The 144179-nt window shown below is 40.4% G+C and overlaps 3 protein-coding genes and 1 pseudogene across 9 annotated transcripts; all 4 read left to right on the top strand.

Moving 5' to 3' along the window:
• The first annotated feature begins 41968 nt into the window (after nucleotides 1–41968).
• LOC102904874 (UDP-glucuronosyltransferase 2B18-like) lies at nucleotides 41969–48340 on the top strand (annotated as a pseudogene). The gene is made up of 4 exons (XR_013042631.1): nucleotides 41969–41983; nucleotides 45367–45454; nucleotides 46266–46485; nucleotides 47510–48340. The product of XR_013042631.1 is annotated as a UDP-glucuronosyltransferase 2B18-like (transcript).
• Nucleotides 48341–55185: 6845 nt separating this feature from the next.
• On the top strand, nucleotides 55186–83259 carry LOC102919295 (UDP-glucuronosyltransferase 2B31-like). Of its 4 annotated transcripts, XM_006983801.4 has the most exons (7): nucleotides 59780–59918; nucleotides 61380–62148; nucleotides 63971–64119; nucleotides 75049–75180; nucleotides 77357–77444; nucleotides 78229–78448; nucleotides 79493–83259. In XM_006983801.4, the coding sequence occupies exons 2-7, from the start codon at nucleotides 61425–61427 to the stop codon at nucleotides 79770–79772; spliced, it is 1593 nt and encodes a 530-aa protein (XP_006983863.1). In that variant the 5' UTR covers nucleotides 59780–59918; nucleotides 61380–61424; the 3' UTR covers nucleotides 79773–83259. The 4 variants fall into 4 exon arrangements, with proteins under 4 accessions (XP_076402661.1, XP_042113522.1, XP_006983863.1 ...); XM_076546546.1 differs by lacking the exons at nucleotides 59780–59918; nucleotides 61380–62148 and adding an exon at nucleotides 55186–55280; XM_042257588.2 differs by lacking the exon at nucleotides 61380–62148 and having other exon boundaries at nucleotides 59750–59918.
• Nucleotides 83260–90589: 7330 nt separating this feature from the next.
• On the top strand, nucleotides 90590–105937 carry LOC102920437 (UDP-glucuronosyltransferase 2B31-like). 3 transcript variants are annotated; one of them, XM_006983804.4, is made up of 7 exons: nucleotides 90594–90728; nucleotides 92125–92902; nucleotides 94682–94830; nucleotides 97304–97435; nucleotides 99058–99145; nucleotides 99895–100114; nucleotides 101717–105937. In XM_006983804.4, exons 2-7 carry the CDS (start codon nucleotides 92179–92181, stop codon nucleotides 101994–101996), a joined length of 1593 nt encoding a protein of 530 aa, XP_006983866.1. In that variant the 5' UTR covers nucleotides 90594–90728; nucleotides 92125–92178; the 3' UTR covers nucleotides 101997–105937. The 3 variants fall into 3 exon arrangements, with proteins under 3 accessions (XP_076402659.1, XP_006983866.1, XP_076402658.1); XM_076546543.1 differs by having other exon boundaries at nucleotides 90622–90734; XM_076546544.1 differs by lacking the exon at nucleotides 92125–92902 and having other exon boundaries at nucleotides 90590–90728.
• LOC102920950 (UDP-glucuronosyltransferase 2B31-like) lies at nucleotides 90596–137600 on the top strand. Its single transcript, XM_006983806.4, has 7 exons — nucleotides 90596–90728; nucleotides 126728–127502; nucleotides 129290–129438; nucleotides 132592–132723; nucleotides 134303–134390; nucleotides 135102–135321; nucleotides 137105–137600. The coding sequence occupies exons 2-7, from the start codon at nucleotides 126773–126775 to the stop codon at nucleotides 137382–137384; spliced, it is 1599 nt and encodes a 532-aa protein (XP_006983868.3). The 5' UTR covers nucleotides 90596–90728; nucleotides 126728–126772; the 3' UTR covers nucleotides 137385–137600.
• Nucleotides 137601–144179: the final 6579 nt, after the last annotated feature.

The following is a 144179-nucleotide window of genomic DNA, read 5'->3' as shown; positions in this document are numbered from 1 at the left end:
TGTGCTGCAGACTCTAAGAGACCATAGATGCCAGCCCAGACTACTGTACCCACCAAACTTTCAATAACACAACAACAGACACTGAGGACATCCAGAAAATCATAAGGACATACTTTAAAAATCAACTGGAAGGAGTGGAAGGAGGAGAAACTGTGCTTGGGATGTATTGTATGAGAGAAGAAAAATAAATAAATAAAATACTTGCCACGCCTTCCCACCCCTCAAAAATCCACACCAAACCAACAAAAGAAACTCTGTACTCTACCAAATTGTAAAATCTAGAAGAAACTGAAAATTTTCTCTATAGGTACCAATTCCCAAAATTACATCAAGATCAGATAAGCAATTTAAATAGAGAAATAGAAGCTGTCACTAACAGTCTCCAAGCCCAAAAAAAATTACTTCATTAAATTTGCAGGTAAATGGATGGAACTAGAAAAAAAAAATCATCCTGAGTGAGGTAACCCAGACCGAGAAAGAGAAATATGGTTTGTATTTTGCTTGTATGTGGATATTACCCATTAAGTAAATGGTAACCAACCTACAATCCATAGACACAGAGAGGTTAGGGATAGAATAAGGGACTGGGTATTGGGGGAGAACTTGGATTTCCCTGGAACGGGGAAAATAGAATAGATTTATGGGTGGACCATAGATGGGGGCAGGGGGGAGGGAGGATCATATGAGGAGAGACAGCACTGAGGGAGGGAATGCAGGGAGAGACAGCAGAATTGAGAGGCATTTGAGGAATGGTATGGAAACCTAGTGCAGTGGAAATTCCCTAAAATATATGAAGGTGATCCAAATGAGGTCTCCTAATAATGAGAGTGACAGAGTCCAAACTGGCCATGTCTTGTCACCAAAGGAAGTTTTCAGTATCTGAACTGGGTTGCATTACATTGAGTTGTTGGAAATGGCCAAACAACCCAGATCATTGCTAAGATAATGGGTTGTTCTCTGCAGACTGACTGCTGGGCTCCATTGCTGAGGACAACACCCACACAACTCATTGAACTGGGGTAGTCAAGCTGGTTCTTACATGGAGCATTCATCCTTATGTTCTAACGTCTTTGGTATGAAAATATGTTGTGGGAATTTGGTCCAATAGCCAATAGTATTGGAGCACCTTGGCCCAATGGGCCTTTCTTCCCCATCTCTCCCTTGAGAGCAAAGAGGCAGAGGTGCCGCTTCATTCTGTATTTTTTAGTATACCATATTGATTTCATCCTTTAATAAACCTGACCTAATCCAAGACTTCCATATCCTACTTTAAGAATATACTGCCAAGAAAACAAGGCCCTCTGAATCAACTGAGCAAGGCTCACATGAATTCACAGAGACTGAAGCAGCAAGCACAGGGACCACACAGATCTGCTCCACTTCCTCTGCATATATATTATAGCTTTCAGATTGGAGTTTTTATAGGACTTGTGGTTGTGTGAATGAGTAGGTCTTTGGTTCTTGTACCTGTAGACTGAGTTACAGACTGAGATACAATCTCAAAATGTATGTAACATAAACTGGAAACTATTTTTAAAGGCCGTGGAGAAATAGAAAACCAGTTAGTGAAAATAAAGACTTTTCATATTGCTCAGTGCAATAACAAGATTAAAATGACTGTAATTCTAATTTCATATTTATTCCATGAGATGTTGATTAAAAGGAAAGAGGAAAAAAGTTGTCATTTTATGCCATTTAGGCAAAGGGGGTACGATGTGACTTGAGTATATTACAGCCAAGCACCATAGTTTGTCTAACAAAGACACAGAGGAATGCTTAGTTTTCAGGGGTGCATGATATATTTTTGCATAGTCTCTGAAAGAACATAGAAGAAACCTTGGCAAATTTAACATGCTTACATTAAAGAAATCTGCACAGAAATAAATTAAGAGAAAAAAGAGTGGGAATATCACTTAATCTAAATACATATTTTTCAGTCTCATTGGTCTAATAGAGTGAGATGATTAATATGGATGCCACACTTTCCCACTTCTTCAAATATATATGCACCATAAAGAAAAATCAACAATAAACAACAGGTTCAATCAACTTTATAAAGAACAGATGATATCTACTGGTTCTTAGCACACTAGAGTATTCCGTGACTGTATTATATAAAAAGTGGGTTTTGCTTTGAATCTAAATAACTGATGGACTTTAAGTTAGAGGTATTTATTAATGCACTTATTCATATTGCACAGTGGTTATCTACTTTTAACAATGACCACAAAGAACAAAGCATAACAAGATTTGGTTTCTTGTAGTCAAAAGCAATGAAGGAAAAGCAGTTCTCCGAGCACATTCACAAGCCATTACTTTAGTGGCCAAGTATTAGTTTGAGGTCCACTATGGTATTTATTTTTCTAAATGTAAGACTTATAAAAATCTTTCAGAGATGTAAGTAGAAAATCTATACTTAATGATCTGAATAATCATCATTCTAAGTGTGACAACTTCATGAACTTTCATTTACATCCTTCACTCATATTCTGTGCGAATTTTCTGTTGGATCTGTTTAGGTATGAAGTTAGAATAACCTCGGCTTTGCTCAAACTGCCAAGTCACAGTGACACTTCTCATAGTCGCACTCTGAGAAGTGAGGTCAATTAAGGTTTGGCAAAAGGGTAATAATTAACTACAAATTCTTGCTTTGATAAGATGAGACCTGGGAATGATTAATTAATAACAGTAAATACTATCTAAAACCCAGAAAGGCCTGGACAGATGTGCTGCAAAGTCTAAGAGACCAAAAATGCCAGCCCAGACTACTATACCCACCAAAAGTTCTCAATAACATAACAACAGACACTGAGAAAACCCAGAGACTGATAAGGACATACTTTAAAAACCAACAGGCAGAAGTAGAGAGAGGAGAAACTGTGGTGGGGTGTATTCTATGAGAGAAGAATAAATAAATAAATAAATAAATAAATAAATAAATAAATAAATAAATAAATAAATAAATAAATAATAAAAACAAATAAAAAGCTTACCGCCCCCTCCCATCCCACACACACAAAAAAAACAAAAACCAAACCAAACAAACAAACAAAAGAACCCTGTACTTCAACAAATGGAAAACCTTAAAGAAACGGTTAATTTTCATAATAAGTACCATTTACCAAACTTATATCAAGATCAGATAAACAATTTAAATAGACAAACCACCTGTAGAGAAATAGAAGGTGTCATTAGCAGTCTCCCAGCTGGCCCTGTTAATGATTTCATTAAATTTGCAGGCAAATGGATGGAACTAGAAAAAAAAATCATCCTGAGTGAGGTAGCCCTGACTGAGAAAGAGAAATATGGTTTGTATTTGCTTATATGTGGATATTACCCATTAAATAAATGGTAACCAACCTACAATCCATAGACACAGAGAGGTTAGGGATAGAATAAGGGACTGGGTATTGGGGGAGAACTTGGATTTCCCTGGAAGGGGGAAAAAGAATAGATTTATGGGTGGACCATAGATGGGGGCAAGGGGTAGGGAGGATCATATGAGGAGAGCTAGCATTGAGGGAGGGAATGCAGGGAGAGACAGCTAGAATGGAGAGGCATTTGAGGAATGGTATGGAAACCTAGTGCAGTGGAAATTTCCTAAAATATATGAAGGTGATCCAAATGAGGTCTCCTAAAAATGAGAGTGACAGAGTTCAAACTGGCCATGTCTTGTCACCAAAGGAAGTTTTCAGTATCCAAACAGGGTTGCATTAAATTGATTTGTTGGAAATGACTAACAACCCAGATCATTCCTAAGATAATGGGTTGTTCTCTGGAGACTGACTGCTGGGCTCCATTGCTGAGGACAACACCCACACAACTCATTGAACTGGGGTAGTCAAGCTGGTTCTTACATGGAACATTCATCCCTATGTTATAATGTCTTTGTTATGAGAATATATTCTGTAGGCTAACAAATAGAAATATAAATACCAATTTAGTCACAAAACCTATGATTTACTATCTCTTCTGACTTCAAGATATGCTAGGGCAATGTCGGCATAGAACCTATGGGAATAGCCAAGCAAGGTTTGGTTTGACTTAAGGTCCATTCCACAAGACAATTTGGTGACCAAGAACCAGAAACTTGAGAGCCCAGAAACCCAGGGTAAAACCAAACTGTACTATCTAAAGAAAGAAAGTATAAATAAAATGACTCTTAGTAATATTCTGCTATAATCATAAGTCAGTGCCTATTAAGTCATCATCAGAGCCATTTCCTTCTGGATAAGACAGGAACAGAAGTAGAAACCCACAGCCAGACATTATGCATAGAGAAGAGGGATTGAAATTTGCTGGGAAGGAGGGAGGGAGGGAGGGAGGGAAAGAGAGGGGGGAGCAAGTCCTTGAAACAGACAGTTTTAAATGGGATATCTCCATTAAATCTTTCTCTCCTTAGAGTAGGGAAATTGAAGAAAGAGAAAGAGGAAAGAATGTAAGAGTCAAAAAGGATGGAGGACACCAGGAGAACAAGGCCCTCTGAATCAACTGAGAAAGGCTCACATGAATTCACGGAGACTGAAGCAGCCAGCACAGGGCCCACATAGATCTGCTCCACTTCCTCTGCATATATATTATACCTTTCAGATTCGTATTTTTATAGGACTTATGGTTGTGTGGATGAGTAGGTCTTTGATTTTTGTGCCTGTAGACTGAGTTACAGACTGAGATACAATCTCAAAATGTATGTAAAATAAACTGGAAACTACTTTCAAAGGCCATGGAGAAATAGAAAACCAGTTAGTGAAAATAAAGACTTTTCATAATAGCTCAGTGCAATAACAAACTTGAAATGGCTATAATTCTAATTTCGTATGCATTCCAAGAAGTTGATTAAAAGGAAAGAGGAAAAAAGTTGTCATTTTATGCCATTTAGGCAAAAGGGGTAATATGACTTGTATATATATTACAGCCAAGCAGCAAAATTTGTCTATCAAAGACATAGAGGAATGTGTGAGAATACATGCATAGTTTTCAGGGGTACATGATATGTTTTGCATAATTAGCCTCTGAAAGATCATAGAAGAAACCTTTGCAGAAATAACAAAGCATTATATTGCCAAGTAGAGGAAATAGAGCAGTAAAGGAAAAAGAAAACTCTTTTTAATATTTGTAACCTACATGTACTCACTGTTATTAAGTAATCATTCCTAGGTCTCACCTTATGTGACCAGTTATTTGTTGTTAAATATTACCCTTTTATCAAACCTTAATTGATGTCATTTCTCAGCATGTGACTATTAGAAATGTCACTGTGACTCAGCAGCTTGAGCAAAGGCAAGACTATTCTAACTTCACCAAAATAATCTCACAGAATATGAGTGCAGGATGTAAGCAAAAGTGCATGAAGGTATCATAAACTTAGAATGATTATTCAGATCATCTGAAAGATTTTCATAAGTCTTATATTTAGAAAAATAAATGCCATAGTGGAGGTAACTAATACTTGGCCACCCAAATGATGGCTTGTGAGTGTACATAGAGATTACTGCATATGAAGGACACAGTTGAACTCATCTGAATTGGCTCTTTCTAACCAGAATGGAGATAACTAGTACTCGAACCAAAATCCAACAAAATCTGCTGATAAACATTAAGTCTGATCATATGTCAGACCATCAGGTGAATGCGTAAGGGCCCACCACCAGAAATGCAGAACCAATGGCTGACTAAACTCACCTCTGCCAAATTCTCTATTTGATACCTTGTTCAATAACTTCATCTATCAAGAGTACACTGTCTCCAGTTATAATCATAATTTTATATGAATATATATATATATATATATATATATCCCAAATTACCCAAGGAGACAACAATGCTTAGGGTGCTAACAGATGAAATATTGATAGTTTGTGTATCATTTTCTAGGTCTTGATATCATTTTGTTGAATTTAATTTGGTATGCAGACATTCATCTTTTTTTTTCTGATGGCTGAATGTTTCATCACCAGCAGACTTCCAGTGACTCTGGGGAAGACATATTTGTTCTAACAGCCAATCTTCATTGCTCTTCAGTAATGCTTCTAGTTCTTGCTGGTTTTAAGAATATCTTTTCTGTGGTAGATGTTTAATGCTGGATTTTGTGCTTAAAGAGTGCTAGGAAGCAGACACCCAGTTAGCACATTTGTATCATCCATTCTTTCGTATCCATATTGCATTCAATCTGTAACCTAGTGCAGGAAACAACAGTTGTACACCCTCACGTTGATGTCTCGGCTTCATGTGCCATCTTCAGATATGAATCCATGATTGGCAGGGGCCATGTGACTTCTTTGGGAAACAAGGCCTGAGAATAGTACAAATGGCTCTCCCTGTGGCAAGACCCTGGAGACCCTGACCCATTTGGCAAAGACCTGTGAACAGTTTGCTGCATGATTCTGGGAATGGCCTTGGGAATGTGTGTGCTACATGCTCTCCTTGCTTTCCCTACGCTACCCATACTGCTGGCCTGAATGAGTCACAGTAGGTCATGAAGTTTAATATTCCATATTTGCTGTGGTATTCTGGAAAGATTGATTTTACCACAAGAGTCTTTGAGAAATGTTATTAAATAGATGGTATCAGGAGTTCATGGGAATAGTCTAGGAACAGGGAATGAAGCAGAATCATAGAAACCCGAGTTCCCTCATTTCTAATAACTGTGCCAATATTCTAAGAAGTTAAGGGAGATAGACACAAAAACAAGGGATACACAGTGCCAGCTATTAAGAGTCAGGTTCCAAGTTATGTTTCCTATAGGATAAATGGAAAAACCTGGTATGCCTTCAGAGGAGATAGAGTAGTACAAAATGTAGAATAGAGTGATCCAGCTTTGGCTAGTGAGTGGATCATGGGAACCCAGACTCTATCAGATGTAAATATGAACCCCAAGAGACAAAACTGTCTCTCACCCCGCATGACACAGTAACCATACATGCTGCCTACTGGGCCCACTGTTCTACCTGTAGATGTGCCTAGTTAGAGAAGTTCCTTCATAGTTTACAAGACTGCTATGCTTCTAACAGTAGAGATATAGATAAAAAGGTAATGGCTACCGGTGGGATATTTGGGGGATGGAAGGGGAAGAAGCCAAGGAACAAACTGGTAATTATTGTATCCATTTTTAGAAACTCAGGAAGCAAAACTGATTGTAAAACTGATATTGAAATTGCATAAATAAAGACAGCCCAGACTCTCCAGAGCCACTTGTTTGAACAACAGCAGGTGGTGACAATCTCTTCTTGGCTCCAACTTCACACATCCCTCCCGGTCATCGAACCCATCTGGAGCAAGGCTTCCAACACATGATTATTTTAATTTTGTTTGAATCTGTAGTTACTGGTATAATCCTGTCTTGAAGCATTGCTGTTAAAAAGAAAAATAATGCTGCCCAGAAATTTTAAAGATGAATAAGGTTACATCATTTCAGGCCTTATATGTGACAATTTAGCTTTCCATACTAAAATACTTTTAATGGATGACACACTTGGAATATTCTACAGTCAGTTTTGAAACAATTTTGGGTAATAGTTAAACTCAAAACATTTAATATATAATTGAATTTTCCAGAGCATGTAAAATTCATCCTGATGTGCATGTACTTTTTCCATGTATGTATGTATGTATATACATACATATATACTGCTTTCTGTGTAAAGACTTCAAGATTATAATAAATGAATTATTTTATTGTATATGATGAAATATCTGTGCCTCCCTGAATATTCTCTTGTGAATCTGCTTCTGTGTCTGTACTTGTGTGTGTGTCTCTGTGTACCTAAGAAAGGGCTTTTGCTCCATATTTATTAAACACCATAGAAAGCATCACATGGGAAAGAAATGAGGGGATACTTCACAGAAATCTTCAACATAGCTTTACAAGAGATTAAGTCAGTGACTCCAAATGACCCCACATAACCAAAATAACAAACAAACAAACACTGTTGAGTATTATCTGAATGTTGCATTCCAGCATTTATTCTGGATATTCATTTCATATGGTTTCTTTCAGCCAGTTTGTGGTGTCCGGCATTACTACTGTGACACATATATACATGTATTACTTTGGGTTTAGGCTCTGGAAAAGTACATAATACAAAAATCACAGCTACACTTTACCTTATGTTGTAAAAGCTGATTGCATGGGATCCAAGGCAATTAAGATCAGTTGGTACACTGTCCTCATAAAGGCAGGTTAGACAAACAGGCTGAGGAGACAGCAAAATATCTGTCTTGTGTCTTAAGTGACCTCAAGTTGCATTATTAACTCTGGCTGTGAGGTCGAGCAAAATTCCCAGTCTCTTAGAATGTGAGAGGTATTTTCATAATAATGCATTAACATACAGAGAATTCTCAAATGATGAAGTGAAAATCTCTCAAGAAGTGTTCATTGTCTTTAACAATTAGGGAAATGCAAATTAAAGCTCCCCTGGGTTTTCATCTTACTCCAGGCAGAGTAGCTAAGATCAAGAAAACAACAGACAAGGAACACTGGTGAGCATGTGAGGAAAGGGAAACCCATGTTCAATGCTGGGATTGCCAACGTGTAATCACTCTGGAAATCAGCCTGGAGAATTCTCAAAAAAGCTAAAATTACATCACATGACCCAGTCATACTGCTCCTTTGTATGTGTTCAAAGGATTCCACATCTCTGGTGGTTTGAATGAGAATGATCCCATGCGCCCTCCCACAAACTCATGTATTTGAATACTTGTCTCCCAGTTGGTGGTACCATATGGGGATGCTTAGAATGTGTAGCTTTGCTGGAGGAAGGATCTTATTAGAGATGGGCTTTGAGAGCTTAAAACCTTACCTTACTTTGAGTTCTCTCTCTCTCTCTCTCTCTCTCTCTCTCTCTCTCTCTCTCTCTCTCTCTCTCTCTCTCTCTCTCTCTCTCTCTCTCTCTCTCTCCAGGGTTTCTCTGTGTAGCTTTGCGTCTTTCCTGGAACTCACTTGGTAGCCCAGGCTGGCCTACGAACTCACAGAGATCCGCCTGGCTCTGCCTCCCGAGTGCTGGGATTAAAGGCGTGCGCTGCCAGCACCGCTCGGCCGAGTTTTCTCTCTTTGCTTATACTTGTAGTTAAAATGGGAGCTTTCAGCTTCCTGTTTTGCCCACCATGCCTGCTACCTTTCCATGGTGCCCCACCATTATAGACTTTGGCCTCCTGGAACTATAAGTCAAAATAAACTCTTTTACATATAAGTTGCCTCTGTAAGTTTTGTCACAGCAATAGAAAAGTGATGTCCTACTCCACAGACACTTGCTCAGCTGTGTCCATTGCCACTCTGTTCATAATAGGGAATAAAACCAGCCTAAATATCCTTCAACTGATGAATGAATAATGAAAATGTGGTACATATACACTGTGAAATACTTTTCATCTGTAAAGAAAAAATGATATAATTATTTTGTGCCTAATGGTGTCATGGATCTTAGAGGAGAACATGGGAAGGGTTGTAGGTAGTTGTGTAATTATATTTTAATTATAAAATAAAATAAATGTACAGTGGAAATTTAGCTTTTAGACCTCTTAAGATCTTATTTTGCCTCTGGATGCTGTAGTTTGATAGGTTTCTTCCCTCTTTAAAAATACATCTACAGGGCTTGGAGTGATGGCTTGGCAGTTAAGAGCACTGGCTGGTCTTCCAGAGGTCCTGAGTTCAATCCCTTGCATCCACATTGTAACTTATGCCCGTCTGTAACTCCAGTTCCAGGGGATCTTCTGGATTCTTTGGATACTGCACATAAATGGAGAACAGAAATACACACATCATACAAAAATATAATAAAAATAATTGTAAAATATATCAATATAGTGAAAGAACATGTAATTAATTATTTTTGTCCTTTTGGTCGATGGTTTATTTGAATTTGCCCATTTAGTTGTATGATAAAATATTCAATATATAATCCAATTAATTCAGCACTGTCTGCTTTTTCCTTGATGTTAGTGTTATGATTTCTTGCATCAATTAGTTTTAAGTATTATTTGCCTACTTGAATGCACTTTTGATTTGTAAAGAGTGATAATCAGCCTTTCTTTGAGTTATTAAAACATACCTCTTTCTACAGAAGAGGTCATTTTCTTCATTCATTTTGCAAAGTATTCTCAGCTATGAAATAATGACTGCAGGTATTTGAAGATAGGGCAAACTTTTAAGATTTTACTCTATCCTGTAAAGGCTTAACAATATTACATATAGGGACAGCGAGTTTGCTGTGAGATTGTGTCATCTAGTAATATCCGAAGCTACACCCATAAAGTTTTACTAACATGACTGCTCAAATGTGGGCTGAACAAGGACACTAATGGACATGCCAAAGTGTCTGGAGAAAAGTCCACATCCTGCATGAAGAATTATAGCAACCAAAGAAAGCTGGGAGTGGGAGAAGGTGGTCTTCCCAAGGAAGAGCACACCAATTGATTGTCCAGTGCCAGAAGGTTAGTCCTGAAAACATAAATACAAATACCATTATATGGATTGAACTAGCTATATTTAGGAATATGTGTACACACACACACACACACACACACACACACACACACATTATTGAAAAAAAGCCCATGAATTTGAAGGATAGTAGGGAAGGTTCTATGGGAGGGCTTGGTGGGAGGACAGGAAAGGAAGAAATACTATAATCAGCATTACTTTAAAAGTGCAATAAATTTATTGTAGCTGGAGAGCTTCTTTCCAGGTCCCACCAAGCCCCCGCAGTCCCATAACCCACGTATAAAATAAACACACAGAAGCTTATATTATTTAAACTGTTTGGTCTAATGGCTCAGGCTTCTTGTTAACTGTTCTTACATCTTAAATTAATCCATTTCTATAAATCTATACCTTGCCACATGGCTCGTGGCTTACCAGCATCTTCACATGTTGTTTGTCATGGCAGCAGCTGGCAGTGTCTCCCTCTCTGCCTTCCTGTTCCCTCAATTCTCCTCTCTGTTAGTCCTGCCTATACTTCCTGTCTGACTACTGGACAATTAGTATTTTATTGATACAGAGCAATATCCACAGCAATTTATTGTAATAAAATACAATAAAAATAAAACAAAATATTTGAGTCAAAACTCTTCAATCAATTTTTCTATTTGTTTTTAGGGATTTTTTTATTTTTTGAAAACTTCATTTATAGTGTTCTTGAATCATCTCCAACTCTTCATCTTCCTCCTCCAATGTTTTCCCCCTCCTCCCAATCCATCTGGAATCCATGATCTTTTTTTTATAATTATTGTCATTGAATATATGTGTATATCATACCTACTGAGTCTCATCAACCTTATAATAACCATTTGTTCTCCAGCATCTTACTAAGCAGGTCATCATGGAATATCCATTTATATACCTGGCTACTGGGTCTTAATTTTCCAGATTTCTTACCCTCAAATTTCTGTAAGACTCATTATGTAATGAAAGTATATTTTTCTATGGTTTCAACTGCAGCACTTTTAAATTTCACTGAGTTTTGGAAACTGTTACAAAAGTGGTTAGGGATAAAGCTTGGGTCCCTGCTGTCTTAAAACTCTAAGCTTAGCAACCTGTCCTATATAAACCAATGAACGAGAAAAGTAATGATGAGAAGAGGAAGGATGTGGTCACACTGGAAAGAAGAGCATATAGTTCCAGTAGCCTCTACCCTACCTGCCCAGTCCATCTGGGAGTACTTAAAAGATTTAGGTATATACAGGGCATGAAATAAGCATCCAATAGGAGCCTTCCAAAGGAGTGGGCTTGCTCATCTTTGATCGTTGTCTCACTGGCTCTAGTCTCTTTTGTAAGGTCATCTGAAAATTTGCCAGAACTCTGTGAAGTTTCTTCCCAAGAGAAAAGCTTGCCCACTAGCTGGCATCAAGGACTCAGCCTTTTCTTTCTCCCAGCATGAGATTCCTGGGGAAGCAGACTTTCTTGGAATCTATTGTTTGAAGAGTCTTAATAGCCAAAAGAAGGAGCAGTGGTGTTTGTCTTTAGAATATCTTCCCTCTTGCCAGAATAGTCAAAATGTTATCTCCTTAAGTTTGTTCAATAACATACACGAGATAATAAGTTGAAATTAAATATTAATAAAAAATTAATAACAACTATGTAAGCACTACTAGGAAACCTATAAGTGAAATTTTCAACATTGCTCATGTTGCTATGACAAGAAATGCTTATGTTTTTGAAAAACTTCCAAAATGCAGAGCTGTGAAAATTTGTTTAATTGGCTGTTTATTTGTCTATAGAGGCAGTTCTCAACCTGTGGGTTGCAGAGGGTCAACTGACCCCTTCACATGGATCACATGTCAAATATCCTGCATATCAGATATTTATATTATGACTCATAACAGTAGCAAAATTACAGTTGTGAAGTAGCAATGAATTGTGGTTTGTGTTGCTACAACATCAGAATTGTATTAAAAGGACACAGCAATGGGAAGGTTGAGGTGAATTATAAAGTATGTAGAATGAAGATTAATATGGGCTGCTATAAACAAAGATTTCCATGCTCAGTCTCATTCTCAAAGTAAGGCAATGGAAAAGAGCACTATTTAACCTTAATTTGCTGTGTAAATATTGAAAGTAGCTTCATTTTGATTTTGCACAGTGACAAGAAGGCTGTATTATTGGTGAAATTATTAAGGCCACTCCACATAGTTAAAAGGAAGATTTATTTAGTGGGTAACGTACAAATAAAGGGATAGGTAGATGGCGGAATGGCTACCCACTACACTGTATCTAACTGATTCTCTTATATTTCAAGTTCAGTAAAAAAAAAATCCTTGCTATTTCCTGTACATTATTATCATATCTAGTATTATTAATAATCATCCTCAAGTTTTGCATTGAAGAACACTATAGAAATCTTTTCATGTATCAAACATGACAATTACATCCCCTATCCAACTTTATGATGTTTATTGAGCAAAAGAAATGCTGTTTAGTTGTGGTCTGTCTTCACTGTGCAGACTATGCCCTGAGAAGGAAAATGCTAATTGTAGATATTGTAGGTCAGGTCCTGAGAACCTTTTACTATTTAAGCTATTCTCTCTGGCAAAGATGCTATGATATCAAAATTTTCCATTCAATTTTGACTATTTATTCCTTCTGCAATTATTATCTTATATGTTGTTAAAGCAAAATAAGTAAAAGTGTAAAAGTTTGTGTTTTTCACATACTTGTTCTGGGTAGCAAAGCAGCTAGAATAATGGGAAGGCACAGGTCACCTTGTTGCCACAGAACGGAACTGTGCTATAACACTAAGCAGACTCAATTAAGCAGGGGTTACTCAGCTATTGTCAGGAGCTAAGCAGGCCATCTTCCATTGTGTATTTTTGTTCTGTCCAGTTGCACAGAGCTATCCAATGAAAAGACTAATCAAGGCACCATGTGGTAAAATGGCTTCCACTTTTCTAACCAAAAAATGTATCAGATGATCTAATTTTTTTTCCAGTGTGATATTTTTATTGAATATTTGGGAATTTCATGCAAGGCACCCCTATCACACTCTCCTCCCACTCTTCCCAGGTCTATGCATCCTCCCCAGTGTACTACCCCCCAAAATACACCAAGTGCAATCTGTGCTGTCCATTCACTCCTTGGGGCATGGTCACACTCCCAGTGGCCACCTCTCTAAAGGTAACTGAGTCATTCCCCACAACCCTGCCAGAAGCCATCAACTGTGAAGAGCTGCGGGGAATGCATTACGAAAAATCTCGAGTTGGTGTAATAAATAACAAAAATAATCAGCAAAGTATTTTGTATTTAAGAAAGATGTATTTCTAGGCTCATGTAGCACATAGGACTTGATTAACAATGTACCTAGAGCAAGTTATCCTAATCTTCAGTTGTATTCTGTCTTTAAAGGTGATTGAATTTTCAATGTTTATGTGCATGCATCTGTATATATGTGAAACTGTGAATTGTACATTCTTTTTCCTTCTTACCAGGACACATAAATTAATTTTCCACCTACTTTTGTAATTCTCCACTAACTCTAGGACTCCTTTTTAATTCATACTTCTTTATTCCCTTCTATTCATGTTTTAATGTTCTTTAAACTTCACTTTATATTCATTATTATTGTTAGTATTATTGTTGATGGTGGTGGTGGTGGTGTATGAGTGTGTATGTGTGTGTATGCTGTGTGTATATGGGCACACAGGCATGTGTGTGCAAAGACACAGAATTAAGGCACAGAACAATCCTGTGATATTGAATCTCTCCTTTCATAATCTGTGGATTCTGGGGCTTGAACTCAAGTTGACAGGTTTGTGTGACCCATGCCCCTACCAGCTGAAACATCTTGGTGCCCTTCATATTTGTTTCTATAAAATCATCTTTTTTTCTTATAGAATTGGATTCATTGTATCTCAAAGCCTCTGTCCTCTACTTTAGTAGTTTAAATAAAATCTGCCTTGTCACTTTTTAAATAGATCATTTTTGGGGGACGGGGACAGACACTGGTAGTTCATTTCATTCCATTTTATTTAAAAATGATGTTTAAAAAATGTGCTGTAGCAGGAATCTTAAATGGTCTTATTAATAAAAACAAACCCAGGGTCAGGTATTGGGGTGAACGCTGGAAGATCAGAGAAGCAGAACAAGTCACAGCCACCTCACCTTGCCAATTCCTCAGCTGATCCTGTTTCCTCAGACTGGAAGCTTCTGAGTCCTCATCCAAATGGATCTCAGCTGAACTATGTTGCTCACAGCCTAAAAGCTTAACCAGTCTAGTTCCTGGTTTTCACGACTTATATCCCTTTCTGCTTTCTGTCATTACTTCCTGGGATTAAAGTCGTGAGTCACCATGCCTGGCTATTTCCAGTGTGGCCTTGAACTCACAGAGATCCTTGCCTCCAGAAGGCTAGGATTAAAGGTGTGAGTAACACCATTTTCTAGCCTCTGTATCTAGTGGCTATTCTGTTCTCTGACCCCAGATAAGTTTATTAGGGTGCACAATATTTGGAGAACACAATACCACCACAATGTACAAAATTCACAATAAAACTTCAGGCTTTCTATTCTTCTCCCATAAATAAGATGGTGTTTCTGTGGTTATCATTGGTCTCAGGACTATTACATCAGTAAATCAGCACAAATTAGTTACATGAGGAAATAAGTATTTAAAATGGTTAATTTCTTAATTTTTAAGGAGTAAAATATATAGATAAGTCAAGTATCCCTATATCTCCTAAAACCAGAAGCACCTGATACACAGTGCTAGAGTTGAATGGGAGAGTCTTGCCTTCATTCTTGAAGAACCCTATTCTTATTTTTCTTTCCCATCTTTACAAAGAATTGGTAAACAGTCAAGCAGCATTTTACATCAAGGAAAGCCAAGGCTGCCACACAGGCGAGTAGGAATCCAACCACATCCAGAGAGTGGTACTGGTACCAGGTGAGGTTATAGGCAAGTGGCTTCAGATGCTTGGCCCCTTTGTGGTGCATGACAAACTCAATCCAGAAGACAGCTCTGTCCAGGGGCTTCATAGGCTGTTCATGGTGAATGGTTGACAACCACATCACATTCTCTTTATAGCTAAAGGGAGACATGATGGGCATTGACTTACAGAATGAAGGTGAACACATATGTGTATAAATTTCTGTGCATCATAAAGATGATCACATGGAAGTATAAAGAAAATTATGTGTTCATCACAGTAAAGATCTTATTAAATAATGTATCAGCTAGAACTTCTTCAACACACAGGATTTAAACATAGAAGAGAAATGCTAGGAAAAGCAAATATTCATAAACATGAGATTGGACCCAGTTAACACCCCAAAGCAAATAAACAAAATCAAAATGAGTTATCCTTTGAGGTTTTGAAACATGAGTCCCTTAGAAAGCAAATACTAGTGTAGCTGGTATGAAGAACTCAGAACAGTAGAACAATTTGAAGATGCAAAGCCAATGCATGCCATTTTCACTGTGATCCATGTCTGGGCAAAGCTGATAAGGAGTTGGGATTGATGAGGAATTCATATTGAACACTTATCAATGCTTATTGATTATAAACATAGATATGCAATGGTTGTTCATTTACTAGCTTCTTCTTAGTAAAAGACATTCACTAATTTCTTTTATTTGTAGGAAAATGTTTTTGACTCTTGGAACACTTTGAATCATTTTTACTGTAAACTAGAATTATTATTGCAATTACTGTTCATGCTTTTCTTTTACATGTTGTGACGTTTCAGTATTGAGACTACTCAATATTTTACACTGAAACATCAAAGAGATATTTGATTCTAGTGGTGAAATAAATAGAGGCCAGAATACATGGGAAAGGGATCTATTTATGGACATGTCTCATCAAGTGTAAAGCTTAACATACTGTATCATAACAAAGTACCAATGGCAATGGAGGCAAATTCCTTTCTTGTTATTTATAATATGTTAGAGAAAGTCAGCCATAATATACAAAGAGAAAAGACAGTGTTTTTCAGACAAAGGAAGAAACAGTAATGTATTTTTGTTATACAAGACATGAGGCCTATAATAAGGATGTTATACAGTTACTGAATAATTCAGTGTGTATCATAAACTTTCAAAATGTGTCATCTATTTAAGAAATCGGCTTCGACCCCAGCCACTTCCTAAGACTTAGAGACCAGCACCCAGCCCCCATCCTGCCTCCAACTTTCCTTCTGGATCAGAGAGCGCACATCCTGCCCCGGACTTCCCTTCTGGACAAGAGCACCCATCCTACCCCGGACTTCCTGTCTGGACAAAAGCTCCTATCCTGTCCCAGACTGCCTGTCCAGATAAGAGCTTCCATCCTGCCCCGGAGTTCCCATTTGGACAAGAGAGCTCCCATCTGGACAAGAGAGAGAGACTTCCTGAATCTCTCAGCTCTGTCTGAACCAAGTGTGCTGATAAGACCAAGAACGAACCACAAGGAGATGGGCAGACGTCAAGGCAGAAGTACATACAACAAAATGAAGAGCAATACAGCATCACCAGAACCTAACGCGCCTCCAACATCTAGACTTGAACATCAAAAATTGGAAGAAGCAGAAGAAAACAGCCTTATGGATAACATCATGAAGAAGGTAGAGGCTTGTGTAGAGGAAAAGACAAAAAATGTGAAGAATGTTATAAACAACTAGAGGAAAGGGCAAACAAATTAGAAGAAAACAATAAAGTCCTGGAAGAAAACAATAAAATCCTGGAAGAAAACAATAAAGTACTGGAAGAAAACAATAAAGTACTGAAAGAAAATCATGAAAAAGCAATGAAATAAATAAAGGAAACAGTCCAAGACCTGAAAAGGGAAATAGAAAAAATGAAGAAGACACAAACAGAGGGAATGCTGGAAATAGAAAATCTGAGTAAAAGATCGGAAACTTCAGATGCAAGTATAACCAACAGAATGCAAGAGATGGAACAGAGGATCTCTGGCATTGAAGATACAGTAGAAGAAATAGTTTCATCAGTCAAAGAAAACACTAAAGCCAACAAAGTCATGAACCAAAATGTCCAAGAAATTTGGGACACCATGAAAAGACCAAACCTATGAATTATAGGGATAGAAGAAGGTGAAGAATACCAACTCAAAGACACAGAAAATATATTCAACAAAATCATAGAAGAAAACTTTCCCAATTTAAAGAAGGAAATGCCTATGAAGATACAAGAAGCCTACAGAACACCAAACAGACTAGACCCCCAAAAAAGTCCCCTCGACACATAATAATTAAACAACTAAATGTACAGAATAAAGAAAGAATATTAAAAGCAGCAAAGGAAAAAGGCCAAGTGACCTATAAAGGTAAACCCATCAGAATAACACCCGATTTCTCAATGGAGACTTTGAAAGCCAGAAGGACCTGGACAGATGTAATGCAGACACTAAGACACCATGGATGTCAGCCCAGACTAATATACCCAGCAAAACTTTCAATCATCATAGACGGAGTGAACAAGACATTCCAAGACAAAGCCAGAGTTAAACAATACTTATCCACAAACCCAGCCCTACAGAAAGCACTAGAAGGAAAATTCCAACTGAAGGAAGTCAGATACACACTCGAAAACACAGGCAATAGATAAAACCACAGCAGTGGTTGACCAAGGGTTGTCTAATTAGATGTGAGGCCAGCTCAGTAGTAAGAAATTCATGCATGGTACTGTAAACCTAATCAACTCTCCATGTCTGGAGAGATCATTGACCCGAAAGGAGAACCTCCTACTGCCATTTTCCAAAACAAGTGTACTTTCTAACTACATTCTAAACATTTATCCTTATAACCACGGTAAGTGTAGCTCTCACACCTCATCAAAATGCTTCCATTGCAACAAGTGGACAATATTGCAGAGATCCACAGCTGGTCAAGATAAAGAGAATAAATGACCATTGAATGCCCAAGATCAATCAGTATACTTACAGAGCTAAATTTCTCAATCAAAGGTTATGGAAACATTTTGGAAAAGGTGTGAGAAGGGTGTGAGAGCCAGAGGACCTGGATACTTGATGGAAAAAAGTGTTTTGTAGCTATTACAGGGATGTTGCATCCATGAAATCTCAACAATGTGGTTGCCTAAATAAGATCTTCACAATAACAGTACCAGTTGACCTGCCAACATAGATACTTGTTCCATGTAGACCATCCAAGCTAGCCACAAGCAAACTATAGACTTTGAAGAAATCTCTCTTCACTTGGTGAAACTGAATCATCTTACTGAAGACTCTACTGTGCTCTGATGTCTTTCTGTCTGCCAATGTTAATAAAGCATTTGCCTGAAGGATGATTCAACTTTGAACCTTCTCTTGAATCCATCTTTTTCAGTTCTTCTAGCTACATAGACATCTCAACTTTAAAAATTATGATCTTCCTGCTTATACCAACTATGTGCTGGACTAAATGAATAGAACACTACTTTCAGCTTCATCTTTTGCTTCTAAAGTCACAAAAAAAGGTGAATAAAATATTCCCAATAACTTGGAATATGCATGGGGAGTAGAAACCATAATCCATGTGAAAAGTGGGAAAGATGAGCTGTGTCTTAAAAAGGAATCTCTAATTGTTGTGTGATATTTTGTTTGTGTTCTAACAAATAAAGCTTGCTTGGAGTCAGGGGACAGAGCTAGCCACCAGTTAATGACACAGGTTTAGTGGACTATGGAGAGAGGAACAGGAAGGGGTAAAGCAGGGCTGAGACAAGATCTCAGAACGTTTGGTCAGAGGAACTGGAGAGGTTGGAAGTAACTGCGCCTTCTCCCCATCTCCTCTGATTCCTCTAACCAAAATGGCTGAGATCCTCTCTCAGCCTCACTGTAACACGAATCTTAAAAGGTCTTATTAATAAAAACAAACCTGTAGCCAGATATTGGGGTGAACACTGAAAGATAAGAGAAGTAGAACAAGCCACAGCTAACCTCACCTCATCAACTCTTTAGCTGATCCTGTTTCCTCAAACTGCAAGCCTCAGGGTTCTCATCTGAATGGATCTCAGGTGAACTGCTGCTAAAAGCCTAAAAGATAAAAAAGCCTCTAGTTCCTGGTCCTCACACCTTATATACCTTTCTGCTTCCTGCCATCACTTAATGGGATTAAAGGTGTGTGTCACCATGCCTGGAGGTTTCCAGTGTGGCCTTGAAATCACAGAGACCCAGATGGATCTCTGCCTCCCAAGTGACAGGATTAAAGGTGTGTATGCCACCATTTTCTGGCCTCTATGTCCATCTGGTGGCTGTTCTGTTCTCTGACCCCAGATAAGTTTATTAGGCTACACAATATATTGGGGCACACAATATCACTATACCTCACCTCATCACTTCCTGTCTCTTCTCTCTACAGTCCTCCAAACCTCCATGGTCAGCTAGTAGATACCTCCACCATCTGACTACAAGCAAGCTTTATTTGTCAGAACACAATCAAAATATCACATAACATTTAATATTGGTGAGAGACCTATTTAAAGTCAGATAAAGTTTAAATTGTTTCTCTGCTCCAAATTAAAGTGACACACTTAAATGGACATTGTGAGAGTACATGGCCACTTCAAGACCTAAACAAAGAAGGCTCAAAACAGGGTAGGAATCTGCACTATTTTCCTTCTTGCTGAGATCCAAGAACAACCTGATTATGTTTGTCTTACAGACCACACTATAACCATTCTCAATGTCCTACCCAAAGAGTAAGACCTGCCATGTAGCCTATGTTAAGTGTGTCCCTCTCCCCTGCCTCTGCCACATTGCACAGATCACATATTAATAAGTTTTTAGTGCAGAAACTCGTCCTCATAAACTCTGAAGAGTAGACACATCCCTCTGCCTGATGGGACTGAATCGTCTTACTGAAGACCGCGTTGTTCTCTGATGCTCATCGGTCTGCCAGTGTTAATAAAGCTCTTGTCTGAAGGATGATTCAACTTTGAACCTTCTCTTGAACCCTTCTTTTCCTATCCCTCACTAATAATATTCAATACACAATTTAGGTCCTCTTGAAATTGTATATAAGGGAAACCATCTAGTGTGGTGGTATTGTGTTCCCCAAAATATTGTGTACCTTAATAAACTTATCTGGGGTCAGAGAACAGAAAAGCCACTAGATATTTAGAATAGGCAGTGTTAGCACACGCCTTTAATCCTAGCATTCCAAAGGCAGAAATCCATGTGTTCAAGGATACAGCCAAGTATGGTGACTCATGCCTTTAATCCCAGACAGCGAGCTTTTCATCCCTGGGAGTGGTGGTAGAAGGCAGAAATGTATATAAGGTGTGAGGACCAGGAACAAGAAGCATTTGGCCTGGTTAAGCTTTCAGGCTTTTAGCAGTTTAGTTGAGAGTCATTCAGACATGAGGACATAGACACTTCCAGTCTGAGGAAACAACATCAGCTGAAAAGTTGGCCAGGTGAGGTTGTTCTGTCTCTCTGATCTTCCAGTGTTCACCCCAATAACTGGCTTTGGGTTTGATTTTATTAATAAGACCCTCTAAGATTCATGCTACAATCTAGCCTATGTGGCAGCTTGTACCCACCATTTAAGTCAGAAAATGAAGCTAGGACTAAGCAGTACATACAGAAACTGTGTCAGATAGTAACCACTTGTCATTAGTATCCTTTCTTTGGTTTGTATATGTAATGTATATCCTAATTTCTTCCAACACACAAGGTGCTGCAATCCCTTCCGAAAACTTTGATTAAATAGCTTGTTGAAAACTAAGTGCACATATGACATGTTTCCTACTATTCATATGTTGCTGGAGGGCTTCTCTGCAGGTTCCCCAAGCCCCGCAGTCCCACAATCCACTTATAAAATAATCACTCAGACGCTTATATCACTTATAAACTGTATGGCCATGGCAGGCTTCTTGCTAACTGTTCTTTTATCTTAAATTAACCCATTTTTATAAATCTATACCTTGCCATGTGGCTGGTGGCTTACCAGAGTCTTTACATGCTGCTTGTCCTGGCGGTGGCTGTAGTGTCTCCCCCCTCAGCCTTCTGCTTCCCATAATTCTCCTCTCTCCTTGTCCCACCTACTTCCTGCCTGGCCACCTACTTCCTGCCTGGCCACTGGCCATCAGTGTTTTATTTATATAGAACGATATCCACAGCATTCATACATCATTAAAGCTCATAGGAAATGGTGGATATCTGTACACTGTGTGAAGAATCATTGCTGTGACTGGTTTAATAAAGTGCTGAACAGTCAATGGCTAGGAAGGAGGTATAGGTGGGAGTCCTAGGCAGAGAGAGGAAGTAGGAGAAGATAATTGAGGCACAGGGGAGATACCAGGAGATGAATAGAGGAAACAGTAGGTGCAAGATGGAAGAGGGGTAATGCCATGTGATAGAACATAGATTGACATAAGTGGATTAATTTAAGTTATAAGAGCTAGTTGAGATAAGCCTAAAATAAAGGCCATGCTTTCATAATTAATAAAAACCCTCTGTGTCATTATTTGGGGCCAGTGGCTGAAGAAAAAACTCACTACATAGGAATGAAGCCAAAATTTATCACTTAGCATATATCATGCTCCACAAGTGAAGAAAAAGCCTACCCCTCTTCATATTCTACTCCTCAAACCACACAATACCAGCTTCCTGCCCTCAACATTTTTACACATGGGCAAATGTTACTCTTAGCCTTAATCAGAGAAGCTTCTCTTTGCAGTGAACAGCCATTCATGCAGAGAAGCATGGTTGCTCAGTGTGCTGAGAATGAGTGGCAGTCAAAGACAGGACATTTGCACAATCATATCTGTTGCTGAAGGAACATCATAGAATATTGTGACCCTAAACGTGGAAAGGAAGGCTGTGGAGTTTCTTCTGGCCTTAGCACAGCCTATATAGTCATTACATCCCAGCACCTCGACTGCCTGCAATTGGCCTATGCAAGATTTGGCCTGTGAACATAACAATATCTTCTAACAAACAGCACAGTTAAAGCAACAGTCCTCCTACCTCTAAGAAGTGTCTGGAAGCTTGACTATGAAGTTATTTTAGATCCTGTCAAATAGATAATATTTTCTCTTGTTGTGTATCTTTTCCCCCACTAACTTGAAACTCTAACATGTCATTTCCAAAAAAAGAGTTTACTCCTTGATGCATAGGCTCTTGACCAACTTCTAAACTAAAATGCATTCATTTTGACTTTGAAAATCTGCCATGGTTAACAGTTCCAGCAATGTTTAAAAGACCAAAGTCCATTCCTTCAAGTGTTTTTTTAATTATTATTTTTAATTTAAAAAAGCCAATGGGAAAATGTATATTTTAATGAGCTAGGGTGTTAATTTTTGAAAGTCAGCTGAAGGACAATTAGACAGCCCAGCAAAGACTGCGGAATGCACTGACCCCCTAGAATGTGATTTTAGTATTTTTTTTCTCTGTGTGGGGTTTGGGTTTTAGTAGATTTTAATTTGGACATGTGGAGGAGTAATATTGTTTTATTCTGGAGAGAAGTTCCTGATAGTGTTCCCCCCCATTCCCAAATTGACTTAGATATTAAAATTTGGTGCTTTAAAAAGACTCAAGTGATTAGCAGTGCTTCAATTAAAATTACAAAAGAGAAAAAAAAAAAAAAAAAAAAAGACCAAAGTCCAAAATGTCTCCTGATGCTTGAAACAGTCATTGTACTGTGAATTTGTATAAAATCAAAGCCAAGTTACAAAGTCCCCCTAAACAATGCTACACAATAAGCATTCCCATTTCAAAGGGATAAATGGGAGTACAGCATGGAATGATAAAGCTCAAGTAAGATTTACACTTAGAAAGGAAAACATCAATGTCTGTAGCATCACATGGCTTGTGATGTAATCATATGGGCTCCAAAGAGACTTGATAGCCTCTCCACCCCTATTCAGTAGTCAGCAACATACAAACCCTCTGCAATAGCACTGTTACATTTTTATTTTTACTTTTAGAAATTAAAATATAATTTATTGGTTAAAAGGAGGTTTATTTTGTGGTAACTTACAAGTGAAAGGATAGGTAGGTTGCAGGGTCTGGGAAAGGTGTGGCGCAGTCCGGCGGTGTTCTCTGGAGAACTCTGCTCAGTCTACCTCCAGTGTCCAGGGTCCAGGAACCAAGAGAGCCGCCCATCTGGATCTCAGGTCTTCAAGGTCCTCTCTTGATCCCACCTTGTAGGCATGACAGTTACCAAAGCCTCAATGGGGGTTGGAACTTCCAGATCAAAGCTGGAACAGCTACCCACTACAATAATTAAAATATTTCTCCCTTCCTTTTCATCTCTCCAACTTCTTCTGTGTTCCCCTTCCTTGCTTTCTCTAAATACATTCTCTCTCTCTCTCTCTCTCTCTCTCTCTCTCTCTCTCTCTCTCTCTCTCTCACACACACACACACACACACACACACACACACACACACACACACACACACAGACATTATATATATTCACCTAAATATATAAATAAAACCTGCTAATGCCATATAATGTTACTTTGATTTCAGACCATGATTTCAGACCATGCTTCTTGGAATTGGATAACCAATTTGGGGACTATTCCCTAGGGAAGACTACTCCTCCTAATCCCAGTATTTTTTAGTTGTCTGCAGTTCTTTGTCCTGGGTTGGGGCTCTATGGAATTTCTCCCTTTTGTGGTAGCCTGTCTATTGGTCTGCTCCTTCTTCAGGTCATGTTTAGGAAGTCAAGTTGATAAGACTTCATGCACACAGCTTCCTTGACATTTCTAGAAGACAAATTCTCACAGAAGACTTCCTGTTTCTCTGACTTTGATATTTTTGCTGTCTCCTTTCCATGATGTTCCCTGAGCCTTAGGTATAGGAGTTGTGTTGTAGATATGTTAGCTACATATCTGGGCACCAGGTAATCACATGTGCTCTGTATTTTGATTGGTTGTGGTTTTCTGTATGGTCTCCATCTGTTGAGAATAGAAGTTGTTTTTTGTTTGTTTGTTTTTTGTTTTCTTTTTAATGAGGGGTAAAGGCTACTATTATCTGTGGGTATAAGAATAAATGTTTAGAATACAGCTAGGAATTTTGCTGGTTTAGTAAATACATTGTAAGTTCTCCTCAAAGATTAATGATGTCATCTGCTCCAGATAGTTAACTAGGTTTCTGGTACCAGGTATGAATTTTCTCTTGTTGAGTGGGTCTTAAGTTCAATTAGAGGGTGTTTTGTAATTTCCAGTATAGAAGTGCCAGTGTTGTACTCTTAATGCTATTATGCCATGTTGGTTATTGTTATAGTTTGTAGGCATCATAACTGGGTAGGGCTGTTGATGTTTTCCTTCTCCCTTGTATGACATCTACTGCTACCAGGAAAGCTAGGCTTCAGGAAGGAGACTTTCAGTTCAGATTCAGCTCAGTTCCTATGGGTCCTTTGTCTGAAGTACATGGTGTCTTCAGCAATAGGAACTTATCTTCCAGCCCTGGGGATCAATCAAAATCAATAGCAATAATCTTTAATGTTTTGGGGAGTCTTTTGGGCAACCCTAAGCAACAACTCAAAAGGTGACTTCTCAGGCATGTTATGGTTTTTTTTTCCCAGTCTATGGCTCTTGTAGGAGTTTTTCCAATCCAGGTAGGAAAATTTCATTTAAACTGTATACGTATATGTATATGTATATAATAGACATATATATTATGTTTAACTTCAGATAAATAAATCCTTATTGTTATTTTACCCTCTTCTCTCTCTCTCTCTCTCTCTCTCTCTCTCTCTCTCTCTCTCTCTCTCTCTCTCTCTCTCTGCTTTAGATAAGATGCAAAGTTATTTTAATCTTTCTGAATTTGTCAATACTTGTTTTGTGTCTCAGTGTGCTGTCTATTTTAGAGAAGCTTCCATGGGACACTGAGAAGAATGTATATTCTTTGGTGTTTAGGGAATATTCTGTAGATATCTCTGAATCCCAGATATTGTGTGATGTTATTTGATTCTGATGTTCTTCTGCTTAATTTTTGTCCAGATGACCAGTCTTTTAGAGAAATATGTTGGAGAAAGTAGGGTACTTAAATCACCTACTATTAATGTTAATCTATGTCTTTAAATCCAGTAGTATATTTTTAATGAAATTGGCACCAGAATTTGGTGCATGTATATTTAGGGTAGGAAAATTTTCTTGGTTAATTGTTCCTTTAATTAGAATGACTTGTGTTTTCCCCCTCTTGCAGTTTCTAGTACTATTTATTTCTTCTGTATACTTACATACTTAGTGTTTTAATTGTGATATGCTGTGGGGAGGTTTTTTTTCCTGGTCTTATCTATTTGGCATTGTGTGTGCTTCTTGTGTCTATATGGATAAGCCTTTTCTTAGGCTTGGGAATTCTTTTTAAATTCAATTTCTTATTTTAATAATGAGTAAATTCCAGCTGAAATATGTGGAATTGTCTCTGAACTCAAAGGTGGAAAACAGCCCACACCATTCATTTACACTCTTTATAGAGATGACATGATATAAACTCACAGAAAGCACAAAACTTACATTATCTTACGTTAAAAAAAAAGAAATAGGAAACCAATCCTGGTGTAGGTCAGGAAGTTGGAAACTGAATCCTAAAACATCAGACATGTAAGCTAGGGAGTGTATCTAATGCCAGAACTACTGGGCCCTGCCCGACCTGACAACCAGTCCTGAATAGAAGAGTGAGGACTGAGAAATAATAGATAGGAAAAACATCCTGTTATCCAATCTTGAAAAGTAAGACATCTGGTTTGGCCTTTGGCCAAACATCCTGTTATCCAGCCTAAGAGAGCAAAGACAAGCTTGAATTCTCTGACCTTGAGTCAAAATGAATAAGGCACAAACTAGGGGCACTGTGGGCTCCTTCACGGAATGGGAACACAATCAGCCCTTTTGTGTAGCTAGCTTAAACTTAGCTTTCGGGGAATACAGGTCGTCAAGATCTTGTTATTATTCTCCTGCTATTTATATTGGCAATATTAGTTGCTTGATGACCCTTAAGAGATCAGAAGTCACTAAGTGATGGGAGGGGCTTCATGAATATTGAATAGTCAAACTGCACAAAAAAAATGAACCCACTGAGATTCTATTTTGTAATTTATGGGTGTCTGCATAAAAAAGAAAAAGAAAGAGAGATGGAGGTAGATAGATAGTGATAGACCCCAGACCCAGGGTACTACCTTCTCGCTTGGGCGCCCCAAGAACTCAGACTCCGGTCCAGTTGATGCAAACAGCAGGAGGTTTATTGATGTGGCTGTACAGTCGGGCTACTCTCCTCCCAAGAGCAACTGTCCCAAACCGGATCCGTTCAGGATTCAGTAACATGGCCTGGTAGTGGGTGACTCTGGCGTTTGACAGCCATCGATGGTGGGGGGGGGGGGGGTGCCGGATTACTGTCTCTATAGCATGTGGGGCAATTGTTGTGAGAGGCTGCCCCAATGTGAGTTTATCAGAGTCCTTGACCAGGGTTGCCACCGAGGCTATCATGTGGAGACAAAGAGGCCATCCTGACGCTACATTATCCAGTTTCTTGGAAAAGTAGGCTACCAGTCTTTTCCAGGGGCCCAATTGTTGGGTTAGGACTCCCTTTGCTATCCCTCCTCGTTCATCCACATACAGGGTGAACGGCTTTTTCATGTCCGGGAGGCCCAACGCGGGGGCTGACAATAAAGCCTTCTTGATGTTATCAAAGCCTTGCTGTTCCTTCTCGCCCCAGGTGTAGGGAGCATTGGCCTTCGTGAGGGGGTACAAAGGGGCCGCCATTTCTGCGAACCCTGGTATCCAGAGGTGGCAGAAGCCTGCACTCCCTAGGAACTCTCTCAGCTTCTTAACGCTAGAGGGCGGGGGTATCAGAGCCACGGCCTGTTTACGTCCCTCGTCCCTCGGTTAGCCATCTCTGGCCCTCCAGTAGAAGATACCCCAAGTAAGTCACTTCTCGCTGGCAGATTTGGGCCTTTTGGGCTGAGGCCCGATACCCCAGCTCTCCCAGTCTTTTTAACAGGGCCCCGATACCTGGGGGGCATCCTTGTTCCGTCTCAGCTGCCAGGAGCAGATCATCTACATATTGGAGGAGGGTCAGATCTGGATGGTTAACTCGGAAGTCTGCCAGGTCTTGATGCAGAGCCTCATCGAACAAGGTGGGGGAATTTTTGAATCCCTGCAGTAGCCTGGTCCAGGTCAGCTGCCCCGAGTATCCAGACTCTGGATCTTTCCATTCAAAGGTAAAAGGGGTCTGGCTCTGAGGGCTCAATTTCAAACAGAAAAAGGCATCTTTTAAATCAAATATGGTGTACCAGACATGTCCTGGAGGTAGGGTGCTGAGCAAATTGTAAGGGTTAGGTACAGTAGGATGAATGTCCTCAGTCCTTTTGTTTACCTCTCTCAGGTCCTGGAAAGGCCTATAGTCATTGGTACCAGGTTTCTTGACTGGCAGCAAGGGGGTATTCCATGCCCATTGGCAGGGCTTCAAAATGCCCAATTGTAGGAGTCTCTCAATGTGAAGTCTTATACCCTCTTTCACCTCGTTGGCCATAGAATATTGGCAGATGGACACAGGGGTGGAGGTAGGCTTTAAAGTTATCACCAGCGGTGGCTGCTGGGTGGCCAGTCCCATGCCTGCTATTTCTGCCCATGCCAAGGGGTAGTTGGTGAGCCATTTGGGGTCCATTCGGAGGGGTTTTGGAGGAGCTTCGTGTAGCCAGTGCTCATCCTCCAGTCTCAGGGTCAGTACCTGGAGAGGCTGACCCTTTGGGTTTATAACGGAGACTCGCTTTTCTTGGAAGTGAATTTGGGCTCCTACCTTGGAGAGGAGATCTCTTCCCAGCTGGGTATGGACAGTCTGGTACCAGCAAGAATGAATGAGTAACTTTTCCCGAGGATAAGTGGACCTCTCTCTCTGAAGTCCATTTATATAGTCTTCCCCCAGTGGCCCCCTGGACCCATGATGTTTTGGAGCTCAGAGGCCCCTTGGTCTGGGTAAGGACTGAATGTTGGGCCCCTGTGTCAACTAGGAATGTCACCGGTTGGCCTCCCACTTTAAGAGTTACCCGGGGCTCAGGGGGAGGCTCCTGGCCCTGACTCACCTAATCTTCTTCCAAGGAGAGTACCAGGACAGGCTTGCGCCTTTTTGTCTTCTGGATACGGCTGGACAATCCTTGGCCCAGTGCCCCTTTTCTTTGCAATAGGCACACTGGTCCTGTTCCAGCGGCGGCCTCCTCCTGCTTCCCAGGTTCCTATTCTGCCTAGACTTATTCTGCTCTGTCCCTGAGACTACGGTGGCCAGGATTCTAGACAATTCTTTATTTCTCTTTCTGTCTCTTAAGTCCTCTCTCTGTTCCTGTTCCCTACGCAGCTTTTCCTCCCTTTGCTCCTGCTCTCTGCGTGGCCTTTCTTCCTTTTTCTCCAGCGTCTCCCTTTTGTTGAAAATCTTTTCAGCTTCCTTTACTAGGTCTGGCAAGGTATACCCCTGGAGCCCTTCCAGCCCCTGTAGCTTAGTGCGGATGTCGGGGGCCGATTGTCCAATGACCTCGGCCTGCCTGTCAGGCGCCTGGAGGTCGAAGGGGTATACATGCGGTATCCCCCGATTAATCGCTCTAGAAACCCTGCCGGAGCTTCCTCTGGCCCTTGTACTACTATAGCACGTACCTTAGCCAAATTGGTGGGGCGTCGACCTGCCCCTTTGAGACCCGCCAGAAGAATCTGGTGATAGAGACAGAGTCGCTCCCTACTGCGAGGGGTATTGAAGGGTATTGAAGTCCCATTCGGGGCAAGTCAAGGGGAAGGCTTCCTCGATTTCATTTGTAGTTGAGTGGGCCTGCCATCATCCACCAGCACATTCTTACGAGCCTCTAGGATGACATGCTGTCTCTCTTCGGTTGTAAGGGGGGCCTGTAAAAGTTGGTTACAATCCTCACGCATAGGCCTGTGGGTCAGGAGGATGGACTCTATTAGCCCAGTTAATGCTTGGGGGTCTTGGGAGAAGGGCGGATTATGAGTTTTCCAGTTATAGAGATCCGAAGCAGAGAACGGCCAGTATTGGGTTTGGCTGCCCACCGAGCGGAGGGGAAAAATCTGTGACGTCCCAGTGTCTCCCGCCTCCCCAGCCCTATCACAATGGAGGCAGAGGTGGCTACTGGGAGGAGAGGAGGGATCCTGGCGGGGAGAGTGGTCTCTGCTGGGAGAGTTCGCCTCCAGAGCCATTTTAGAGGATTCTTTTCCCAGCGTGGGCAGATTGGCTTAAGGAAGGGGGGTGAGGGGTGATTCCAACATTAGTAGATCCCCCTGGCCCTCTGGAAGGACCGAGGGTTTCTTTTCTATAGATTCTTCACGCTGGATTTCCTTAAGAGGGTAAAGGAAGGAAGTGGGAGAACTGAGAGTCGGTTGGGGCACAGCCGGGGCTGAAGGGACAAGGGGAGTGTGTGGATCTGGCGGTAAGGGTATAAGGGGAGTTTGAGAAGAAGGAAGTGAAGGTCGGGACCCCAGAGTTGCTGGGCGGGCAAAGCGGTGAGGAAAGGCTTCACCCAGGCAGGTGGGTGTCTGGCCAAACTCTCCCAGACTGAAATGTAAGGCACTTGATCTGGGTGTCCGTGTGGTCCTTGGTCAAAGACTCGAGCTTTCACCTGCAGAATGACATCAATATTAAAGGTCCCGTCCCCTGGCCAGCCAACCTCAAAGGCCGGCCATTCCAAGGAACAGAAGGTGATCTATTTCTTTTTCTTGATGTCCAGAGAGGCGTTGTAAGCCGGGGCGAGGACATCTCTCCAGTTATCTAAAGTCAAACTTAGGCGGGTAGTTAGTTGTTACCCCATGCGGAGAGGGAAAAAGAGGTAGAGACAGACAAAGGCAGATAAAACACAAAGAGGACAATGACAGACACAGTCCGCACGGTGGTCGATTTGGCGACAACCTGAAAGTACAGATTCAGATGGGAGTGGCTGCGAACAGCCTCGCTCCCCCCACCCCACCCTGGAAGGAGAGACATTAGGTCCATCTCCTTCCTCCAGATCACTCTGGAGGTCTCCGGAGGGACCCGGGGACGTCTGAGCACATCTGTTCCCCTCACAGGTCCCAAACACAGGTCCTGCGCACCTGCGCAGGCACAGAATACAAATGCCAAATCAACCAGACAAAGGACAAGAACACAATAACATAAAACATAGATTGAGCTCGTTTTTTACCTCCAATTGGCAAAGTGGGGGTCCAGGGGCACCCCAAAATCTCAGTGGGACCTCCAAATGATAGACCCCAGACCCAGGTTACTATCTTCTTGGTTGGGCACCCCAAGAACCCAGACTCTGGTCCAGCTGATGCAAACAGCAAGAGGTTTATTGATGCGGCTGTACAGTCAGGCTACTCTCCTCCCAAGAGCAAGAGTTGCACCTACTGCAGCCACATGGGTACTTTTAAAGGAAAAACCCACAAAAGCCATAAGATTACAATTCCCATACAATTTCATTTTGATTGATTTATGTCTAGAGGCTAATTTCACAAGATCATGGCCTGATCACAGGGTGGGTACAGTCAGTCCACATGCACATTCTTCCTGAAACCTCAAGGGGGGTATCAGGGTGGGAGTGAAAGTTACACAAAGTTACAGTGGTCTTTCCTGGAACACTTGCAATTATCCCAGTCACAGTTGAGCACATCTCTTAATAGAAATCTCTTTGCATTGTTACATTGTGGCAGGGGTGGTTGGGTAATGGCTGAGTCAGTTTGCCCTTGGAACTAGCTTTTTAGTTCCTCATTCTTCTGGGGCTTGGGGGTGTGTGTAAGCCTGAAGGGTTAGGGTCCTTCAATAGATAGATAGATAGATAGATAGATAGATAGATAGATAGATAGATAGATAGATAGATAGATAGACAGATAAAGCTAGGAAGAAAGAAAGGAAGGAGGAAGGAAGGAAGGGTGAGAGGAAGAAGTATGTCTGAAAGTATCACTAACTAGTCTGCCAAATCTTCAGCTCAGTTGAGTGAATTACCAGACAGAGAATTTGTATATACATAAGAGCATAAAATAGAAGCAATGGGTTTAACATATCCTAAGGCCAACTTCTCATAATCATGCAGTCGGATGTTAATTTCACTTGATTTCTCAGAACTGTAAGCTCTAATCAGAAACATAAAATGCTGAGTCACAGAGTTATGCAGCACATATTAAATCTTATCACATCACTAGAACTATAATCTAAATGTTAGCATCTGTTAACATAACTCAACAAAATATTGTCAATTATCTCTAGACACACCAGCTCAAAAGCTTGTTTACTTTCAAAATCTATGTTAAAATACAATGTCCAATATTAAATCAGATTAAAAAACTTTTATCATTTTATAACATGCTTACTTCATCATGACAGCCACAGATCGAGGCTTTATGACACACTATCTTGCAGTTTCCTAAAACATGATCTGTACTTTACTATTGAAATAGACTTTGTGACTTGCTTTGATTTTACTTTTTGTTTTTACTCTTTCTCTTATATCTTCCTACTTCAAGTAAAGATAGTGCTATCCTTCCTTTGTGGGTTGATTTTGAGTGCCTCTAAAGACATTTGGCTGGGTAGGTACCTGACTCAGAGTTGGTGTATCCCATCTACCTTTCTCTCTGAATAGCTCTTTAAGAAGCATGTGTATATAACTATTCCAATATACAAGCAATACAAATATTGTCAGATTATGTATCAAATACATACTGCATCATAAAAGTCAAAGTTTCATATATTTTGTGTCATACTCATCCACTAAACCAACCTGACCTCCTCTGACAGCATCTGTAGTGTGTGGCACACTGCCTTTAGGTATTTTGCTAGCAAAAAAGCAAACTAGAAGGATATGACTACCTGCACTACTATTGTAATGTTTAAATTTACATTGTACTTGTTAAAATGTTCCTTTTTAATAGTGTAAATATCAGGTTGAAAAGATGGCTCAGAAGTTAAGATTACTAGCTTCTCTTCCAAAAGACCCAAATCAATTTCCAGCAACCACATGGTAACTCACAACTAAAGCTAGGCCTTGATGTGCTAATGAACTAATCACAAGGTAGCACTGAAATGTGAGTGAAGCAGATGTAAGCACAAAGCTAAGGCAAAATAAAAAGAGACAAGCCTTGGAACTTTGGAAGTGGCCCCTTGGATCACATTCTGTGCTCCTTCTGAGGAACAGTTTACTGGACCTTTATGCTGATACTCATCTGAAAGAGGACTTTGAAACTGGCCTCTGTGTGTGACCCTAGCTTTGGTTACCATTGCACTTCCAGCATTGTTGATAAGCTCACACATGTCTACCTGTGCTCTCAGGGACCTTCTGGACCCTCATATGTGATGGCCTGACACAGATGAAGGACTTCACCATGGCATCCTCATGGGAGGAGATTCTCCAATGGAAACCTGCAGCAGCATTTTCTGCCTGACAACTGTTCCCTGCTTGGTGAGGTTTCTGTTTGACTTTTATTAACATGATATTATAAGAAATGTTTGTGTGTGAGACCGGCCCCCAGCTCCCAGCCTGCCCCCGACTTCCCTTCTGGACCAGAGGTGAGTACCCGGGTCCAGCCCGGACCCCATCCCTGGGCACCAGCCACTCCGGGGAGGCCTGCACAGCTTGGCGCTGGGTTCTGGCCACCGGGCAGCTCCCCTTCTAGCCCCACCGGGAGGGATCCCCTTTTCGAAGCCCCCCAACAGCCCCTGCAGTCTCCGCGCCCTGCCCCCACGCCCATCTGCCCGAGACCCCAGCCACTTCCTGAGACTTAGAGACCTGCCCCCAGCTCCCAGCCTGCCCCCGACTTCCCTTCTGGACCAGAGGTGAGTACCCGGGTCCAGCCCGGACCCCATCCCTGGGCACCAGCCACTCCGGGGAGGCCTGCACAGCTTGGCGCCGGGTTCTGGCCACCGGGCAGCTCCCCTTCTAGCCCCACCGGAAGGGATCCCCTTTTCCAAGCCCCCCGACAGCCCCTGCAGTCTCCGCGCCCTGCCCCCACGCCCATCTGCCCGAGACCCCAGCCACTTCCTGAGACTTAGAGACCGGCCCCCTGCTCCCAGCCTGCCCCCGACTTCCCTTCTGGACCAGAGGTGAGTGCCTGGGTCCAGCCCAGACCCCATCCCTGGGCACCAGCCACTCCAGGAGGACCTGCCCAACTTGGCACCAGGTTCTGGCCACCGGACAGCTCCCCTTCTAGCCCCACCGGGAGGAATCCCCTTTTCCAGCACCCCCGGAAGCCCCTGCAATCTCCGCGCCCTGCTCCCACGCCCATCTGCCCAAGACCCCAGCCACTTCCTGAGATTTAGAGACCGGCCCCCAGCTCCCAGCCTGTCCCCGACTGCCATTCTGGACCAGAGCTTGCCCCTGACTTCCCTTCTGGACCAAAGAGTTGGACAAGAGAACTCCCTTTTGGACAAGAGAGAGAGTCTTCCTGAGTCTGTCAGCTCTTTGTGAAACAAGTACACTGATAAGACCAAGAAGGAACCACAAGGAGATGGGCAGACGTCAAGGCAGAAGTACATACAGCAAAATGAAGAGCAATACAGCATCACCAGAACCTAGCTCGCCTCCAACATCTAGACCTGAACACCAAAAATTGGAAGAAGCAGAAGAAAGTAGCCTTATGAGTAACTTCATGAAGAAGGTAGAGGCTTGTGTAGAGGAAAAGACAAGAAAATTGGAAGAACGCTGTAAACAACTAGAGGAAAGGGCAAACAAATTAGAAGAAAACAATAAAGCCCTCCAAGAAAACAATAAAGTCCTGGAAGAAAACATTAAAGTCCTGGAAGAAAACAATAAAGCACTGAAAGAAAATCATGAAAAAGCAATGAAACAAACAAAGGAAACAGTCCAAGAACTGAAAAGGGAAATTGAAAAAATAAAAAAGACACAAACAGAGGGAATGCTGGAAATAGAAAACCTGAGTAAAAGATCAGGAACTTCGGATGCAAGTATAACCAACAGAATGCAAGAGATGGAAGAGAGGATTTCTGGCATTGAAGATACAGTAGAAGAAATAGTTCCATCAGTCGAAGGAAACACTAAAGCCAACAAAGTCATGAACCAAAATGTCCAAGAAATCTGGGACACCATAAAAAGACCAAACCTACGAATTATAGGGATAGAAGAAGGTGAAGAATACCAACTCAAAGGCACAGAAAATATATTCAACAAAATTATAGAAGAAAACTTTCCCAACTTAAAGAAGGAAATGCCTATGAAGATACAAGAAGCCTATAGAACACCAAACAGACTAGACCCCCAAAAAAAAAGTCCCCTCGACACATAATAATTAAACAACTAAATGTACAGAATAAAGAAAGAATATTAAGAGCAGCCAAGGAAAAAGGCCAAGTGACCTATAAAGGTAAACCCATCAGAATAACACCCGATTTCTCAATGGAGACTTTGAAAGCCAGAAGGACCTGGACAGACGTAATGCAGACACTAAGAGACCATGGATGTCAGCCCAGACTAATATACCCAGCAAAACTTTCAATCATCATAGACGGAAGGAACAAGACATTCGAAGACAAAGCCAGATTTAAACAATACCTATCCACAAACCCAGCCCTACAGAAAGCACTAGAAGGAAAATTCCAACCGAGGGAAGTCAGATACACACTTGAAAACACAGGCAATAGATAAAGCCACAACAGTAAACCCCAAAGAAGAGAAGTACACACACACTACCACCAAAAATAACAGGGATGAAGAATCACTGGTCATTAATATCCCTTAATATCAACGGACTTAATTCACCTATAAAAAGACATAGACTTACAGAATGGATACGAAAGCAGGACCCATCTTTCTGCTGCATACAAGAAACACATCTCAAATTCAAAGATAGACACTACCTAAGAATAAAAGGCTGGGAAAAGACTTTTCAATCAAATGGTCTTAAGAAACAAGCAGGGGTAGCCATCCTGATATCCAACAAAATAGACTTCAAACTAAAATCAATCAAAAGAGATCAAGAAGGACATTACATCCTCGTCACAGGAAAGATCGACCAAGATGAAGTTTCAATTCTGAACATATATGCCCCAAACACAAGGGCACCCACATATGTAAAAGAAACATTACTAAAGCTTAAACCACATATAAAACCCCACACATTAATAGTGGGAGATCTCAACACCCCACTTTCACCACTGGACAGATCTCCCAAATCGAAACTTAACAGAGAAATAAAGGACTTAACCGATGTCATGACCCAATTGGACCTAATAGATATCTACAGAACATTCCATCCTAACAAGAAAGAATATACTTTCTTCTCAGCACCCCATGGAACTTTCTCTAAAATCGACCACATACTTGGCCACAAAGCAAATCTCAACAGATACAAAACAATCAGAATAACCTCCTGTGTTCTATCAGATCACCATGGTTTAAAGCTAGATTTCAACAACAACAAAAACTACAGAAAACCTACAACCTCATGGAAACTGAATAATGCTCAACTGAATCACCAATGGGTTAAGGAAGAAATAAAGAAAGAAATTAAAGACTTCCTAGAGATCAATGAAAATGAAGACATCACATACCCAAACTTATGGGACACTATGAAAGCAGTGTTAAGAGGGAAATTCATAGCACTAAATGCCCACATAAAGAAGTTGGAGAAATCGCACACTAGTGAATTAACAGCACATCTGAAAGCTCTAGAACAAGAAGAAGCAAAGTCTCCCAGGAAGAATAGACGCCAGGAAATTATCAAAGTGAGAGGTGAAATTAATAAATTAGAAACTAAGAGAATAATACAAAAAATTAATGAAACAAAGAGTTGGTTCTTTGAGAAAATCAACAAGATAGACAAGCCCTTATCCAAACTAACCAAAAGACAGAGAGAGAGAATCCAAATCAACAAAATCAGAAATGAAAAGGGGGACATAACAACAGACATTGAGGAAATCCAGAGAATTATAAGGTCATATTTCAAAAACCTCTACTCCACAAAACTGGAAAACCTAAAAGAAATGGACATTTTTCTGGATAGATACCACATACCTAAGTTTAATCAAGACCAGATAAACTATTTAAATAGTCCAATAACCCCTAAGGAAATAGAAACAGTCATTAAAGGTCTCCCAACCAAAAAAAGCCCAGGACCAGATGGTTTCAGCGCAGAATTCTACCAGATCTTCAAAGAAGAGTTAATACCAATACTCTCTAAATTGTTCCACATAATAGAAACAGAAGGAACATTACCAAACTCCTTCTATGAGGCTACAATTACCCTGATTCCTAAACCAAACAAGGATGCAACAAAGAAAGAGAACTACAGACCGATCTCCCTCATGAACATTGATGCAAAAATACTCAATAAAATACTGGCAAACAGACTCCAAGAACACATCAGAACAATTATCCACCATGATCAAGTAGGCTTCATCCCAGGGATGCAAGGGTGGTTCAACATACGAAAGTCCATCAATGTAATACACCATATAAACAAACTCAAAGAAAAAAACCACATGATAATCTCACTAGATGCAGAAAAGGCATTTGACAAAATCCAACACCCCTTCATGATAAAAGTCTTGGAGCGATCAGGAATACAGGGAACATACCTAAACATAATAAAGGCAATATATAGCAAACCAACAGCCAACATCAAATTAAATGGAGAGAAACTCAAAGCAATTCCACTAAAATCAGGAACGAGACAAGGCTGTCCACTCTCCCCATACTTATTCAATATAGTACTTGAAGTTCTAGCCAGAGCAATAAGACAACATAAGGAGATTAAGGGGATTCAAATTGGAAAGGAAGAAGTCAAGCTTTCCCTATTTGCAGACGACATGATAGTATACTTGAGTGACCCCAAAGATTCCACCCAGGAATTGATAAAGCTTATAAACACCTTCAGCAACATAGCAGGATACAAGATCAACTCAAAAAAATCAGTAGCCCTCCTATATACAATGGACAAAGAAGCTGAGAAGGCAATTAGAGATACATCACCCTTTACAATAGCCAAAAATGACATAAAATACCTTGGGGTAACACTAACCAAGCAAGTGAAGGACCTATATGACAAGAACTTTAAGTCCCTGAAAAAGGAAATTGAAGAAGATCTCAGAAAATGGAAAGATCTCCCATGCTCATGGATAGGCAGGGTTAACATAGTAAAAATGGCAATCTTACCAAAAGCAATTTACAGATTCAATGCAATCCCCATCAAGATACCAACACAATTCTTCACAGATCTGGAAAGAACAATACTCAACTTCATATGGAAAAACAAAAAACCCAGGATAGCTAAAAGAAACCTGTACAATAAAACAACTTCTGGAGGCATCACAATCCCCGACTTCAAGCTCTACTATAGAGCTACAGTAATAAAAACAGCCTGGTATTGGCATAAAAACCGACATGTGGACCAATGGAATCGAATTGAAGACCCTGACATTAACCCACACACCTATGGACATATAATTTTTGACAAAGAAGCCAAAAGTGTACAATGGAAAAAAGAAAGCATCTTCAACAAATGGTGCTGGCATAACTGGATATCAGCGTGTAGAAGGCTGCAAATAGATCCATATCTGTCACCGTGCACAAAACTTAAGTCCAAGTGGATCAAAGACCTCAACATAAATCCAGCTACTCTGAACCTGCTAGAAGAGAAAGTAGGAAATAGTCTTGAATGCCTTGGCATAGGAGATCACTTCCTAAATATAACACCAGTAGCGCAGACACTGAGACAAACAATCAATCAATGGGACCTCTTGAAGCTGAGAAGCTTTTGTAGAGCAAAGGATACGGTCAACAAGGCAAAGCGACAGCCTACAGAATGGGAAAAGATCTTCACCAACCCCACATCTGACAGAGGACTGATATCCAGAATATATAAGGAACTCAAGAAATTAGACATCAAAAGGACCAACAGTCCAATTGAGAAATGGGCTTTAGAACTAAACAGAGAATTCTCAACAGAGGAATCCCAAATGGCTGAAAGACATTTAAGGAATTGCTCAACTTCCCTAATCATCAGGGAAATGCAAATCAAGGCAACTCTGAGATACCACCTTACGCCTGTCAGAGTGGCTAATATCAAAAACACTGAAGACACTTTATGCTGGAGAGGATGTGGAACTAGGGGAACTCTCCTCCACTGCTGGTGGGAATGCAAGCTTGTACAACCACTTTGGAAATCAATATGGCGCTTTCTTAGAAAATTGGGAATCAATCTCCCCCAAGATCCAGCTATACCACTCCTGGGCATATACCCAAGAAATGCTCAATCATACCACAAGAGCACTTGCTCAGCTATGTTCATATCAGCATTGTTTGTAATAGCCAAAACCTGGAAACAACCTAGATGCCCTTCAACTGAAGAATGGATAAATAAATTGTGGCACATATACACAATGGAATACTACTCAGCAGAGAAAAACAATGACATCACACGGTTTGCAGGCAAATGGATGGATCTAGAAAAAATCATCCTGAGTGAGGTAACCCAGACTCAGAAAGACAAATATGGTATGTACTCACTCATAGGAAGATGCTAGATGTGGAACAAGGATGACTAGACTGCTACTCACATCACCAGTGAGGCTACCTGGAAAATGGGACCCCAAAAAAAGACACGGAGAAATGGACGAGATCTACATGAATAGCCTGGTCATGAGTGGGAACAATGAAGGGCGACAGTCGAGGGAAAGAGTGGGAGATCCTAGCTGGATCAAGAAAAGAGAGGGAGAACAAGGAATAGGAGACCATGGTAAATGAAGACCACATGAGAAGGTGAGAAGGGGAGGAAGCAGAGAGCTAGGGAGGCCCACGGAGATCCACAAAGATACCCCCACAAAAGACTGCTGGCAATGGTCGCGAGACGGCAGGAACTGACCTACTCTGGTGATGGGATGGCCAGACACCCAGATAGTGGTGCCATAAACTCCATCCAAGGACTGAGGAATCTGAAGGCAGACATCCACGGCTGGGCCCCTGGTGGAGCACTGGGAGTCTAATTAGTGAGTAAGAAGAGGGTTTATATGAGCGAGAATTGTTGAAGCCAAGGTTGGATAAAGCACCGGGACAAATAACCAAATGAATGGAAGCACAGGATCTATGAACCAAAGGCTGAGGGGCCCCCAACTGGATCAGGCCCCCTGAACGGGTGAGACAGTCATTTGGCTTGATCTGTTTGGGAGGCAGCTGTGCATTGGTGCCAGGTCCTGGGCTCGTTGCATGAGTTGGCTGTTTGAATCCTGGGACTTATGCAGGGACACTTGGCTCGGTCTGGGAGAGGGGAATGGACCTGCCTGGACTGAGTCTACCAGGTCAACCCCGGTCCTCGGGGGAGACCTTGATCTGGAGGAGGTGGGAATGGGGGGTGGGCTGGGGGGAGGGGTGGGCGAGAGGGGGAGAACAGGGGATTCTGTGGCTATTATGTTGAACTGAATGGTGTTGTAAAATAATAATAATAATTTAAAAAAACAAAACAAAAACAAAAAAAAAAGAAATGTTTGTGTGAATATGCCAAGTACAATCTAAAGACAAGTCTTGTGTAGGCATGCTAGTTGCTGAGGTCCACTGCCCACTGGCCTTGCCCTCTGCATCCTCACTCTTTCTTGGTTGCCTAATTCAAATGGTACAGCTGATGAGCAAAGTGCAATTGTGAGAGCAACATTTAAACTTAACCATGAACTCTGATCTTTGAAAAAATGCTAACTGGGCAAGGATTTTTGCCAGATAGTATATTTCTGAATTTATTAAATATAGAACTTTATTTGTCTCATTCAGCATTCTGACACAAGACAGTACATATTACTTATATTCCCACCTCTTTTCCAGTGCAATTTCATTCTTTTATCTCCATTTAACAGTGCCTTTTCTGTTCTGAGATAATCATCAGTAGGATATTATGATAAGATACATGAATTTTTCAGTTAATGTTTTTAAATTAATCATTGAACCAACTACCTCATATACATGTATTACCCAACACCCAGCTGGAATCATGATTCCTGTGAATGTGAGAAGAGAGGTCAGGATGAGATCATTACTCATTTCATTTTTTTTCACACTAATTGCTTACTTTTAGAATAAGGGTTATTTCTTTGTTTGTTTGTTTGAATTTTTCCCATAAACTTTTTACTGATTCTTTGGAAATTTCCCATCATGCATTCCAATCCCATTCATTTCCCAGTCCTTCCATATCTGCCTTCCACCCCATAAACTCCCCCCCACAAAAAAAAATAGACAATAAAAATCACAAAAAGTCTCATGGAAGAAGCTGCAGTGTGAGATGGTATCTCATACCTTATACTCTTTTGTACAAACAGCTTCACTTGAAAATGTTCATTGTAATGTGTCAATGGTCTGGTTCGAGGCCTCTGGCTTCTGCTACACTATTGGAGCTGGATCCCACTGAGATTCCTGTAAGATATCTTGCTGTTGCCCTGTGTCATGGAGCTCCTGCTACTTTCTGCAGGACCAGCCCCTTCATTAACTCCAGCAGCTCATAGATGGGGTAGGTGTTGGGGTGGGCCAACTCAAAGCCCCAATCTTGGCCTGGGTGGTGCCTGAGTTAATCAGCCCACCAGCTCTCCCTTGCCAATGCCATCAGGGCCAACTCTCCCATAATGTACAGTCGGGGGGTGAGGCTGCCTCTCCTGTGCCCACATCATCAGGGCCAGCTCTTCGACATCCATGCCAACAGGGCCAGTTCTCCTGCATTGCCAAGATGAGGGACAGAATAGCTCTTCCTCACTAAGTCATGAGGTCAGCTCTTCTACACCGGCATAGGGAACCAGCTCTCCCCAACTGCAAAGGCAAGTGCTCATGTCACCGCTGATGCTACAGTGTGGTGGCTGGTGAGTAGTGGTTGGACCAGCTCAGAACAGTACTCAGACATTAACCTGGCCTCAAATGGCAGCCAGACCAAGGAGGCCCACATCACCATGAACACTGACACAGACCCCTGATACAGAAAGTCCACGGACCCAGATATGGCCCTCTGTGGCATCACAGATATCACCATGACCTCAGCTGGCAGTGCAGGCCTCTCACATTGGGTTGTTTCCTGCTGCCTTCACGTCTGCAGTTCTGCCTCTCTTCATAGAGCACAAACTGCTTCCACTTCTCTTTCTCTCCCGTCTCTCCACCACGTATTTACTCATCATAGTGGTACCTGCCCCTGCCCAGGCCCAGGATTCTCCTTTGTTTGAATTTTTTCAAAATATTCATTTTTATTTGAGAAAGCGGAGGGTTTATTTCATCTCATAGCTCCCTGTCCATTACTGACGAAAAGTAGTCAGAGGTTAAAGGCACAAATCAGAAGGCAGAAATGAAGCAGATGTAATGAAGGGATCTGCTTACTAGATTATTCCTTATAGCTTGCTCAGCATTTTCATTTTTATTATGTCTTTAATTTTTGAGAATATAATATAATTACATTATTTTCCCCTTCCTTTTCATCTGTCAAAAGAAGATATGACTTGATAAATTAATCAGTGAATATTTGGAAGACAGTTCATAAATTAGAATGATGCTGAAATTTTGCTCATGTAGTACATTCTCAATGAGCTCTACTCATTCTTCATTTTCTTTCCCATCTTCGCAAACTTTTGATAAATGAATGAGCAGGATTTTATGGTAAGGAAAGCCATGGCTGCCACACAGGTGAGTAGGAATCCAATCACATCCAGAGAGTGGTATTGGTACCAGGTGAGGTTGTAGGCAAGTGGCTTCAGGTGTTTGGCCCCTTTGTGGCACATGACAAACTCAATCCAGAAGACAGCTCTGTCCAGGGGTTTTGTGGGATGGTCATGCATGGTGAATGGCTGATAACTAACGAGGACTATGGGGGTCCAGCCCCTCGATAGTCCCCTCCCAGGGTCCGCGGAAGGCTCTATCAACCAGCAGAGAATCTTTAAGGTCGGTAAATCAGTCTACGCACACAGAGTTCTTTGGTCCATTCGCTTTAATTCCTCTGGCATAACATCCTTTATACTCAGCTTCAGTTCTGTTCTCATGTCTAGCTCCTTTCTTGTCTGATTTCTCTCTATATTTATCTACTGTCCCCTCTAGGTTCTATCTTTAATTCCTTCATCTAGTTCTGTCCCTTCTAGGTTCTCATCTATCTAGTTCTTTCCCCCATCAGCTTCTCTCCCGTCTCCTTCTCTCTCATCTGGCTCTTTCTCATCTTGTTCTTCCCCATCTGTCTCTTCCTCATCTTCCATCTCGTTCCTCTAGTTCTCTCTTTTAGCTCTTCAATCTAGTTCTTCCCCATTTCAGCTTGTTCCTCTCCAGTTCTTACCCATCTCGTTCTTCCATTTTCTTCTCTCTTCCCTCTCCTGTCCTCTGCTTTACAGTTATATATCTCCCCAAAATCACAATCCTCCCCTCCACCCAGGACACTCAGCCTGAACTTCCTCAGGCAGTGATTGTCCGCTATCAGGATCAAATGGAGGGTTGATAAGAATTACAAAGAGGGCCGGGCGGTGGTGGCGCACGCCTTTAATCCCAGCACTTGGGAGGCAGAGCCAGGCGGATCTCTGTGAGTTCGAGGCCAGCCTGGGCTACCAAGTGAGCTCCAGGAAAGGCGCAAAGCTACACAGAGAAACCCTGTCTCGAAAAACCAAAAAAAAAAAAAAAAGAATTACAAAGAGGGGCACTAGTTGTTAATTACCATTTGTGACCCAAAGGGGAAGTGACTAATGAATTAACTAAAGGCTAAATATGGGTAACATCTAAGAAGAGGGATCTTACGTGCACAACTATAACCTTAAATGTGTTTGGTAAAGGATGTTAAAAATCTATAAGTTGCTAGGTCAATGGGAGAAAATAAAACTGTCTTCTTTTTTCCTGTGGCTCCTATCTGTTCAAGCTGTCTGCCATTTACTGCAGGGTGGGGAAAAGTGTGCTCAGTCTCTAGGCAACCTGTGTACAGCTAGATGCCTCTGGTGATAGCTAAAGGGAGATCTGGAACTGGAGGTAAGGTTTGGGAAAAGAGGAAGTAAGGCTTAATTTGCACATCCGCCAGGCCTTCTCAAACAGGTAGCCTGGATGCTTAAGTCTGTTCTTAGAGAGTACAGAGGTATCTCTGATAAGGTACTTTCCTCCATCCGGTGATGGACCTGGCCAGATGCTACCAATAATGATAATTACAGGGAGGCTTGAACTGGGAGTTCTGGCTGAGCATAGCTGTTAGCACAGAAGTTTATCTAAATATTCCTAGAAGTGGTTAGGTAAGTAGTTAGAGGTCTATAAAGTTAGTAAGGCTGTAAGAAAGGAGGGCCTAAGCTAAATTGTGTAAAACTATTACTTAGTGTCCACCTGGCCTAGGCGGCGTCCTCTTGTGAATTTACTGTAAGTCAGGAGACTTGTACGTGGGCTGCTATCACTTGTTAGTCCTTGGAAGTTGGGCGCCCCCCTGGGTGGTGTCTCCTTGTGGAATTTAAGTCAGGAGACTTTCAGGTGGGCTGTTATCATTGTTAGTCTTTGGCAGTTGGGCGTCCACCTGGGTGGTGTTTCCTGTAGTCCTTGAAAGTGGCTAAGGGAGATAACTGGTTCCAGAGAAAGCCTTTCCTGAGGCTGTTCTCCAAATACCTGGAATGTGTATGTCCAGAGAGTGATCAGTCTACACTGTTAGTCCTTCTTAGGGGAAAGTCAATTGGGAAAACTATGAAGGCACACATGATTTTCATAACAGAATACAGCTGATATATAACAAGCCAAGTAACACCAAAAACTCCTTGGGATTTGGCTTCCTCTGGAGGAATTCCCTGATCCCTCCAGGTAGTGACTTTGCCATAACCAGCTGAGTTCTTATGATATATTTCTGCGGCCCGCAGCAGATAACCACATAGCATCCTCTTTATAGCTGAAAGAAGTAAAATTTACATCAACTTACATAATGAATGAAAAATGCACGTGTGTAATTTTTGTGCAGATAGTAAAGATAGTTACACAAAAGTAGAAGGAAAATGAATTATGTTTTCTGTTCACGACTAGGAAGATCTTCAGAGGCATGTCTGAGCTCCTTGAGCATGCAAGATTAAGCATAGGAAAAGAAAAAATAGGAAAAGATCAAATATCAACAGAACATATTGTATGAAAAAAATTATTTTCAATAAAAAGAAAATAGAAAAGAAGAAAATGTCAATTTTTAAAAATGGAGTTTTTATAATAACATAATGTTCCTTTGTGGTCTTGGCCAAATGTGACCACTCACATATTAAAATGGGCTTATGCATGGAAATGTTTTCCTTGCTATTCAAAACAATAGGTAGGCTAGGATTTACCAACCCAGAGTCCACCTGGGAGACTGTGGCTTTTAATGCTGAAATAGAAGGTAAGATGGGCACTTGCTCTTGAATTGAACATGTGTATAGACAATGTCTTCTAACAAGGACCTAATCCAACAAAATATCTATAATGAAAGTGATGATAAGGAAATTAACTCAATATAATTGAAAAATATTTATATTGACTTTGAAAGGAAAAATTTCTATAAATAAATATTGGAAAAATCAATGTGTGTATTAGTAACATAGGTGGATTGTTGAACTGGAATTACAATCACACATTTTTTTAAATGTGTCTTGATGTTTGGCCTACGTGTTTGTTTCTGTGAGGGTGTCTGCTCCCAAGGGCCTGAAATTACAGATAGACAGTTGTTAGCTGCCATGTGGGTGCTGGGAATTGATACTGGGTCCTCTGGAATAGCAACCAGTGCTCTTAAACACCAAACCATCTCTCCAGCTTTGACACATTTCTGAGCTCCTGGTTAATATTACTGAACCTAACTTTGTCTAAGTTGCTGTTGGTTAAATGTTAAGGTGGCATGGTGACACCTGGATAAGCATGAGAATAAATGCAGGAGAGTGAAGAGTGTTGCATCCTTGCTGCAGTAGTTCTTCACGGTTCCCATCATCCATCCTCACCTCCTGGCTCCTCCAGACTGGGCATTTATATCCATTGATTCTTAATTTATCCAGAATTCTAACAGGAGTAACCTGACATTTGACCAAAGTAACAAGAGGCTAGCTACATCTTAACAGGTTCTTTGGCAATTTGAAGGCAAGAAGCCAGATACCTTGGATTCCAACACTCAGCTGTACAAATGGATCCCCCAGAATGACCTTCTTGGTAAGCATGAGAAGATCCCTGAAACATGAGGAATGACTGCTCAGGAAGGTGAATGTCAACACTAAGGTATTTAGGACAACTGTGATCTACTTCTGGAGAAAATGGGTAAAAAGTTAATGTGAATATTCTGTAGAGTAACATTGGAGATTGGAGAATCTATTTTCATCTCCACTGTAATTATCTTTCAGATACACTTAAGACACTTCTTCATGTTTGTGTTCACCTCCTATTTCTACACTTTTACATACACCCTTTCCTCTCTCTACTGTACGCAATTTCAAATGCCAGTGAGAATGGTATTCTTTCATTAATGACTCTTCAGTTACTAGTTCCCCCAAAACTCCACATCATGAGACAGTCCTATATTTGGTGAAGCATTGCTTGTCCTAATTCTCATTCCATCAGTTTGATCAACCAACCCCCTACTACACAGAGGCAACCTACCATGAGCAGTGGCTTCACTGTTCCTTTAAGAGAACACAATCTCCTGAACTTGTAAAGCTGTTTTGTAAAGCTGTTTTAGCTGTGCTTGTAAAGCTATTTGCTGCACTTGGGAGGAGCTCTACCCTTTTTGTCCACTGCACAAAAACATTCTGCTTCAATACTGCACCTCCTCTATGTGGCCTTCAATAATGCTCTGTGGACTTGTGGTGCTCCTTGCTCTAAGACATGGGAGGAATTCAATGTAGTCCTGTGGTTATGATAATGATATCTAGAGAATATTTACCATTTCTGTGCCTTTTCCCCCTGCCTCTCATTTTCTATCTCATACTTATGATTAATACTTGCCCTTAATTTCTCCCCTTCCTAGGTCATCCTAAAACTAGAGCTTTTATAACTCATGGTGGCACCAATGGCATCTATGAGGCAATCTACCACGGGATCCCTCTGGTTGGCATTCCTTTGTTTGGAGACCAATATGATAATGTTGTTCACATGAAGACCAAAGGAGCAGGTGTTAGACTGGACTTTCTCACAACGTCCAATGCAGATTTGGTTGATGCAGTGAAGACAGTCACAAATGACCCTTTGTGAGTACAGTGATTTTGTTCAAGTGGCACTGGTCCAGATAGGTTCTCTCCAAGGTAACAGTAGAATTCATCTGATCTTTAGTGTAATCAGATTTCCTGTTTCTCACCTATACCACAGCTTCATGGACAAGTAAACACACAGATTATATTACTTACAAACTGTATAGTCTATGGAAGGCCTCTTGCTAGCTAGCTCTTATATCTTAAATTAACCCATTTCTATTAATCTATGTTGTGCCACATGTTCTGTGGCTTAGCAGTCTCCTGGCATGTTTTTCCTTGGGTGGCAGGCTGGTGTCTCTCTCTCCTCTCCTTTCTTCTTCCTGTCTATCTGCTTATATTTCCTGTCTGCTTCTAAGCTGCCATGCCATAGACCAATACAGCTTTCTTTATCAACCAATATGGGAACAACATATATTCAAAGCATACAGAAAGACATCTCCTAGCACATTACTCTAAGTTTGAAAACATCAACAAAAATATTAAGCACTGTGGAATGAGCTTTAACTATCAATCAAGACTGCAACCTATCCCTATGGATGTACTGTATGAGAGGTTAGTTTACAATGATTTGATGATGGAAATAGTTTCTAAGATGCATCCCAGCCCTCAAGTCATCTTGTGCAAAGTATGTCCCATTCTCATCAGTTCCTAATTTGTAATCATCAATAGTGTTTTTATTGAGATTTTAGAGAATTTTGACACAATCTCTTCTCAAGAGAATCAATGTGGTCATGCTCAGTCCCTATGAAATCACCTCACTTACAGGGCTAGAAAAGGCTTATGAACATTTGCTCTGCTGGAAAGATTTACTTCCCAAAATGATTTGATATCTCAGTTTTGGAAAGAATTTCTCAGAAAATATAAGCTTACAGGAAATCTTTAAAAAACGTCCCAATCAAAACCACACTGTACTTAGTGCTAATCTATGGCATTTATTGAGTCTCATGATGCTTTCACTGAAGCTTTATTAGGCTTGAAGAACTTAAGTAAATTAATTTGTTTTTGATGTTGGTGTCTTTAGCTATAAGGGGAATGCCATGAAGCTATCAAGAATCCACCACGATCAGCCAGTGAAGCCCCTGGACAGAGCCGTCTTCTGGATTGAGTACGTCATGTGCAACAAAGGAGCCAAGCACCTTCGTGTGGCAGCACATGACCTCACCTGGTTCCAGTACCACTCTCTGGATGTGCTTGGATTCCTGCTGGCCTGTGTGTGCTGACTGTGATGCTCATCATCATGAAGTGTTGCCTCTTTTGTTGCTGGAATTTGCTAAAGCTGGAAAGAAGAAGAAAAGGGTGTAGCTGAAGTGGGGAGGACGGACACACAGACCTCCCCCACTGCATCCCAGCAAGGCAGGCTTTCCATCTTATCCCTTAGTCACAACTGACCTGGACTCTCACTCTTATTCCTGCCTTTTGTAGTAGATGTGAACTGTCAAAAGTTCCATTTCCTCTCACTTATAAAGTGCACATGAAAAGAAGATCACAATTTTTAAGTCCCAACATGACTTACCTCATATTATATTCCCAATCTGAAATGTCTCCCACAGACTCACAATTTGTTTTGTTCATTTTGTTTAATTTCTTCATTCAGAATTTCTTACCTTGATTCAGGAAAATATTAAATTGATCCCTCATGATCACATTCTTACTTCTCACTGGATCTTACCCAATATGTTCAACTTACAACTTCCTGTCCTCTAGTTTTTAATAACCCAGTAAGTCCAATTAGTACTGTCTTTATATGCATGTATGAATTCATGGGGAGACATTGCTGGATCATGGCCAATGTATCAGTGTTCACTCAACCCCTACAGTAATGATTCACCCCTTCTGGAATCTACGAGTGTCAATAGCACTTATTATGGAATATTGGCTACCTGATCTTATGCAAGTCTTGTGCACCTGACAGATTTTTTGAGTTTATGAATGAAAAAAATCCATGGCATGTCCAGAAGAAAGTGTTCCATAACATTTCTCCTTATTATCGGGTTCTTACATTCTTTCCACATTCTTCTGCAGTATTCCCTGAGCTTTGGCATAGACTTAATCACTCTCAGCCCTTTGGACAGTTGTAAGTCTCTGAGTTGAATGGTGTCCATTACAACAAAAGCTTCTCTGACAAAGGCTGAGAACATGCCAGATCTATGGCTATGGCTGTCACCATTAACATTTAGAAGGCACTTTGCCAAGATGACCTGCTGGGGAGTGTCTTTCTGTACGCTGTGAGTATGTGTTTCTTTGATTGGTTGATAAAGCTGCACTGTTCTATGGCAGGGCAGGTTAAGGTTAGGCAGTACATTCACACTATAGACTAGATGAAGTAGGATGGAGTCTGGAGAGACGCCAGCCACCGCAGGAGGAGCAACAAGTCGCCAGCAGATCCATAATGCCACAGCCACGGGGCAACATATTGATTAATAGGAATGGGCTGACTTAAATTAAAAGAGCTTGCTAATATAAGCTGAAGCCACAGGCCACACAGTTTGTAATTCATATGAGCCTCTCAGTAATTATTGTATAAGTGGCTGCATGCCCACAGGTGAGAGATTCATCCTGACCACAGGGCCAGATGGCGTCCAAGAAACTCCCGGCTGCAATGACCATTCAGCAAAATAGCAATAAGAGGTTCCAAGCCTGGATTTTCTGGACCTTCAATCAGGTTTATAGTGTCAGCTTCCTCCCAGTAGAGTGGGGCTCAAATCCAACTAGAAAATATTTAGTGATCCATCTGGTTAGCTTCCGTTGCTACCTGCACAAAGCCTAGAGTCATCTGTGAGGGAAGTCTGGCCTATTGGCAAGCCTGTGGGAGTGGGTTTTGATTCTTATTTTACAGGACCATACTTGTGGTCCTGTCCACTGCAAATACAGCCAACATGTTATAGGAGGGTCCATCTCTGTGGTCCTCTCCACAACATGTAGATCCCTTCTTCATCATGACCATCCTGGATTGAATAGGAAGCTCAGTAAGGATGAATCTGGGAGACACACAACTCCAACTTTATTTTGAGGTTATATCAGTTACTGCTCTGATATAGCCATGTGTCATCATACCGCCATCAGATTTCATTTCTATTCCAGTTCATAAAAATCCAGGAATCCTAAACATCAGGAATAAAACAGCAAATGGCACCCAGGTCATGGCATTGTGAAAAGTTCTATTACTCATTTGACTTTCAGTGACAGCTTACACCTACCCTATGTTAGGTTCATCCTGGATAGAGACCTCGACTACTTCTTCTTCATGTATCCCCACTTCATAGAACAATGTGACTCTCTGTGGATCATTTTTAAATGAATCTAAGAATCTAGTTCTATAATCTGGGAATATACTATCAATTTCTCATGGGCAGAAAAAATTCTAAATGTAAGAACAAAGCTATCCTAACCTGATATCATAGCTGAAACTAACCCGATTTTATCAACAACAAGAAGGAAATCCTGAATGAGAAGCACAAACACTGAAACTAGAAACCATCTTACCACCAATGCAGAGCTGAGCCCTTCCACCATAAACAGTTCAAAGCTCAGAGTTCAGAAGCAGCAGGAACCCTAGTTAGTGAAGATGAAGTGAGCCCTGGGACACCTGTCACACCTGTAAAGTAGACTGTATACTTTACAAAAGTGTAGCGTGAATTCTAATTGGTGTTAATAATAAAATCCTGAAGTCAGATATCAGGGTAAATGCTGAAAGGTCAGAGAAGTAAAGGAGCCAGGCACTAGAGAGACTGCTCACCTCTACCAAATCCTCAAACTGAATGGCTGAGCTCCTCTATCCTCCCACCTTGTATTAATGTCTCGATCTCCCTAGTGCTGGGAATAAAGGCATGAGCTTCCATGACCTGGCTCTATTTCTCTTTTAGACTAGATAAATCTCATGTAGCCCAGGGTGGCCTTGACCTCCTGATCTTTCGGCTTTCTCCTTCCAAGTGCTGGGATTAAAGGTGAGTGCCACCACTGCCTGGCCTCTATGGTTAACTAGTGGCTAGCTTCGCACTCTGATCTCCAGCCTAGCTTTATTTGTTAGAGCATATACAAAATATCACCACAATAAAAAGGTTGGGAAAAGAATTATGATCAGGTTACCCAGGGAGGGGAGTATCAGGCATGGACAAGGACAGGAAGGAAGAGTAACTGCAACAGTGCAGAGTGTCCAACAAAAGGAGAGATGAGAAAGCTGGTCAGTCACAAGCCCTTGCTCCTTCTGAACCCAGGAAAGAATGTGACCCCTGTGTCTTAACCCTGGGAAAACACAACCAAGCTGATGCTAGAAATGCATGAAATAAGGAAGAGAGCTGAACATGGCCAAGAGAGTTCCATGGATGTGGAAACCTTATGCCAGTGTGGCCAGGTTACAGGATCTAGCTATAAAGGCAACACTGGCCAAAAGAAAACATTGCTTGCAAGGGTTAAAAGAACACTGACTGTTCAAAGGGAAAAAATTATAGGAACTGAAGCAGTTTCCAGCTCCTGCCAATATTTGGATTCAAAGCAATCCTGAGTAGAAACCAAAGTTTACCTTAGATGTGATCAAGTGGGTTCAAGGTGACATGCCCTTTCCAAGGTTCACTTCAAACACCCTCTTTTTGCCTCGGATAGCACTTAATTGCAGTCTCTGCATATCTAGAATTTAAAGGCATATTGCCTCATTAACTTCCATACTGTAGTTTTTATTTTATAAAAACATCTTTATAAGGTATTCTAATCCCTCTCCAAGCCTACCTTTTTAAAATTTCATTTTGGGTCCCTATTTTTAAATCTTATTTATTTCTCCATGCTACATGAGTGTTTTCTCGGCATGCATGTGTGTGTGCCACATGCGTGCTTGGTGCATTCAGAAGCTAGAGGATGGATTAGGAAACGGGGACTGGATTACAGATGTCTGAGAGCCATGTGGGTGCTGGGAATCTATCTGGGTCCTCTGGAACAGCAACCAGAGCTCTTAACTGCAGAGCCAACACTTCAGGCCAGTGATTGGAGTGAAACTTTTATTTCTTTGTTTATTACTTTCTTTTTTATTTCTTTCTATTTTTTTACTGCTTCTTCTTCATGATTGTTGACTTGTATACTTGAGACAGACTCTCACTATGTAGCTCTGCATATCCTGAAATCCTCTAAGTAGGCCTTGCTAGCCTTGAACTCATAGAAACATACTTGCATCTGCCTCCTGAGTACTGGTATTAAAGGTGTGTGCCATCTTGCCTCGCTAACTTTAACTTTTTCTTTTTTAACTCTTTAAAAAATTATTTCATGTAGCCTGGAAGTGGTGGCTCACTCCTTTAATCCCAGCACTCTGGAGGCAGATAGAAGGGGATCTCTGTGACTTCAAGACCAGGTTAGATTACAGAATGAGTTCCATGACAGACAAGGCTACACAGAGAAAACTTGTCTCCAAAAAAAAGTTATTATATGTAAAAAGATATAAAATGACAAAATAAATAAAACAGTAGCCAGGCATGGTACCACACACCTTTAACCCCAGGACTCCAAGGGCAGATGTAGGTGGATCTCTGAGTTCCAATCCAGCCTGGGCTACAGAAACAGTTCTAGGACAGCCAGTGCTTATATGAGAAACCCTGTCTTGAAAAATTAATTAATTAAATATATAAATAAATAATTTCACACACACATGCGCACACAGATTGTTTTGCCTACATGTATACCTCTGTACCACCTGCATGTCTGGTGATCATGAGGCCAGAACTAGAATCACCATGGTGGTACTGGGAATTGAATCCATGTCCTCAGGAATAGCAGTCTTAACCACTCTTAACCACTGAGTCATCTCTTGAGCCCATGTAGTCTTCCTTAAAGTCTTATTATTTGAGAAGTTGGTATCCTATGTTTGAATTATATTAAACCTCTCTCCTAACTGCTCAGATTCACTTCTGCTCATTAGCTACCCAACTTTGTGTCCTTTTCCCCCACCCTTCCAGTTCCATGTGAGCTGCCCAGATATTCTTGGATATGTAGCCTTCCACTGGAGTGTGGTAGACTTATCACAAGCAATATTCTTATAAAAGATCTGGCTCTTCTCCCAACAATATCAATTACTAATAGCTCCCCAGCTAGGGGTGGGACTCCATGTTCACCTCTCCTCTCCATGCTGAGATTTGTTCTGGCTTGACCTTGCTGTCACAATCTGTCACAATCCATGAGAGTCATAGTACAGATGCCTGGGTGCACATGAAGCACACAGGTTCCTTGTAGTTATCTACCACCTCTAGCTCTTGCTAGCTTTTTTCAGCAATAACCTGAGGCTTGGAGGGATGGTATGTGATGTAGATGTCCCATTTATGACTTAGCATTGTTTATGCTCTGTTCCTGAGCCAGTTGTAGGACTCCACACTAATCACTATCTACTCCAAAATATTCTTGGTGAGACTTGAGATTCTTTAAGCTATTGGTATAGCTATTAGTCATTAGGAATCAGTTTAATGCAATAGTCATTTAGCAGAATATAGCAGTAGGTTCCCCCTTTGTTATATGTCCTGTCTGGACACAGATTTTTGACCCAAAACTGGTGTCAACTATGAGCTTCTCCTATAAATTCAAAGGAAGGACAGTTTCTAAGGGCCAAGCACTCCAAATGACCACTTGGACTATAAAATCCATGCTGTTCTTTGGTGACAGTTAATTTTTTTTAATTGGAATTGTACTTGGTTGCTGCCACCCGTGCAGCTGGAGCACGAAATCTGGCCAGGAATGCCGATTTCATTAAACAGCACTCTAGACACCCAGTTTCAGTTCGTCAGGGAAGCAGCTCTCCTTATTCTTACCCACATGGGTTTATATACCCCTCCAACAGCAGGAGTCAAGGAATGGTTACTCTGGATCTGAAGGCAAGCCAGACACTGTTTTCCAAACAGGAAAAATCACAGGAAAACTGATTCCTAGCACCCTCCGGAACCCAACTGCACATTTTTCACACAAACAACTGGGACAAGACAAAAAAGGGCATTTAAAATTAAGGCAGCAAACTTACTGCTTCTGACATGTCCTCCCTTTTTATTTTTTAAAAGGAACACATCGGCTAGAACAGCCTGTGGAAGATCAGATAGCCCCTGTCTTAGGTCACCTGTTGCAATCCCCAAACTTATTTGTCCAGGGGGGGGGCTACCCTTATGCCCCCTGCCTTAGGTCACATGAGGACCACAGGAGTTGCCCGTCTCTGGGTACTATCTGTCCAACATTTGTAACCACACTTGTGCAGATTCAGAGGGTGACGTGGCCAGAAGGGCTTGCTTGGTTACCTGTCAGTGTCGAGTGAACTGGCGTTGCCATCGGCATAGCAGAAATAACCCAATTCCCATACCGCCTGTACAGATTAATAAGAGGGAAACAGACCCTGCCCATCTAGTAATCTACCCAGCAGCTTTAGACATTAATGACCATTTACAGGAACAACTCTAGTTTCGTTAATCCTTAGTTCAAAAATGTCCCATTCCAAGGCCCTCGCAAATAAGCATTCAATTCTGCAACCTTGGCCGATACATTAAAAGCTGCATGAGGGGTTATACAAACTTCTGACATTTCATAAGCACATAACATATGTTGGCGTATCAACAACATATCTATTTGTTCTTATAACAGTACTGCTTGCTGATTAAGCATCAGAATTCCAAAGTGTAATTGTCCATTCAATGTTTGCTGAATGTCCAAGGCACTAGCCACCCTCTCAGATAATGTGTTGATAACGGCAGCCTGTTGAACAGTCTGAGATAATGCAAGCCCAGCAGCTGTAGCAGCAACAGCAGATGCACCCACAGCGGCAACAATTGTGGCAGTAATGCCAAAGTCTCTTCTTGTCCTCTTCAGTTGCAGCGGAAACTGATCAGAAGGACTCTCTAGAGGCATCACTGCAAATGCAGGTATTCTCACAATCACTACATGGGACCAATTTGCACTCCAGCAATTATTCAAGCTACAATTTAGAACTGAACAGTTTAGTAGTCAGTAGTCCCTCCCCTCCCACATCACCATTCCAAACAACAAAAGGGAAAGGAGCACTTGGAGACCCTCAGCATGGGACATGCTGGAACTACCTACAAAGTCTGCCAAAGAAGTATTACTCAGGACTAGGCAATCTTGAAAGCTGCTTGCCAGCTGTACTATTTTTTTTTTTCAAAACAAAGAGCATTTTTTTAACTGCAAAGTAATATTTACAAAACCTTCTTGGAGTTTTACATTGCTGGCAGCAGTACCAATTGTCCAATTAGAACAAAATACAGCAGGAAAAAAAGGGCTATCAATACTCACAGGCAGTAACACAGGTGGATTTCTTACTAAACTCCATAACGGCTCAGCTTCTCCCTGAGGCTTCATCTTTTAAAGTTAAAGGAACATGCTCCCGGACCACCTGTCCAGCTTGATTCTGAGTTTCAGTGACTGGATATGTTTCATGCCACACCATACACACACCCCTTTTTTTTTGCCAATATACTTTTGCAGGGCACAATTTCTGTTGTAGCTCCTCTATCTCTTTTTCTAGCTGCTCTTCCTCCTCTACTAAACCTGAGACAGAGGCAAGATCATCATCTTCTTCTTCATCCATTAAATTTTTCACAAAAATCCTTATATGCTCTTTACAAGGGACCTCGACCTCTTTCTTTTCCCTTTTCAAATTTCATTCATCTCTGCCTCCTGAGCGTTAGCAAATGCTTGCTCGCACTCTGAAAGTTGCACTTTCACTTTCACTTTATCAGTCAGAAGAACATCTTTCCCAATCTGGAATATTCAGACCTCCTCCTGTCAGAAACCAAGGACTTTCTTCAGCTCTGGTGTCCACAAATGTGAGTGTGGTGATAGACTTAATCCTGTTCCTTGCTTACTTGACTTAATTCCTGTTCCTTGCTTACTTAACTTAATTCCTGTTCCTCAGTGGCCAACTGAGCTTTTGCAGTATTACCCATGGTACGTACCCTATTTTACTCTGTTACATCCAATCCTCCCCCTTCCTTTGTGAAGGTGAGCCTCATTCACTTACCCCTCTTTCCAGGTCCCTGTGGTGACCTCCACTTGCTGTGACCCGCACAGCTGGAGCACCAAATCTGGCTAGGGACACTGATTTCGTTAAACAGCACTCTAGACACCCAGTTTCAGTTCGTCAGGGAAGCAGCTCTCCTTATTCTTTCCCACATGGGCTTATATATCCCTCCAACAGCAGGCGTCAAGGAATGGTTACTCTGTATTCGGAGGCAAGCCGGACACTGTTTTCTAAACAGGAAAAACCACAGGGAAACTGATTCCCAGCACCCTCCAGAGTCCAACTGCACATTTTTCACACAAACAACTTACCTGGGACAGGACAAAAAAGAGCATTTAAAATTAAGGCAGCAAACTTACTGCTGCGGACACTTAGTGGCCCCAGTAGAGAAGTTAAATACAGAGTATATGTTCAAACAGCTTCATGAAAAGTCAACTAGTATTTGGTTATTTAGTATAGTTCATTTAAATCCCAGAGTATGTCTGTCAGAGACATTAGTTTCCATGTAACTTGGTCAGCATTAAACTGTTTTGACAGTATGTAGCTCCTAGGTTCAGCAACTGTGAAAATAAAATCCTAGTTTTTCTTTTAAAAAAATGAACAAAAAATAGTCTCCTCAACATACAGAAACCACACTATGCCTAGAAGCATTCTTCCTATTCTAGATTAGCACTAACAAGTTATGTCTGAATTAGCTATCTGAGTAGTACAGTCCTGTTTTTACACTTAGAATTTGATCCTACCCAGGAGAAACATATAATATACAGGAGGATTATAGAACTCGATACATGACTTTATTCAAAAGCCATTCTATGAAGGGGAGATATAAAAATGAGTAAGGCATGGCCTCTGCCCAAGAGGAGGTTAGTGTGGTGTGGGTATAAGCTGTTGCTGAAAATGCAAATGAGTGTTACACCCTACCACAATGTTAAGACATGACTGCCATTTGCTGTTGTATTCCTGGTGTTTAGGATTCCTGGATTTTTACTAACGTGACTAGAAAGGAAACCTGATGGTGGGATAATCCATGGCTATGAAACAGCAGTAGCTGATATGACCAGAAAACAAAGCTGGACACATGGCTCAGGAATAAGAGCACATATTGTTCTTGCAGAAGACCTGAGTACAGTAAGAAGCACCTAGTTTGGATGGCTCATGACAACTTGTATCTCCAGTCCCAGGGTATCTGATAATATTATAATAATTCTGAATATATATCTATTATTTAACCAGGAATTTCCATGTTACAAAAGAAGAAAATAGATGTTTACTGTATTTTTAATTTTTTTATTGTGTTATTGTAAATATGGGCTTTTTGAGGTATTTATGAGCCAGGACATGTATATGGAAGGCAGAGAAGAACAATTCTAATTAAATATTGTATTGTTTAGCCTTTGTGAAAAATTTGTGTTATTTTCTCTAACTACTTTCCTACAAAACTAAAATACACAGATTTCTTTTAATTCTCTGTGTATGTGTGTGTGTGTGTGTGTGTGTGTGTGTGTGTGTGTGTGTGTGTTCGTCCATATGGTAGCATTGGGAGGGAAAGGTAGTAATAAGGAAGGGAAACTAATAAATTATACAGTTTGTAAGCAACCACACAGGAGAAGGATAGGAAGGTAACTTGGGAATTAGAATAAGAAATCCAGAACATTGAGGAAGGCATGCCCAGGTGTAGATGTAACCAACTGTCTTATTAAATAAGAAACACAGAGCCAATACAGAGATGAAAGCCAAGAGGTCAGAGCAATAGCTAAGAGCTAAAAACCTTACCCTTTACTGTTGCGGTGGTCCTACCTCTCCAAAAAAAAAACCTACTTCCTGTGTGTCTGTCTTTTTATTGTGTTTCTGTTCTGCCTTCTCATTGGTTGTAAACCCAACCACATGACCTCCTAGTGACTGCCTGTCTGTACAGACCTCCACATCTTCTATGGTTGGTATTGAGATTAAAGGCGTGTGTCTACACTGCTGGCTGTATCCTTGAACACACAGAGATCTACCTAGCTCTGCCTACCAAGTGCTGGGATTAATGGCGTGCATCACCACCGCCCAGTTTCTGCGATGGCTTGCTATTAGCTCTAACCCCCAGGCAACTTCATTTATTAACATACAAATAAAATCACATTTCAGTACAAATAAAATATCACCATACCCAGGCTTTGACAAGTATTTGAAAGAAGAAGACAAAGGGCAGGAAACAAAAAAGCTACACTTTTCTGAGCAAGGATCTGGGAAAGTCAGCAGGCACAGCACATGGCTGCTGCTGGACTGCACAGACAGAGGAATTCTGGGAAGGAAAAAGTGCATTAAAGGAGTAATTACTTCTCCCAGCACTTTAACTCAGCTTAAGGAGAACTGGCCTTCCTGAGGGGTGGATCCTTAGCCAGGTGACTGAGTAACCCAACTAGACCAAGCTTAAGGGAGGAGACAATAGCCTGTCCACACCCAAAGGTAGATTCCACACTTTTGACCAGAAGAAAATAACTTTTTCTTAATGGGCATCCAATACCATTGTAATACCAGCATCTATCCCTCTCTGATACCCAACACTGGGGGTTCAGGCACATGGACCAATTTTAAACTTACTATGGGTGTTGGATATCTGAACTTAAGATCTTTTACTTTCTTCACAAGCACTCTTAGTTTTTGAGTGACCCCAGCTCCAAGATTCAAAGATTTTGTTTCTCTGGGTTGAAAAGTAATGTAGTAGCACTTTCATAAATGTTGTTTTCTTTTTATCAAAATGAGAAAGTGTTCTCATTTTGAAAGTACTTATTTGTAAATAATAAACACTTCTGACTTCCTCCATTTACCTTAGCATAGTTTGCAAAACATAGTGTCATTTCATAAAACACATCACTTTATCAGAATATTTCAAACCCGAGGGAAATAAAAACTGTCCAACCATTTGTCTTGTAACATTTACCAAAAGATTTTCATTAATAGATAACTCTTTTTAAATAGTCATCCAAAGCTCCAAAGTAAAATGGACAGTGCTTAGGATTCATCTCCATTTTCAGTGGTATAGTGTTGGGAAATAATACTTTCACAATTGTTTGCTGATCTGGGATTGGCTTTTAGCTTTATTTAAAAAACAACTGTTGCATCAATATATTGGGTTCTTTGGCACAGGTAACATCTATAGTTTTTTTTTTGAACGCATAATGATATTAATTCACATATTGGCATTAAATAATTCTTAATGCATAATGGTGTTTTTTACATTTGTATGCTTTATTATGTATTGTGTTAAAGTGCTAAAGTAATAGAGAATATAAAAATATGCAATTTGGTTGATTTTTGATGATGATCACAAAACTACCCATGGAAGAGTTGTAGAGTTTGTTTTTGTTTGCTTGTTTTGTTTTTTCTTTAATTATCAAGAGCTAAAGGCTGCTAGGAAAACTATTGGCATGAAAAATTAAAAATGGACCTCCACCTCTTACCATATGCAAACGTTCATTTAACATGCTTTAAAAAATAAAGGTAAAACTTATATAAAAGGTATTGATAAAAGTGTGAAAATATATTTGTTATCAAATTTGAAAATAGTTTTTCTGTTGACCTCAAAAGCAGGAGAAACTAAGCTAAACTTCATTAATTGGACTCATACAAATGAAAATTTTTCTGCATGAAAAAAACATTATTGAAAGTACTGAAAAGAAAAATCACAAAGATGGAAAATGCATTTGAAAGTCATATTCCCCCAAAAAGAACTTAACTTAAAAGAAAGGTCATAAGTGCATAAGGTGGAAGGGAAAACACATGACATGACCCCATATAAAAAAACTGAACACCCATCAAAATTTTTTCAGCCATAAAATATGGACAGAGGATCTGAATATACAGTTTCCATGAAAGAGTTAAAGGTGGCCAAAACGCATGGGGAAGTATGTTCAGCATCATTACTCTTAAAGTTATTCAGGCTCAGCTCAAAACAACTGAAAACCACAGGCTTCGTCCTCTTAACTTCTTGTAATCAAGAGAGAAACAGTAGAGAGCAAGGGGAGACATCAGGATACTGCTGTACTCTGCTGTGGATGGCAACCAAGCAGCTCCTTGGAAACAGTTTGCCACTACCACAGACTTTAAAGATCCTGATTATTTGGCTCCTGTAGTTACATATCAAAGAGAAGTAAGAACAAATCCACACACACTTCACCCGGGGAATTGGGATAGAGACTAGGCAGCAGGCAGGGTGGATCCCTATTTTCCCAGGTCCCAGCCCGGAGTCTGTTAAACTCCCGCGAGGTCCTGAAAGAAGTCTCCGCCCATGCTGCCTGCCTGCCCAGCTCCCTGGACTCCCTGTTGCACCGCTTTCTTTCGTGCTCACACCAAGGACAGCTACGCATTGCATGGGTGTCCCTATCTTCGCTGCCCACTCAGGAGCAACTCTGCCATCCTTCTCCGGGGGTTCCCACTGCGGGACTCCCAGAGAGCACAGGTCAGGGTAAACCGGGTTCCGCCCAAGAGCGTGATGGTGCTTTCACCCATCCCCCCTTTCCTGTCCCAGCTTGCTCAGACCTCTTGCCTTTGCTCTCTGAGGTGGAGGCCACATAGGAGCTCATGGTTTGCTTGGTGCTGTGTGTGAGACACCATGGGACCTTAAGCAGGGAGGCACTCTGGAATTTTTCTAATGATATTTTGCCTCGATGTGGGAATAATGAAAATAAGGGATTAAGTGTGGACTTTCTGTTACAAAATGGATTTAACATTACATAAAAGAAACTTGGCGACCTCCTGTAACATGGCAGTACTTTAAACCCTTATAAGCATCAAAGCCAATCACAAAAGCACCACCCATTTTATACCAGCTACATGAAAAGCTCAGAATAAGGAAACAAGGATATTTCATGACACACAGAAGTCAAACCCTGTGTGTCCCAACAAGTCAGTTTACACACACACACACACACACACACACACACACACACACACACACACACACACAAGCCAATTAAAGGAGCCAAATCAATTGAGAAATGCAGAAAAAAAATATATTTATTCATTGTAATCACTTTAGGAAAAGAAACAGAGAAAACTAGTCACCATTACCTAACTCCATCTTTGGGATTCTGACAAAACATATGCATAGCTAAGCAGTCCAGCCACGATGTGTCCCCTTGCCCACCATTATCTTAGCTCCTAGGCTCTTCAGAAATGTTTGTGCCCCCCTAACTTGTAAATGGTCCTTGAGGCAGATTCCTCCTGGGTGCCCCCAATGCATCAGACAATTCTTCTCCCAGCAGAAGATCACCAGGAAAATTCTAATTTCTTAGCATCTATTCTTTCAATAGTCACATAATCAACGGGAGAGGCAGAAGTGTCTCATTAGAATATATTCATTCCTGCCAGGGTGACTAATTACAAGAAGCAGATTCCTGGTTGGGTAGAGCTGGAACTAATGGAAAGACTAAAAGACCAGGGCTTCTATCTAGATTAAAATCAGCTTTAAATTTAATTGCAGTATTTCTAATTCTAAGGTTATACTAAGGACCTCTGAACCATTTATTTAAAATCAATGTTTTAAAAATATAGCTTTACCTGTGAAGTAGTATCATCAATATCATTTGATAGTATGATAAAGGAATGATGTTGCCAACATTCATATGAAGACACATTAGACTGTGATATTTTTAAAAATGTGACTCGACCGTTTTGTTCTTTTCTGTAAGTTCTTGATCAAAGAAGCTGCATTAGAAGGAGAGAGACAGAGAGGGGGAACTTTTTTCTGCTGTTCTCCAAGTACTTTATATATTCAGGGTCACTGAGAATCAAGAGTCATTTCACATGTTCACATCTGCCTCCTGGTTTTTGCACTTGGCATCCAGAAGCTGTGACTATCTTTGCTTTAGTGGGTACAAGTTATACTTTAACTAATTATTACACTGTCTGTATCCACAAGATCTGAGTAATCGCCATTTGAAAGGCAGCTTTGGATTTAACCAAGATGTCTGTGAAAATGACAGCAACCCTGCTTCTACTACAACTGAGTGGCCTCTTTAGATCTGGGAGTGGTGGGAAGGTGCTGGTGTGGCCAGTGGAATACAGCCATTGGCTCAACTTAAAGATAATCCTAGAAGAACTTGTGAAGAAGGGCCATGAAGTGACTGTTCTGATACCCTCAGCTTCACTTTCTTATGAGGTCGAGAACACGTCTGCTATTGAGTTTGAGACCTACCCTTCATCCTTTCCCATGGCTGATTTGGAGGAACTTTTTGTGGGCTCACTCAGGAAACACATTTATGAATTGCCAAAGCAATCACTTTGGAGATATTTTTTAATGTTGCAAGAACTTTTTTGGTTAGACTCTGACTTTTCTGAGAGTCTCTGCAAAGATGCAGTTTTTAACAAGGAACTCATGACAAAACTACACAATTCAAGCTTTGACGTCATGGTAGCAGATCCCTTCATGCCCTGTGGTGACCTACTGGCTGAGCTTCTCAAGATACCACTTGTGTACAGTCTCCGCTTCTTTCCTGGATCCACATATGAAAAGTACAGTGGAGGACTCCCACTGCCTCCTTCCTATGTGCCTCCTGCTATGTCAGAATTGAGTGACCGAATGACATTCATGGAGCGGGTGCAAAATGTAATCTATGTGCTTTGTTTTGACTTTTGGTTCCAAACATATAATGAGAAGAAGTGGAATCAGCTTTATAGTGAAGTATTGGGTAAGTGCCTATTTAGTTGGGATTGTTGCTTTCTAAATTTGCTGTGTTATTGAAAGTGAGCTTGATAGAACAGAATTGCTAGCAAGAAAGATTTATGTCTCCTAAGTACAGTGATGAAAAGTCTGTGAAATTCTCTCCCAAATTCAAAGCATTGTAGAAAAATTCATGTCCCAATGTCAATTGCAAAGTCTTGCCTATGACTAAAACAGGACATTTCAGATAGGTATGCACCCACAAAAGAAAGTTTTGAGAATGTCTCTAAGAAATAGCATATCCACAAGCCATTTTACCTCATGTTTTAAAAATATAGCTTTACCTGTGAAGTAGTATCATCAATATCACCACCACCACCACCACCACCATCTTCATCATCATCATCATCATCATCATCATCATCATCCTATTGCTGTCATTACTTTTATTATCATGAGTATTCACATGAACACTTGTGTCTAAGGTGGGGTGCTTTTGCTCTGTGTTACAAATGTGGAAGTCAGATTCAAATTTGTTGACTTTTTACTTCCATCTTTATTTGGATGCTCAGGATCAATTCAGGTGTTCAGAAGTGCATGGGGACTGAATTCAAGTCATTAAGCTTGCATGTTAAACACTTTAACCATCTAACACATTTCACTAGTCCCTAAAACAGTAGCTTTAAACAAACTCAATGTTTTCATGATGTACACATTACACTGAAGACCATTAAGTATCTCTAGCATAGGTATCTACATAGCATTGAGAACTTTTCCCTTTTATACATTCGTTTTCTCATTTACAATTTGAAATATTTTCTCATTTCACCTGCTAAATTTCTGCACAGCTGTGAATACATTGTCTACATAATGAGCACTGAAAATATGTGAATTTAAAATTTTGGAGAATCTATATTTATTTATTAGGAGTGTTGAAATTGTTTTCAAAATGTATAACATTGAAGTGTAGAAGTAATGCTTACTAGTTACAGTGTTTTAAAATATATCTAATGAGTAAACAACTCTCTTTTCATCTTTTAAGACTTGTTATCCTTATCTGCAAACAAACTTACCCAGACCTAATTATTACACAGTCAATTGGGAATCAAGAGCAGTATGAGGGCAAGGAACTCAGGCATAATCAAAATTCTCTTGGAAGTCAGCCAGGGTGATATAGTGAGAGCCTGTCTCCAAATGAAGTGCTGAAGCTGAATCCCCACACATGTGTACACTGGGCATGACAGCACACACCTAGATCCTTGCAGTTGAGACATGAAGGAAAAGGATCTGGAGTTCAAGGTCAACTATGGCTACATAGTGACATAGGGACCACCCTGGGCCCCATCCGACTATCTCCAAACAACACAAAACAGCACAAAATTCTCAGTTCCCTTAGAGGACCACAAATCAAGGTTCCAGCAGCTAAACAGGGAAATCTTGATGGAGAATAGCAGGGAAAAGTGTTTCCCTATGACAAACAGGATTCATAGATAATGGCATTGATTATACTTCAATGGCATATTTTGATATTTGATAGTCGTGAATTTCCAAGGTGTGTTACAGATGTGTTTTCCCAAGTTACTTGCACAGTGACGTCATATGTCTCTAAGCATAAAGATGAGAAACACACATAGTGCAAATTTGTGTCAAACATTATACACTCAGATATACATAGATAGAGAAAGAGAGAGAGATACATAGATATGCAAATATGTTTTATATCCCAGCCATATGCTTGTAAACAACTCTGGCTATGTTATCAAAAGTGTTTCAGGAGACTTCCTGGCGTATTCATCTTCCCCCGACACTTATGTCATGGGTTAAACCTTCCTGTTCTGATTCCTCTTCAGGAAGACCCACGACACTCACCGAGTTGATGGGGAAGGCAGATATATGGCTCATTCGAACCTACTGGGATTTGGAATTTCCTCACCCTCTCTTACCAAATTTTGATTATGTTGGAGGACTCCACTGCAGACCTGCCAAGCCTCTGCCTAAGGTAAACATAGTGCCATTTGTTTGCTTCTGTTTGCCTTGCATTTTCAGGAAGACTGATTATATTTTATTACTTCAGAATGGTTGTCAAACTCAGAGAATCACAGGAATTTAGATAAGAAAGCTGCCTGTAGAAACACCTGTATCTATTCCATCACAAGATGTGAATTTCAAACCAGCAGTAGTGGCACAGGCCTTTAATTCCAGCACTTGAGAAGCAGAGTCTTGTGGATCTATGTGAGTTCAAGACCAATCTGGTCTACAGACGGAGTTCCAGGACAGCTAGGATTGTTATACAGAGAAACACTGTCTCAAAAAAAAAAAAAATCAAAAAAGTGTGATTTTCATGTATATTAAATTAATTCAGCAAGATTCTGGCTGGAGAGATGGCTCAGAGGTTAAGAGCACTGGCTGTTCTTCTAGAGGTCCTGAGTTCAATTCCCAGCAACCACATGGTGGCTCACAGCCATCTGTAATGAGATCTGGTGCCCTCTTCTGGCTTATAGGAATACATGCAAGCAGAACACTGTAAACATAATAAATAAATATTTTTTTTAAAAAGGTTCTGTAATGCCGGGCGGTGGTGGCGCACGCCTTTAATCCCAGCACTCGGGAGGCAGAGCCAGGTGGATCTCTGTGAGTTCGAGGCCAGCCTGGGCTACCAAGTGAGCTCCAGGAAAGGCACAAAGCTACACAGAGAAACCCTGTCTCGAAAAACCAAAAAAAAAAAAAAAAAAAAAAAGGTTCTGTAATAAAAAAAAAAAAAAACATTTTCCTGTACTTGAGTGTAACAAATACTAAATGCAGAAAAAGGTCCAAAAGCCAAGCCCTATACAAAGTGATTTTAGAGTAGAACGATGGAGTATGAACCAAAAAAACTCATTTTCAAGAGTTATAGTGGCTCTGTTTACTTTCTTGATCAAAAACACAAGTGAAAACATACATACAGGCATACATTTCCCAAACTGACACAGTAACAAAAATGGAAATGGAGGTGGAGCTTTTCTTTTATCCCGACTGCTCAGTCCCAAATAATCACACAAAGCTTATCTTAATTACAGAAATTTTGGTCTATAGTTGAGGCTTATTACTAACTAGCTCGTACAACTGAAATTAACCCATTTCTATTGACCTACATTTGCCACGTGGCTTTGTGGCTTTACCTGTTCTCTAGCATCTTGCTTCTCCTTGGGGAGGCTTGTTTCTCTCTGACTCTGCCCTTCTCCTCTCTGTATTTTCAGGTTGACTGTCCCACCTGGCTTCATTCTGTCTTGCTCTAGGCCATAGCAGCTTCTTTATTAACCAATGAGAGGAATACATATTCACAGCATACAGAAGGATTATCCCACAGCATTTGCCCCTTTCTTTCTAGTCAAAAAGGAAGGTTTCAACTTTAACTTAGTAAAATTACATACCAAAAAAACAGTTATCAAACAAGAATTACAGTTACAATATCCAATCCATTTGTTTTTGACAAAATTAGATAAAATGTTTTATTATTTATCTCATCTTGGTGAGTTTAAAGTTTTATATCTAACTTACCTTTTTATCATAACTATGAAAAACTAAAACTATCTAGTCTTCAATTCCATCAAAGAACTAAGAAGGAAATAATATTACCTGAGTAAGCAGGAAGTGCAGGCAATAACTTCAAAAAAATGTGACAAATGACAGAATCAGCTGGCTGCCTGGAAAGTCACCCAAAGTTTCTCTGTCATATTGGGGCATCCATCTCTGTGACACAGGCCTAGCATATCTGACAGACTTTCCTGTGAAGCAGGGAAATTTGAAGGACTATCCTACCTTGTCTTGGCAAAGCTCGGCAGTCACCTTTCTTACATCCTGCAGGTACAGTTTGGACAGTAACCGTCAGAAATTGAAGGAACGGCAGTTTCTTTACCCACATGGCTAGCTTTTGCCATAAAGAAAACAAACTTCATAAAGAGTTTCTCCAATGACCATCAAATTTTATGGAGTATGTTGGTGCTGCCAGGAACAGATGTATCTCACTGTCATGAAAAGTCTAAGTTATTAAAACATTTTCAATACCATATGCTCAAAAACACTTTGAGCAGCTATTAGATGACATAAGGCACTGTTTCAAACCTGTATTAATACTACATTTCCAGAAAGCTTTTCAGGTATGCTAGCAAACTTTCCAGTTCCCTTTACAGGGTTTCCCTTTTGCAACAGATTTTTCTTTCCTAAGCTAGAATGCCTGAGTCACCTTTTAACAGGTATACCACTCTAATTAGATCTTTACCCTGACCCAGTTCCTGAGCCTTGCATCTGTTTGTCCTCACACTCAGTTTGTGGCTTATTGCCAGAGGCAAAACCCTTGGGGCTTCACTCAGGTCAAGAGGCAAACCGAAAGCATTTGTTTCAGAAATTTTCTTTCTCTGATTAAAAAAAAAAAAAAAAAAAAAAAAAAAGGAACTTCTCTCCTAGATAGCTCCCGGTTAAACTCTTCTTTGATAGATTTTTGTCTGATTCTTCCTCAGGATTTTGCATTCATAGCCCCATAATTCGGCTTACCTTATCCTACTTTACCCTAAGCTATTTCTTTTCTATATTCTTTACTCAATATTTCTATTTTCTACCTTCCTTAATTTTTATAGATAGGAGAGAGAGAGAGAGAGAGAGAGAGAGAGAGGGAGAGAGAGAGAGAGAGAGAGAGAGAGAGAGAGAGAGAGAGAGAGAGAGAGAATAGAAAGAAATCTAAAACTGCCTAACCTATACACCCAAGAATGAAATATCGTTGCCTTCATTTTTCAATTCCTTACCACCATGCTTACACTCCCAACACCCCATCAATCCTTTTGACAAGTCCTTGGGCTAGTTTTTTTTCCTTTTTATCTTTTCTTTGTCTCTGTTCAGGTGCCATCTGTGATGGAACATCTATGAGGAACCAGCCCCTGTATTTATTTACCCCAGGGACTCTTGAGGAATGAGAGATAAGAGACTTAGTTAGAAATAAAGAGGAGGGAAACAGAGAGAAAACACAGGATAGACTCAGGTGGGCCTGGATCCTCATCCAAATGGGCCCTGAACTTTATTCTAAAGGTCTGTTTATAACAATGCCAATGGGTAGGGCAAAAGACCTCCTGCTTGCTAGTTACAGTCAAGTGGAGACCCTTACAAACACCCGATACAGAGACCCATGGTCCAATCAACCTCTTCTGCAGTCCTGCTGGGTTCAGGCACTAGGAAACCTAGTGGGCTACAACTGTTAAATGAAAACAAACATTCATAAATACAATTTTGGGAATTTGGGTGTAGTTTTCTAGACTACTTCCCACTGATTGGTGGGTGCTGCTAATCTTTGAGGGACCCTGGGAAAAATTAGAATTACAGTCCATTCCTGACTGTAGTCTTTTGTGACAGCAGCTTTCAAGCTGTTCTGGATGTAGAACTCAGAGGAAACTGCAACAGAGGTGCTCTGAAATGTTGGATCATCTGGGACCTCCATTCCCATCAGAGATTTTTCAGGGGATCTTCCTCAATCAAACCATGTTAACTTGGAAGAAATGCATAGCCTCTCCTTTCAAGTGGAAACAATATCATAACCTCTCCTCAAAAGCTTTATTGATTTCCATTTGAAAAATATATTTTTGACTCCATTTTAAAGTTAAAGCATTCCTAAAGTATCTTGGTGGGTTTATTTCAATATTCCCTCTTTCAATTACAGGTCTCTTAGCAGCTGACCTTTGTCAACAATCAAAAAATTCAAAATTAACACAGCAACATACAGGATCCAGACCTCCTATGTATTTCCCATCTTTATATGGTTTTTTTAATATTACTCTTGCTGTTTCTTTAAAGACTTTATTGAACTGTTTAGGAAGGTTTAGGAGGGGTGACTTAATTGAAAATATGTCACAGGAGGTAGGCTTTAAGGTATCAATAACCCAAACCATGCCTGATCTCTTTCTATGTGTCTGCAAATTATGGTTCAGGTAGAGTTTTGGGATACTATTCCAGTGCCATGCCTGCCTGCCTGCAAGGTGTGCTCCCCACCATGATGTTCATAGACTAACCCTCTGAAACTTTAAGCGAGCCCCAACTAATTGCTTTTTCTATAAATTGCCTTAATCATGGAGTCTCCTCACAACATTAGAACAGAAACTAAGAAAGGTAGAAGCAAACTAGATATCACTAAAATTGTTGATAAAAATTAGATAGTATGTAAATGCAAAAAAATTCACTAAAACTTTAAAACCTGTGATCTAGAGATGCATGGTATTACCTTTAATGACAGTACATTAAGTAAACTAGCCAATGAACAAGACAGAAATAAAATAAGAATGCCTTATGTAAACTGGTTACAATAATAGAAACAGAAAGAAGATGCTTGATGGCCAAGAGACCAGGGAGGAAGAAAGAGAACTTTGAATTTAATATCAACAAATCTTGCTTTTCAAGTAGAAAATGTTCCAGAATTGTTTGTATGAATGTGAAGATGTGTAACACAGAAAACTGTAGCCTTATAGTTGACTACAACTGTACATCTTATATGTGAATGTGAATAGTTTTATTTTATTTTTATTTTTTAAGTTTTATAGATAAATAATCTATAAAACACTTGAGTTTATTTTGTGTTGGTTTTCTCTGTTGAGCATGGAGCATGCCCTTAAGTGTGATGTGTGTACACAGTGAGACTCCACTAAAGAAAACTGATTTTTCTTTTGCAAGTGATTGTCAGTTGGAATTTGCTTCTTGTTTAAGGATGCAAGGTCATGTTCTCATCCTCTGCTTAGCCTTAGAACTCTGTCTGACTTAAACTCCCAGAGGCCCAGTGCAAGCTGCCATAGTCTCTGTCAATTCATACGTGCATCAGCCCTTTTTGTGCGTGGAAGACAATTTTTTTTTGTATCATCTATCTTCGCTGGATCTTACATTCTGTCTGCCTCCTTTTCTGCATAGCTCCCAGCACCCTGAGGTGGCAGATTGATGAAGACATCCCATCTAAAACTGATTGTTCCAAGGTTTCTCATCCTGCTCATTGTCCAGTGTGCATTTCTGTATTTGTTCTCATCTACTGCAGGAGGGATCTTCTCTGATGATGACTGAGGGAGACACTGATGTATTTGTATAGCAGAACATCATTATGGGTCATTTTATTGCTATATTCCATTGTTTGGTTTTCTCCTAGGTACATAGCCTATTTAGTCTTTTTAAAAATATTTTTATTTTATAATTAATTTAATTTTACATATCAGACATGGATTCCCCTGTCCTCCCTCCTCCCACTCCCCAGCCTTCCCCTGCAATCCACCCCACATTCCCACCTCCTCCAAGGCAAGGTCTCCCCTGGGGAGTCAGCCCTGCCTGGTGGATTCAGTTGAGGTAGGTACAGTCCCCTCCTCCCTATACTAAAACTGAGCAAAGTGTCTCAGCATAGGCCCTAGGTTCCAAAAAGCCAGCTCATGAACCAAGGACAGGTTCTGGTTGCACTGCCTAGAGGCCTCCTAAACAGTTAAAGCTAATCGACTGTCTCACTTATCCAGAGGGCCTGGTCCAGTACCATGGAGGCTCCTCAGGCATTGGTTCACAGTTCATGTGTTTCCAGTAGTTTGGCTATTTGTCCCTGTACTTTTTTCAATCTTGGTCTCAATATTTCTTGATCACATAATCCCTCCTCTCCAGCTCCACCTGGGGCTTGGCCATGGATCTCTGCATCTGCTTCCGTCAGTCACTGCATGAGAGTTCTATCATGACAGTTAGGGTGTTCGGCCATCTGATCACCAGAGTAGGTCAGCTCAGGCACTCTCTAAACCATTGCCAGTAGTCTATAGTAGAGGTATCTTTGTGGATTTCTGGCACTCTGCTTCTTTCTATTCCCATGGGGTCTTCATTTATCATGGTATCTCTTCCCTTGTTCTCCCACTCTGTTCCTGATTCAGCTGAAACCTCCTGCTCCCCTAAAATCTATTTTCCCTGACCCTTGCCCTCCATTACCCCCCCATTACCCCCAGTTTGCTCATGTAGATCTCATCCATTTCTCCATCGCTGGGCCAGTCCCTGTATCTTACTTAGGGTCTTCTTTACTAGGTAGCCTCCCTGGAGTTGTGAGTTGCAGTCTGGTTATCCTTTGGTTTACATCTAGTATCCACTTATAAGTGATTACATACCATGTTTGTCTTTCTGTGTTGGGTTACCTCACTTAGGATGAAATTTTCTAGTTCCATCCATTTGCCTGCAAACCTCATGATGTCATTGTTTCTCTGCTGTGTAGTACTCCATTGTGTATATGTACCAAATTTTATTTATCCATTTTTCAGTTGAAGGTCATCTAGGTGGTTTTCAGGTTCTGGCTATTAAAAATAATGCTGATATGAACATAGTTGAGCATGTGTCCTTGTGGTAAGATTGAACATTCCTTGGTATATGCACAAGAGTGGTATAGCTGTGTCTTGTGGTGCATTGATTCCCAATCTTCTAAGAAAGCACCATATTGATTTCCAAAATGGCTGTACAAGCTTGCATTCCCACCAATAGTGTAGGAGTGTTCCCCTTGCTCCACATCTCTCTAACATAAGCTGTCTTCAGTATTTTTGAACTTAGCCATTCTGCCAGATGTAAGATGATATCTCAGAGTCATTTTGATTTGCATTTCCCTGATGACTAAGGATGTTGAGCAATTCCTTAAATGTCTTTCAGCCATTTGAGATTCTTCTGTTGAGAAGTAGCTGTTTAGCTCTATAGCCCATTTTTCAATTGGACTGTTGGGCATTTTGATGTCTAATTTCATGAGTTCTTTATATGTTCTGGATATCAGCCTTCTGTCAGGTGTGGGGTTGGTGAAGATCTTTTCCCATTCTGTAGGCTGTCATTTTGTCTTGTTGACCATGTCCTTTGCCCTACAAACGCTTCTCAGTTTCAAGACGTCCCATTTATTCATTGTTGCTCTCAGTGCCTGTGCTACTGGTGTTATATTTAAGAAGTGATCTTCTGTGCCAATGCATTCAAAACTACTTCCTACTTTCTCTTCTATCCAGTTCAGAGTAACTGGATTTATATCAAGGTCTTTGATTCATTTGGACTTAAGTTTTGTCCATGGTGACAGATATGAATCTGTTTGCATTCTTCTACATGCTGACATCCAGTTGTGCCAGCACCATTTGTTGAAGATGCTTTCTATTTTCCATTGTATACTTTTGGCTTCTTTGTCGAAAATTGTATGTTCATAGGTGGGATTAATGTCAGAATCTTCAGTTCGGTTCCATTGGTCCACATGTCAGTTTTTATGCCAGTACCATGCTGTTTTTGTTACTGTAGCTCTATAGTAGAGCTTGAATTCATGGATTGTGATGCTTCCCAAGGTTGTTTTATTGTACAGGATTCTTTTGGCTATTCCGGGGTTTTATTTTTCCATATGAAGTTGAGCATTGTTCTTTCCAGGTCTGTGAAGAATTGTGTTGGGATTTTGATGGAGATTGCATTGAATCTGTAGATTGCTTTTGGTAAGATTGCCATTTTTACTATGTTAATCCTACCTATCCATGAGCATGGGAGATCTTTCCATTTTCTGATATCTTCTTCAGTTTCTTTCTTCAGGGACTTAAAGTTATTATCATACAGATCCTTCACTTGTTTAGTTAGATTTACCCCCAAGATATTGTATACCATTTGTGGCTATTGTAAAAGTGATGTATCTCTGATTTCTCTCTCAGTCTGTTTATCATTTGTATATAGGAGGGCTACTGATTTTTTTGAGTTAATCTTGTATCCTCCTATATTGCTGAAGGTGTTTATGAGCTGTATAAGTTCCTTGGTTGAATTTTTGGGGTCACTTATGTATACTATCATGTCATCTGCAAATAGTGAAAACTTCACTTCTTCCTTTCCAATTTGTATCTCCTTGATCTACTTATTTTGTCTTATTACTCTGGCTAGAACTTCAAGTACTATATTGAATAAGTATGGGGAAAGTAGACAGCCTTGTCTTGTTCCTGATTTTAGTAGAATCGCTTTGAGTTTCTCTCCATTTACTTCTTTATGTAGGCATTTAGTGCTATGAATTTTCCTCTTAGCACTGCTTTCATAGCATCCCATAAGTTTGGGTATGTGGTGTATTCATTTTCATTGATCTCTAGGAAGTCTTTAATTTCTTTCTTCATTTCTTCTGACCCATTGGTGATTCAGTTGAGCATTATTAAGTTTCCATGAGATTGTAGGCTTTCTGTAACTTTTGTTGTTGTTGAAATCTAACTTTATGCCTCGATGGTCTGATAAAACACAGGAGGTTATTCTTTTTTTGTATTTTTTTGTATCTGTTGAGATTTGCTTTGTGGCCGAGTATGTGGTTGATTTTAGAGAAGGATCCATCGGGTGCTGAGAACAGGTATATTCTTTTTTGTTTTGGTAGAATTTTCTGTAGATGTCAATTAAGTCCATTTGAATCATAACATCAGTTAAGCCCCTTATTTCTCTGTTAAGTTTCTATTTTCCAGATCTTTCCATTGGTGAGAATTGGATGTTGAAGTCTCTCACTATTAATGTATGGGATTTTATGTGTAATTTAAGCTTTAGTAATGTTTCTTTTACATATGTGGGTGCCCTTGTGTTTGGGGCATAAATGTTCAGAATTGAAACTTCATCTTGGTGCATCTTTTCCTATGATGAGTATGTAATGTCCTTCTTGATCTCTTTTGATTGATTTTAGCTTGAAGTCTATTTTGCTGAATATTAGGATGGTTACACCTGCTTGCTTCTTAAGACCATTTGATTGAAAAGATATTTCCCAGCCTGTTATTCTGAGGTAGTGCCTGTCTTTGAAATTGAGGTGTGTTTCTTGTATGCAGCAGAAAGATGGGTCCTGCTTTTGTAACCATTCTGTTAGCCTGTGTCTTTTTATAGGTGAATTAAGTCCCTTGATATTAAGGAATATTAATGACCAGTGATTGTTAGTTCCTGTTAATTTGGTGGTAGTGTGTGTGTACTCTCTTCTTTAGGTTTACTGCTGTGGGGTTATCTATTGCCTGTGTTTTCATGGGTATATCTGACATCTTTAGGTTGGAATTTTCCTTCTAGTACTTTCTGTAGGGCTGGATTTGTAGGTAGGTATTGTATAAATCTGGTTTTGTCTTGGAACGTCTTGTTCACTCTGTCTATTTTTTGCTGGGTTTATTAGTCTAGGCTGGCATCCATGGTCTCTTAGTGTCTGCATTACATCTCTCCAGGTCCTTCTGGCTTTCAAAGTCTCCTTTGAGAAATCGGGTGTTATTCTGATGGGTTTGCCTTTATAAGTCACTTGGCCTTTTTCCTTTGCTGCTCTTAATATTTTTTTCTTTATTCTGTAGGTTTAGTTGTTTAATTATTATGTGATGAGGGGACTTTTTGGGGGGGTCTAGTCTATTTAGTGTTCTATAGGCTTCTTGTATCTTTATAGGCATTTCCTTCTTTAAGTTGGGAAAGTTTTCTTCTATGATTTTGTTGAATATATTTTTTGTGCCTTTGAGTTAGTATTCTTCTCCTTCCTCTATCCCTATTATTCTTGGGTTTGGTCTTTTCATGGTGTCCCAGATTTTTGGACATTTTTTGTTACGACTTCTTTGGCTTTGGTATTTTCTTTGACTGATGAATCCATTTCCTCTATTGTTTTCTCTACATCAGATATCCTCTCTTCCATCTCTTGTATTCTGTTGGTTATGCTTGCATCTGTGTTTCCTGTTCCTTTTCTCAGATTTTCTATTTCCAGCCTTCCCTCTGTTTGTGTCTTCTTCATTGTTTCTATTTCCCTTTTCAGGTCTTGAACTGTTTCCCTCACCTGTTTAATTGCTTTTTCATGGTTTTCTTTAAGGGATTTATTGCTTTCTTCCAATTTTTTGTATTTTCCTCTATTTCTTTATAGATTTCTTCCACTATTTTGTTTGTCTTTTCCTCAATTTCATTTTTTATTTTTTCTTGAGGGGCCTCTAGCATCTTCATGAATTTATTCTTAAGGTTACTTTCTTCTGCTTCTTCTACCTTGTGATGTTCAGGACTTGCTGTTGGAGGAGGGCTAGGTTCTTGTGACATTGTATTGCTCTTTATGTTGTTGTATGTACTTCTGCCTTGAAGTTTGCCCATAAGAGGTGCCTGTGACTGAGTGAGTTGCTGTTGGTCCACTCTGTGCTTGTTGTGTCTGTGTCTCAGGGGGCCCATCTGGGTCCCATCTTAGCTCTTGGTCTAATTGGAGCAGGCAGATTCTGTGTCTCAGGGATCAACCCAAGCTAGTTGATTCTGTGACTCATGGATCTGTTCTTGGTCTTATCAGGGCTCTTGGTCCAGTCAGAGCTGACAGATTCTATGTTTCAGGAAGCCTTTCTTGGTCCAATAAGAGGTGGCAGATTCTACTTCTCAGAACGCCACTCTTGGTCTAATGAGGGCTGGCAGATTCCCTTTCTGCTAAGGTTACTCTTGGTCCAATGACAGCTCTTTGTCCAATGAGAGCTCTCTCTCTAGGCCCGATGAGAACTTAGGGTTGGTTTCCAAGCCTCAGCAATTAACTGGGGTCTTGAGCACATGGGTATAGGGGCAGGGCATGTAGATTGCAGGGTCCACTGATGGATCTTGGTGAAGGGGGAGCCTTCCCGCAGGACCCCTGCCTACTGTCTGGCAACTGGGGTCCAGTTGGGAAGGTGTTCCCAGGGAATGGCTGGGGCCTAGGGATGGGTCCTATGGGCAGGCCTCACTGGGTATGAACAGAGTCACTCACCTCTAGGCTGGATGAGAGCTGGGGGTTAGTTTCCAAGCCTCAGGAAGTGGCTGGGGTCTCAGGTGGGTGGGTATGGGGGCAGGGCATGTAGATTGCAGTGAATAGTTTTAAAACATCCAGTGTTCTAATCATTTCTAATGCTGTTCAGTTTCTTCCTGTGGATGTTGGTATCAGTTTTTATGCAGGTTATTTGGTGTTCCTGCTGTTTGTGATGAACTGATATTCCATTAACAGGAAATAGAAGACTTTGTCCAATCATCTGGAGAACATGGTGTTGTGGTGTTTTCCCTGGGGTCTATGGTGGGTACCCTAACAGAAGAAAGGGCCAATATGATTGCAGCAGGCCTTGCCCAGATTCCACAGAAGGTGAGATACAGTGTTGCATCCTCACTAAGACTGTCATATCCAGTTCAGGTGTGATGGCAGAAACTTCTATCTTCAGTGAGAAACTGATGCTGTCTTGATAGCTCTAGCTCATCTTTGAAGTCACTTAAGACACCAAATTACAAGGAACAGATGCCAAATAGTTTGTGGTGTTTTTGATTAATAACTTTGTTATAAACATGTGTTCAGAAAGAAGAACACTTAACCAGTATTTGTGAACTTGATATTAGGAAGATATTATAGGCACAAAAATGTGCCTTCTTACTTCCTCCATTATCTTGGAGGATATTTAAGGACTGTCCACACACTACAGTATAAATATACAGCATTTAAAATATAATCAGTATGCACACTGGCCCATTAGCATAAGAAAGCAATCAAAAATTTGCAGTTGTGGGAGTGCAGAAGAGCCTCATTCCTGAAGAGCATGTGTTGCTCACCCAGAGGACCTGAACTTACTTATGACCACAGCAATTCTTATAAAGAAAACACCTAACTGGGGCTGGCTTATCATTTCAGACATTTAGTCTATTATCATCATGGCCAGTGGCATGCAGGTAGACATGGTGCTGGAAAAAGGGCAGAGTTCTACATCTTTCTTCACAGCCAGCATTAGGAGACTGTGTGCCATACTCGGCATAGGTTGAGCATATGAGCCTTCAAAGCCTGCCCCCACAGTGGCACATTTCCTCCAACAATATCACACTTCCAAATAGTGCCACTCCCTATAGGCCAAGCATTGAAACACCTGAGTCCATGGGGCCATACCTATGCAAACTACCACACATACACACTCACACATGCAGACATACTGCCTTACACATAAATAATAATAATAAGTCATTATTTTAAAAATGGAACTTGTGCTATTCTTGTGTATTTGTTTATCTTTTATCTTATTTTCTTCTTATTATTTTTTAGATGCCTGTTTTCTAAAGGGAGAGAAAGAATGTGTGTGGATATGGATGGAGGGGGAGGAAGTAGGAGAGGGAAAAATATAATCAGAACATATTGTATGAAAAAATTTATTTTCAATAAAAAGAATATAGAAAAAGAACAAATATAAATTTTTAAAAAATAGAGTTTGTATAATAGCATAATATTCCTTTGTGGTCTTGGCCAAATGTGACCACCTCTATATTCCAATGGGCTTATGCATGGAAATGTTTTCCTTGATATTCAAAACAATAGGTAGGCTAGGATTTACCAACCCTAAGTCCACCTGGGAGACTGTAGCTTTATGGTGAAATAGAAGGTAACTTGGGCACTTGCTCTTGAAGTGACCACATGCATAAACAATGTCATATTCCAGGGACCTAATCTAAAAAAAATACCTATGATAAAAGTGATGATAAGGGATTTAAATCAAATATCATTGAAAAATATTTATATTGAATTTGGAAAGGAAAATTTTTATAAATAAATATTGGAAAAATCAATGTGTATTTAGTAACTTAGTTGGATTGTTGAACTGCAATTACAATCACACATTTTTTTAAACGTGCATTGGTGTTTGGTGTGCATGTATGTTTGTGTGAGGGTGTCTGCTCCCATGGACCTTGAGTTACACACAGATAGTAGTGAGCTGCCATGTGGCTGCTGGGATTTGATACTGAATTGATACTGCTCTGGAAGAGCAGCCAGTGTTCTTAAACACTGAGCCATCTCTCCAGCTTTGACTCATTTCTTTTTTTTTTTTTTCTTTTTTCTTTTTTTGGTTTTTCGAGACAGGGTTTCTCTGTGTAGCTTTGCACCTTTCCTGGGACTCACTTGGTAGCCCAGGCTGGCCTCGAACTCACAGAGATCCACCACCTCTGCCTCCCCAGTGCTGGGTATAAAGGCGTGCACCACCACCGCCCGGCTTGACTCATTTCTTAACTCCTGGTTGATATTACTGAACCTACCTTTGTCTAAGTTGCTGTTGGTTAAATGTTAAGGTGGCATGCTGACACCTGGATAAGCATGAGAATAAATGCAGGAGAGTGAAGAGTGTTGCATCCTTGCTGCAGTAGTTCTTCACGGTTCCCATCATCCATCCTCACCTCTTGGCTCCTCAAGACTGGGCATTTATCTCCACTGATTCTTAATCTATCCAGAATTCTAACAAGAGTAACTTGCATTTAAGCAAAGTAATAAGAGGCTAGCTTCCTCTTAACAGGTTCTTTGGCGATTTGAAAGCAAGAAACCAGACACCTTGGGCCCCAACACTCGGCTGTACAAATGGATTCCCCAGAATGACCTTCTTGGTAAGCATGAGAAGATCCTTGAGACATGAGGAATGACTGCTCAGGAAGGTGAATGTCAACACTAAGGTATTTAGGACAACTGTGATCTACTTCTGGAGAAAATGGGTAAACAATTGATGTGAGTATTCTGTACAGTAACATTGTAGATTTGAGAATCCATTTTTATCTCCACTGTAATTATCTTTCAGATACACTTAAGACACTTCTTCATGTTTGTGTTCACCTCCTATTTCTATACCTTTACATTCACCCTTTCCCCTATGTTAGGTCAATTTCAAATGCCAGTGAGAATGGTATTCTTTCATTAATGACTCTTCAGTTACTAACTCCCCCAAAACTCCACATCATGAGGCAGTCCTTTATTTTGGGAAGCATTGCTTGTCCTAATTCTCATTCCATCAGTACTATCAACCAACCCCATACTATACAGAGGCAACCTACCATAAGCAGTGGCTTCACTGTTCCATTAAGAGAGCACCCTCTCCTGAACCACAGCCTGTGCTTGCACAAGCTGTTTGCTGCACTTGAGAGGAGCTATGACCTTTTTGTCCATTGCCCAAAATCATTCTGCTTCCACACTGCACCTCCTCTATGTGGCCTTCACTTAATCTCTGTGGACTTGCACTGTTCCTTGCTCTAAGACATGGGAGGAATTCAGTGCTGTTCCGTGGTTATGATAATGTTATCTAATGAGTATTAACCCTTTCTGTGCCATTTTTCCTGCCTCTCATTTTCTTTCTCAGAGTCATGATTAATACTTGCCTTTAATTTCTACCCTTCCTAGGTCATCCTAAAACCAGAGCTTTTATAACTCATGGTGGCACCAATGGCATCTATGAGGCGATCTACCATGGGATCCCTGTGGTTGGCATTCCTTTGTTTGGAGACCAATATGATAATGTTGTTCGTATGAAGACCAAAGGAGCAGGTGTTAGACTGGATTTTCTCACAATGTCCAGTACAGATTTGGTTGATGCAGTGAAGACAGTCACAAATGACCCTTCGTAAGTACAGTGATTTTGTACAAGTGGCACTGGTCCAGATAGGTTTTCTCCAAGGTAAGAGTAGAATTCATCTGATCTTTAGTGTAGTCAGAAGTTTTCTTGTGTCTCAACTCTCTCGCAGCTTCTTGGACAAGTAAACACACAGATTGCATTACTTACAAACTGCATAGTCTATTGCAGGCCTCTTGCTAGCTAGCTCTTATATCTTAAATTAACCCATGTCTATTAATCTATGTTGTATCACGTATTCTGTGGCTTACCAGTCTCCTGGCATGTTGTTCCTTGGGCAGCAGGCTGGTGTCTCTCTCTCCTCTCCTTTCTTCTTCCTATCTATCTGCTTGTATTTCCTGCCTGCATCTAAGCTGCCTTGCCATAGACCAGTACAGCTTTATTTATCAACCAATATGGGAACATATATTCAAAGCATACAGAAAGACATCTCCTAGCACATTAGTCTAAGTTTGAAAACATAAACAACCATATAAAACCCATTTAAGCACTGTGGAATAGGCTTTTACTGTCAATCAAGACTGCAAACTATCCCTACAGACCTGGTGTATGAGAGGTTAGTTAATAATAATTTGATGATCGAAATAGTTTCTAAGCAAGTTATCAATGAGCTGCATCCAAGCCCTCAAATCATCTTGTGCAAAGTATGCCCATGCTCACCAGTTCCCAATTTTTAATCATCAATAGTGTTTTTATTGAGATTACAAAGAATCATGACACATTTTCTTCTCAAGAGAATCAATGTGGCCATGCTTTCTCTCTAAGAACCACCTCACTTACAGTGCTAGAAAAGGCTTATGAACATTTGCTCTGCTGGAAAGGTTTTCTACCCAAATGATTTGCCATTTCAGTTTTGGAAAGAATTTCTCAGAAAATGCAAGCTTACAGGAAATCTTTCAAAAATATCCTAATCAAACCACACTGTACGTAGTGCGAATCTATGGCATTTATAGAAACTCATGATGCTTTCCTTGAACCTGTCTTAGGTTTGAAGCACTTGAGTAAATCATTTGTTTTTGATGTTGGTATCTTTAGCTATAAGGAAAATGCCATGCGGCTATCAAGAATCCACCATGATCAACCAATGAAGCCCCTAGACAGAGCCGTCTTCTGGGTTGAGTATGTCATGCGCCACAAAGGAGCCAAGCACCTTCGTGTGGCAGCACATGACCTCACCTGGTTCCAGTACCACTCTCTGGATGTGCTTGGATTCCTGTTCACCTGTGTGCTGACTGTGATGCTAATCATGATGAAGTGTTGCCTCTTTTGTTGCCAGAAGTTTTCTAAAGCTGGAGAGAAGAAGAAAAGGGAGTAGGTGAAGTGGGTAAGATGGACACATGAACCTCCCCAAGTGCATCACAGCAAGACAGGCTCTCCATCTTATCCCTTAGTCACAGCTGACCTGGACACTGTCACTCTTATTTCAGCCTTTTGTAGTAGATGTGAGCTGTCAAAAGTTCCATTTTCTCTCACTTATAAAGTATACATGCAAAAGAATATCACAATTTTTAAGTCCCAAAATCACTAACCTCATATTATTTTCCCAATGTGAAATGTCCTGCAAAGAGTCATAATTTGTTTTGTTTATTTTGCTTAATTTCTTCTTTTAGAATTTCTTACCTTGCTTCAGTGAAATATTAAATTGATCCCTCATGATCACATTCCTGCTTCCCACTGGATCTCACCCAATATGTCCAAATCACAAACTTTCTGTCCTGTAATTTTTAATAACCCAGTAAGTCCAGTTAGTGCTTTCTATAGATGATGACTGCATGCATTCATTGGAAGACAGGGCTGCATCATGACCAATGTACCAGTGTCCACTCAACCCCCACAGCAATGATTCATCACCTCCTAGAATCTATGACTGCTGAAAGCTCTTTATTTATGGGAGGAGTATTAAGATATGATCGCCATTTATTATGAAAATTGGTCTACCTGATCTTATTCAAGTCCTGTGCAGCTGATAGATTCTTTGAGTTTATGAAGGCAAAAGCCATGGCATGTCCAGAAGAAAGTGTTCCCTAACATTTTTCTTCATCATCGGGCTCTTGCATTCTTTGCACGTTCTTCTGCAGTAGTGCCTGTGCCTTGACATGGACTTCATAATTCTCAGCCCTTTGAGCAGGTGGAAGTCTCTGAGTTGAATGGTGTCCATTACAACAAAAGCTTCTTTGATGAAGGCTAAGACAAGCCAGATATATGACTATGGCTGTTACAATAGACATTTAGAAGGTAATTTGCCAACATGACCATTTAGCAAAATAGCAATAGTAGGATCTAAGCTAGGATTTCCTGGACCTTTAATCAGGTTTATAGTGTCAGGTTCTTCCCAGTAGAGTGTGGTTCAAATCCAATTAGAAAATATTTAGTGATCCATCTAGTTAGCTCCAGGTGCTAACTTGACAAAGCCTAGAGTCAGATGTGAGGAAATTCTGGCCTACAGGCAAGTCTGTGAGAGTGGATTTTGATTCTCTTTTTCTTGATCTTTTATTATTATTGTTAAGAAATTTTCTATTCATTTTACATACCAACCACAGATCCCCCTTTCCTCCCTCCTCCCACGCCCCAGCTTTCCCCCATAACCCATCCCCTGGTATTTGAGTCTTGATTTACTGGACCATTCTTGTGGTCTTATCCACAGCAGATCGAGATGACCTGATATAGGAGAGGCCATCCCTGTGGTCCTCTGTGGGGGCCCACAGAGGTTTCCCAGTGAGATCTGAGCTTGCTTTACACAGCAGGGCTGCATTAGGGAATGGCTGATCCATGTGCATGGTCACCAGGCATCTGGAATGGACTGCACTTGGCTGGGCTGGGGGGAGCTCTTTTGCTCCACCTCTTGGCATTCCTTTTAAAAACCCTTTAGTAGAGATAGAAGGGTCTGGTGGGTTCAGACCCAGGCCCTCCCAAGGCCCTCCTGTGTTTTCTAACTATCTATCTATTCTCTATACTTATATGTACAAATTCCTCATTTCTCCCTGCTCAAGAATCTACCCTGGGAGAATGAGAGGGAGCTTGTCTCCCTCAGTCCTCTCCACATTAGGCTGAGCCTTTCTACACCATGATGGTCCTGCACTGAATAAGGAAACTCATTAAGAATGAATCTGGGAGTCACACAACTCCAACATTATTTTGAGGTCATATCAGTTATTGTTCAGATATAGCCATGTGTCATTATACCACCATCAAATTTCATTTCTGTTCCAATTCATAAAAATCCAGGAATCCTAAACATCAGGAATAAAACAGCCAATGGCACTCAAGTCATAGCATCTTGAAAAGCTGTATTACTCATTTCTACTTTTAGTAACAGCTCACACCCACCTTATATTAGGTTCATCCTGGACAGAAACTGTGTCTTCTTCATGTATCTCCACTTCATAGCACAATGGGACACTCAATGAATGGTTTTGAATTGAATTCTATAATTTGGGTATGTACTTTAAGTTTCTCATGGGTAGGATAAAATTCTAAATGTAAGAACAAGACTATTCTAATCTGAGATCATATATGATTCCAATATAACTTAGTGCTATTCAAGAAATGGGAAGAATGCTTCAAGGCATAGTGTGATTTCTGTTTGCAGTTGACATGAGTTTATTATGAAAAACCAGGGTATTCTATCTCATGACCCAGAACATAAGACATAGATTATCTGTGTGATGTAAAAGAGTTCCTATAATTAGTTTTGAAGTTCTAATAGCAAAGAGTGAAAACAATAGTTATCACTTTATAGACAGCAGAGTTAACTACAAGTCTCCAGATAAGAGCAAGACAAAAGAAAACTCTATCTAGCACATGATGTGGCTCCATATGTTATAGGTGAAAAATGCTTTGTGCAGTGCAGAATTACAAAAATATCTATGTCATTGCCACCCTAACCCTGCAATAAAATATCCACACATTCTGAAATGGACTCCTGTAATGGTAAGCATTCAATTTCAGAAGAGACAAGAGGTCTTCTGTTCAAATGTAAGCTTAACCCGACTGGAGCACCAGGTGAAATTAACACATTTTGCTGTGGGATGGTCTTTCTGTATGCTTTAATTATGTGTTGCTACCATATTGTAGCTGCTCCGTCCTGTGGCAAGAAAGGTTATAGCCAAGTGGGAAATCCAAGAAAGATTCAAGGAGAAAAAAGACAGAGTCAGAGATACACTGAGAGCCACCAGTGGAACAAGATATAATGGAACACAGGTAAAGCCACAAGACACATGGTGATACATACATATACAATAGAAACGGGTAAATTTAAGATGAAAAAGCTAGCTAGCAAGAAGCCTGAGCCATAGACCAAACAGATTGTAAAGTGAGTGATTATTTTATGAGCTGCTGCGGGCCACGTGGGACACAGGAAAACTTGCAGCTACACAATTTTATCAACTACGAGAAGGAAATCCTGAATGAGAAGCACACACACACTGAAACTAGAAACCATCTTACCACCAATGCAGAGCTGAGCCCTTCTACCATAAACAGTTCAAAGCTCAGAGTTCAGAAGCAGCAGAAACCCTAGTTAGTGAAGATGAAGTGAGCCCTGGGACACCTGTCACACTTGTAAAGTAGACTATACTTTACAAAAGGGTAGCGTGAATTCTAATTAGTCTTAATAATAAAAACCTAAGGTCAGATATCGGGGTAAATGCTGAAAGGTCAGAGAGGTAAAGGAATCAGACACTAGAGAGACTGCTCACCTCTACCAAATCCTCAAACTGAATGGCTGAGCTCCTGTCTCCTCCCCCCTTGTATTAATGTCTCCTTCTTAGTAGTGTTGGAATTAAAGATATGTGCTTCCACCACCTGGATCTGTTTCTCTTTTAGAAAGAATAAATCTCATGTAGCCCAGGGTGGCCTTGAACTCCTGATGCTTCTATTTCCTCTTCCCAAGTGCTGGAATTAAAGGTGTTTGCCACCACTGCCTGGCCTCTATGGTTAACTAGTGGCTAGCTCCGCACTCTGATCTCCAGCCAAGCTTTATTTGTTAGAGCATATACAAAATATCACCACAATAAAAAGGTTGGGAAAAGAATTATGATCAGGTTACCCCGGGAGGGGAGCATCCGTCGTGGACAAGGACAGAAAGGAAGAGTAACTGCAATAGTGCAGAGTGTCCAACAAAAGGAGAGATGAGAAAGCTGGTCAGTCACAAGCCCTTGCTCCTTCTGAACCCAGGAGAGAATGTGACCCCTGTGTCTTAACCCCGGGAAAACACAACCAAACTGATGCTAGAAATGCATGAAATAAGGAAGAGAGCTGGAGCTGGCCAAGAGAGTTCCATGGATGTGGAAACCTTATGCCAGTGTGCCCAAGTTACAGGATCTGGCTATAAAAGCAACACTGGCCAAAAGAAAACATTGCTTGCAAGGGTTAAAAGAACACTGACTGTTCAAAGGGAGAAAATTATAGGAACTGAAGCAGTTTGAAGCTCCTGCCAATACTTGGATTCAAAACAATCCTGGGTAGAAACCAATGTTCACCTTGGATGAGATCAAGTGGGTTCATGGTGACATGCCCTTTCCAAGGTTCACTTCAAACACCCTCTTTTTGCCTCGGATAGCACTTAATTGCAGTCTCTGCATATCTAGAATTTAAAGGCATATTGCCTCATTAACTTCCATACTGTAGTTTTTATTTTATAAAAACATCTTTATAAGGTATTCTAATCCCTCTCCAAGCCTACCTTTTTAAAATTTCATTTTGGGTCCCTATTTTTAAATCTTATTTATTTCTCCATGCTGCATGAGTGTTTTCTCGGCATGCATGTGTGTGTGCCACATGCGTGCTTGGTGCATTCAGAAGCTAGAAGATGGATTAGGAAACGGGGACTGGATTACAGATGTCTGAGAGCCATGTGGGTGCTGGGAATCTATCTGGGTCCTCTGGAACAGCAACCAGAGCTCTTAACTGCAGAGCCAACACTTCAGGCCAGGGTTTGGAGTGAAAATTTTATTTCTTTGTTTATTACTGTCTTTTTTATTTCTTTCTATTCCTTTACTGCTTCTTCTTCGTGATTGTTGACTTGTATACTTGAGACAGACTCTCACTATGTAGCTCTGCATATCCTCAAATCCTCTAAGTAGGCCTTGCTAGCCTTGAACTCATAGAAACATACTTGCATCTGCCTCCTGAGTACTGGTATTAAAGGTGTGTGCCATCTTGCCTCGCTAACTTTAACTTTTTCTTTTTTAACTCTTTAAAAAATTATTTCATGTAGCCTGGAAGTGGTGGCTCACTCCTTTAATCCCAGCACTCTGGAGGCAGATAAAAGGGGATCTCTGTGACTTCAAGACCAGGTTGTATTACAGAATGAGTTCCATGACAGACAAGGCTACACAGAGAAAACTTGTCTCCAAAAACAAAAAAGGAAAAAGTTATTTTATGCAAAAATAAAATATAAATGACAAAATAAATAAAACAGTAGCCAGATGTGGTAGTACACACTTTTAACCCTAGCACTCCAAGGGCAGATGCAGGTGGATCTCTGAGTTTCAATACAGCCTGGGCTACAGAGACAGTTCTAGGACAGCCAACAGTTCTAGGTTTATATGAAAAACCCATTCTCAAAAAATATACAAACAAACAAATAAATCAACAATCACACACACACACACACACACACACACACACACACACACACTTGTGCACATGCTCATGCATGCACACACACACACAGATTGTTTTGCCTACATGTACACCTCTGCACTACCTGCATGTCTGGTGATCATGAGGCCAGAACTAGAATCACCATGGTGGTACTGAGAATTGAATCCATGTCCTCAGGAAAAGCAGTCATTGCTCTTAACCACTGAGCCCATGTAGTCTTCCTTAAAGTCTTATTATTTGAGAAGTTGGTATCCTATGTTTGAATTATATTAAACCTCTCTCCTAACTGCTCAGATTCACCTCTGCTCATTAGCCACCCAACTTTGTGTCCTTTCCCCCCACCCTTCCAGTTCAATGTGAGCTGCCCAGATATTCTTGGATATGTAGCCTTCCACTGGAGTGTGGTAGACTTATCACAAGCAATATTCTTATAAAAGATCTGGCTCTTCTCCCAACAGTATCAATTACTAATAACTCCCCAGCTAGGGGTGGGACTCCAAGTTCACCTCTCCTCTCCATGCTGAGATTTGTTCTGGCTTGACCTTGCTGTCACAATCTGTCACAGTCCATGGGAGTCATAGTACAGATGCCTGGGTGCACATGAAGCACACAGGTTCCTTGTAGTTATCTACCACCTCTAGCTCTTGCTAGCTTTTTTCAGCAATAACCTGAGGCTTGGAGGGATGGTATGTGATGTAGATGTCCCATTTATGACTTAGCATTGTTTATGCTCTGTTCCTGAGCCAGTTGTGGGACTCTACACTAATCACTATCTACTCCAAAATATTCTTGGTGAGACTTGAGATTCTTTAAGCTATTGGTATAGCTATTAGTCATTAGGAATCAGTTTAATGCAATAGTCATTTAGCAGAATATAGCAGTAGGTTCCCCCTTTGTTTATTTGTCCAGTCTGGACACAGATTTTTGACCCAAAACTGGTGTCAACTATGAGCTTCTCCTATAAATTCAAAGGAAGGACAGTTTCTAAGGGTCAAGCACTCCAAATGACCACTTGGACTATAAAAACCATGCTGTTCTTTGGTGACGGTTAATTTTTTTTTAATTGGAGTTGTACTTGGTGGCCCCAGTAGAGAAGTTAAATACAAAGTATACATTGAAAAAGCTGCATGCAAACACCCTAATAGTTGTGCCAGAAACTCCATTCAAGGACTGAGGAATCTGGATGCAGACATCCACGGCAAGGCCCCATGTGGAGTACTGGGAATCTAATTAGTGAGAAAGAGGAGGGTTTATATGAGCGAGAATTGTTGAAACCAAGGTTGGATAAAGCACAGGGACAAATAACCAAACGAATGGAAACACATGAACTATGAACCAAAGGCTGTGGGGCCCCCAACTGGATCAGGCCCTCTGAATAGGTGAGACAGTTGATTGGTGCTGTGGGACGGTCTGTATGTCAAATTGCTCTGATTGGTCAATAAATAAAACACTGATTGGCCAGTGGCCAGGCAGGAAGTAGGTGGGACAAGGAGAGAGAATTGTGGGAAGCAGAAGGCTGAGGCAGAGAGACACTGCAGCCGCCGCCATGACCAGCAGCATGTGAAGATGCCAGCAAGCCACCAGCCACGTGGCAAGGTATAGACTTATGGAAATGGATTAGTTTAAGCTATAAGAAGAGTTAGCAAGAAGCCTGCCACGGCCATACAGTTTGTAAGCAATAAAAGTCTCTGTGTTTACTTGGTTGGGTCTGAGCGGCTGTGGGACTGGCGGGTGACAAAGATTTGTCCTGACTGTGGGCAAGGCAGAAAAACTCTAGCTACAGATTGGCTTGATCTGTTTGGGAGTCATCTAGGCAGTGGTACCAGGTCCTGGGCTAGTTGCATGAGTTAGCTGTTTGAAACCTGGGACTTATGCAGGGACGCTTGGCTCAATCTGGGAGGAGGGGACTGGACCTGCCTGGACTGAGTCTATCAGGTCCATCCCAGTCCTCGGGGGAGGCCTTGATCTGGAGGAGGTGGGAATGGGGGGTGAGCTGGGGGGAAGGGGAGGGGGCAGGAAGGGAGAGAACAAGGGAATCTGTGGCTGTTATGTAGAACTGAATAGTATTGTAAAATTAAAAAAAAAGAAAAAGAAAAAGAAAGCTGCATGAACAGACCACTTGTATTTGGTTATTTAGTATAGTTCATTTAAATCCCAGAGTATGTCTGTCTAAGACAATGGCTTTCATGGAGCTTGGTCAGCATTAAACTGTTTTGGCAGTATGTAGCTCCTAGGTGCAGCAACTTTGGAAATAAAATCCTAGTTTTTCTTTTTAAAAAAAAAATGAACAAAAAATTGTCTCCTCAACGTACAGAAATCACACTATGCCTAGAAGCATTCTTCCTATTCTAGATTAGCACTAACAAGTTATGTCTGAATTAGCTATCTGAGTAGTACAGTCCTGTTTTTACACTTAGAATTTGATCCTACCCAGGAGAAACACATAATATACAGGAGGATTATAGACTAGATACGTGGCTTTATTCAAAAGCCATTCTATGAAAGGGAGATATAAAAATGAGTAAGGCATGGCCTCTGCCCAAGAGGAGTTTAGTGTGTTGTGGGTGTAAGCTGTTGCTGAAAATGCAAATGAGTGTTACACCCTACCACAATGTTAAGACATGACTGCCATTTGCTGTTGTATTCCTGGTGTTTAGGATTCCTGAATTTTTACTAACTTGACTAGAAATGAAACCTGATGGTGGGATAATCCATGGCTATGAAACAGCAGTAGCTGATATAACCAGAAAATAAAGCTGGACACATGGCTCAGGAATAAGAGCACATATTGTTCTTACAGAAGACCTGAGTACAGAAAGAAGCACACAGTTTGGGTGGCTCATGACAACCTGTATCTCCAGTCCCAGCGTATCTGATAATATTACAATAATACTGAAAATGTATCTACTCTTACCCCGGAATTCTTATATTACAAAAGAAAAAAATAGATGTTTACTGTATTTTTAATTTTTTATTGTATTATTGTAAATATGGGATTTTTGAGGTATTTATGAGCCAGGACATGTATATGGAAGACAGAGAAGAACAATTCTAATTAAATATTGCTTTGTTTTGCCTTTCTGAAAAATTTGTGTTATTTTCTCTAACTGCTTTCCTGCAAAACTAAAATATACAGATTTCTTTTGATTCTCTCTCTCTCTCTCTCTCTCTCTCTCTCTCTCTCTCTGTGTGTGTGTGTGTGTGTGTGTGTGTGTGTGTGTGTGTGTGTGTGTTCGCCCATGTGGTAACATTGGGAGGGAAAGGTAGTAATAAGGAAGGCAAACTAATAAACTATACAGTTTGTAAGCAACCACATGGGAGAAGGATGGTGAGGTAACTTGAGAATTAGAATAAGAAATCCAGAACGTGGAGGAAAGCATGCCCAGGCTTTTTTCAAATACTTGTCAAAGTGTTTGAAAGAAGAAAACAAAGGGCAGGAAACAGAAAAGCTATACTTTTCTGAGCAAGGATCTGGGAAAGTCAGCAGGCACAGCACATGGCTGCTGCTGGACTGCACAGACAGAGGAATTCTGGGAAGGAAAACATACATTAAAGGAGTAATTACTTCTCCCAGAACTTTAACTCAGCTTAAGGAGAACTGGCCTTCCTGAGGGGTGGATCCTTAGCCAGGTGACTGAGTAACCCAACTGGATCAAGCTTAAGGGAGGAGACAATAGCCTGTCCACACCCAAAGGCAGATTCCACACTTTTGACCAGAAGAAAATAACTTTCCCTTAATGGACATCCAATACCACTGTAATACCAGCATCTATCCCCCTCTGATACCCAACACTGGAGGTTCAGGCACATGGGCACACTCCCAGACTTCCTATGGGTGTTGGATATCTGAACTCAAGATCTTTTGCTTTCTTGAAAGCAATCTTAGTCTTTGAGTGACCCCAGCTCCAAGATTCACAGACTTTGTTTCTTTGGTTTGAAAAGTAATGTAGTATCACTTTCATAAATGTTGTTTTCTTTTTATCAACCTGAGAAAGTGTTCTCATTTTGAAAGTACTTATTTGCAAATAATAAGCACTTCTGACTTCCTTCATTTGTTAGCATAATTTGCAAAAAAAAAAGTAAGTGTTGTTTCATAAAACATCACTTTATTTCAGAATATGTTTCAAATTGGAGGCAAGTAAAAACTGTCTAACCAATTGTCTTGTAACATTTATCAAAAGATTTTTATTTTAGATAAGTCTTTTTAAATAGTCATCCAAAGCTCCAAAGTGAAAATGGACAGTGTTTAGGATTCCTCTCCATTTTCAGTGGTATAGTGTTGGGAAATAATAATTTCACAATTGTTTGCTGATCTGGGATTGGCTTTTAGCTTTATTTAAAAGACATCAATATATTAGGTTCTTTGGCATAGGTAATGTCTACAATTTTTTGAACATATAATGATATTAATTCACATATTGGCATTAAATTATTCTTAATGCTTGATGGTGTTTTTTCATTTGTATGCTTTATTATATATTGTGTGAAAGTGCTAAAGTTATAGAGAATTTTAATGGTGATCACAAAACTATCAATGGAAGAGTTGTAGAGTTTGTTTTTGTTTGCTTGTTTTGTTTTTTCTTTAATTACCAAGAGCTAAAGGCTGCTAAGAAAACTATTGGCATGAAAAATTAAAAATGGACCTCCACCTCTTACCATATGCAAATGTTCATTTAACATGCTTTAAAAAAATAAAGGTAAAACTTATATATAAAGTGTTGATAAAAGTGTGAAAATATATTTGTTATCAAATTTGAAAATGGTTTTTCTGTTGACCTCAAAAGCAGGAACAGCTAAGCTAAACTTCATTAATTAGACTCATAAAAATGAAAAATTATCTGCATCAAAAAAACATCATTGAAAGTACTGAAAAGAAAAAAATCACAAAGCTGGAGAATGCATTTGGAAGCCATATTACCCCCCCCCAAAAAAAAAAAAACTTAGACTTAAAAGAAAGGTCATAAGTACATAATGTGGATGGGAAAACACATGGCATGACTCCATATAAACAAATCTGAACCCACATCAAAACTTATTCAGATGGACAGAGGATCTGAATAGACATTTTCCATGAAAGAGCTACAGCTGGCCAAAATGCATGGGGAAGTATGTTCAGCATCATTAAACATCACTAAAGTTATTCAGGCTCAGCTCAAAACAATTGAAAGCCACAATGAGATAGGGCTTCATCCTCTTAACTTCTTGTAATCAAGAGAGAAACAGTAGAGAGCAAGGGGAGACATCAGGATACTGCTGTACTCTGCTGTGGATGGCAACCAAGCAGCTCCTTGGAAACAGTTTGCCACTACCACAGACTTTAAAGATCCTGATTATTTGGCTCCTGTAGTTACATATCAAAGAGAAGTAAGAACAAATCCACACACACTTCTCCCAGGGAATTGGGATAGAGACTCAGCAGCAGGCAGGGTGGATCCCTATTTTCCCAGGTCCCCGCCCAGAGCCTGTTAAACTGAAAGAAGTCTCCGCCCATGCTGCCTGCCTGCCCAGCCCCCAGGACTCCCGACTCCCTGTTGCACCTAACTTTGGTGCTCACTCCAAGGACAGCTACGCGTTGCACGGGTGTCCCTATCTTCGCTGCCCACTCAGGAGCAACTCTGCCATCCTTCTCCGGGGGTTCTCACTGCGGGGCTCCCAGAGAGCACAGGTCAGGGTAAACTGGGTTCCGCCCAAGAGCGTGATGGTGCTTTCTCCCATTCCCCCTTTCCTGTCCCAGCTTGCTCAGACCCCTTGCCTTTGCTCTCTGAGGTGGAGCACATAGGAGCTCATGGTTTGCTTGGTGCTGTGTGTGGGACACCACGGGAGCTTAAGCAAGGAGGCACCCTGGACTTTTTCTAATGATATTTTGCCTCACTGAGGGAATAATGAAAATAAGAGATTATGTACTTGGTGATGTGTGCAAAAGATACATGGACTCTAGAAAGAGTTGATATCAAAATATAGAACAGGACAAATATATGGTACATGAGTATTAATAAAACAATTGTAGTCAAAAATTGGGAACAAAGTTAATTTCTAAAGCTAATTAGAAATGAGGAAGTGTGGACTTTCTGTTACAAAATGGATTGAACATTACATAAAAGAAACTTGGCTGCCTCCTATAACATGGCAGTACTTTAAACCCTTATAAACATCAAAGCCAATCACAAAAGCACCGCCCATTTTATACCAGCTACATGAAAAGCTCAGAAACAAGGATGTTTATGACACACAGAAGTCAAAGCCTGTGACAGAGAAAACCAGTCACCATTACCTAACTCCATGTTTGGGATTCTGACAAGACATATGCATAGCTAAGCAGTCCAGCAATAATGTGGTCCCTTGCCCATCATTATCTTAGCTCCTATGCTCCCCAGAAATGTTAGTGCCCCCCTAGCTTGTAAATGGCCCTTGAGGACAGATTCCTCCTGGGTACCCCCAAAGCATCAGACAATTCTTCTCCCAGCAGAAGGTAACCAGGGAAATTCTAATTCTTATTGTTCATTCTCTCAATACTCTGATAGTCAAGGGGGAGGCAGAAGTGTCTCATTAGAATATATTCACTCCTGCCAGGGTGTCTAATTACAAGAAATCAGAATCCCGATTGGCTGGAACCATTGGAAAGTCTAAAAGAACAGGGCTTCTATCTAAAAATCAGTTTTAATTTAATTGCAGGTTTATAATCCTGAGGTTATACTATGGAACTATGAACCATTTATTTAAAATTATACAATAGTATGGTAAAGGAATGCTGTTGCCAACATTCATATGAAGACCCACTGAACTGTGATATTTTAAAACTATGACTCAACAGTTATGTCTGTTCTGTAAGTTCTTTATCAAGGAGGCTACATTAGAAGGAGAGAGACAGAGAGAGTTGGGGGGCTCTTTCTTTCCACTGTTCTCCAAGTACATTATACATTCAAGGTCACTGAGATTCAGGAGTCACTTCATATGTTCACATCTGCCTCCTGGTTTTTGCACTTAGCATCCAGAGGCTGTGACTATCTTTGCTTTGGTGGGTACAAGTTATACTTTAACTAATTGACTATTACTCTGTCTAGATCTACAAGAGCTGAGTGATTGTCATTTGAAAGGCAGCTCTGGATTTAACCAAGATGTCTGTGAAGATGACAGCAGCCCTGCTCCTGCTCCAGCTGAGTGGCTTCTTTGGATCTGGGAGTGGTGGGAAGGTACTGGTATGGCCAATGGAATACAGCCATTGGTTCAACTTAAAGACAATCCTAGATGAACTTGTGAAGAAGGGCCATGAAGTGACTGTTCTGATACCCTCAGCTTCCCTTTCTTATGAGGTCGAGAACACATCTGCTATTGAGTTTGAGACATATCCTTCATCCTTTTCCATGGCTGATTTGGAGGAACTTTACATGGACTCACTCAGGAAATGCATTTATGAATTGCCAAAGCAATCATTTTGGGGATACTTTTTAATGTTGCAAGAAGTGGTTTGGGTAGATTCAGATTATTTTGAAAGTCTCTGCAAAGATGTGGTTTTGAACAAGGAACTCATGACAAAACTACACAATTCAAGCTTTGATGTCATAGTAGCAGATCCTTTCATACCCTGCGGTGACCTGCTGGCTGAGCTTCTCAAGATACCACTTGTGTACAGTCTCCGCTTCTTTCCTGGATCCACATATGAAAAGTACAGTGGAGGACTCCCACTGCCTCCTTCCTATGTGCCTCCTGCTCTGTCAGAATTGAGTGATCAAATGACATTCATGGAGAGGATGCAAAATGTAATCTATGTGCTTTGTTTTGACTTTTGGTTCCAAACATTTAATGAGAAGAAGTGGAATCAGCTTTACAGTGAAGTATTGGGTAAGTGCCTATTTAGTTGGGATTGTTGCTTTCTAAATTTGCTGTGTTATTGAAAGTGAGCTTGATAGAACAGGATTGCTAACAAGAAGAATTTATCTCTCCTAAGTACAATGGTAAAAATTCTGTGAAATTCTCTGCCAAATTCAAAGCATTGTAGAAAAACTTATGTCCCAATATCAGTTGCAAAGCCTTTTCTATGAATAGAACAGGACATTTCAGAAAGGCATACATCCACAAAACAAAGTTTTGAGAATTTCTCTAAGAAATAACATATCCACAAGACATTTTTACCTCATGTTTTAAAATGATAGCTTTACCGGTGAAGTAGTATCATCATCATCATCATCACCATCACCACCACCACCGCCACCACCATCATCATCATCCTATTGCTGTCATTACTTTTATTATCATGAGTATTCACATGAACACTTGTATCTAAGGTGGGGTGCTTTTGCTCTGTGTTACATATGTGGATATCAGATTCAAATTTGTTGACTTTTTACCTCCATCTTTATTTGGATGCTCAGGATCAATTCAGGTGTTCAGAAGTGCATGGGGACTGAATTCAAGTCATTAAGCTTGCATATTAAACACTTTAACCATCTAACACATTTCACTAGTCCCTAAAACAGTAGCTTTAAACAAACTCAACATTTTCATGATTTGCACATTAGACTGAAGACCATTAAATATCTCTAGCATAGGGCTCTACACAGCATTGAGAACTTTTCCCTTTTATACATTAGTATTCTCATTTATAATTTGAAATATTTTCTCATTTCACCTGCTAAATTTCTGCACAGCTGTGAATACACTGTCTATATAATGAGCACAGAAAACGTGTGAATTTAAAATTTTGGAGAATCTATATTTATTTATTTATTAGGAGTGTTGAAATTGTGTTCAAAATGTATAACATTAAAGTGTAGAAGTAATGGTTACGAATTACAGTGTTTTAAAATATACCTAGTGACTAAACATCTCTCTTTTCATATTTTAAGACTTGTCATCCTTATTATCTGCAAACAAACTTACCCAGACCTAATTATTACACAGTCAATTGGGCATCAAGGGCAGTGTGAGGACAAGGAACTCATGCATAATAGAACTTATCTTGTAGATCAGCAAGAGCAATATAGAGAGAGCATGTCTCCAAATGAAGTGCTGAAGCTGAATCCCCACACATGTGTACACTGGGTGTGACAGCACACACCTGGATTTTTGCAGTTGAGACATGGAGGAAGAGGATCTGGAGTTCAAGGTCAACTTTGGCTACATAGTGACATAGGGACCACCCTGGGCTCCATCAGACTATCTCAAAACAACACAAAACAGCACAAAATTCTCAGTTCCCTTAGAGCAGCTAAACAGGGAAATCTTGATGGAGAAAAGTATTTCCCTATGACAAACAGGATTCATAGATAATGGCATTGATTATGCTTAAATAGCATATTTAGATATATGGTAGTCATGAATGTCCAAAGTGTGTTGCAGATGTGTTGTCTTTTCCCAAGTTACTTGCACAGTGACGTCATATATCTCTAAGCATAAGGATGAGAAACACACATAGTACAAACGTGTCAAACATTATACACTCAGATATACATAGAGAAAGAGAGATACATAGATATGCAAAAATGTTTTATATCCCAGCCACATGCTTGTAAACAACTCTGGCTATGTTATCAAAAGTGTTTCCGGAGACTTCCTGGTGTATTCATCTTCCCCCAACACTTATGTCATGGGTTAAACCTTCCTGTTCTGATCCCTCTTCAGGAAGACCCACGACACTCACCGAGTTGATGGGGAAGGCAGATATATGGCTCATTCGAACCTACTGGGATTTGGAATTTCCTCACCCCCTCTTACCAAATTTTGATTTTGTTGGAGGACTCCACTGCAGACCTGCCAAGCCTCTGCCTAAGGTAAATATAGTGCCATTTGTTTGCTTCTGCTTGCCTTGTATTTTCAGGAAGAATGATTATATTTTATTACTTCAGAATGGTTGTCAAACTCAGAGAATCACAGGAATTTAGATAAAGAAAGCTGCCTGTAGAAACACCCGTATCTATCCCATCACAAGATAAGAATTTCCTTTGGATTACATTAATTCAGCAAGAATCTGTTTTTAAAAAGTTTCCTTATATTTGAGTGTAAAAAAACACAAAAGTACTAAATGCAGGAGAGGTCCAAAAGCCAAGTCCTATACAAAGTGATCTGAGAAAAAAAATAGATAGGGTGTGTGTAGCAGGAATCTTAAAAGTTCTTATTAATAAAATCAAACCTGAGGCGAGTTATTGGGGTCCATGCTGGTAGATCAGAGAGACAGAACAAGCCACAGCTATTTCACCTCGCCGGATCCTCAGCTGGTCTTGTCTCCTCAGACTGGAGGCCTCTGAGTCCTCATCTGGAATGGGTCTCAGCTGAATTGCTGCTCAAAAGCCTGAATGCTTAACCAGGCCAAATGCTTAACCAGCCAAAAGCTTCTAGTTTCTGGTCCTCACGCCTTATATATCTTTCTGCTTTCTACCACCACTCCCTGGGATTAAAGGCGTGTGTCACCATGCTTGGCTATTTCCAATGTGGCCTTGAACTCACAGAGATCCAGAGGGATTTCTATCTCTGGAATGCTAGGATTAAAGGTGTAAGTGCCACCATTTTCTAGCCTTTGTATCTAGTGGCTGTCTGTTCTCTGACCCCAGATAAATTTATTAGAGTACACAATATTTTGGGGAACACAATACCACCACAGGTGTGAACAAAGAAAAACTCATTTTCCCAAGTCACAATGGCTCTATTTACTTTCTTGATCAATCACACAAGTGAAAACACACTCCTGCACAAACACACATACACACAGACATTTGCAGTAACAGACACAATAATATAAACTGACGGCATAAAGTAGATTCTTTCCAATAAAACTAACATCTGTTACAAAGAACACAAATGAAAAGACAGTGGACATTCTTAACAAAATGAGGAATAGATTTATGGTCCATGAATTCCACTCCTGAGTGTGTATGTAAAAGAACTGAATGGAGGACCTCTATCAGATAGTAATGCAAGGATGGTCATAGCATCACTATTCCTGAAGGGAAGGGTGCTAAGGGTTTGAATAACAATGGCTCCCATAGGCTCATATACTTGAATGTTTGGTTCCCAGTTGGTGAACTGTTTAGGAAGGATTAGGAGGTGTGGTTTATTTGGAGAAAATGTGTCTCAGGAGGTAGACTATGAGGTTTCAAAAACCCAAACCATGTCTGGTCTCTTTCTGTCTGTCTGCAGCTTAGGGCTCAGGTTGAGTTTGGGGATACTATTCCAGTGCCATGCCTGCAAGGGTGCTCCCCACCATGATGTTCATAAACTAACCCTCTGAAACTTTAAACAAGCCTCCAATTAAATACTTTCTTTTATGAATTGCCTTAATCATGGTGGCTCCTCACAATATTAAAACAGTAAGAAAGGTTGAAGCAACCTAGATATCACTAGAATTGCTGATAAAAATTAGATAGTATACAAATACAGACAAATAACACTAAAACGATAAAACCTAGGGTCTAGAGATGCATGGTATTACCTTTAATGACAGTATAATAAGTAAACTAGCCAATGAACAAGACAGAAATTAAAAAAAGATACCTTGCATAAATTCCCTAGACTTGTCACAGTAATAGAATGCAGGTATTTGGTGGCCAAGGGACTGAGGAAGGAGAAAGAGAACTTGAATTTAATATCAACAAATCTTGCTTTTCAAGATGAAAATGTTCCAGAACTGTTTGTATGAGTGTGAATATGTGTAACACAGAGAACTGTAACCTTACAGTTGGCTACAACTGTACATCTTATATGTGGATGTGAATAGTTTTTAAGCACTCACTACCCTAATCATCTCTAATGCTGCTCAATTTCTTTCTGCTGTGGAATGTCATTCTGTATGCTGTGTATGTGTGTTGCTCTGATTGGTTGATAAATAAAAATGCTGATTGTCCAGTAGCCAGGCAGGAAGTATAGGCGAGACAAGCAGACAAGGAGAACTCTGGGAAGAGGAAGGCTGAGTCATGAATTGCCAATCAGACACAGAGGAGGCAAGATGGCAAGGCAGAACTGAGAAAAGGTACCAAGCCACATGGCTAAACATAGATAAGAATTATGGGTTAATTTAAGTGTAAGAGCTAATCAGTTATAAGCCTGAGCTAATGGCTGAGCAGTAATAATTAATATAAGCCTCTGTGTGTTTACTTGGGGGATGCAAGTGGGAGAGATTTGTCCCAACTGTCGGCCAACTGGGACACAGGACAACTTCCAACTACATCTTCCTGTGGATGTTGGTGTCAGTTTCTATGCACATTATTTGGTGTTGCTGCTGTTAGTGATGAGCTGATATTTCATTAACAGGAAATAGAAGACTTCGTCCAGTCTTCTGGAGAACATGGTGTTGTGGTGTTTTCCCTGGGGTCCATGGTGGGTACCCTAACAGAAGAAAGGGCCAATGTGATTGCAGCAGGCCTTGCCCAGATTCCACAGAAGGTGAGATACAGTGCCTCCGTGTTGTATCCTCACTAAGATGGTCAATTCCTGTTCCGGTGTGAGGGCAGAAACCGCCTGTGTGAAACTGAAGCTGTCCCGATAGCTCTAGCTCATCTCTGAAGTCACCTGGGATACAGAAAGGCAGGGGACAGATGCCAAATAGTAGGTGGTGTTTTTTGATTAATTAATTTGTTATTAACATTGTGTTCAGAACAAAACTTAACAAGTGTTTGTGAACTTGAAGTTAGGAAGGTATTATAGGCAGAAACACAGAATCTGTCTTGATACTTCCTCTGTTATCTTGGAGAATATATGAGGACTTTGCACACACTACACTGTAATCAAACTGCAATTAAATTGTAAGTAAGCAGGCACTCAAAATTGGCAGCTGTGGGACGTGAGAGGTGGCTTATCTTTTACAGCATGTATTGCTCACCCCGAGGACCTGAACTTAGTTCTGAGCCCCCATGCCTGACAGCACACAGCTGCCTATAACTGCATCTCATGGGATGCAGAGCACTCTTTGGGCCTCAGATGCCACTTACACACCCATCCCATACGTATGAACAGAGAGAGAGAGAGAGAGAGAGAGAGAGAGAGAGAGAGAGAGAGAGAGAGAGAGAGAGAGAGAGAGAGAGATTAACTTACACATAAATAAAAGGAAGTCCTTATCTTAAAAAGGGAATTTTTGCTATTCTGGTTTCTTTGTTTTTCTTTTATCTTATTTTAATTTTATTATTTAGATGCCTATTTGTTTTTCTAAGGAGAGAAAGGCATAGATTTCAATGAGAGGAGTATGGAAGAATATCCAGGAGGGGTTAGTGGGGAATCCACAATGAAAATATATTTTATGGATGAAAAAAAATCTCTTTTCAATAAATGAAAAATAGACAAAAGAAATAAAATGCAAAATCAAAAGATGGAGTTTGTATCATAGTCCTATGTTCCTGTGTAATTTTGGCCAATGTGATCACCTGTACTGAAAACAGGGCTATGCTGGTATATTTCCCTTGCTAATCCAAGACATAGGTAGGACAGAATTTTCCAGCACCCCAAGTCCACCTTTGGGACTGAGCTTGCTAATGCTGAAAAGGGGGGTAACTTGGGGACTTGCTTCTTGAAGGGATCATGTGCTTAGACAGTGTCACATTTCAAGGGCCTGAGCCAATAAAATACCTATGACAAAAGTAATTATAAGTAACTCAGATACCATGGACAACAGCTATAGTGAATTTAGAAAATAAAAAGTGCTGTAAATATATGCTGGAAAAACAAGATTGGCTTTATAGTAGTAACTTTCGTGGATTGTTAAACTGGAATTAACATTCACACATTTCTTACCTACTGCTTGACATTGCTGGACCTGCCTTTGTCTAAGTTGCTGTTGATTAAATGTTAAGGTGGCATGCTGACACCTGGATAAACATGAGAATAAATGCAGGAGAGTGAAGAGTGTTGCATCCTTGCTGCAGTAGTTCTTCACGGTTCCCATCATCCATCCTCACCTCCTGGCTTCTCGAGACTGGGCATTTGTCTTCATTGATTGTTAATCTATCCAGAATTCTAGCAGGAGTAACTTGACATTTGATCAAAGTAATAAGAGGCTAGCTTCATCTTAACAGGTTCTTTGGCGATTTGAAGGCAAGAAGCCAGACACCTTGGGCTCCAACACTAGGCTCTACAAATGGATCCCCCAGAACGACCTTCTTGGTAAGCATCAGGAAAGACCTGAGACATGAGGAATGGCCGGTCAACACTAATGCATTTATGACAGCTGTGATCTAGTCCTGGGGAGAATGGATGCAAGAACTAATGGGAATATTCTAGTAACATTTGAGATGGGAGAATCTATTTTTATCTCTACTGTATTTGCCATTCAGATACATGAAGTCACTTCTTTCTCTCCACCTCCTATGTCTATAACTTACATCGACCATTTCCCCTACTGGAAAGCAATTGTAAATGCCAGTGGGGATGGTATTCTTTCATTAATGACTCTTCATTTACTATGCTCCTCCCAAGACCCCACAACATGAAATGGTACCCTGTGATGAAATTTCCTCAGTCTGATTCCATCACAGTGAGCACCCAACCCTCCTGTGTGAAGCCAACCCATCCAGAGCAGTGGCTTCACTGTTCCTTTAAGAGAACACCCTCTCCTGAACCACAGCCTGTGCTTGCACAAGCTGTTTGCTGCACTTGAGAGGAGCTCTGACCTTTTTGTCCATTGCACAAAATCATTCTGCTTCCACACTGCACCTCCTCTATGTGGCCTTCACTTAATCTCTGTGGACTTGCACTGTTCCTTGCTCTAAGACATGGGAGGAATTCAGTGCAGTCCTGAGGTTATGATAATGTTATCTAATGAGTATCAACCCTTTCTGTGCCATTTTTCCTGCCTCTCATTTTCTTTCTCAGAGTCATGATTAATACTTGCCTTTAATTTCTACCCTTCCTAGGTCATCCTAAAACCAGAGCTTTTATAACTCATGGTGGCACCAATGGTATCTATGAGGCAATCTACCACGGGATCCCTGTGGTTGGCATTCCTTTGTTTGGAGACCAGTTTGATAATGTTGTTCGTATGAAGACCAAAGGAGCAGGTGTTAGACTGGACTTTCTCACAATGTCCAGTACAGATTTGGTTGATGCAGTGAAGACAGTCACAAATGACCCTTCGTAAGTACAGTGATTTTGTTCAACTGGTACTGGTCCAGATAGGTTCTCTCCAAGGTCACAGTAGAATTCATCTGATCTTTAGTCTAAGTTTGAAAACAACAACAATATAAAACTCACTCTGTCAATCAAGACTGCAAACTATCCCTGTTGATTTGCTGTACAAGCAGTTAGTTTAGAATAATTTGATGATGGAAAAGACACAATTTCTCCAAAGATGATCAAATCAACAAATGGTATAATGAAGCTAAATTTAAAATATTTCAAGTCACTGACTAAAATTTCTGAAACTCTTATTGTTTGTTTAAATAATCCTTACTCACTGACCAAAGTAGAATAATTATGCATATATGTGCATATGTATATATATATGTATAATATGTAATGAACAAATAAAATACTTACCATTTCCATCTCCTTAGACATTTATAATTTTATTTTTGTCAGTGTGGAAAGTCCCCTCTTCCACATTCCACAAGTTACAGTAACTTGTAATTCAGTCACTGACTCACTATAGGGCACTCTCCTGCTAGCCAGTGGCAGGATGCATGTTAGCTGATGTTTCTCTATCCCCACAAACTCTCTCCATTCCTAGACTCTGCTTACCACTGTTCTACACTCTCCTTCTAGAAATCAGCTCTGCAGTTTCCACACAGTGATGAGATTGTACAGTGTTTTCATTTAGGGCTTAGTTTGTATGACTTAGTATAATATCCTCTGGTTTCATCCTTATTATAAAGACAAGATTTCCTTCTTTATAATTGTTGAATATTATTCAACTATGTTTTCATACCACATTTTTATTTCTCCATCATCCCTCAATGTACTAGCTACTGTACTGAATTAGACTCCAGCATTCACTTCTGTTAGTAATACTCATCCTCCTGCTATTGATCAGCCTGTCAGCCTGACTTTCAATTCCCAGAAGCTACATTATAAAAGCAGAGAACTGACTCCCATAAGTTTTCCTCCACACATGCTGCATGGTACACGCCACACCCTCAGGGCCCCATAGAGACACAATTAGAATGTGGAAAGGTAAAAATTAAATGACAAGTACCACATCCTCTGCATCCTTGTCATTCCCGCGCTTCTGCCTCTGTTAGAAGTACTAGCGGTGGAATTTAGGCCCTTGAGCTTTCTAGACAAGCAAACAATGAGCTGCATCTCAGCCCTTATGTCATCTTTGTGTAAAGTATGTCGCTTTCTCACCAGTTACCCATTTTCAGTCATTCATAGCATTTCTATTGAGTTTACAAAGAATGTTGGCACAGTATCTTCACAAAAGCATCAATGGATCATCTTCAGACTGGGTTGAACCACCCACTTTGCAGTGTTTGAAACAGCTTACTAATATTTCCTCTGCTGGAAAGATTTACTTCCCCAAATGATTTCCTATTTCGGTTTTGGAAAGAATTTTTCAGAAAATGCCAACCTTGAGGCACACTTTCAAACATGTCCCCCCGCACCCCCCCCCCAAAAAAAAACCATTCTATCAAGGGCTAATCTAAGGAATGTACTGAGTCTTGTGATGCTTTCCCTGAACCTTCCATAGGCTTGATGCACTTAAGTAAACTAATTGGTTTTCCATATTGCTATCTCTAGTTATAAGGAGAATGCCATGTGGCTATCAAGAATCCACCACAATCAGCCAGTGAAGCCCCTGGACAGAGCAGTCTTCTGGGTTGAGTATGTCATGCGCAACAAAGGAGCCAAGCACCTTCGTGTGGCAGCACATGACCTCACCTGGTTCCAGTACCACTCTCTGGATGTGCTTGGATTCCTGCTGGCCTGTGTGCTGACTGTGATGCTCATCATCATAAAGTGTTGCCTCTTTTGTTGCCGGAAGTTTGGTAAAGCTGGAAAGAAGAAGAAAAGGGAGTAGCTGAAGTGGGGAGGATGGACACACGGACCTCCCCCACTGCATCCCGGCAAGTGATGCTGTGATGGCAGGGTCCTTCGTCCTGTGATGAGACAGCTTTTCAGTCTTCTTTGTCAAGTCATAAGATTTTTTTTTCTCCCAGGGAATTAATAATTCTTCTGCACTTAATTGTATTTCAAGCCAATGATAAAATTGAAATGTAAACAATTACAATTGAAATAGTCAACATGAGTGGGCATAGGAATTTTAGAAATTCATTTTTACTGTTTTAAAGTTATACCAAATAATACTATGGCTGAGGTGATGGCTCCATGGGTAACACACTTGTCTGTCCAGACATCCCCCCTTAGTTTGGATCTGCAGAACCCATATGAAAGCTGTCTCTAGTAGCATCTATAACCCCAGTGTAAACAAACCAAGAGATGCAAGGCAGAAACAGAGTTGCCTCAAGCTTGCAGGCCAAGTAGCCTGCTGTTCAGCAAAAGATACCCTACCTCATAAAGTGTGGAAGGAGAAAAATAACACTGGATGTTGTACTCACACATCCCGTTGCTTGCCATTTCATAGGTGCACCCCTACTCTCAAATGAGCACACCCATGTAAAATACACATTTACACACTTCAAACTCACACACACTCTAAAGAATGAAGGGGGCTCAGAGGTTGTTTGTGGATGCAAGATCAATAAGGAGCCCACTATGCTATCAACATGGTTTTGCAAGTATGGAACAAGTTTTAACTTGACTTATTGTAGACTTTGGAGTATGAATTTCTAGGTAAAGAGTTCAGGATTGGAGCTGTGTAAAAATCCTGATGTTACATTTGTCTTTGGGAGACCAGTGTTGGTGCTGGTCTCATGCTAGGCATGAAGCCTCTGGGTGACCTTCTACTTAAGAGTCTACCAAGATTGCACTCAGGCTAGAGAGATAGGATCGTCAGTTAGGAACACGAGCTACTCTTCAAGAGGACCCAGATTCCATTTCCATCACCCATATGGTGGTTCACAATTCTCAGTAACACCAGTTCCACAGGATCTGATGCTCTCTTGTGGCCTCTGTTGACACTGTATTCATTATCGAGGACTATGGGGGTCCAGCCCCTCGATAGTCCCCTCCCAGGGTCCGCAGAAGGCTCTATCAACCAGCTGAGAATCTATTCTTTAAGGTCGGTAAGTCAGTCTACGCACGCAGAGTTCTTTGGTCCATTCGCTTTAATTCTCCTGGCATAACATCCTTTATACACAGCTACAGTTCTGTTCTCATGTCTAGCTCCTTTCTTGCCTGATTTCTCTATATTTATCTACTGTCCCCTCTATGTTCTATCTTAATTCCTTCATATAGTTCTGTCCCTTCTAGGTTCTCATCCATCTTGTTCCTTCCCATATCATCTCCTCTCCCGTCTCCTTTTCTCTCATCTGGCTCTTCCTCATCTTCCATCTCGTTCCTCTAGTACTCTCCTGTAGCCCTTCAATCTACTTCTTCCCCATCTCAGTTTGTTCCTCTCAAGTTCTTACCCATCTAGTTCTTCCGTTCTCTCCCTCTTCTCTCCTGCTTTACAGTTATATATCTCCCCAAAATCACAATCCTCCCCTCCACCCAGGACACTCAGCCTGAACTTCCTCAGGCAGTGATTGTCCACTATCAGGATCAAATGGAGGGTTGATAAGAATTACAAAGAGGGGCACTAGTTGTTAATTACCATTTGTGACCCAAAGGGGAAGTGACTAATGAATTAACTAAAGGCTAAATATGGGTAATATCTAAGAAGAGGGATCTTACGTGCACAACTATAATCTTAAATGTGTTTGGTAAAGGATGTTAAAAATCTATAAGTTGCTAGGTCAATGGGAGAAAATAAAACTGTCTTCTTTTTTCCTGTGGCTCCTATCTGTCCAAGCTGTCTGCCGTTTTTCTGCAGGGTGGGGGAAAGTGTGCTCAGTCTCTAGGCAACCTGTGTACAGCTAGATGCCTCTGGTGATAGTTAAAGGGAGATCTGGAACTAGAGGCAAGGTTTGGGAAAGGAGGAAGTTAAGTTTAATTAGCACATCCACCAGGCCTTTTCAAACAGGTGGCCTGGATGCTTAATTCTGTTCTTAGAGAGTACAGAGGTATCTCTGATAAGGTACTTTCCTCCATCCGGTGATGGACCTGGCTGGATGCTATCAATAATGATAATTACAGGGAGGCTTGAACTGGGAGTTCTGGCTGAGCATAGCTGTTAGCACAGAAGGTTATCTAAATATTTCTAGAAGTGGTTAGGTAAGTAGTTAGAGGTCTATAAAGTTAGTAAGGCTGTAAGAAAGGAGGGGTCTGAGCTAAATTGTGTAAAGCTATTACTTAATGTCTACCTGACTTGGGCGGTGTCCCCTTGTGGAATTTATCTTAAGTCAGGAGACTCGCCTGTGGGAGACTCGCTATCACTGTTGATCCTCGGAAATTGGGTGACCACCTGGGTGATGTCTCCTTGTGGAATTTAAGTCAGGAGACTTTCAGGTGGGCTGTTATCATTGTTAGTCCTTTGGCAGTTGGGCGTCCACCTGGGTGGTGTTTCCTGTAGTCCTTGAAAGTGGCTAAGGGAGATAACTGATTCCAGAGAAAGCCTTTCCTGAGGCTGTTCTCCAAATTACCTGGAATGTGTATGTCCAGAGAGTGATCAGTCTACACTGTTAGTCCTTCTTGGGGAAAAGTCAATTGGGAAAGCTATGAAGGCACACATGATTTTCATAACAGAAGACAGCTGATATATAACAAGCCAAGTAACACCAAAAACTCCTTGGGATTTGGCTTCCTCTGGAGGAATTCCATGATCCCTCCAGGTAGTGACTTTGCCATAACCAGCTGAGTTCTTATGATATGTTCCTGCGGCCCGCAACAATTCGTGTGTTGCAGAGACAATGCAGACGCAGCACACATACACATTAAATAAAAATAAATATTAAAGAAAACACTTGGTCTCATGAAAAGAATTTTGTTTCCACTTAACCCTTTAAAAAGAATGACGAAATTGCCTCATTACCATAATTAATCTTTGGGAACAGATGTAAACTTTCAATTTTATGTTTTGATAGCACAACAAAAATTCAAAAATGGATGTTTTCACTATTTTTGTGGGTAGCTGTGTATATGTCTGTGTGTCCCTTTTATATATTTACAGAATATAATTTACTTATGTTCTTCGCATTTATGTTGTGACTTCGGTATTCCTATAGAAGATGTTTTGAAATAATGACTATGTGCTGGAAAGATAGCTCAGTGGTTAGAGTACTTGCTGTGCCAGAATTAGGATTTGGGTCAAGTTTCCATCACATGTGCGGAAACCAGGCATGTTTGTGGGAATGTCTATAACATACATCCTGGGAAGGCGGGTGAAAACAGTTGGATCCCAGAACTTACTGGCCACCCAGCCTAAGAGAAGTGGCCAACCTCAGGTTCAGTGATATATACTGTCTTTAGTAAATAAGATAGCGGGTAAGAGAGCAGGCAAGAGACTGGACGTCCTCTGTCTTCTGCATACACATATATTAGTGCACGCATACATATTCACATGTATGGTGGTATTTTATTTGTACTGAAATGTGATTTTAACTGTATGTTAATAAATAAAGTTGCCTGGGGGTCAGAGCTATTAGAGGCATAGCAAGGGCATGGCGGTGGTGGTGCACACCTTTAATCCCAGCGCTTGGTAGACAGAGCTAGGTAGATCTCTGTGTGTTCAGGGATACAGCCAGCATTGGAGACATACACCTTTAAGACCTGGAGGGCTGTACTTATAGGCAGTGATGAGGCAATCACGTGTTTGGGTTTACAACCAATGAGAAGGCAGAACAAAAAGACTATGAAAAGACATACACACAGGAAGTAGCTCTCTTTTGGAGAGCTAGGACCACCACAGGAGGAAGGGTGAGATTTTAGCTCTTAGCTCTGACCTCTTGGCTTTCTCTTTTACATTGGTTCTATGTTTCTTATTTAATAAGACGGTTGGTTACATCTACACACATGCCTACTCGCATGGTATAGGTATACACACACACACACACACACACACACACACATACACACAACACATACAGAGAAATAATGATCAATACTCCAGAACATATAATTGTGAAAATCATGTGTGATGGCCAATCTTAACTGTCAATTTGCATTTAGAATCAACTAAAACCCAATCTGTAGGACACAACTATGAGGGGTTTTATTAATCAGATTAGCTGAGGTAGTTAGTCCCACCCTAAGTTTGGGCCACACCTTCTTGTTACAGCCCACAGAAAACAACATGGACAAAGGAAACTTTGGATTTTGGCTGCTTGCCCTCATGCTTGTTGGCAGGTTTATCAATACATTCAACTTCAGGATTCCACTATAGACTGAAAACTAACAACTCTCCAGGAATCTTCCAGTACCAGTGCCAGATTGGGACTGCTGACACATCCAGCCTTGTAGACTAACTACCAGATTCTCAGCTTTTGTGTCATCACAGGGGCCCTGTTGGACTACCCAGACAACGTTGAACCAGTCTAATCTAACATTACTATTTAATAGATATAAATCAAATGTCATACATAAACTTCTTTTGAGTTCTTCTTCTATGTTGTCAGAAGCTAAAACTGAAATCTTTCATCTTTTCCTAAATGGCAATTATTAGAATGAGGCATGGGCAGATGTATATTGAGTCTATCAGTACTGTTCGTTTAGAGTACCTGAAACATACAAATTGTGGTACCAATTTCTGTCTTAGTTTGCTTTCTATTGCTGTGAATGACAGCATGACTAAAAGCAACTTGGAGAAGTCAGGTTTCACTTTTGTTTGTAGCTCTCTGGTTAACCTATCACTGAGGGAAGTCAAAAAAGGAACCAGGAGGCAGGAAGTGAAACAGGAGTCACAGAGGAATATTTACTGGCTTGCTCACCCAGCTCCCATATGTAACCCACAACCAACTGCCCAGGGTTAATACCACCTTCAGTGAGCTGAGGATCCCAACATAAATCATCAAGAAAATGCCCCACAAATTTGCCTAGAGGCCACTCTTCCATAGTCCTTTTCTCAAATTGAGATTTCCTCTTTTCAAATGCTCCTGGCCTGTGTCAAGGTAACAAAAAAAAAATCTAAAGTAATAGAAAGCATTCTATGATATTATGCCTCCTGTGATGGCTAATCTGATAAAGGCACCTTCCTCCAAGCCTACCCACCTGAGATCAATCAATCCCTGGGACCAACATGCAGTAAGAAGATAACTGAGTCCCACAGTACTGTTCCAACCAGAAGAGTGCTATAGTACACACACACACACACACACACACACACACACACACACACACACCATTTTAAAAGATTTGAAGAGTTGGACCCACAATACCACTAGTTACTCTTGGGGAATCCTTTAGCTATTTCCCCTAGCCCATCTCCGTTCTTTTGTGAATCCCCAAAGTCCTGCAGAACTACTCTCTACCTGGGACCCCACACATACTACACACACTTGGCTGGAACCCAGATAGGCAACCTAACCTTGTCAGCCTTGATTTTGGACCTGTCTACTGCCTAGCCACTCCTTCTGCCCCATTTCCATCCTCTACAAACTCACTGCAGTTCTGGGCCAAGATACCCTAGTTTTTCTTCTGTTGCTCTTTGTGACACAAGACCCCAAGACCTGATTAAATACTCAGTCAGTTCCCTTCCCTAATGCTAGCCTATCACTGGCTGCAGGGACACATGGAGTTGGCCTGGTCTATCTGTTTTGATAGGCATGTACCATAGGTTTTTCAGGTTAAAATCCATGGCTCCTGAGGCACTTTGTGCCTTTCAGTTTCTGAGAAGCCAAGGCACTTCCTCAGGCAGTGAAGCAGTCAGGCCATCTTGTGTTTCTCTGTGTTCTTAGAAGTCAGCAACACATATAGAAATTTGACAGGACACAATTGTGCTTAGACATTTATTTTATGTACCCTGTATAGCTTGCAAAAATCATTGCATCCTGGCAGCTACTGTGAAAATTAAAGCATTTCTATGTCAAATAAGATCATCAATAGTACAAAATTAACTGACAAGACATAAAGCTGAAGAATACATTTTCAAGTCCTGTGCTGAATAATGGATTTAAGCATTGTAAAATGAAATTTCATAGCACTACAATATGGACAAAAAAAGCACCAACCTAAAGGACATGGATAAATTTCTTGATATATACAATGCACTATAGTGAAATCAAGATCAGATAATCAATTTGAACCAACCCATAACCCCTGGTGACATAGGCACAGTAATTAAAGGTCTCCAACCAAAAATCCCAGAGCTATATGGATTCAGCTCAGAAATCTACCAGCTCCTCAAGGAAGAGTTAATGCCAATACTTCTCAAATTATTACACAAAATGGAAACTGAGGGAGAATTGCATGATTCATTTTAGTACGAGGCCACAATTACTCTAATATCAAACCACAAAAAGACCCAACAAAGAGAGAATTAGGGAACAATTTTCCCTTGTGAATATAGATTCAAAAATTTTCAAGAAAATCTAGCAAACAGAATCCAATAACACATCAAGATCATCCACCATGATCAAGTAGGCTTCATCCCAGAGATGCAGGGATAGTTCAACATACATAAATGGATAAATGTAATCCACCAAATAAACAGACTGACAGTCAAAGGCACATGATCATCTCATTAGATGCAGAAAGGTTCTTTGACAAAACTCTAACATCCCTTCATGATATGAATTATGGAGAAAATAGAGATACAAGGTACATCTGTAATATAATAAATGAATTTAAAAAAATACCACAGCCAACATCAACTTAGATGTGGAGACACTCAAAGCATTGCCACTAAAATAAAGAACAAGACAAGAGTGTCCTCTCTCTCTCCAAATCTACTAAATATACCACTTGAACTCTTAGTTGGATAAAGGGGATACATTGGAAAGGAAGAGATCAAACTATCTTTATTTGTAGACGTGATTTTATACAGAAAAGATCCTAAAAATAAAACCTGGAAAATTCCACAGCTAATAATCACTTTCAGCAAATTGGTGGGATAAAAAATTAACTCACAAAATTCAGTAGCTTTCTTTTTTTCAGATGACAGAGACTGAATAAGAAATCAGGAAAACACCTTTCAAAATAGCCTCAAAAATAAAATTAAATGCACTATCTTATGTGGTAATATATTGTGTCCCCCAATATATTGTGCATCCTAATAAACTTATCTGGGGTCAGAAGACAGAACAGCCACTAGGTAGATATAGAGGCCAGAAAATGGTGGCACTCACGCCTTTAATTCTATCACTTGGGAGGCAGAGATCCATCCAGATCTCTGTGAGTTCAAAGCAACACTGGAAAGAGCCAGGCATGGTGACTCATGCCTTTAATCCCAGGAAGTGATGGCAGGAAGCAGAAAGGTATATGAGGTGTGAAAACCAGGAGCTAAAGCTGGTTAAGCTTTTAGGCTTTTGAGCAGCACAGTTTAGTGGAGAGGCATCCAGTCTGAGGAAACAGGATCAGCTGAGAACTGGGGAAGAGAGGAAGCTGTGGCTTGTTCTGCTTCTCTGATCTTCCAGCATCCATCCCAATACCTGGTTCCAGGTTTGTTTTTATTAATAAGAACTTTTAAGATTCGTGCTACAATCTTACTATCTATCTTGTGGAAACTATAACTAAGCAAGTAAAACACTTGTGAACAACAAAAAAAAAACAACCTTTACAACATCAAAGAAAGAAACTAAAGATGAAATGATGTCCCATGGTTAGGGACCAGTAGGCTTAATATAGGGAAAATGGTCATTCTACCAAAATATTCTAAAGATTTAATGCTATCCCCATCAAAACTCCAACACAATTCTTCAAAGAATTTGAAAGGACAGTTTTCAAATTCATATGGAAACACACACACACACACACACACACACACACACACACACACGTACATACACACACAAAAGTAAACAGGATAGCTAAAATAATCCTGAATAATAAAAGAACTACATGAGGTATTACCATCCAAACTTTCAAGTTGACTATAGAGCTATAGAAATACAGACAGCATGGTACTGGTATAAAAGCAGACACATTGATCAATGGAATTAAATTGAAGAACCAAACACTAGTCCACACACCTAAAAACACCTGATTTTTGATGAAGAAAAAAAGGGGGACAGCATCTTAAACAAATGGTGCTGGCCTAACTGACTGGTTGCATACAGAAGATTGCAAATAGATCCATATTTATTACCACGCACAAAACTCAACTCCAAATGAATCAAGAATCTAGGCATAAAGCGTAATATCTGAATCTCATATATGTAAAAGGAGGGAATAGTCTTGAATTTGTTGGCCAAAAAAGGACTTCCTAAACAGAACACTGACAACAAGAGGCACTAAGGCCAGCCCTTAATAAATGGACCTCATGAAACTGGAAAGCCACTGTATTGTAAATTACAACACCATTCTGGCAGAGCAATAGGCTACAGAATGGATAAAGGTCTTTAACAATGAGACATCTGATAGTGAGTTGATATCTAATATGTATAAAGAATTAAAAAGAAACAGAACATCAAGAAAACAAATAACCAATTAAACATGGGCGACAGAACTAAACAGAGAATTCACAAAAAAAAGATGAAACACAAATGCCTGAGAAACAATTAAAGAAGCATGTAATAGCCTTTGTCATCAGTGAAAAGGAAGTTCAAACTACTTTGAGATTTCATCTAAAAACAGTCAGAATGACCAAGATCAACAACAACCAAAAGACAGTTAATGCTGGCCTGGATCTGAGGAAAGGGCAATGTCATCCACTGTGTGAGGAATGTAAACTTGAGTAGGGACAATGGGAATCAGTGTGGGGATCCCTCAAGAACCAATTACATCAAGATTCAAATATACCACAGGATTCTACATCCTTCTAAGGAAACACTGGATCATCCATGATATTGCTACTTTATTCATAATAGCCAGAAACTGGAAACAGCCTAGATGTCCAACAACAGATGAATGGATACTGAAAATGTGGTGCATTTACACAATGGAATATTATTTGGCCTTTAAAAATGAAAAATAAAATTATGAAATTCATAGGTAAATAGATGGAGCTTAAAAAAAAATCATGTTGAGTGAGGTAATCCAGAATCAAAACACAATTAAAAACAAATATATATATATATATATTGTATGTATGTTAGTGCTTAAGCCTCCAATAGACATGCTACAATTTGTGACAACATACAGATCAGGAATAGAGTGAGAGACTAGGGGGAGGAGATGATCTCCCAAGGAAGGGGAAATACAATATATAGTTATGGAGAGGCAGTGGAAAGACTGAAGCAGAAGAATTAAATGAGAAAGAGGTTGGGTAGAACAGGGTTTCTTAGTCTGGGTTTTTATTGCCTTGAAGAGACACCATGGCCATAGCAATTCTTATAAAGAAAACATTTAATTGGAGAGGCTTGCTTATAGTTTGAGAGGTTCAGTTCATTATCAACATGATGGGAAGCATGGCAGCATGTAGGCACACATTGTGCTGGAGCTGAGATTCCACGGCACTTTGTTGCCCAGTGGCTAACTTTTGCCCCAATGAAAGTTAACTGCATATGCAGTTTCTTCAAAGCCCATATCTTCTCTGAAGTAGATTGGTACTGCCAGGAGCGAACATGTCTCATAGTCATAAAAAAAGAAAAAAATCAGGCAGGCAGATCTCTGTGAGTTCAAGGCCAGCCTGGACTACCAAGTGAGTGCCAGGAAAGGCGCAAAGCTACACAGGGAAACCCTGTCTCGAAAAACCAAAAAAAAAAAGAAAAAAATCTAAGTTATTAAAACATTTCAAATGCCATATTCTGTAGATCTCTGAAAGCTTTAAAGATGACCTGTCTATTTAAAATATATCTCTGTTTAGCCTTGAAAACTTACCTAATATGACTACAAGTTCAATTGCAATGTCTAACTATCAACTTCCATTTCTTTACATCCTAATAGTTGGTAATAATAACATTCAAGGATTAGCAAATTGCATTACATAGTTAAATGAACTAAGTACAGTATCCTGAACAAGACTAGAAAAATACATAAAGTATTTTCTAACAATATCAATCTCAATATATAAAATTTGTATGCAATATACAAAAATCCAATCCAATATAAAGTATTTAAAACTAGTAATTGTATTTTAAACGTAGATTCAATAATCTATCTTTTTACTTATATCATATCTATATCTTCTCTTTACTTTTCAGAGTAGATTCAATAATCTACCATCTATTCTATCATCAGAAAAAACCTTTAGCCCTTTTCCTAACCATTAACAACAACCACTTGTAACCAACCCTCCTGAACAATGACAACTATCCCAAACTCAAAACCCATGGAAAGACCAAAAACCACCCACCCCACCTCACCTTTTTGGGAATGTGGATGTCGTGTTCTTAAAATTGCTTCCTGCTGGTTGTGGGTGATGGCATCTTCAGGGGATTCTGAAAAGAAAAATTTTGGGTTAATTGTCAAGTTCTAGGAAAGGTAGCTATATCATTTGTTGTCCAATTTCTGCATATAGCCTAAGTTCAGGGCTTATCTCAAGTCCTTGTTCAAGTAGTCTGGGAAACTGGATCATCTCAGCTAGCCATCTGGAAATTGTTCTGAGCAGTTTGTAGTCCAATGCTGATCTTTGGGTGATATTTGTCAGCTTAGTAGTATTATTATTGTCCACATGGAATTGTTGTTGTGGGGTCCCATCATCTTTCTGGAGACTTCAAATTCAATGTTAGGCCTGGTCATGATTCCCTGCAGAAAACTGATAGAAACTCAAACACAAAAACATGTATAGGCAGCTAAATGAAGCCTTTTTTCTAGAATTAATTAGCACTCTATATGACCATTAATATCATAACAAAAGTTTAAAATATATATATATTAATCTTATAAATTTTGATATAAAATTCATACCTTAAGAAAAGTTTAAAGAATGAAAATAGAACTAAAGAATTGAGATTAGTGGCAATAGAATAGTCCCTTAATTTGTTTTTGTTTTCTTCTGTCCCATATCAGAAGATGGCTCTTTCTTCTGGCATGATACAGAGATTTTGCATTTTCCTTTTAACAACACGCTTGGGTTTAAAGAAGGAGAGAGCCATTCTCCAACTCCAAAGCCACCTTTGATTTTTAATTGAACTGGGACTACAAAAAGACCATTTGTGTTAAGTGTCTGTAGAAAAGAACAGAAACAAACATTTAGGAAGATTTATAAAATTTTATAGATGATATACCAATAGGCCAATTTATTCTTTATCTTGGGACATTATTTCTAGATGATTGTCCTTTTTCTTTAGATCTCTCATTTGTCCAATGTTGTTCTAATTCCTTAGCCTTCATGCTCCTGAAAGACAAGAACAAAAACCTTTCCCCAAGACTAACTTTGGGGAGGTTCCCTTTTGGCAAGTTATATCTGATTAAATGAAAAGGCATGTGTTAATGGTATAAGTTAGTTTAAATTAGATGTTCATGCTGGTTGATAAGCTATCACCTCTTCTAATTAAGAGGTCTCTCTTGTTCATATCAAAACTTTATCAATTTTGATGGTATCTGTAGCTTAGCGTTTCCTGTGGAAATAAAAGCAAAACCTCATTCCCAACATAACACATATCCTGGTTTCCATTCTGAGGTCAGCACATCCTTAAAGTATATAGTCTGATTTAATTCTGTAGATTTTCTATTATCCAATGTCTCTCTGAAGCTGTTGTTCCTTTTTCATCAGCATTGAGAAAATTCAAAGATAATAGAGCATTATATAATCTATTTCTGGGGGGTTTTGTTTCCCCTTTCTGTTTATTTAGCATATCCTTTAAAGTTCTATTTGATCTTTCTATAACTGCTTGGCCTGTAAGATTATGTGGTATACCTGTAATATGCTTTATATTGTAATAAGAATAAAACTGTTTCATTTTACCCAAGACATATACTAGAGTATTGTCAGTTTTAATTTGTGCAAGGTATATCCATGATGGACATAGCTTCTAGCAAATGAGTGATTACAGAATCAGCTTTTTCAGAACTCAAAGCAGTTGCCCATTGAAATCCTGAATAAGTATCAATGATATGCTGTACATATTTCAATTTTCCAAATTCTTCAAAGTGAAACACATCCATCTGCCAGATTTCATCCCTCTGAGTACCCTTTGGGTTACATCCTGCTGATAATGGAGTCTTATTGTAAAAAGAACAAGTAGGACATTTCCTTACAATTTCCTTGGCTTGTTGCCAGGTTATTAAAAAAAAACCTCTTTTTTAAACCTTTACTATTGACATGATGTTTTTTTTATGAAATTCTGAGGCCTCCAGCACATTTCCTATCAATAATTTATCAATCTCATCATTGCCTTGTGCTAGAGGGCCTGGCAGACCAGTATGGGATCGAATGTGAGTTATATATAAAGGATGATTCCTTTTCCTGATTGTATCTTGTAATTGAATAAATAGTGAAGTTAATTCTGAAGCATCAGGGATAAATTCTGCAGTCTCAATATGTAACACTACTCTTTCAGCATACTGAGAGTCAGTTACTATGTTGAGAGGTTCTGAAAAATCCATTAATACCAACAGAATAGCATACAATTCTGATTTTTGAACTGAATTATACGGACTTTGAACCACTTTACTTAAATTTTCTGATTTGTAACCTGCCTTTCCTTGTTTGTTTGCATCTGTATAAAATGTAAGAACTCCAGATATGGATGTTTCCCATACAATTCAAGGCAAAATCCAATCAGCTCTCTTTATATATTCAATTCTATCACTTGGGGGATATTTGCTGTTATTCTCTCCAAAAAAAATTACTTGAGATAAGCCCTGAACTAGGCTATATGCAGAAATTGAACAACAAATGATATAGCTACCTTTCCTAGAACTTGACAAGTAACCCAAAATTTTTCTTTTCAGAATCACCTGAAGATGCCTTCACCCACAACCAGCAGGAAGCAATTTTAAGAACACTGTGATACCTCAGTAAAACCCCCCACTCTATCCCCTACAGACAAAGAGAAGCTTAAACCAGGATTCCTAAGTGTAGATAAGAACTTAGACTCCTTTTCCCCAGGAGGCTGTATCTGCTACAGGGACTTTGGAAAACAGTCAGGATATTCGACCAAAAGACTAAAAAGGGAGGCGGGTTAAAATAAATTATATGGTCTGTGCCTTTAAGAACTAGCCTCACAAAGAAAGGGGAGCGCTCCTTCCAACCTCCCTGCTGTGAGTGAGAGGTTTGGAAGAGCCTCCCTGGAGACTTGTAAACTTAGAAAACACCTTACTTTTGCATTCTGTACCTAAAGTCTTCAGTGACAGTTTTGGGGACTGTGATCTAGGCCAGGCCAGTTTCAAGTCCCCAGAAATGATGGCGCCAGCCCCAGGAACAAAAGAACAGAGTCAGGATGTCTGATGGTAACCAATTAACCACGAGATGCCCCTCTCCAGAGATAACAAGACCTGACCCCGGAGAGAAGTTGTAAAACTCCTGACAAGGCAAACAGACAAGCTAGAATAAGATAAAGTTCAGGCCCGGGAAAAACTTGACCAATCAAGGATGGACCCGTACTAACCCCCTCCCCTCTAAGAAATTTTATGGGTTTTGCCTATAAAAACTAACTTCCCCAAGAAAGAGGCACTCCTCCCTGCCTCACTGTATTGGGTGTAGGAATGAGTCCCTGTCTAGACTTGTATCTGCAGAATAAACCTTGCTGTTGCATTCTGGACATCCAAGGTCTACGGTAGTCTCTTTGGGGGGGTCACAATCTGGGCATAACAACACGACATCCACATTCCCAAAAAGGTGAGGTGGGGTGGGTGGTTTTTGGTTTTTCTATGGGTTTTGAGTTTGGGATAGTTGTCATTGTTCAGGAGGGTTGGTTACAAGTGGTTGTTGTTAATGGTTAGGAAAAGGGATAAAGGTTTTTTTCTGATAGTCCTTGTCACCTTCTAAGGTTTTGAACAAATTACTCAGTTCATCATTTTTACCCCAGCAATAGTTTGTACATGGGAAATGTCTCCAATAAATATTTGAAAGTCATTAAGAGTCTGTAATCAATCTCTCCTAATTTGTACCTTTTGGGGTCTAATTTTTGGTAGACCTATTTTTTTTTTTTTTTTTGGTTTTTCGAGACAGGGTTTCTCTGTGTAGCTTTGCGCCTTTCCTGGAACTCACTTGGTAGCCCAGGCTGGCCTCGAACTCACAGAGATCCGCCTGCCTCTGCCTCCCGAGTGCTGGGATTAAAGGCGTGCGCCACCACCGCCCGGCTTTGGTAGACCTATTTTATATCCTAAATAATTAATAGAATCTCCTCTTTGTATCTTTTCAGGAGCAATTTGTAATCCCCAGCAAGGCAAAATTTTCTTTACTTCCTCAAACATTCTTTCTAATGTATCTGCTTTTGAGTCAGCTAGTAAAATATCATATATATATATGTATATATATATATATATGCCAATATATAATATATATATTATAGATTTAGAAAATTTTTTGTATTACTTCCAATGGCTGTTGTACAAAATATTGGCACAGGGTTGGGCTATTCAACCTTCCCTATGAGAGAACCCTCCATTGATATCTCTTAACCAGCTGAGAATTATTATAAGTAGGCACCGTGAAGGCAAATCTTTCTCTGTCTTTTTCTTGTAAGGGTATTGAAAAGAAACAGTCTTTTAAATCAATAATTATAAGAGGCCATCCTTTAGGTAACAGAGTAGGCAAAGGAATTCCAGATTGTAGAGAGCCAATTGGCTGAATTACTTTGTTAATTTTTCTTGTCTGTTACCATTCTCCATTTACCAAATTTTTTTAAATAAAAAATACAGGAAAATTCCAAGGGCTGGTTGATTCTTCAATATGATGAGCATTTAAATGCTCCTGTACCAGCTCTTCTAAAGCTTGCAGTTTCTCTGTTGTTAAAGGCCATTGCTGAACCCATACAGGCTTGTCTGTTAACCATTTTAAAGGTAGAGCTGTTGGTGGTGTTGGACCCCAAATCTGGGGGTCTCTAGTGGGCACCCCAAGAACCCAGACTCCAGTGCAGTTGATGCAATAGCAGAAGGATTTATTAAGCTTCTATATAGAAGGGCACACCCTGCTCCTAAGAGCAAGAACCACATCTTACTGCAGCCACATGGGGGTTTTTAAAGGAAAAACCTACAAAAGCCATAAGATTACATTTCCCATACAATTTCATTTCACAAGATCATGGTCTGGATACAGAGGGATCACAGAGGGGATACAGTTACATCAACAGGTACATTCTTCCTGAAACTTCAAGGGGGGATATCAGGGTGGGAGTTTACACAAAGGTCACAGTAGTCCTTCCTGGAACACCTGCAACTATCCCAGTCACAGTTGAGCACATCTCTTAACAGAAATCTCTTTACATTGTTATATGGTTGCAGGGGAGATTGAACACTGGCTAAGTCAGGTTGCCCTTGGAACTAGATTTTTAGTTTCTCATTTCTTGGTGCTTGAAGTTTCTCTTTTCTTGAGGCTTGGGGGTGTAAGCCTGAAGGGTTAGGGTCTTTCATTCCCCCATTTTCTTTTTGGCAAATTTTAATCTTAAAATTATGATATTACATTTGGTAACTCATGGCCTATTTTAGTAACTCATGGCCTGTAATGGCCATGCATAGTCCATGTATAATTAGCCATCTTGTCTCTATGCCAGGGAGTTTTCTTTTGACCCAGCATTTCAACCTTTTCTGAACAAGGAAAATGGGACTACGTATTCTCTTCTGGAACTGCTTCAAGCTGGCATTGGGGCACTGTTATCAGGGCCCCTCCCCCAAAAGGCTGAAAAGCTGGTCAAAGACTGGGCAGGGGGCATTTGTCAGTAGCATGTAGCTGCCTGACCACATAGGGACAGAGAAGAATCATGTTAGCTGGGCTGGTCCGTTAGCTTTTAGCAAGTCCGGAGCCCATAGTTGTCTGGAGCAGTGGAGTCAGCAACTGAAACTTGGAGGTGTCTGCCAGCCAAGTAGAAATCTGTTGAGACAGATTTAAACTAGGAACAGAAGTTAAAATTTATGAACTTATTTGGAACCCTTAGGTCCATACCCGTAGTAATGGGAAAAGCAGAGTCCCAAGACCAGGAGAGAGGAAAAATGCCATCTTTAGGAATACTTATCTGGGGTCCTTTCGACCTCTGTAAAGTGGGTCTAGGTTTTTATTACTCTCTTGATCCTTCGAGGTCTACTTACAAAATGACACAAAAGTTTTAGATACATTAGTATTACCAATCTATACTGAAATCCATATTGTAGACAAAGCAGGAAATGGGTACCTGTAAAGCAGCAGAAGTGGACTCATACCTTTGAGTCCCAACAAGAACTACAGATTTGGGCATTTCTCTTCTGTCCAGAAAACCAGGTATAAATTGGACAAAGATTTTTGGCCTGGTGAGAAGCACTTTTAGACATATTTAGATGACATCTAAAACAAATCCAAAATGTTGAGCTTGTGACTGAACAGTAAGTGGTCATTGCTCTATCAGCTCATCAGGACTCCTAAATGTTAAGCTCTGAACCATAGAACAGGAAAGTAATCTGAAACATATCTTATTTTAGACTTATATCTGAACCTTTATGATTTATTTAAACTTTTTTACCTTAGAACATTTTTTAAAGTGAGCTAACAAGCTAGCTATGGCCTTGTAGAAGGATCTGGTTGTCTGATGGGGCCATGCTGACAAGGTTAGAGCCAGCCTAGCCATCAGTACTGTCAGAGATCCGAGAAGGATAAACTATATCTGAGTGCAGACCAAGAAGCATCCAATCCTATAAATTACAGGGATCAATCCCTACCCAGGTCTCCATAGCATTGGAGGCACCAGTCAGAACAGCATCAATCTTCTTCTGCCATCAGGCCCACAAGGCCGAGTATTTTTTCTGTGGAGTAGGGACACGAAAGACTGACCTCAATTCCAGTGTCCTACTGCTTGTCCACAGTCTGGGCTGGGTCCTGGCAGCAGGCGTTGCACTGGAGCATCTTGCCCTGTGGTCAGCGTTGTCATAATTTAGGCAGAGATGTTGTGGTGCCTCATATGTAATCTTCTTTGGAGACATGGGGTCACTGCTAGGATCTGGAAGCCTGTCTGATATAATAAACTTTTAGATCAACATTTAAATGCCATATTCTGCACATCTCTGAAGTATGAGGGCTGTCTAGGTGTCTGAATAGACAAACTTTGTTTTTAACTATTTGTTTCAAGCTCAACCCTGAAAACATATGCAAGGGACTGAATAAATGAGTAAACGTATCCCTGTAATATTATACCAGTACTTTTTTTACCCTGACTACAATTAAAAAGAAACTTGATTATTCATAACTAACTAAAAACAATGCTTTTAAGTTGAAGCTCTTCTAGCATCAAATACAGGTTCAGTAAAGAAGCCAAAACAAAACATCAATATATGTTATCAGCTTATCCAAATAACTTAAGCTTAGCAAACTTAGCAAATACAAGGAGGCTAGACAACATTTTTAAGCCTGAATGTACCTTGGGTAAGGAGAAACATTTTTAAGTCATTAGTTTTTAACTATAAAAACTGTTCTTAAAAGATTAAGATCTCTCAAAGTCTTTTGTAATAACAATAAAGTACCTTTTTTTCATAATCTGTATAGACTAAAACCAAGCTAATCTTTTTGGGTTTTTTTTTTATTCAGAGGCTTGGATGATTTCTTTGACCCTACCTTGGGCAGCACATACATAGCCTGTCTGCTCTATTTTATTATGGCTGGTGTTTCCGGTGATCATCACCTGACACTGGCAATTTTTTAAAACTGCTAAGGTCCATCACTGCAACCAGACTCTTTTTGGAACTTTAGTCCTGCCATATATTTGCAAACCTCAGCTGTTTCTTATGATCCTTTTATGTCTTTAAAATCATTATCATTTTACATAAGTAAATCTTAAATTATAAAGTTTAGCTGCCAGAGCAAGGTATATTCCTGTGTAATAGCATTGATGTGTAGCTTTAATATTCATCAAACATTTTATTTATTAAACATATGTTGTTATCTATTTAAATTTTCTAGAAACTTGCTATTGAACACTTGGTAAAGACATAAGTACTTAGGTGTTACATATATATATATATATATATATATATATATATATATATATATATATTTTTTTTTTTTTTTGGTTTTTCGAGACAGGGTTTCTCTGTGTAGCTTTGCGCCTTTCCTGGAGCTCACTTGGTAGCCCAGGCTGGCCTCGAACTCACAGAGATCCGCCTGGCTCTGCCTCCCGAGTGCTGGGATTAAAGGCGTGCGCCACCAACGCCCGGCTTACATATATATTTTTTAAAAGCAATAATTACTTGCATACATACACACAGTTGGATCCAAGTTACATACCTGTCCATATACACACATAAGCAGTTTGCAGAATCCTTAGCCATTTTTAAGATGAAAACCAACCAGAATTAACTTTCAAATTCAGTATTTGCAGGTATAAGAAACCATAACAGTTTACTGACCTTTTATAATCTTTTATATCAAAGTCTTCCTTGTGATTTTCTTCAGTAATCATAGACAAACTGTCAGTTAGTCTCACATAGGGAGTGACATTCCATTCTTGGAACCAGATCCTGATCAGGTTTTAGCTCCTGGGGCAGGTCTTGGGAGTCCCACCCAACAGCATTGGAGATGAAGAAGACGCGCAGGCATGCACCATGGGAGCAAAAGATTGCTATTAATCTGGGATTTTTAAGTACACGAGAGCGGCAGACTGAAAATGACTCCATGCCCTGGCTGGGCCCACAGACCTGTCAGCTGTGGCCCTGGAAGAGCAGTTAGTTCTCCACCATCCCCCATATTCTGAGTTCCTCAAGGCTCCAGCTGACTCCTGCCAGCTCCTTCACAGGCCGCCTAGCCAGTGTCCAGAGCCCTTTTGGAGGATTTTTTCTTTTCCTGCGCTGGTGGGTGGATCTGCATGAGGGGGGTAATTCCATCATTAGTCTCCCCATCCTCTGGAAGGACCGGGTTTTTTTTTTTTTTTTTTTTTTTTTTTTTTTATGCTTGATTTCCTTAAGAGGGTAAAGGGGGGAAACAGTCCTGGGCTAAAGGGACAAGGGGAGTAAGGGGAGTTTGAGAAGGGAGAGGGGGAGGTCTGGGTCCCAGTGTTGCTGGGGCAGGTGAAGCAGTGAGAAACAGCTTCACCCAGACAGGTGGATCTCTAGCTAAATTCTCCCAGACCGAAATATAAGGCACTTGATCTGGGTGCCCGTGTGGTCCTTGGTCAAAGATCCGAGCCTTCACCTGTGAAATGATGTCAGTGTTAAAAGTCTCATCTCCCGGCCAGCCGACTCCAAATGCCGGCCATTCCTTGACGTCCAGAGAGGCATTGTGAGCCCGAGCAAGGACATCCTTCCAGTTATCTAAAGTCAAACTTAGGGGGGTAGTTAGTTGTTGCCCATATGGAGAGAGAAAGGTAGAGGCAAAAGACAGACTCCAAAAAAAACAAACATAAAGAGGACAAGGACAGACACAGTTCATGCGGTAGTTGATCAGCCACAAAACCAAAAATAAAAATTACAAATTCAAATTCAAATGGGAGTGGCTGCTGCAAATAGCCTTGCTCCCCCAGGGAAGGAGAGACTCATCTCCTTCTTCAGATCACTCTGGAGGAGACCTCCAGAGTGGGGACCCTGTGACCCTTGAACACGTCTGCTCTCCCATGTAAGTCCCAGGCACAAGTTCTGCACACTTCTGCAGGCACCAAATACAAATGCCAAATCAACCAGACAAAAGACAAGACACAATAACATAAAACATAGATCGAGCTCGTTTTTACCTCCAACTGGCAGAGTGGGGGCCTGGGGGGCACCCCAATCTCGGTGGAACCTCCAATGTTGGACCCCAAATCTGGGGGTCTCGAGTGGGCTCCCCAAGAACCCAGACTCCAGTCCAGTTGATGCAAATGCAAGAGGATTTATTAAAGCTTCTATATAGAATGGCAAACCCTGCTCCTATGAGCAAGAGCTGCATCTTACTGCAGCCACATGGGTTTTTTGTTTTGTTTTGTTTTGTTTTGTTTTTTTTGTTTTAAGGAAAAACCCACAAAAGCCATAAGATTACAATTCCCATACAATTTCGTTTCACAAGATCATGGTCTGGGTACAGAGGGATCACAGAGGGGGTACAGTTACGTCAACAGGTACATTCTTCCTGAAACCTCAAGGGGGAAATATCAGGTCAGGAGTGGAGTTTACACAAAGGTCACAGTGGTCCCTCCTGGAACACCTGCAACTATCCAAGTCACAGTTGAGCACATCTCTTAACAGAAATCTCTTTACATTGTTATATGGTTGCAGGGGAGATTGAACAATGGCTAAGTCAGGTTGCCTTTGGAACTCGATTTCTAGTTTCTCATTTCTTGGTGCTTGAAGTTTCTCTTTTCTTGAGGCTTGGGGGTGTAAGCCTGAAGGGTTAGGGTCTTTCAGTGGTTTTTTTTTGTTGTTGTTGTTGTTGTTGCTGTTGTTGTTTTTGGAAGATCAGCAGTTGTTGTGCCTTGTTTTGTACAATCTGGATGGCTTGTGACCACTCTTTAGAATAATACATTCTAATATTTCTCTGAGAAACATATGTTAGTTTAAGGTTTGGTTTCTGAGGTTGGAGGAATGTTAATCTGAGTATTCCATTGTAATAGATCACAGCTCCATAAGTTCATAGCTATATTAAGCACATATGGCTTTAATTTTCCTCTCTGTCCTTCTGGACCTATACATTCAAGCCATCTTGCACTCTGTTTCACTTAAGATAATGTTCCAATTCCTAACAGCTAAACATTTACCTCCTGAAGAGGCCAATTTCGATGCCAAAATTCTGGTGCAATTATTGTCACATCTATACCTCTGTCTACTAAAGTGTCCAAGAAAATATTTATTCATATTTTTAATTTAGGTCTTTGTTCATTTATAGAAGTTTGCCCAAAAATTTGCTTTATGGTTTCTCCTGAATTTTCTATTCTCTCTTCCTCAGCTGTTCTATCACCCCAAGCAACCTGGTTTATTCCAATAGGCATTTGGTTATTTAATTGCTCTGAGTAGGGGTTTCTTCTATGATGGCAGGAAAGGTCTAAACTGAATTTGCTGTGGGGGTCTGCATGAGACCCCTCTGGGAGTTTCCCAAGGACAGAGACAAAGGATTACCTTGTCTGTCCCTTATTGACACTACATTCATTGGTCCAGTGTTTATCCTTACCACACCTTCTACATAATCTAGAAGGAGGGGCATTCTGTTGCCATTAGTCCTTAAATAAACAGTCTTTCTAGGAACACCCTGTTTACACTCCCTTTTCAAATGACCTTGTTTTCCACACCCAAAGCATCTGACATTATTTCTCAAACCTTTTGAAATTGCTTCTCCTACCCACATATCATCACAGTCATGAGACTCAACATTAATTGTGTCCCTGATCCAATCCTCCAATGGTGCAGATCTTTCCTTTATTTCCTTATTCTTTTGCATGCTGCATTTGAGTTCTCAAAAGCCAAAGATTCAATTATTATCTGTCTAGCTTCTGAATCTGGTATCATTCTGTTTACCGCTTAAGACAGCCTCTGTATGAAATCTGTGAAGGATTCTGTCTGGCCCTGTATAACTTTTGTGAATGATTCAATTTTTTCCCTGCTTCCTCAATCCTGTCACATGCATTCATGGCTGCCATATGGCATAGAATTAAGGTTTGGTTATCATATAAACATTGTCTTTGTATCTCAGTGTATTGGCATTCTCCAAGAAGCTGATCCGGGAAAATTTCCATACCTCTAGCTCTATATTGATTTTCTATTGTCTTATCCTTATCCTTAAACCAAATACACCACTGTAATTGTGCTCTGGGTTCTAAGACAACTGTTAATAATTCCTTCCAGTCATGAGGAATAATTCTATTATAAGTTGACCACGAGTTCAACATTTGCTTTACAAATGGAGAATGCATGCCATAGGGTACTATAGCTTCCTTAAATCTCCTTAAATCTAACATTTCCACTGGAGTCCAATTAGCTTGTATATGCCCTTGAGCAGGTATGGCTACCAGATAAATGAAGTTTGATTATTTGAAAACAGGCTGTCTCTCTGTAAGCATATAATGCAGTCCTGAAATAATTTCACCTTTAAACTCTTCTGTCTGGGTCTGAAATTCTCTATTATTCATTTTAATAGGTTTTTCTAAAGCTTTTATCTTGGTACTTAAATTGACCAACTCTTTTAATAGTAAAATAAGGATAATTAAACAAATATGTATAATTGATGTTACATACATCCCATCAACATTAATTATCCTCTCAAGTAATTGTTCCATTTTCAGATTGCCCAATGTTTTATCCAAAAAAAAAAAAAAAAAAAAAAACAATACCTTTTATTGTAAAGGTATTTCCCATTTTTTTTAATGTGGGAATTTTTTTTTATCTTTTAACTAGTTTCTCCCTTTAAGATATCTGATATCTTAATTACCTTACCAAGTGTGTGTAGAATAATAGAAGTCTGAGGAAATTTCAAAGCAGCCTCCCAGAGAGAGAGAGAGAGAGAGAGAGAGAGAGAGAACCCACCTACTAAGAGAAGAAGGGGAAAAAAAGCTAAAAGCTAAAGTCCAGTAATGTGCTCCAGCCTGAGCCATTTAGGGCCTGAGCCAGAGTTCTGTAAGCCCACAAGCAGTCTGGCTGCTTACAGCAACAGTCCCTTTGAGCTCCCGCCATGTGAGTAGGAGATCTGGCCGCAGGTAGCTACAGCTGCAGATAGCCTGACGGACCGCTTGTAGCTACAGTCGAATGCAGCTCTGGTTGCATGTACTCTAGATCAATTTTAGCTTCAGCCAGGCCTGGGGCCTGTAACTCCTGGCCTGTAAGGCCACCAACAATTTTTTGATGAATTCTTGCCACGTGGGTGCCAATTGTAGACGAATTTCTAAACAGTCTTATTAAATAAGAAACCCAGAGCCAAAATTACGGATGAAAGCTGTAGAGATCAGAGACATAGTGTTAGCCACCTCCTAACCTGACTCACCACGCCGCCACCGTAGCTTCCCAAAAGAGAACCAAACCTCTTCCTGTCGATGGTTCTTCACCTGCACCTTAATTGCTTTGCTGTTCTATCTTCTCATTGGATCTTACCCAGGTACCTCACTTCCTAGTCACTGCCTGTTTATAAAGACCTCCAGGGCTCTATGGTTGGTACTGGGATTAAAAGCATGGGTCACCATGATTGACTATGTCCTTTAACACAGAGAGACTCTGGCTGCCATGTGATTGGATAAAGGGCATGTGCTACCACCACATGACTTCTGTTTAAGGCTATCTATGTCCTCTGATCTCCAGGCAAACTTTATTTATTAACATACAAATAAAATATCACCATACCCAGGACTAAATGGCCACCACAAAACAAACTCCATGATAGTTTTTTGGGTTTTTTTTTTTTTTTGGTCTAATATATTTTGTTTGGCAATTTCTTTTATCTTACTGGTCTTTGCTTGTATATATAGTTTTTGTTTTTATATTTTTATGTGCACTGAGTGTGTTTCCTGTACCTTTTCTTTGTGTTTTAAATTTTGGTTTGTTTGTTTGTTCATTTGTTTGTTTGCCTGTTTGTATTTTAAAAGGAAAAAAAGGCCTGGAGTTGCAAGACTGGAGAAGTGAGAGGATTGTAGGAGATGAAGGAGTAGAAACCATGTTCAAAATGTATTGCATGAACACAATTATTTTCAATAAAATAACAACAACATTCATAGTGAGAAAACGTAGGGGCACAATTAAAAAAACGATCACTTCAGGAATGATAACAAGTTTCATCACATCTCAAAATGGGATTTAATGACTGCACAGAACTAATCCGCACGGTCGCTATACCATGGAGAGTGCTAAAACACTTCAGAAATACTGAATCTGAATGCAAAACACCACCCTCCTATAATACTTCTTATGAGATATGCTTAAAAAAAGGAAACAATAACCTAAGAAAGTAGATAAGGAGTTGGCAAAGACTGAATCAAGTTGAAAGGGTAAAATACAGTCCATATATTTGTATGTCTATAAACTTTATTATAGTGGTTGATTTATAATCCAGAGATTATACTATGAACCTCTGGACTATTGACCTAAAGTTGATGAGTTATGTGATACATAATTTACATAATTAACATATCATACACTTTGATATGGGAAAAAGTTACTGAACAGTGAGAAAGGAATCTGACACAGAAGTGTTGCCTTTATTTCAGGCTCTATATCAATGCATATTTTTTGACAAAGTCCATTTTCTCTTTCTCCATATCTGTCTCTCTGTCTCTCCTTTCTCCTCTCTCTTCTCTCTGTCTCTCTGTCTGTCTCTCTGTCTGTCTGTCTCTCTCTCTCCCTGGTTTTGATTTTTCAAGATAGGGTGTCTGACTGTCCTGGACCTCGCTTTGTAGAGCAGGCTGGCCGTGAACTCAGAAATCTGCCTGTCTCTGCTTCCCTAGTGCTAGGAGTGAAGGCATGTGATATCACTGTCCAGCACAAGGCTCATTTTCACTATTCTAAAAAATGTTTTAAAATCTCTAACATACCAAAGAAAAATTACTCATTCAAGGTCACTGGGAATCAGGAGTCATTTCACATGTTCACATCTGCCTCCTGGTTTTTGCACTTGGCATCCAGAGGCTGTGACTATCCCATGTGTATTTGCTTTGGTGGGTACAAGTTGTACTTTAACTAACTGACTATTACTCTGTCTAGATCTACAAGAGCTGAGTAATCGCCATTTGAAAGGCAGCTCTGAACTTAACCAAGATGTCTGTAAAAATGACAGCGGCCCTGCTCCTGCTCCTGCTCCAGCTGAGTGGCTTCTTTGGATCTGGGAGTGGTGGGAAGGTGCTGGTGTGGCCAATGGAATACAGCCATTGGATCAACTTAAAGACAATCCTAGATGAGCTTGTGAAGAAGGGACATGAAGTGACCGTTTTGATACCCTCAGTTTTCCTTTCTTACGAGGTTGAGGACACATCTGCTATTCAGTTTGAGATGTACCCTTCATCCTTTCCCATGGCTAATTTGGAGGAACTTTTTGTGGGCTCACTCAGGAAACACATTTATGAGCTGCCAAAGAAATCATTTTGGAGATACTTTTTAATGTTACAAGAACTTTTTTGGTTAGGCTCTGACTTTTCTGAGAGTCTCTGCAAAGATGCAGTTTTTAACAAGGAACTCATGACAAAACTACACAATTCAAGCTTTGATGTTATTGTAGCAGATCCCTTCCTACCCTGCGGTGACCTGCTGGCTGAGATTCTCAAGATACCACTTGTGTACAGTCTCCGCTTCTTTCCTGGATCCACATATGAAAAGTACAGTGGAGGACTCCCACTGCCTCCTTCCTATGTGCCTCCTGCTATGTCAGAATTGAGTGATCGAATGACATTCATGGAGAGGGTGCAAAATGTAATCTATGTGCTGTCTTTTGACTTTTGGTTCCAAACATATAATGAGAAGAAGTGGAATCAGCTTTACAGTGAAGTATTAGGTAAGTGCCATGATCTGTTTCAGCTACAGCATTCTAAATTTGCTGTGTCATTGAAGGTGTACTTGAAATAACAGGATAGATAATCATAAGTAAAAGGGTGAAAAACCTGCGAAATTATCTGCCAAATTCAAAACATTGTAGAAAAGCCTATGTCTCAAAGGCAAATTGGAAAGCCTTGCCTTAACTTGCACAGGACACTTCAGAATGGCACATACTCACTCATGCTTTGTGGATTTCTCTAACCAAGTAGAGAAGCATTTACTAGCTATTTTATCTCACATTTTAGAACAGTTTTACCTGTGGTATTTATCATCATCATCATCATTATTATTATCATTATTTTTTGAAAAATGATTGGAAGGCCATGTGTCAAGGTACACTTGTGGAATTTAGAGGACGCTTTGTGGAGTCTATTCTCTCTTTATACTTTTACACACAGTCTGAGGATGGAAGTATGCCTACCACCTTGCATAGCAAGTGCTTGAACTCATTGGGCAATCTGGCTGACTCCTAAAATGACTGTTTTAAATGCATCCAGTGTCTTCTTGAGTGATAGACATGTAGCTTGAGGATTAACAATTATTTCTGCCTCAGTTATCTACACAGTGTGGAGAACTTATCACTTTAAAGTAATCAGTTATTTTATTTAAAATTTGAAATATTTTCTGACTTCACATAATTAATTTCTTTACAATTGGGACATACATGGTCTCTGTCTCAGACACAGAAAATTTATGAATCCCAGATTTTAGAGAATCCATGTTCAATCACTGGGTGTTTAAAATTCTTCTCTTTTCAACCTTTAATGACCCCAGCAAATGGCTCACCAGGTAAAGGCACATGCTGCCAAGAATCTGAAGACCTTGACCCATTCACAGGACATAAGGAGAGAAAGAACAAAATGCTTTCCTACAAATGTCCTCTGAACACACACACACACACAAAGGTAAATAAGTAAATCTCTTTCAAAAGCCTACAATGTTCAAATGTAGACATGGAAATTATTAGTTACAGAGATTTAGATTTTTTTAAGGAAAAGTAATAGGGAATAGACATCTCTTCCCATGTTCTAAGACTTATTATCACTTATTATTTGCAAACCTACTCATACATATATTCAGTCATAATTTAAGAGCAGTACCAGGACAAGGAACTCACACATAATCAAAATTCTCTTTGAGGTCAGCCAGGACCATATAGTGAGACCCTGTCTCAAAATGAAACCCCATGTTTACACTGGGCATGGCAGCACACACCTGTCATCCCAGCACTTAAGATGAGAAAAAAGGCTCTGGAGTTCAAGGTCAACTTTGGCTACATAGTGACATAGGGACCACTCTGGGCTCCATCAGACTATCTCCAAACAACACGGCACAAAGTTCTCAGTTCCCTTAGAGGAGCACACGTCAAGGTCCCAGCAGCTAAACAGGGCAAACTCGATGGAGAACACTAGGGAAAATGGTTCCCTGAGCACGACAGGCAGAATTCATAAGGGAATTTGATTATACTTCAATGGTATATCTATATATTTGGTAATCATGAATTTCCAAGTGTTACAGATGTGTTGTCTTTTCCCTAGTCTCACAAACATACACACACACACACACACACACACACACACACACACACACACACACACACACAAATATATATTTTATTCCAGCCACACACTTGTAAACAACTCTGGCTACATTATCAAAAGTGCTTTCAGGAGACTCCCTGGCGTATTCTTCTTCCCCTGACACTTATGTCATGGGTTAAACCTTCCTGTTCTTATCCCTCTTCAGGAAGACCCACGACACTCACCGAGTTGATGGGGAAGGCAGATATATGGCTCATTCGAACCTACTGGGATTTGGAATTTCCTCACCCTCTCTTACCAAATTTTGATTATGTTGGAGGACTCCACTGCAGACCTGCCAAGCCTCTGCCAAAGGTAAAAAATTCCTGTCTGCTTGCTTCTCTTTTTCTTACATATATGGCAGGAGTGATTCTATTTCATTCCTTCAGAATGTTTGTGTCAAACTCAGAGTGTCACAGGAATTTAGATAGAGAAACTGGCCAGTAGAAATGAGTGTATCTATCCCATCACAAGAGTCTGAACTTCTTTTATGGATTCCTGTGGGACTTCTGAGGACAGGGACAGTTAGAGTCCTAGTCAACACAGAGAAAATCTCAGTGACTCACACAGAACATACAGATAGGTGACAGGGACACTTCACAGTAAAGCCCTGAGTATACAGAGACACGGAGTGTGCACAGGCTCACCCACAAACACCAGCAATGCTGCCTTGAAGACAAACTGTGAACAAGTGTCAGAACTATGGAAATGTGACAGAGAGGAAAGGCCAAGTTGCCTGGCAGTAAAAGTAAAGAGCAGAGGTGGATCACAGGCAGGGAAACAGTTCTGCGTAGTGAGGAAATCTCAGCTCTCTCTGGTCACTAAAGCCTGCCTTTAGTTAATGACTGCAAATGAATTCCATAAGCTCATAGGATGACATCCCTCTGAAGGTTCAGAGGAAGGCATTGTGATTTTAACGTAACACTTCATGATGCATGACAAGTGAACGTTTTTCTGCTCTAGTGTGAAATGTCTCCGGAGACCCCTTTTTAGTTGTGCAGTACAGCAACTACAGTCTGATCTTACCCCAAAGACCACATGTCTGTTTTCAAAGTTAGTTACGATGTAACTGGGAAGTCCAAAGGCTGAGGGATGATTCATACGTTCTGTGCAGGCCAGCGCTGTTTACAGGAGACTTGTTTAGGAATATTACTTTAACGAGGCAAAGGTGTGCTACTTTTGTTCATGCTGCATGCGTTTAATTAGGTAAAGATGTGTTTGCATTTGTTTCACCTTGCCTGTCTCAGGCACCTGATTGGTCTAATAAAGAGCTGAACAGCCACAAACTAGGTAGAATAAGGATAGACGGGACTGGCAGGCAAAGAGAATAAGTAGGAGGAGAAATCTAGGCTCAAGAGGAGTAAAAAGACAAAGGAAGGAGGAGATGGGGGACACAACCAAGGCCAAAAGCCAGGCAGGCAGTCATCAGCCAGCCAGACATGGAGACAGCAAGAAAGCAAGAAAAGGAGAAAGTACCAAGGAAAAAGGTAGATAAGAGAAACAGGTTAATATAATTAAAAGAGCTAGCCAGAAACGTGCCTAAGCTAGGCCGAGCACTCAAAACTAGTAAGTGTCTGTGTCTTGATGTTGGAGCTGGTTGGTGGCGCAGAAGGAAAACCCTGGTACAGACATTCTATCTTTACATTAAGGGATGGCAATGTCAGCAGCAGAGGTGGCGGGAGGTAGACTGAGGACTTACAGGGTGTGCTGAGGCTGTGGTTCAGTACTGGAGAGCTGGTCCCACATGCCCAGTGCCAGAGAAAGGAATAAAGAAAAAAGGAAAAAGGAAGCAGAGGTGGAAATGCAGTTTACTCATGATAATTAGGAATAATATAACTTGTATTGAAATTATAGGGAATAGTTTTCAGTCTTAATGTTTTCAACTCTTTTGATCCTTTTGGTATGGGAATTATTTCTCCAAAGCACTCGCCTCTTCTTATTAGATGCTAAAATTTTCTGTGCATTTGAAAATGTGGATTTGACAAAATACATCAAGGATGCAAAATGCAGGCCTGCTAGGTGCTTGGGGCTTAAAGTCACTGGCAACAAAGCCTTTGAATTTGAGTTAGATCCTGGGACCCGAATGGTGAAAGGAAAAAGGTAAGTCTCTAAACTTTCTTCAGATATCACACACATAGTAAATAAATGTAATGAAGCCATTATACTAATGAAAATCATTTAAAACATACATTTTAAAATGTTTTTGGAAAGCTGGGTGATGCTGGCACACACCTTTAATGCCAGCACTTGGAATGCAGAAGCAGGTGGATCTCTGTGAGTTTGAGGCCAGCATGGTCTATAGTGTGAGTTCCAGGACAGCCAAGGTTACACAGAGAAACCCTGTCTCGAAAAACAAACAAAAAACACACTTTGTGTATTCCAGAGTAGCTAAGAGACAGGATTTGGAGCATTCTCAAATTTTGAGTAATATACAGTTGGGTGAGTGTACTGTTTACCTTGATTTAATCAGTGTCAATAAAAAAAAATCATTGGCATTTGTTTCACAGTAGACTCCTAGAAAACTGTACACAGAAAAATAAGTATGAATAATTATTATTCATAACAATTATTGATTAAAGAAACAATGAAATGAATTTAAACAACCAAGTATTAGTTTAAAATGTATACTATATACATATATATATATGTATTACAATTATTGCATCAAAAAATACTTAACTTGTCAAGCATAATACAAATTTACTCAGAAAATGTTAAGGGGAAGAAGTAAATTTGACATTGCACTTTTTTTTAGGACCAAAGATTTAGATAACAGGATTTGTTTCCTAAACATATACATCATGTTGTGGTTTTATGTGTGTGTGTGTGTGTGTGTGTGTGTGTGTGTGTGTGTGTGTGTGTATTACATGAAGAGAACAAAAAATAAATTAATTGCAATGTGTGTTTGCTGGGGTTAAACCCCGGGACTTGTTCACCCTAAGCTCACAGTCGATCACTGAATGATATCGCTAGACTAAAACCATACATTTTTTTCAACCAAACATAGTATTGCAAGGAGAGTATGAGTAGAACTTATTTTTATTCATATACATTTCTCAATTGAGCATTTTTATTATTCCTTTTAATTTTTTAGATTATAATTACATCGTTTCCCCCTTTCCTTCTTTCCATATTTCCTCTTTGCTCTTAAAAATTCATAGCCAGTAAACTAGGGACTGGGAAGGAGAAAGAGGAATTCAGAATTAATTGCTACAAATCTTGTTTTTCAAGATGAAATAAGCCAGGGCTATTTGTATGAATAAGTACATAAATCTAACATAGAGAACTGTAACCTTACAGTTGGTGACAACTGTATATCTTATATGTGGATGTGAATAGTTTTTAAGAACCCACTACTCTAATCATTTATAATGCTGCTCAGTTTTTTCCTGTGGATGTTGGTGTCAGTTTCTATGCTCATTATTTGGTGTTGCTGCTGTTAGTGATGAGCTGATATTTCATTAACAGGAAATAGAAGACTTTGTCCAGTCATCTGGAGAACATGGTGTTGTGGTGTTTTCCCTGGGGTCCATGGTGGGTACCCTAACAGAAGAAAGGGCCAATGTGATTGCAGCAGGCCTTGCCCAGATTCCACAGAAGGTGAGATACAGTGCCTCAGTGTTGCATCCTCACTAAGATGGTCAATTCCTGTTCAGCTGTGATGGCAGAAACCGCCTGTGTGAAACTGAAGTTGTCCCGATAGCTCTAGCTCATCTCTGAAGTCACCTGTGACACAGAAAGACAGGGGACAGATGCCAAATAGTAGGTGGTGTTTTTGATTAATAACTTTGTTATTAACATTGTGTTCAGAAAGAAAAACAGTTAGCAGGAGTTTGTGAACTTAGTGTTAGGAAGGTATCGTAGGCACATACATAGAGTCTGCCTTGTCACTTCCTCCATTACCTTGGAGGAAAACTGGTACACAACTACAGTGTAATCAGACTGCTAATTATAAGTAGTAAGTGCACTGGCCCAGCAGCGATAAGCAGGCACTCGACATTGGCAGTGGTGCGAGAGGGAGAGGAGGAACATCCTTGAAGAGCACGTTTTGCTCACCCAGAGGATCTAACTTAGTTCTGAGCCCTTATGTCTGGCAGCTCACAGCTGCCTATAAATCCATCCCATGAAATCCAAAGCATTCTTCAGGGCTCAGATGACACCCACACACACTTCCCATACACATGAACACACACACACACACACACACGCACATGCACATGCACACACACATACACTCACACAGACAGACACGGTTCCCATACATATGAACACACACACACACACACACACACACACACACACACACACACAGGCAGACACACATACATGCAAACACACTAACTTACACATAAATGAAAATAAACTCTCATTAGATAGGAGGAGAGATGAGGATCTGGGGTAGGGGTTATAGGTGAGGAAACCACAAGCAAGAATATATGCACAAAAAAATCTGTCTTAAGTAAAAGAAAAATATATGTTTAAAAATTGGAATTGAGGTTGTAGTGTCATATTCCTTTGTAATCTTGGCCAAAAGTGATCACCCCCATTTTAAAATGGACCTATGCATGGTATATTTATGTTGCTATTCCAAAAAAAAAAAAATAGGTAGGACAGGATTTACCAGTCTCAGTTTCAGCTGGGGGACTAAGACTGTTAATTCTAAAACCAGGAGAACTTGGGAACTTGTCTTGAAGTGACCATGCATCACACTACAAAAACTTAATCCAATAAAATACCTAAGAAAAAAGTAATTATAAGTGAACTAAATCAAATACCATGGACACATGGTATATTTGGAAATAAACTGCTATAAATATATATTGGAAAAATAAAACCAGATATACATTAGTAACTTTGATGGATTGTTGAACTGGAATTAACATTCACACATTTCTTACCTCTTGCTCGACATTGCTGGACCTAACTTGGTCTAAGTTGCAGTTGGTTAAATGTTAAGGTGGCATGCTGACACTTGGATAAACATGAGAATAAATGCAGGAGAGTGAAGAGTGTTGCATCCTTGCTGCAGTAGTTCTTCACGGTTCCCATCATCCATCCTCACCTCCTGGCTCCTCCAGACTGGGCATTTGTCTTCATTGATTGTTAATCTATCCAGAATTCTAGCCTGAGTAACTTGACATTTGATCAAAGTAATAAGAGGCTAGCTTCATCTTAACAGGTTCTTTGGCGATTTGAAGGCAAGAAGCCAGACACCTTGGGCTCCAACACTAGGCTCTACAAATGGATCCCCCAGAACGACCTTCTCGGTAAGCATCAGGAAAGACCTGAGACATGAGGAATGGCCGGTCAACACTAATGCATTTATGACAGCTGTGATCTAGTCCTGGGGAGAATGGATACAAGAAGTAATGGGAATATTCTAGTAACATTTGAGATGGGAGAATCTATTTTTATCTCTGCTGTATTTGCCATTCAGATACATGAAGTCACTTCTTCTTTCTCTCCACCTCCTATGTCTATATCTTACATCGACCATTTCCCCTACTGCAGGGCAATTGTAAATGCCAGTGGGGATGGTATTCTTTCATTAATGACTCTTCATTTACTATGCTCCTTCCAAGACCCCACAACAGGAGATGGTACCCCGTGATGAAATTTCCTCAGTCTCATTCCATCACAGTGAGCCAACCCATCCAGAGCAGTGGCTTCACTGTTTCTTTAAGAGAACACACTCTCCTGAACCACAGCCGATGCTTTCACATACTACTTGGTGCCCTTTTTGTCCATTGTACAAAATCATTCTGCTTCCACACTGCACCTCCTCTATGTGGCCTTCAATAATGCTCTGGGGACTTGCACTGTTCCTTGCTCTAAGACATGGGAGAATTCAGTGCAGTCTTGAGGTTATGATAATGCTATCTAAAGAATATTAACCCTTTCTGTGCCATTTTTCCTGCCTCTCATTTTCTTTCTCAGAGTCATGATTAATACTTGCTTTTAATTTCTCCTCTTCCTAGGTCATCCTAAAACCAGAGCTTTTATAACTCATGGTGGCACCAATGGCATCTATGAGGCGATCTACCACGGGATCCCTGTGGTTGGCATTCCTTTGTTTGGAGACCAGTTTGATAATGTTGTTCGTATGAAGGCCAAAGGAGCAGGTGTTAGACTGGACTTTCTCACAATGTCCAGTACAGATTTGGTTGGTGCAGTGAAGACAGTCACAAATGACCCTTCGTAAGTACAGTGATTTTGTTCAACTGGTACTGGTACAGATAGGTTCTCTCCAAGGTCACAGTAGAATTCATCTGATCTTTAGTCTAAGTTTGAAAACAACAACAATATAAAACTTAATCTGTCAATGAAGACTGTAAACTATCCCTGTTGATTTGCTGTACAAGCAGTTAGTTTAGAATAATTTGATGATGGAAAAGACACAATTTCTCCAAAGATGATCAAATCAACAAATGGTATAATGAAGCTAAATTTAAAATATTTCAAGTAATGACTAAAATTTCTGAAACTTTTATTCTTTTTTTGGTTGTGAGCCTAGCCTTTAACAGCTGAGCCATCTCTCCAGCCCTGTTTTTTTTTTTAAATAATCCTTACTCACGGACAAATGTAGAATAATTATGCATATATGTGCATATGTATATAGATATATATATGTATAATATGTAATGACTAAATAAAATGCTTACCATTTCCATATCCTAAGACAGATATAATTTTATTTTTGTCAATGCTGAAAGTCCCCTGTTCCACATTCCACAAGTTACAGGAAGACATGTAACTTGTAATTCAATCACTGACTCACTATAGGGCACTCTCCTGCTAGCCAGTGACAGGATGCATGTTAGCTGATGTTTCTCTATCCCCACAAACTCTCTCCATTCCTAGACTCAGCTTACCACTGTTCTACACTCTCCTTCTAGAAATCAGCTCTGCAGTTTCCACACAGTGATGAGATTGTACAGTGTTTTCATTTAGGGCCTAGTTTATATGACTTTGTATAATATCCTACAATTTCATCCTTATTATTATAAAGACAAGATTTCCTTCTTTATAATTGTTGAATAATATTCAACTATGTTTTCATACCACATTTTATTTCTCCATCATCCCACAATTCCACTTCCTAACTCTCATGACCAGGGCTGCAAAAACCATGGACCTTAAGGGATCTTTTTGATATGTTGTTTACCATTTCTTTGAATAGGTTCCTAATAGCAAAACAGCTAGAATCCAGAATAACTGTTCAGGAAATCCATGCTCTTTTACTAGCTGCTGTACTGAATTAGACTCCAGCATTCACTTCTGCTAGTAATACTCATCCTCCTGCCTTTGATCAGCCTGTCAGCCTGACTTTCAAGTCCCAGAAGCTACATTATAAAAGCAGAGAACTGACTCCCACAAGTTTTCCTCTGACCTCCACACATGCTGCATGGTACACGCCACAGCCTCAGGGCCCCATAGAGACAATTAGAATGTGGAAAGGTAAAAAATAATTGACAAGTACCACATCCTCTGCATCCTTGTCATTCCCTGCTTCTGCCTCTGTTACTAGGGCTTGAATTCTAGACAAGGAAACAATGAGCTGCATCTCAGCCCTTATGTCATCTTTGTGTAAAGTATGTCGCTTTCTCACCAGTTACCCATTTTTAGTCATTCATAGCATTTCTATTGAGTTTACAAAGAATGTTGGCACAGTATCTTCACAAAAGCATCAATGGATCATCTTCAGACTGGGTTGAACCACCCACTTTGCAGTGTTTGAAACAGCTTACTAATATTTCCTCTGCTGCAAAGATTTACTTCCCATTTCAGTTTTGGAAAGAATTTTCAGAAAATACCAACCTTGAGGCAAACTTTCAAACATGCCCCCCCCCAAAAAAAAGAAACACACTGTATCAAGGGCTAATCTAAGGAATGTACTGAGTCTTGTGATGCTTTCCCTGAACCTTCCATAGGCTTGATGCACTTAAGTAAACTAATTGGTTTTCCATATTGCTATCTCTAGCTATAAGGAGAATGCCATGCGGCTATCAAGAATCCACCACGATCAGCCAGTGAAGCCCCTGGACAGAGCCGTCTTCTGGGTTGAGTATGTCATGCGCCACAAAGGAGCCAAGCACCTTCGTGTGGCAGCACATGACCTCACCTGGTTCCAGTACCACTCTCTGGATGTGCTTGGATTCCTGCTGGCCTGTGTGCTGACTGTGATGCTCATCATCATGAAGTGTTGCCTCTTTTGTTGCCGGAAGTTTGGTAAAGCTGGAAAGAAGAAGAAAAGGGAGTAGCTGAAGTGGGGAGGACAGACACACGGACCTCCCCCAGTGCATCCCGGCAAGTGATGCTGTGATGGCAGGGTCCTTCGTCCTGTGACGAGACAGGTTTTTCTCTCCTTGACTCATCAAATCGCAACATTGTTTACAGAGTTTTAATACATGACTATATGTTAGAAATATTTTTGGTCACAGTGCAAGAAAGTATGAAAAATTAAAGATCAAACTATATCAGTGCCTCTTAAATATTTCTGTGGTGCTGGAGAAGTGGCTGGAAGGTGGAGAGTACTTTTTGTTCTTGTAGAGTGTCTGAGTTTTATTTCCAACACCCACAGGTGGCTCACAACCATCAGTAATTTCAAAGTATCTGGTGCCCTCTTCTGACTCCTTCAGGCATTGCATACACATGATATGCATACACACATGCAGGCAAAAACACTCATACACATAAAATAAAAATAAACGAATCTTTAAAGAACTGCTGTAAGTTCCATGTTACAGTGCCACAATTTATCAGGCTTAATTCCAGTTCATAAGTTAATGATGGACATAAGGGCCTTCAAAAATCCACACATAGTATCCATATTGTTTTGCAAATATTCAGCATGTGTTAGCTACACAGTTGCAGAACTGTGTAGTTTTTATTTTTTCCCAAACAAGATGTCAAAAGATTTTTACTTTGTGGTGGTTTGAATAAAAATTGCCCCTGTAGGCTCCTAGGGACTGGCATTATTTGAAAGGATTAGGACTTGTTGCTTTGTTAGCGTAGGGATGGCTTTGTTGCAGGAAGTGTGTCACTGAGGAGTGGGTTTTGAGGTTTCAGAAACTCAAGCCAGTCCTAGTGGCTCACTCGGCTTTTCCTGCTCACTGCCAATCCAGATGTAGAATTCTCAGCTCCTTCTCCAGCAGCAGGTCTGCCTAAGCGCCACCCTGCTGCCCACTATGGCAATAATGGGCTAAACCCCTGACCTGTAAGCCATCCACAATTAAGTGCTTTCATTGTAAGAGTTGCCATAGTTGTAGTGTCTCTTCACAGCAGCCGGGGCACTGACTAAGATTTTGTTGAGCAAGGGTGCTGCTTTGCTTGTATTGCCCTCCAGCCTCAGCACCGCTTCTTTTCTAAGGGACTCGAAGCTGTGTTTACGTCTTTCCTGCTGAAGTCTTCTCACAGTTAAATGCATTCACAAGGAGATATAGTGTTTCCATACCTGCTTCCAGCTATCACAGTAAACTATGTAGGGACCATGCTGATCTCAAAGGTCTGTGCTGCCACCCGGGGCCAGGGCCATGGTGACATCCAGGTTCAACCTGCTTCTGATGGCCATGTCTGGGTCTGTGGTCCTGCCATAGCTGGAGTCTGTGTTGATGATGGTGACATCCAGGTCTAACCTGCTTCTGATGGCCATGTCTGGGTCTGTGGTCCTGCCATAGCTGGAGTCTGTGTTGATGTTCATGACCTGTGTTACCACAGGGGCCCATGAGAACCATGTGTTGAACCATGTGTTGAAGTACAGGGCCATGCTGAGCCACATTCCCCCTCGCCAGAGAGCTAACCCTACCCTTCTCAGGTCCTGGGATAATGGACCCCAATGACATGGGAAAGTTGGTCCCACCTTTCGCCATGGGCATGGCAGAGCCACTCACCTGATCAGGGTGGTCCCAGCAGTCTGGTCAGAACAACCCAGTTACCACCCAGACACACATCCTGGGCTCTAAGTGGGCACTCCCCCATATCTACCCCATCTATAACCTGCTGGAGAGTATATGAAGGGACTGGTCCTATGGAACCAAACCCACAGGATCTCCATGACTCGGGGCAACTGTATTCTGTTAAACCCAGCCCACAATGCACCAAGAGGAAAGAAAGAGACATGGGTTCCAGAGATTTTAATAAATCACCACATAAGTGGGTCACTAATCCATCAGAAGTGCAGGACAAGGACTCGGGAGCCTTGTTTCTTCTGATAGCCCGAGCAGGGGAATAAGCAGGATTTAGAAGCATGAAATTCACAAACATTTGTTGCTAAGTTAGAGTTACAATTTTCACCCATCAGGATTTAGAGATCAGAGGCTTCTTTGAGTGTTCCATCATTGTCGACCAATATACAATGATAGTCCTCAGTCCAACCAATCAGATTCATTTGTTCCTTCTACTGTTAGGAACAGTCATAATGTTTCTGGAGAACTAAAGATGCCTAACGACTATTTCTGTGGTTTAGAGAAGAAGTTGGTCACCCTTTGGAAAGTTCTCAGCTCCTCTAGGGCTTGGGACCCTGAACTTTATTTCACCCGACAAGGAAAATGGAGTCTGAAGTCAAATGACTGCACTTGGGCCAAGGTGCTTTTTGCCTGCTCCCTTCAACCCAAGAGGAGCTTCAGTGAGGGTCCCATAGTGATGGTGAACCAGAAGTCAGAGGCCTTGAACCTGACCAAGAACCCATTAAGCAATAAACGCTTGCAGGGAAAGCTGTGTGGAGAAAAGATGACACTGCATGCCGGCCGTGCCGCAGCTCCCAGTGCCACTACAAACGAAGAGGCGATGGAGAGGCAGGAAAGATGGAGGAGCAGAGTGTTGGCTTTTTTTTGTTTTTTTTTTGCTTTTTCTTGTTAGCTTTTTTTGGTTGGTTTGTTTTGAATTAATATTCTTTTTTGCATTTTTATTATTTTTATAATTTCTTTTTTTAGTTTTCCCTTTTTGGGGGGGAAGAAATACTACAACGGTGAAAGACGGATACAGAGGGACTGGGAAATGACTGGGATTGAGGTACATGATGTGAAATTCCCAAAGAATCGATACAAAAGTCATGTTAATAAAAAAAAATTCAAAAAAAAAGAAAATAAAAAACCTATTCACCTGTTTACTGTCATTATTTTCAGCCTTTGGGGATAGAAATAAGGTCTCAATTACAGGTTGTGATACTATATATACTTATGGCAAGCAGGCCAGGAAAACAGACAGGCTAACTGCGGGTCTTCACCTCTTCCTCCACTCCTCCAAATCCAATCTCCCAGTCTCATCCCCAGCTCTCTAACAGATCATCTGCTGCAGCCTCCCCTCCCTCCATGCTCCCATCTCCAGTGAATCACAAAGATCTTCTCTAACCCTCCTTCCCCCAACTCATCCCTTTATCCCCATCCCCCAACTCCAGCAGGCAGCAGAATACCCGTGGCAACCTTCTCTGCCCTACCTCCCATCTCCTGTGGATCCCACAGACCTTCCCCTTCTAACCTTCCTCCCCACGCTTGTTATTTTGTCAGACTCCAACCCCAGAAGGCACTCCCTGATAACCTAAGGGCTGCTTCTCCCAGGGTAACAAGTAGGCTAAAAGTGGACCCATACATCTCCTACTGCTCCTAGATCCAACACCCCCGTCTCATCCCCATCTCTGTATCAGGAAATCTGCTGTGGTCTCCCTTTCCTCTCTGACCTCATCCCCAAGGAATCAAAAAGACCTTCTCCACTCTTCTCTCCTCCAACTCATCCCACTATTCCAGCCTCCAACACCAGAAAGCATTCCCTGTGAACGTACCATCTAAGAAAGCCAGGGAACAGGCAACACACAACCATTATACTCTCCAAAATTCCAGAGAGGAAACAGAAACCAAGGAACAAAACCCTCCCCTCAATTAAGACAAATCCAGAAATCAGCACATAGACCTATAATCATCCCAAACCCATCCCAAAGCCTAGATGCCAACATATAAACACAATCAATAACAGCCAGGACAATATATCCCCACTAGAGCCTAGCTATTGTACCATACCAGGCCCTGAATATTCCAACATAGCTGAGGCACAGGAAAAAGACCTTTAAACCAATGATATAAAGATGATAGAAGTCCTCAAAGGGGACATGAACAGACCCCTTCACAAAATACAGGCAACAACAAACAAAAAGTTGTATGAAAGGAAACTATATAAAACTGTTCAAGACCTAAAAATAGAAAAACAATCAATAAAGAAAACACAAACTGAGAGAATTCTGGAAGTGAAAAATTTAGGAATTTGAGCAGAAACTACAAAGCCAAGCTTCACCAACAAAATACAAGAGATAGAAGGGAGAATCTGATGTAGCTGAAGTTTTCTCCAGTCTTGCCTGGCCCACGGTCAGGACAAATCTCTCTCACCCACCAGTCCCGCAGCTGCTCAGACCCAACCAAGTAAACACACAGGGACTTATATATTGTTTACAAACTGTATGGCTGTGACAGGCTTCTGTTTATCTAGTTCTTCTATCTTAAATTAACCCATTTCTGTTAATCTATATGTCGACATGTGTTCTGTGGCTTTACCTGCTGCCTTTACATGCTGCTCCCTCTCTGCTAGTCCTGCCTATACTTCCTGTCTGGTTACTGGCCAGTGTTTTATTTATCAATCAATCATCCACAACAATCCAAGGTACTGAAAATACGATTGGAAGAATTGGATACATTAGTCAAAGAAAATGTTAAGTATGTATAAAAAAAAATTCTGACACAAAGCATCCAGGAAATCTGGGACACTATGAAAAGACAAAACCTATAATCAGAATAAAAGAAGGAGAAGAAACCCAACTCAAAGGCCCAGAAAATATTTTCAACAAAATCATAGAAGAAAATTTTTCTAACCTAAAGAAGGAGATGCCAGTCACACTACAAGCATACAGAACAACAAATAGATTGGAGCAGAAGAGAAAGTCCCCTCTCCATATAATAATCAAAACACTAAACATACAGAACAAAGATAGAATATTAAAAGCTGCAAGGGGAAAAGACCAAGTAACATATAAAAGGAGACCTATTGAAATTACCCCTGACTTCTCCAAGGAGACACTAAAAGCCAGGAGGGCCTAGATGGATGTGCTACGGACTTTAAGAGACCACAGATGCCAGTCCAGATTACCATACCCAACAAAACTTTCATTCACCATAGATGGAAAAAAAAAGAGATATCCCACGATAAAGTCAAATTTAAGCAATATCTATCTACAAATAACAAATACAACCCTACAGAAGGTGCTAGAAGGAAAACTCCGACCTAAGGAGGCTAACTACACCCATGAAAACACAGGAGATTAATAATCTCATAGCAGCAAATTCAAAAGAAGGGAAGCACACACACACAAACACCACCAACAGTAAGGACAACAACAAAAACAAAATAACAGGAATCAGCAATCATTGGTCATTGATATCTCTCAGTATCAATGGTCTCAATTCCCCCCACCCCGGAAAAGACACAGACCAACAGAATGGCTATGAAAACAGGATCTATCTTTCTGCTTCATCCGAGAAATACACTCAACACCAAAGATAAATGCTACCTCAGGGTAAAGGGTGGGAAAAAGATATTCCAAGTAAATGGACCTAAGAAGCAAGCTAGTGTAGCCATTTTAATATCTAACAAAATAGACTTCAAGCCAAGACTTATCAAAAAAGACAGAGAAGAACACTACATACACATCAAAGGAAAAAACCATCAGGATGACATCTCAATTCTTAAAATCTTTGTCCCAAACACAGGGCACCTATTTTTGTAAAGGAAACACTACTACAAATAAATTTACTTAAGAATAAAAAGACATAAAAAGTTGGAAGCAGCTATGACTTACCTGGGTAACTGTCTAATCACTGTTCTACTGCTGTGAAGAGACATGAAGTAGGGCTAGAGGTATTGAAATTTCCCAAGAACAACTTCTTGGAGAGGGTGATTGTGCTGATGTACAAAGACAGTCTATAAATGATGAACACACCTTGGCTCTATTCCGTGCAGCAGCTTTGAATGCTTAGGAAAGAATTGGAGAAGTTTAGGAAAGAAATTGAGTCACTTACTAAAGTTATACAAGGCCCAAAAGAAACCAATGATTTTTTTTCCCCAAAGATTGACCTCAGCTGTAGATATGATACAAATTCAGCAGTTAGACAAGTAATAATTGAATCTTGGCTTTTGAAAATGCCAATTCACAATGCAAACGGGTAGTTAGGCCTTTAAAGGCAAGATCAGCACCCATGGATCTGAGGTATGGTCAATATTGAATCTCATAACCACGATGATGCTTGGATAGGAGAGGTGACTTCCTGCTGTGGGGTGTTCTGTATGTTAAATGTGTTGCTCTGATTGGTTAATAAATAAAACACTGATTGGCCAGTAGCCAGGCAGGAAGTATAGGCAAGACAAGGAGAGAAGAGAATTATGGGAACAGGAAGGCTGAGGAGAGAGACGCCATGACAAGTGAGATGTAAGGTACTGGTAAGGCATGAGCCATGTGGCAACTTATAAATTAATAGAAATGGGTTAATTTAAGATATAAGAGCAGCGAGCAAGAAGCCTGAGCCATTAGGCCAAACAATTTAAATAATATAAGTGTCTGAGTGATTATTTTATAAGTGGGCTGTCAGACTGCTGGGGCTTGGAGGGACCCGGGGAAAAAACCCTAGCTACAAATGGCACCCAACAGGTTGGCAAGAGTCTCCACCTAAAACCTGAGAAAGAAGATTCTAAAACAGAGCTAAAAACTGCCATACTACGCTACTGCTCACCACACGCCACAAACCCGCCATACAGTAGCTCAAACCTGTAGGCTGCCACTAACTTGAGAGAGACAACTAGGAAGCTGTTTTTAGCTGTGGCTGATGGCTCCGCCCCTGTCAGGTGGAAGATGGATGCCCTACCATTAGAAGAACCTTGGGTGACTTTCCAGGCAGCCAGCTGTCTCATTTCTTAGTTTTGGAAGTTGTTTGTTCTGCACTTCCTGTTTACTTAGGTAATATTATATCCTTCTCAGGTCTCTGATGGAGTTGAAGACTAGATAGTTATAATTATAGTTTTCC

This window comes from Peromyscus maniculatus, chromosome 10 (genome assembly GCF_049852395.1).
Source record: "Peromyscus maniculatus bairdii isolate BWxNUB_F1_BW_parent chromosome 10, HU_Pman_BW_mat_3.1, whole genome shotgun sequence".
Taxonomy (NCBI): Eukaryota; Metazoa; Chordata; class Mammalia; order Rodentia; family Cricetidae; genus Peromyscus; species Peromyscus maniculatus.
This window is presented reverse-complemented; position numbering and strand designations above follow the sequence as displayed.

Bases quoted from the DNA above. Each gene is read 5' to 3' on its own strand.
- LOC102919295 (XM_006983801.4), top strand. From the start codon at position 61,425: ATGTCTGTGAAAATGACAGCAACCCTGCTTCTACTACAACTGAGTGGC. The intron at 77,445-78,228 runs GTAAGCATGAGA...TACCCTTCCTAG, and splicing joins TCCCCAGAATGACCTTCTTG to GTCATCCTAAAACCAGAGCT. The intron at 78,449-79,492 runs GTAAGTACAGTG...TGGTATCTTTAG, and splicing joins ACAGTCACAAATGACCCTTC to CTATAAGGAAAATGCCATGC.
- LOC102920437 (XM_006983804.4), top strand. From the start codon at position 92,179: ATGTCTGTGAAGATGACAGCAGCCCTGCTCCTGCTCCAGCTGAGTGGC. The intron at 97,436-99,057 runs GTGAGATACAGT...TCATCTTAACAG, and splicing joins TTGCCCAGATTCCACAGAAG to GTTCTTTGGCGATTTGAAGG. The intron at 99,146-99,894 runs GTAAGCATCAGG...TACCCTTCCTAG, and splicing joins CCCCCAGAACGACCTTCTTG to GTCATCCTAAAACCAGAGCT.
- LOC102920950 (XM_006983806.4), top strand. From the start codon at position 126,773: ATGTCTGTAAAAATGACAGCGGCCCTGCTCCTGCTCCTGCTCCAGCTG. The intron at 132,724-134,302 runs GTGAGATACAGT...TCATCTTAACAG, and splicing joins TTGCCCAGATTCCACAGAAG to GTTCTTTGGCGATTTGAAGG. The intron at 134,391-135,101 runs GTAAGCATCAGG...TCCTCTTCCTAG, and splicing joins CCCCCAGAACGACCTTCTCG to GTCATCCTAAAACCAGAGCT.